The following is a 134210-nucleotide window of genomic DNA, read 5'->3' as shown; positions in this document are numbered from 1 at the left end:
GGGCTGTCCCCTCCTCAGACTGTCCCCACTGGGGTCCTATAGCCTCCTGGCGTGGCCACCCCTACACCCGGGACGCAGCACAAAATTGGACACCCTCGGTCCCCCAGGGACACAACGGCTAGTGCAGCAGCCTCTCCAGGGGAATTCAGAGGCTGCCTGCCACCACCTGGGGAGACATGGGGGCTGCAGGATCCAGACCACACAGGCCCAGCCCCCTCCAACACTGGGACAGGCATGGGTCAGTTAAGAGCAGCCAGGTGGTCAAGAAAGGGTGGCCCTCGTCCCAGCGCCCTGGGCGGGGCAGTGGGGGCTAATGGCCCTGGGGACGTGTGCCACATGCGGGGTGCATGGGGTTACCAGTGCAAAGGTCCCAGAAAGAGAAGAAGAGCCATAAAGCAAAGGGCAGCGTTCCACTGAGCAGAGGGTTCAGGAGGCAGCCGGTGCCCAGTGTGGCAGGAGACTGTAGGCGCTGGGACCTCCCAAGGCCACTGGGCTCGGGCAGGCGAGCGCCAGGTGGGGACACTGGGCCAGAGGAGGCAGCGATAACGAAGCAAGGGGGTAACCCAGCCTCTGCGGGGATGCTCACCCCTGTGGTGGCCAGGCAGGACTTCGGGTCAGGGTGATGGCCGTGAGGGGACAAGCCCGGGGGCAGGCAGAGGCTCATGCCGGGGCTCCCAGGAGAAGCCCACTCAGGTTCAAGGGGAGCAGCAGAGACCCCCTCCTCACGGGAGGAGGACCCCTGCCCCTGGGCCCGGGGAACGAATTCTGAGTTTCTGCTTCCTCTCTGGGCCCCTTCACAGGGGAGCCCAGGCACAAGCGATGGGCGTGGGATAAAGGGATGACCCTCCATTTCCCACGAGGGGCCAAAGCCTGTGTGCCGGGTGCAGGTGCAAAAGGTGGACGGGCAGGCACAGCAGGGCGCCGCCCATCTCCCCACCCCTCGGAGCGGTGGCCCCGTCAGCTCACAGCCGCCCCTCCTCCAGAAAACAGCCCTGGGCAGGGGGAGCCAGGACCTGCCTCACGACGTGTGCCTGGAGACAGACGATGCCCACCATGCAGGGGCAGCCACGGCCAGGGACAGATGGACAGGGGGCAGGGGGACCACCCCTTATCGGTGGTGGGACTGCCTCTGGGCTTTTCCTGCTCCGGAGGGCCCCCGACCCCCATGGGATCAGGCTGAGGCTGGTCTCCGAGACCGGCCGAGACCACCTCCTTGCTTGGCGTCCCCTGTCCCATCCTGCGTCCTGCTGGCCCTTCTCCTGAGAGCCCTCCCAGGGGATCACCACACGTGGGTCTCATCTCAGGCTCTGCTTCCAGGAAACCTGACCTAACGGGTCCCAGGAGTTGGAATAAAGCCTGTGGGAACCAGGGAGGCATTCAGGACCAGGTGTCCCAGCACAGACTCCTCCCGACCTTGGGGCTCCAGCCCCCCGTTCTCTGCCAACTTCATGCACAAGTCATACTCGAGGCCCCCTGCACACAGGGTCCAGAGCTGAGGGCTGCTGAGCCCTCCCACCGGCCCAGGTCATGAGTCGAACTGTCGCCACGAAATTTACTTTGAAATCCTAAGCCCCGTATTTCAGCATGTGACCTTATTTGGAAATAGGGTTTGTCCAGGTGGTCAGATGGCATCGTCCCCATCCCTCAGTGAGGAGGCTGAGGCCCAGAGCCTGGAAGGCAGGGGTCCCTCCCCCAGGCCCGGGTGGGTCGGCCACAGTTCCCAGGGCTCCGCCCACTCTGGTCAAGGGGGCCCAGGCTCTGCTCTGCGTCTGAGGGAATCAGCAGCAGCTCCCCGACCCCGGCTCCCAGGACTCACCCTGTTCGTTTCCGTCAGGCCGGTGAAGCGAGCTGAGACGTCCCCGCCTCAAGTCCACTTGCCGCGTGTCTGCCTGCCGTCCAGGCTGGCGCTGTCCAGTACGACTGCCGCTAGAGCCACATGTGTGGTTTCAGCGTGCTAGTGGCCACGTAAGAAAGGAAAGAGAAGGGGCACGATTCATCTCCGTAACATGCTGTAGCCCCGTGACCCAGTGCTCGGCACACGGTCACACGGAAAGCGCAAATACCATCTTCCACATCCTTGGGCTCCAGCTGGGCCTTTGTGATCCGTGTGTATTCCACACCGACCACGCAGCAGCCGCATGCGACTCTGGGCCACCGTGCTGGGCCGTGAGGTAGAGACAGCTCCAGGGGGCTGGGCCCTCGCTCCTGTTTCCTGGTTCCACCCCCAAACCCAGGACAGAGTGAGCGCACAGCATGGACGCTTGGGCGTATTAGCTGAACAAATGAGTGGCCCGTGGCTGAATGTACAGCCGCCCAAGTTGGCCTCGAGGCCGGGGCCTGCGCCTGCGTGGGAGGGGGGGCAGCCTGGCAGGGTGCGGCTTGGGGAGGGGGGCCTCACCTGGCTCCAAGGTGCAGACGGGACCCGACCTGGGCACAAGGAGCCAGGTGCAGGGGACGGAGCTGGCCCTGCCCCGCTTTGCTGGAGGTGTGGGAGAGGAGGAACAGAGGGGGAGCTGGGGCCCCTGGGTCCCCTCCATGACACTGGGGTGGGGAGGCAGGACCTGGTGGCGTGGCTCCATCCCAAACCCCGGCCAGCCAGGCTGCGTGGTTAGTTTCCTCCCCAAAGAGGAAGGCTGAGACAGGGTTTGCAGACAAGACCTCTGAGGAAAGAAACCCCTGGTGCAGCCCCGCCAAAGTGCCCTTGTCAGTGACAGATGGGGTGGGTTTTCCACGCAGCCTCCTGGTGGACACCCCAGAGTGGTCCAGCCACCTGGGTGGGGTGGGGGTCATGCCAGTCCTGCCGCCAGGCCGAGGTGTCTGCTGATGCCCCCAGGGAAGGAAGGGCCTGACGGGGAGCCAGAGGCCAGGCGAGGGGAGACTCACATTTTCCGATGAGAGCTCTACAAGCAGGGCTGCCGGAGGCCCGGCTGATAAGAGGAAGGGGCCCCTTAATCCCCGCCTGCTCTGCCTCTTTGCACGGTGGTCAGTCACAGCCACGGGATGGGGACGCAGGGCCTGCCCAGGGAGGTCCGGGCCAGGAGCCAGTGTCACATGTGCCCCCCCAGGGCCCTGGTCAGCTCCAGGCTCCAGAAACAGGCCACAGGTTCCTCACCCATTTCTCACCACCCACACGGGGCTGAGCAAGCCGGGTTGCAGAGAGGATGGGATGAGGGCTGCTTGAAGGCAGGAATGAACGGATGGAGGCGCTCGGGGCCCCAGGGAAGCACCTGCTCTGTCCAATGGAGCCAACAGGTCCTGCCATCCAGGCCCAGCGTGTGCCTCACCAGCGGGGCTGGCACCTGGACAGTGGTGAGCCCAGGCCACCAGCCCTGGTCCCACACATCCTGCAAACAGCCAGCAGCAAGCCTGGATGCACGACCCCCACCCCTACACGCGACACGTCATCAGGGAGGGGCCTGGATGCACGGCCCCCACCCCTACACGCGACACGTCATCAGGGAGGGGCCTGGATGCACGACCCCCACCCCTACACGCGACACGTCATCAGGGAGGGGCCTGGATGCACGGCCCCCACCCCTACACGCGACACGTCATCAGGGAGGGGCCTGGATGCACGGCCCCCACCCCTACACGCGACACGTCATCAGGGAGGGGCCTGGATGCACGACCCCCACCCCTACACGTGACACGTCATCAGGGAGGGGCAGGTGCAGGCTGGTAAGGAGCGAGGACCCTGGCCACAGCACACGGGTCCTTCCCAGCTCTGCACACCCTGGCTGTGCGGCCTTGGGCGAGTCACTTAACCCCTCTGTGCCCCCGAGCAGCCCTGCTTGTTACTGCAGGCTTTCAGTGGGGGCTGGACAGAGCACAGGCAGGGGCTGGCCACATGGGGACACCTCCTGGATAGTCCGCTTCGTGCAGAACACGAAGCTTCCAAATGAGGTGCTCGTCCAGCCGCCACTTCTCGGGTCCGTGTTCCCGGGGCTGACGCGTGGGCGACGTGCTGGAGGGGTGAGGTGGGAGAGGGCTGGTGGCGAGGGCCGATGGGTCCGCGTGGCGGCCATGTCACCCACGCTGCCCGTCCACCTTCCCAGCAGCCCCATTCCATGCACGAGGGCACGGAGGCCCAAGGCTCGGGCTGACATGCCCGAGGCCGCCAGCACCGGGTGTGCCCCTGCCTCCCTGTCCCCTGGGCTCCAGGTAATGTGTGTGCACACGGCAGGCACATCTGGGAGGCCTGTGGGCGGTCTCACCCATGGCAGACTCTGGGGCACCGTGAAAAGGAGGGGAGCCTTGGGGAGGCCGGGCCCCTCTTAGCAGCCCAGTGCCGCCCCTCTGACCCCTTCCAGCCAGGCTCTCGGACACATGGGGCCACCAGCCAGCCAGCAGAACTGGACACGGGCCAGTGATGAGCAGCAAGGGTCCTCCACACAGCCACAGGAACAGCGGCTGCCGGAAGGCTGAAGAAAGGTCTGTTGACTGGAACATTCTCTCTGAAACTCCTGGGCCAGGCCGGGGTTTGTCACTGTCCTGAGGAATCACGAACCCCAGGTGTGAGGGTCCTGGACCCTGGAAATGGGCTGTGCTGGCTCCTCCCCTCCACCCTCACCCCACCTGCCCCTTGGTTCACATGCCTCAAGGTCAAGGGGAGCAGCAGAGACCCCCGGGGGAGGAGGTCTCAGGTGCTAGGCCGTGTGTCTCGGGAAGGCCTGGCTGCCCCGGGCTAGGGTGGCCCGAGGATTCTGGGGCCCGAGGGAGGCAGTGGGGGTGAGACCTGGCCAGGCCGATAGGGGCATACGGTCTGTGCCCGAGGGAGCAAGACTCGGGAAGCCCCGGGCCGAGAAGTCAGCTTGGACCCTTGCTGGCAGAGGCTGACGTTTCCTCAGTTACTAGTTCAGTCAGAAATATTTACAAGTGCCCGTCACGAGCTGTGTTAGTGTCCTGAGCAAAGGACCACCAACTGGGCAGCTGACAGCAACAAAAATTCACTCTCTCACAGCCTGCAGACCAGAAGTATGAAATCGGGGCCTCGGCAGGGCTACGCCCCCCTCCGGGGACTGCAGGGGAGGGTCATTCCCCACTCCCAGCTCCTGGTGCTGCGGGCAGTCCCTGCGTCCCCGGGCTTGTGGCCACATCACTCCAGTCTCCACCTCGGTTGGCCCATGGCTTCTCCCTGTGTCTCTCGTGGACGTCTTCTTTTAAGGACACCAGTCATTGGATCAGGGCCACCCTTGTGACCTCACCTTGACGCCATCACATCTGCAAAGACCCTATTTCCAAAGGAGGTCACATGCACAGGTTCTGGGGGTCAGGACCCCAACATACGTCCTGGGGACACAGTTCACCCTCAACAGCTGCCAGTCCTGCTGGGTTCTGAGGGGGAGGCTGTGAGGGAGGCGGAACCCCTCCCCTCCTGGAGCCAATACTTGAGTGGGGGCAAGACCGACAAGGTGAGGAACAGCCGCTTGGCAGGTGCAAAGGCCCTGAGGCAGGCGCCCGGCTGGTGGGAGGAGAGAGAGGGGAGGGGGCAGGAGAGGAAAACAGAGGGTGAAGGGCCAGTGCCAGCCTCCCGGCTTCTCCTCCGAGTGAAGGGGGGGGTGAGGGGGCGGAGGCGAGGGTCTCAACCTTCCGTTACGGGGCCTCTGCTGTGGGGCTGGGCAAAGGCTGCAGCGAGGTGATCTGTGCACAGAGCAGGAGGCGGGGCGGCCCATGAACCCCGCCCCCTGACCACGGGAACCGGACAGAGAAGGGACGGGAGGACTCAGCACAGTTCTCGCCACACACACAGCCGTGGGCTAGCGAAGCATCTCAAGGGCCACTGCAGGTGTGACTGTGACGCCCCACAGACCCACAAGTCACTGGGCCTTGGAGAGAGGGGTCCCCAAAGCTGAGGAGTGGTCGGGGCAGTGGCCTCCCTCATTTGTGCGTTCACCGCAGCCCGGGGCTACTTGGGCCTGGAGGGTGAGAGGGGTCCGTCCACGTCTCCCCAGGGCTCACGGGAAAGCAGGTGATACACCTGCCTCTGTTGTGTTGCCCAGTAAGGATGGGGGAACCCCCATGCACCTGTTCCCCCACAGCCCACGCGGCCCCGCAGACTCCTGGGCTCTGAGCAGCTAGATGCGGCCGCCTCTGCAGGGGCCTCGCTCTGGCCCAGGTCGTCTGGGCCGCACTGACAGCCCCCCTCCAGCTCCCACCCCAGTGTGGTGCCAGCGGCAAATGACACCCAGGTGCCACGTAGGAAGACCCAGAGCAGGGTCCGGACGTCCGGAGCCCCACACAGACACAGCACGTCTTCCGAAGGACGTGGTGTACATGCTGGGGCAGCGGGCTGGCCTCCGCCAGTCAGCTCCCTGGCGCCAGCCATGGACCCCGAGGCCGGGCAGCTGGCGAGGCGCCCAGCAGCTCGCTGGCACTCACTGACCAGCACAGACTCCACCCCGACGGCCCTCCCTAGAAGGCACGGATGGCAGCAGTGGGTCCTAAGAAGCATCTCCAAGCCAAGAACCTGAGGGGGCCTGCGCAGCGGGAAGGGGCCCCGGACCCGCGACCGCCCGGATCCCGCGCTCACTCGGAAGGCTCTGCCTTCAGAAGGACCAGGATGGGTTTCTCCAAGTCCTCTTGTCCTCTAAAGAGGAGGTCTTTTCTCCCGCCTTTGATCTTCCATAAAGCCCTGCAGCTTCTGCTTCGTGTCGGCCGTGACATTGACAATTGTTTATTAGTTCTAAAATAGCTGAAATTCATGTCAAACATTCCACATGTTAGAAAAATGTTTATGAAGTGTTATCATGGTTTATGTAACTGTGCGTGTTTGGGAAAGCAACATAGGATGTAAGGACCACACAGGCCTCGGGCCTCAGTCCCAGGCCATGTCTGCCTGGGCAAGGAAGGGTCCCACTCCGCTCCGGAGGCTCTCACTGCCTCTCAGGGTCAGGGAACCGTCCCCCGGCCCCCCGGCCACCCACCAGTGTTGGGGTCAAGGGAGGGTGGTGTCCACCACCTCCACCTCTAGGGCATTACTTAAGCCTCCAGGGGTCTCTCCCAACTGACTGGCCCCCAGCCCCAGTCTAGGGGTGAGGACACTGTCCTGTTTGTCTCCCCAGATTTTGAAGTGTCCACTTCTTAGCCACTGGGTGCACCTTTCTTTGGTGGCCGCTCCTGTCTGTGCTGGAACACAGGTGCCAGCACAGCCCACCTGGTTTGGGACTAGAAGTCTGGGCTTAGTCACGGGCAAGCTCTGAGTCTGCCGACCACTCAGCCCACAACCCTGGACGGCTCACTTCACATCTCTGAGCTTCAGTTGTCTTACCTTCAAATTGGGATCAATACCCACAAGAATGGCTAAAATTAAAAGGACTGACAGGGACTTCCCTGGTGGTCCAGTGGTTGAGACTCCATGCTCCCAACCCAGGGTGCACGGGCTCGATCCCTGGTCAGGGAACTAAGATCCCGCAGGCCGCACCGAGCGGCCAAAAAAAAAAAAGGACTGACTGACAACACTGTGTGGGAAAGATTGGAGCAGCTGGACTCTCATACCTGCTGGCAGGAACGCAAACCGGGACGACCGCTGCTGACACAGGGTGGCTGTTTCTTACAGTTAACCGCGTGCCGTATGACCCGATGTGTCACCCATCCACTCCGGGGTGTTTGCCCATAGAAAGGAGAACCTACGCTCACGCAAAGCCTGCACAAACAGAAGCTCCATCACCAAACGTGCATCCACGGGGGGCAGACAAACCAGTGTGGCCCATCCACTCGAGGGAAGTCTGCTCAGCAAGAGGGGTGACCGCTGCGAAGGGGATGCGTCGGGTACGTCTCAAACGCGAGACTCCAACCAGAAGAGACTACCCGCGGTGTGGCTGCATTCACCTCCGGTGGCAGAATGCGGCCTGGCAACTTCGTCGGGAGGCAGGAGGGGGTGAGATTCCCCAGAAAGAGGCCAGAGGCAGCCTGGCAGGCTGGGGAAAGCCCTGAGCTGCGATCTGGGGGTCACATGGTTGGACGTGTTCATCAAAACTCATCAAACTGAACGTTTCGGGCTGTGTGATGCCTTCAAAAAACGCCTGCCAGGAGTTAACGCCCAAAAAGAGTAATTACTGTTCAACAAGACGTCCTTCGACTGGGAAGAAAATGTGTCTCCATCCCGAGCAAAATACCCGAAAGACGGATGACAGGAACCCAGATGCACACGCACGGGCGGCCACAGCAGCTCTCTTCACGGGGAGCAGCCCGTGTCCATCAAGGGTTGATGGACAAACTAGATGTGGCCCATCCATACAGTGGATTATCAGCCAGTCGTCCAAAGGAATGAAGCACCAACACCCGCTACCTCGTGGACGAACCTCAAACATAAGATGCTGAGTGAGCACAACCAGACATGAGCCACGACGCACGGCAGGACCCCATTTACATGAAACACCCAGAGCAGGCAGATCCGTCAAGACAGAAAGCGGGCTTCCCTGGTGGCGCAGTGGTTCAGGGTCCGCCTGCCGACGCAGGGGACGTGGGTTTGTGCCCCGGTCCGGGAAGATCCCACGTGCCGCGGAGCGGCTGGGCCCGTGAGCCGTGGCCGCTGAGCCTGCGCGTCCGGAGCCTGCGCTCCGCAACGGGAGAGGCCGCGGCGGTGAGAGGCCCGCGTACCGCAGAAACAAACAAACAAAGACAGAAAGCAGATGGGTATTCACCAGGGGCTGACGAAGGAGAACAGGGGTGACTGCTTAACGGACACAGGGTCTCCTTTTGCAGAGATGAACACGTTTGGGAACTGGGTAGAGGTGAAGGTTGCACAACGCTGTGAGTGTACTAAACGCCCCCGAATTGTTCGCTGTAAAGTGGTGACTTTCAGATCATGGGAATTTCACCTTAATTTTAAGAATTAAAATAAAACCTGATTGGGACTTCCGTAGTGGCACAGTGGTTAAGAATCCGCTGGCCAATGCAGGGGACACGGGTTCAAGCCTTGGTCTGGGAAGGTCCCACATGCCACAGAGCAACTAAGCCCGTGCGCCACAATTACTGAGCCTGCGCTCTAGAACCGTGAGCCACAACAACTGAGCCCACGTGCCACAACCACTGAAGCCCGCACACCTAGAGCCCGTGCTCCACAACAAGAGAAGCCACCGCAATGAGAAGCCCACGCACCACAACGAAGAGTAGCCCCCGCTTGCCGCAACTAGAGAAAGCCCGTGCACAGCAATGAAGACCCAACACAGCCAGAAATAAATAAATTTATTAAAAAATAAACATAAAATGTGATCAAAGTTTAGAAGAGTCTAACCGCGGGTGTGCAGTGTTCCGGGTACACACGGCCGCCGGAGCTCACACACCCCATTGACCAGCAAACCCCGGGGGGTGGAGGGGAGCAAAGGCACAGCCGGACAAGGGAAGCAATTCACCCGACAACCCATCACTTGACCTCGTGCACTCTCAGTGCCCACCTTGGGCAGCTTCCAGTGAACGAGAGCCCGTGCGAGGGCTGGGGGACGGCCACCCTGACTCCCCACCACCACGGTACCTTCAGGGGCCCCCTAATTTGCTCTTTTGTACAAGGTCATTCAAGCTGTTCAATCAATAAAATAAAGACTTAAATTCTGCACCCCAGAGAGTTTACCATCTGACAAGGAGCACAAGGTAGTCGCAAAAATCCCCTTCCGGAAAGAGCTGGGGTACAAACAAGTCCTCAGAGCATCCCGGCCACACCAGAGCCAGGGGACCCGGGCTTGTTGGAGGCCCAGTTGCTGCTGCTGGGCCCCAGCCCTGAACATGCAGTGGCCCCCCCGCCGGGCCTGTGAATGTTTGGAAAACCCCTACACCCCTCGTCCAGTCACTGTGCCCTCCAGACCTCCAGAGGATGAGGCTCCTAGCCGCCCCAGAGGGGCTGCCGGAGGCTAGTGGCGTGCATCGAAGGCACCTCGCCCCCAGGACCCTGAGACCAGCAGGGACAGAGACCTTGATCTCCGTTCCCATGTCCTCATTATTTAACAGTTTTTTAAGGCCCTAACATTCTGACTTTTAATATTTTCAACTCTCGTTTCTCGTAAAACAACAATATTAGTATTTCTGTAAAGACACATGGCCCATTAATGTATCTTTATGATGTGTGCGGGATCCGTGGTGTGTGGGCCATGGCTTTCCAACCTCACACTCCAGCCCACGAGGCCTCATTACAGCATCTTTCTCGACACAGGCTCCCTCGCACGCTGCAGGAAGATGCAGTTTTATTACCCGCGAGGTGCCGGTGGACAGCCCAGCTCAGGGCTGCGATCACTCCCATCACAGACACCTCCTCGCCCCCGCTCCTCTCCTGAAACCTCGGATCAAGTCATCCCGCCCTACAGCGACTTACAGTCCCCATTACGCGCTCCTATAAATTCCCGCAGCTCAAGGAAGCCAGGGCCGCTGTGCGCAGACACACAGCATCCGGGAGCACTGCCATCGTGGTCCGGGCTGTTTATATCTGGGGACAAGTAAGCAGAAAAACGAGTTTTCAGCTTCCTGGAGGCCCAGAACTGCTGGCCTGGTTCCTCACGGGCGTCACAGCCCCGGTGACCAGGACGCCATGTCCAGGGGCAGAACCACCTTCGCTGCCAACCTTGCTCCCTAAGCCCGTGGCCACAAGCCTGAGGGGTCAGCGCCCTCCTCAGCTGCTGACCCCCAAAATGGCAACAAGCAAAGCAATCTCATGCACGTTTGGGAGGCCTCAGTGGGCCAGGCAGCGCCCAGGCTCCCCAACACGGGCGGTTCTCCCATCGAATGCCCACACCCACCAGGAGGCAGACGCCCCAGAAGCCACCATTGTCCCCAAAAGGAAGCTGAGGTGGGTAACAGTCCAGGGCACCAGATTTGGCCCCAGGCCCCTCTGCCCCCCTCCCCAGAGCCTCCACCCTGCGGCCAGCGAAGGCTGTTTCAGGAGGATGTGGGAGAGTCAGTGAAAATCCCAACCAAAATCCCAGAAAGTTATTTTGTGGATATTGACAAACTGATTCTAAAGTTCACACGGAGAAGAGGCAAGAGACCCAGAACGGTCAACACAATATTGAAGGAGAAGAACGAGGTCGGAGGACTGACTACCCGACTTCAAGACTTCCTGAAAAGCTACAGTAATGAAGACAGTGTGCTACTGGGGAAAGAAGAGACACATAGATCAATGGAACAGAACAGACAGCCCAGAAATAGACCCACACAAATGTCGTCAACTGATCTTGGACAAAGGGCCAAAAGCAATACAATGGAGCAAAGACAGTCTCTTCAACAAATGGTGCTGGAACCACTGGACACCCATCCACAAGCAAAAGATGAATCTAGACACAGACTTACACCCTTCATGGGAATTAACTCGAAATGCATCATAGACCTAAATGTAAAGTGCGAAGTGTAAAACTCCAAGAAGATAACAGAGGAGAAAACCTAGATGACTTGGGCCTGGTGATGCCTTTTCACCTGAACTTCATTAACTTCATTAAAACTAAAAACATCTGTACTACAAAAGACAACTTCAAGAGAATGAGAAGACAAGCCACAGACTGGGAGAAAATATTTGCAAAAGACACATCTGATAAAGGACTGTTAATCAAAATATACAAAGAACTCTTAAAACTCAGTAAGAAAACAAACAACCCAACTGGAACTGGGCCAAAGACCTAAACAGGTATCTCAGCAAAGAAGATATACAGATGGCAAATAAGCACATGGAAAAATGCTTCCCGTCATATGTCACCAGGGAAGTGCAAATTAAAACAATGAGATACCACTACGTCACTCTCAGAATGGCCAAAATCCAGAACACCGACAACACCAAATGCTGGTGAGCATGTGGAGCCACGGGAACGCTCATTCACGGCTGGTGGGGACGTGAAACGCTGCAGCCACTTTGGAAGACAGTTTGACAGTTTCTTACCATGTGAACCAGCAATTGTGCTCCTTGGTATTTACCCCAAAAGGACGCAAACTCATGTCCACACAAAAGCCTGCACCAGATGTTTAAAGCAGCTGTATTCATAGTTGCCAAAACTTGGAAGCAACCAAGGTGTCCTTCAGCAGGTGATGGATGAAAAAACTATGGTGCATCCAGACAGTGGAATATTATTCAGCACTAAAAAGAAATGAGTTATTAAGCCATGAAAAGACATGGAGGAACCTTAAATGCATTTAAGAAGTGAAAGAAGCCAATCTGAAAAGGCTACATACTGTGTGATTTCAATTCTATGACATTCTGGAAAAAAAATTATGTAGACAGTGAAAAGATCAGTGGTCGCCAGGGCTTGAGGAAGAGGGATGAAGAGATAAAGCACAGAGGATTTGGGGGGCAGTAAAAATACTCTGTATGATACTGTAGTGGTGGATGCAAATGTCCAAACCCGTAGAATGTGCGTCACCAAGAGTGATCCCTAATGTAAACTGTGGACCCTGGGTGGTGATGAGGTGTCAGTGTAGGTTCATCGGTTGTAACAAATGCACCATCTGGTGGGGGGTGTGGATAATGGGGGAGGCTGTGAACGTGGGGGGCAGGGGGTATATTATGGGAAATCTCTGTACCTCGCTCTCAATTTTTTTGTAAATTTAAATTTAAAAAAATAAAATAAAATCTTTATGTTAAAACAAACAAACAAAACACTATTCAGAGGTGAGCTATATAAGATACTGAGATTTTTTTTTCCCTTTTTGCACAATTTTTGAGCACTCTGGGGTTAATGGTTGTCTTTTTTTGTTTTTTTCTTTTCATTCTATATTCTTATCAGTACATAATTCCCAAACGGATCAGCCATTGTCTACATCTCTTCTCAACCCAGCCGAAGCCTCTGGGAGACCTCCCGCCGGGCCACCCGGCAGCACCCCTGTCCCTGGCGACCCCGTGGGGACCCCTCTCTAGAGCCCAGCCCCGCACTCCCTTGGCTGACGCCCTGTTTGCTGCAACACAGACCCTGCAGCCTGCCTAGGGAGCCCGCCTCACCCATAAGAACTCGAGTCCACCTTAATGCCTGGCAACAAGCACCTAGGTAGATGCTTCCAGGCTTGAAGTCATGGTCTTGGGAACACAGAGTTTGTTCCACCGCCCTCCAGCCTCCAGAGTCACTGAGGAGAATTCTGAAGGCCTGCTGCGTCCTGATCCCTGCCTAGGATCTCTCCTTCTTTTCTGGAAGCTTCCAGGATTGCCTCTTCACGCCAGGTGCGTGGGCCCCAAGATGCCCAGATGCGGGGCTTACCCATCGCACAGTTCTGGCCCCTCAAGGTCCTTTCCTTGTGGACACGTGCATCCTTCCGTTTGGGGAAATTTTCTTATATTATTCCTTCAACTGTGGACAAAATCTGCCAGGGTTGGAATCACTTTGGGATCGCCCTGTTCATACATCTGTTTAAGAAATGTGTGTGTATGATCCAGCAATCCCACTCCTGGGTATATATCTGGAGAACATTCTAATTTGAAAAGATACACACACCCCAGTGCTCACTGCAGTGCTATTCACAACAGCCAAGACATGGAAGCCACCTAACGTCCATCGACAGATGAATGGATAAAGAAGAGGGGGTACATATATACAATGGAATAGTACTCAGACTTAAAAAAGAACGAAATAACGCCATTTGCAGCAACATGGATGGACCTGGAGATGGTCATGCTGAGTGAAGTGAGTCAGAGACAAACATCATATGATCTCACTTACATGTGGAATCTAAAAAAATGATACAAATGAACTTATTTACAAAACAGAAGCAGACTCACAGACATAGAAAACAAACTTATGGTTACCAAAGAGAAAAGAGGGGGAGAGATAAATTAGGAGTTTGGGATTAGCAGATACACACTACTATATATAAAATAGATAAACAACAAGTTCCTACTGTACAGCACAGGGAACTACATTCAATATCTCATAATAAACTATAATGGAAAAGAATCTTAAAAAAAAAAGGAAATGTGTGTGGAGCACACACCACATGCCCAGTGGTGGGACAAGGAGACGGCATTCTGAAGTTACCCGGACCATCAATAGGCCACTGAGACCTGCACCGTGTGAGCCTGTGAGAGAAGGGCCTGACCCAATCTGCAGTCCAGGAGGGCTGCCCTGAGGAGGTGGTGCTTGGGCCAAGACCTCAAGGATGCCCAGGAGTTGGCTAGACGGAGGGGGAGAGCTGGCCACAGAGGATTCCCATCAGGTGGGCATCAGTGGGCCCGTCCAGGAGGGATCAGACCTCAGGGCTCCGAGGGGGCTGCTGGCTGGCTGGGCTGAAGAAGCAGGAGTTTGACCCAGGGAGCCATTAGCAGCAGGTGGAGAAGAGGAAGGGTCCCACAGAGGGGACAGCCCATACCGCCGGCCCTGGGCTGTGTGCCTAAGCTACCCCGTCCTTAGAACAATCTGGCGAGGCGAGTGGGGCCGGCCCCTCTGCAGATTAGCGAAGGGCCCCCTGCCCCGAGGGGCCTGCAGCAGATTCCACCCTGAGTCAGTACAGCCCTGAGAGCAGGCACCTCCCTCCCCTCACACTTGTCCTGTCTTTATTTCAAATGTTTTTTGTTTTTGTTTTAATTTTATTTATTTATTTATTTATGACTGTGTTGGGTCTTCGTTTCTGTGCGAGGGCTTTCTCCGATTGTGGCAAGTGGGGGCCACTCTTCATCGTGGTGCGCGGGCCTCTCACTATCGCGGCCTCTCCTGTTGCAGAGCACAGGCTCCAGACGCGCAGGCTCAGTAACTGTGGCTCACGGGCCCAGTCGCTCCGCGGCATGTGGGATCTTCCCAGACCAGGGCTCGAACCCGTGTCCCCTGCACTGGCAGGCAGACTCTCAACCACTGTGCCACCAGGGAAGCCCCTCAAATGTTGATCATTTGTCCATCATGGGATTTCTTTCCTATGAATTTTGATCTTTTAAAATAGTGTATCAAAATATTATTGGCCATTTCTTTAAAACCTAAACATGCAACTGCTATACGAACCAGCCATTGCATCTTGGGCTTATATCCCAGAGCAATGAAAACTTGTGTTCAGGACTTCCCTGGTGGCACAGTGGTTAAGAATCTGCCTGCCGATGCAGGGGACACGGGTTTGATCCCTGGTCCCGGAAGATCCCACATGCCGTGGAGCAACTAAGCCCAGGCGCCACAACTACTGAGCCTGCGCTCTAGAGCCCGCGAGCCACAACTACTGAGCCCGCGTGCCACAACTACTGAAGACTGCGCACCTAGAGCCCGTGCTTCTCAACAAGAGAAGCCACCGCAGTGAGAAGCCCACGCACCTCAACAAAGAGTAGCCCCTGCTCGCTGCAACTAGAGAAAGCCCACGTGCAACAATGAAGACCCACCGCAGCCAAAAATAAATAAATAAATAAAAGAAAACTTGTGTTCACAGATACTTATGTGTGGTCACCCACACACGGCCCAGACGTCCTTCAAGGGGTAATAAATGGACACGTGCGGCCCGTCCACACTGCAGAGCTCCATCACGCAGTGGTAAAGAGGAAGAAGCCGCTGCACAAGTGCCAGTGACTCGGGAGGACCTCAGGGCGTTATGCTGGGTGCAAAAGCTAGTCCCGGAAGGTCGCACACAGTATGATCCCATTTGTAGAGTATTTTTGGAATAACAGATTCTAGAAATGGAGAACAGATTAGTGGCTGCCACGGTTTAGGGACAGGGGCCGGAGGGAGGGGGTGTGTTTATAAAAGGACAAGCGTAAGGTCACAAAGGGTGCTGGGAATGTTCTCTGGCTCAGCTTTGGTCGTGGGTCCAGGAAACTACAGAGGAGATAAAACCATGTAGAATTTAAGACACACAGCGGTGCAGGTAACGTATCACCAATGAAGGCAGCCATGTCTTCCATGTAAAGGGCACACAGGACCTCTCTGCATTATTTCTTACAGCTGCTTGTGACTCCACAACCATCTTGATGAAAATTTCTTTAAAGCAAAACCCAGAAATGTATGTTACGTCTCTTGTTTGCTGAGCTTTTGGTGTGCCTTAAGTTTTGCACCCTCTCCTCACCCAGATCCAGCCCTGGTGGGACCCTGTGACCACAAAGACACCCCTTCTCTCCTCCTGACCCAGACCTATGCAGGCCCAGCTGGATCCTTCGCCAGGTCTCCTGCGCAGCCCGGCTCAGAGCTGGGGTGCAGCCCTTCAGCCTGGAGCACGTGGGCGTGGAGCCCACTCCACAAGCCCACTTCTCATCTTCCTGCAAGAATCAGTTGCACCCAGACTCGGGGAAGATGGCCCTCCGACCCTTTGCCGCAGTTGAAAAATAAAACCAATCTCAGAAATGGAAGCAACGTGAAAGTCTCTGAGCAGAAACGGCTAAATTCAGTGAGGTCACTCACAGGGAGGGACGCCCTGGAGCTGTTAGGATGGAATGAGGGGCATCGGGCTTCTAAGACTACTAGCCTGATCCTACAAACTGCCTGAGAGCTTTTGCTAAAACTAGATTCCCCGGTTTCACCTCTGACCTGCTGGCTCCGAGTCTCCATACCAGCCTGGACATCGATCCATCCATCCATCCGTCTATCCATCCATCTCTGTATCCGTCTACCTCTCTATCCATCTATCCACAGATGCATCTATGTCTCCGTCATTCTGTCTACCTGTCTCCATCTGTCTGTCTACCATCTATCATCTCTTGACCTTCCTTCCATGCACTACAATAGATACAGAAAAATTTGTTTTCAATAAGGACCCCAGATGACTCCGACATCAGGGTATGCAAAACATGCTGTGCTAAAGACTGTGTGCTTCTCATTAGCTGTGCTAAAATGCACAGGCAAGTGGTTACACAGAGAAAGATCTGGCAAGAAGCAGTCAGCCCAAGCAGAGGTTACCCTGGGAAGGGGATGAGAGGTGACAATAAAAAGAGACTTTGGCCTTGTTTGGAGTGTTTTACTGCTTTGCAAGGTGGGTCATCCTTACAGTTCTTGCGTTATCAAAAGGAATTTTAAAAATAGGGTGCCAAGTGTTGAGGCCAAGCGGAGGGAGGGCTGGGGGTGCCTCACCCTCTCCCTCCCCCAAGAAATCCCAGGCCCCCTTCACCCTCCCAACTGCCCAGGCCAGGCCTACCGCCGGCCGCCCCTCCCCCAGCCAGGTCATCCAGAGCCTGTCTGCAGTGAGGGTGGGGACCGCAGCCCCAGACATCACAGAAGCCCCCCCACCACAGGGCCATACTAATAGGTGACCCATTTATCTGGGGGCCAGTGCCCCCCACCCGGCTCCCCACACCACCCTCCCAGCCCATCCATCAATCCAGTAACCCAAACAGCAGGCAGAACAGGCCCGGCTTTTGAAGGTACATCTGCAAAAGCCTTTGAAGCCTCATCTCCGACCCCTCCCAGCACAGGGATAAAAGCGCAGGAGAATGCCTCACCTCTGGGCCAGCATTTTGCCTCCAGCTGTCTGCTGGGGAAGCTGGGCCAGGGGCCCGGGAGCCCTGGTTCGCAGCTCCAGCCCCCAGGTGTGAGAGGAGAGCTGTCTGGTGCAGAGTACCCCTGGGCTGGGTTCTGGGAGCTGCTCCTGACTTCCTGCTCCCCTGGCAGGGATGGCCCTACCTGCTCCAGCCTCGATCTGAAGCTGAAGACTGGGGTGCCACGGAGCAGCCCCCGAGCTCCGACACCTGAGCTCTGACACGGCGGCAGTCTCCTGGACAACATGCCCTCCGAGGGGCGGGTGACGCTGGTTAGACCATCCCATTCCCCAGCTCTTAGCTCCCTAGGGCTTCAGCTTTGAATGAATATATGCACGATGTCAGGATACAATCCCACCTAATCCTCACATCCACCCTGCAAAGTGGGCATCTTTGTCTCTGGGTTACAGATGAGTAAACTGAGGCTCAGAGAGCACTTCCGGGCGCCCGACGATTCTGACAGCCAAAAGTCTCCTAAGCAGGAGGGAAGTGTTAGCATCAGGGTCACGACCATGTGTGCCCAGAGCCCAGGACAGGGCTCTGCAGATGGTGAGATGAAGAAAGGAGTGAATGAGTGAACAAACGACTGGGCAGTAGCTGGGTACCTGCCCCCACCCCCAAACCCTCCGCCCAGTCCCCCACTCCAGACCCTCCCCCAGACCCGCCCCCCAGACCCTCCCGCAGACCATCCCCCGAGACCGTCCCTCAGACCTCACCCCCCAGACTTCCCCCCAGACCCTCCCCCCAGATCTCCCCCCAGACCCTCCCCCCAGACCACCCCTCCCAGTCCCCCACTCCAGACCCTCCCCCAGACCCTCCCCACAGACCTCCCCCCAAGACCCGCCCCCCAGACCTCCCCCCAGACCCTCCCCCTGGCCTCACCCCCAGACCCGCCCCCAGTCGCCCACTCCAGACCCTCCCCCAGACCCTCCCCCAGACCTCACCCCCAGACCCTCCCCCAAGACCTCACCCCCCAGACCATCCCCGCAGATGCCCCTCCTCAGGCTGGGCGGTGCCCCCAGCTGCCCTTGCTCTTCCTTCCCCCTTCTGCCGCCCACTGCCCCAGAGGCAGAGAGGCTTTGCCTGCTGCTCCTGGAAGCTGCCGGCCTACCCAGTGGTGCCCATGCCTGAGCCCTGGCCAGCTGCGGCTCTCCCGATGGCCCCTCAGACGCGGCACAGCGGGAGGGGTGCCCCAGACCTCACAGGGCGTTTTCCTGGACTTTCATGTCCAAAGAGCTGATCCAGCCTTCCCAGGCAGGGCCTTGGCGGCGGCCGGTCAAGTGAACAGGGAAACCGAGGCCTGAACCAGGGTCCCCCAAGCTGCCGGCCTTGGGAAGGGACCACATGACCCCTCCCTGACCTCGTGGACCCCACCACCCGACGGGCACTCTCCAGCCACTCAGCTTCGCCCGCCTGTTCCCACCCTACATCCCCCTTCAGCCCTCTCCTCCCTCAGGTCTCAGCGGAAGCCTCCTGCACTGCACCCGATCTCGGGGCGCCCTCACCCTGTCACAAACAGGTCTTTGCTTCCTTTTCCCCGCGGCACCGGCACCAGCTCCAGCTCACGTGACCAGGGCGATCATGTATCACCAGGGCCCACACTCAGTGGGGCTCTGGAAAGAGGCGCCTCCCTCCTGTCACAGCCTGCAGACAGCGGTGCTCTGTGAACAGCCAGATGGGACCTAAGGCTGCTGTGTCTTCCCAGCTCACCTGCACCAGGCCGGCCCCACCGTTCCCACCCCGTGTGGCCTGTATTAACACAGGAACGAATGTCACGTGTTCAGTGCCCGCACACGTCTGGGGCGGAGGGGGTGAGCCTGAATGAAGCTGTGCCCCCCCCATCTCCCCTGCCCCCGGGGATCACTGGTCCCTGCACAGTGGCGGCAGCAAGGGCAGAAGGTGTCACCTGGGAGTGTAAGGCTGATGTGGCCGTTGGCCTGGCTGGACGGTGAAGCCTTATTATCTTCGGGGCTGGGTGTGGGGCAGGTGTAGGGCTGGGAGAACAGCCAGCCCACCTGCCCCGGCAGGGCTTCTCAGGGGGCATGCACTGGGGCCCTGTGTGTTCTCCCCCACGCCCGCAGACTCTGGGCCCTGACAGGTCCTCAGGTCAAGGCCGCTTCCCCAGAACCGCAAGGACCGTAGCTGCAGTGCATGAGCTCCTGGTCTCCCAGGGGCAGCGGGGACCGTCCCAGACTCCTGGATCAGCCCCATGCCCGCTGCCCCCTTCCCGGGCTCACAGGCTGCCAGGGCCTCTGCGGCTCCCTGTGGGCTACGCCCCGTCCATGGGGGACACCGTCATCATCTCCATCTTCAAGGCTGGGATGGGCCACACGGGAAGGGGTGGGAGTGAATCCTGACTGCGCAGCCCAACCCTCCCCTGAGATTGAGGCTCCCCGAGCCCCCCACTATGTGGCCAGAAGAAGACAGACATGCTTCTTCCCCTCAGGGCTGCAGCATCCTGGGGGAGCAGGGCCTGTCACTTCTGACCTGCAGACAGGGTGCCTGGTGGTGGGTGCCAGTGTTGCCTTGGAGGCATAGGGGGGCTCGTCCTGGCAAGGCATCCAGGAGGGGCTCACCTGGGCATCTGAGCCAGGCTGTAGCACTAGGAACCTTATCAACAAAAGAGCAACGTTAATGGCACACCAACTGCATACCTGACCTGTGTGAGTGCTGGCTCTGGCCAGGTCTCCATCTGGGGGTTCAGGCTAGGAGGGACTGAGCCCTGAAGGGGGGTATGGATACCCAGAGGGGACAGGTGGTCTGATGGGACCAGCAGAGCTTCCCAATTTCACAGCCAGACGCCATTTCCAGACTCTCTTAGAAACAAGCACACCCACTGTCTCACCCACTTCAGAGGGTCTCAGACCCTCCGCCCCTACCTTGCAGCCCATCATGGGCCCCAGGCCAGGAGCCCCCAGGCCAGACATGAACACACAGAGGCAGGGGGAGAGTTTGAGAAAGAAGCTTGTGGGGGGCTGTACGAGGCAGGGGGGTGCAGCCTGGGACCCCACCCAGGGGAGGCCCGCCCCCCAGGGCCTGACTCCCCATGTGCACAGAGGGGCTACATCGTGGTGGGAAGGCTGAGGTGCCGCTCTCAGACAAACCTGGGTTCAAGTCCTTCAGCAGGTGATGTCCTGGGCTGGGCACCTCACCTCCCTGGCCTCAGTTTCCCCCCGAGAAGAGAGAGCAGAGGTGCTGCTACAGGAAAGCCCTTGGCCTCTGGCCCACATTCAAGGACAACTGTTGTGATTCCAGCTGGACGGGAGGAATAGGGGGCCCCGGCTGCAAAGCAGGAAGACACCTATTTGTCCTCCAGTGCAAACAGGTCGGCCAGAGGGAGGGGACAGGACCCCCTCAGGGATGTCAGGTCCAGCTGCTCGCTTCCCCAGGACAGGGTGGGAGCAGTGGCCTCTCCGCAGCCCAGCAGCCGCGCCAGAACCCAGACAAGGCCCGAAAGAAATCAGGGCACACAGCAAATGAGGCCAGAGCCCAAGGCCGGTGTCCTGCCCCAAGGCCAGGCTGGGGCTGGGGCTGACCAGCAGGCAGCACAGAAGCCGAGGGCTGGAGCTGCTGGGCAGAGCGTGGGCAATGGATGGTCACACCCGGCCCCCGGCCCTAGAGAGCATTTCAGCTTTTTAAAAACCAACTTTATTCTTACAAAACTAAACATGCTCTTACCATACCATCTAGCAATCATGCTCCTTCACGCTTACCCAAAGGATTTGAAAATGATGTCCACACCAAAACCTGCATGTGGATGTTTATAACTGCTTTATTCATAACTGCCACAACCTGGTTGCAATCAAGATGTCCTTCAGCAGGTGAACGGATAAGTAAACTGTGATACACCCAGACAGTGGAGTATTGAATAATATTCAACTGAATAGCACTGGAAAGAAATGAGCTATCAAGCCATGGAAAGACGTAGAGGAAATGTAAATGCATTTTACTAAGCGAAAGGAGCCAATGTGAAAAGGCTACAGGCTGCGTGATTCCACTCTATGTCATTCTGGAAAAGGCAGAACTGTGGAGGCAGTAAAAGGAGCAGGGGTTGCCAGGGGTGAATGGGGAGGGAGGGATGAACGGGTGAAGCACAGAGGACGTTTAGGACAGTGAAACTACTCCGTATGACACTGTAAAGCCGGATACATGCCATTACACATTTGTCCAAACCCGTAGAATGTGCGTCACCAAGAGTGAGCCCTGATGTAAACTGTGGACCCTGGGCGGTGATGAGGTGTCAGTGTAGGTTCACCGGTTGTAACAAATGCACCATCTGGTGGGGGCTGTGGATAATGGGGGAGGCTGTGTGTGTGTGTGTGTAGGGGGCATACGGAAAATCACTGTGTCTCCTTCTCATTTTGCTGTGAACCTAAAACTACTCTAAAAAATAAAGTGTATTCATTCGTAAAAAGCTTTATTGGGGTATCATTTGCATAAAACATAAAACACACTTTTTAAGTGTAAGTTGATGAGTTTTGCCAAACAGGCACTCCCTTGTGATAAGCACCACCACAATAAGGTATAGAACTAGCCGTCAGAACTGGGAAGTTTCTGCTGCCCTCTGTGCACTCCGACCCTGGACCCTGGCAGCCTCCCACCGCCCCTGGCTGTTCCCTCCTGGGCTCTTGTCAGCGGAGTCAGGCGGCGTCCCCCTGCTGAGCAGCGCCCTGCCCCGGCGGCGGGATGCCTGACATTCACCGCATCGCTGGTGTGTCAGAGGTGTTCTCCCAAGCCACAGTGTGGATGGCCCGAGGATCGCTCATCCACGCGCCCGTTGAGACACAGTCGCATAGTTATGGACACGGCGCTGTGAGCACCTCAGGTCCCTGGGCTGTGGGGTAGCTGTGAGCTTGTCTTTAGGAGACCAGAGCTTTTGCTCAACTACTAACATGGTCCGGGCGGAGCCCCTGCCCCATCCACTGACCAACACGGTGAGCACCTCCTGGGGGGGGTCCCTGGCCCAGCCGCCATCATGAAGCCGATGGCTTCATTTTCATGAGGCCGTGGCTCAGGGAGTTTGGGTAACTGGCCCAAGGTGGCCCAGCTCTCAAGGGGCAGAGTCAGGATTCAAACCTGGCTGAGGTGGGGGCAGGGGAACAGGGCTCAGTTAGGCTGACCCTGGCTGGCCTGAGGGTTGGCCCTGCCCCTGCCTCTGCCCTCCCCATGGGGACACCCAGACACACACACACGCAAAGCGACACAGCCCACACTCACGTCCACAGCCCCTACCTTGCCCGTGGTATACCAGCCACACGACAGGAACACACCAAACACATGAACACACAAGCCAAGGGGTAAGCACACACATGCACACGGGCCCCACGGGCGCAAACACCCCTCAGCATGCAGACACCTCTCCCGAGGGCCCAACCAGGAGGCATCGGCAAAGCTCCAGGGCCCAGCTGGAGCCTGCGGGGTGCCCGGCTGACCGCTGCTCCCCTGAGAGCCCAGGGCCGGCCAGCAGTGACCAGCAGAGGACTCACCAGGGAGCAGGAAGTACCTCTGGGACCTCACCAGGGCACTGGCCTGGAGCCTGGGTCCTCCCCCACTGAGCCCTGAGCACTCCCTGGGGTTCCCTCGGGCGCCCTTGGGGGAGGGCTTCTGCGCAGAGCTGGAGTTGGGGGGGAGGGGAGCACAGGGTGGGGGCTGGCGGAGGGAGCAGGGGAGTGGGGGAGGGCTGTGGGCGAGCTGGGGAGGGGCGGTCAGCGGCTGCAGCCTTCGGAGCACAGTGTCGCAGAGCGGAGGACCGGCTCCTCCTGCGCTCACCGCCCCACAGGGCACCCCAGGCTGCCCTGAGACCCAGAGGTGCCCGCCCGCCTGGGCCACCTGCCTGCTCTCCTCTGGGGTGGGAGTGTGGAGCGGGCAGTGCCCAGCAGGGGTCTCCAACCCGGCAGGGCCACTGCCAACCCCACTCCTGGATGTCCATCTACAGAGCTCTGATAGGGACAGGCCTGACGTCATTATCCCCAGTTTACAGACAAGGAAACTGAGGCCAGAAAGGTCAGCCTGCGGGAGCCAGGGGGAGAGGCAGGAGGCACCGCTGCCGCCCGCCTCTGCCCCAAGGTGACGACTGCTCCCTCCTGCTCGCTCTGCCTGCCCCCGCTGCCCTGCCCCTCGCGTCCGTGTCCAGGCCCTGGATTCTCCTTGCTGCCCGGCCCACTCCGGCCAGAGGCACGGGCCAGGCGGTAATTATGGGGGAACAATCCCATCTCTATGAGGGTTCAGACCCAACCCGTTTTGCCACTTTCTGTGCGACGGCAGAACCCGTTGGGCGGCTTTGGGCAGTCTCTGCCTCTTTTCTGCTCCTGGCTGGGGGAATCGAAAACCTGTCAGGCGGGTTTGGCCAAAATTATGTCTTGTTCTCAAGCAAGTTCACAGCGCTGGCTTCTATCTCTCGGGCAGGACATTCCGGATCGGAGCAGAAGTCCACGGAGGTTGATGCGGACGGGGGGCCCAGTGAGTACCTTCAGCAGTCGGGGGCAAGGGAAGGGGGCGCATGAGCTGGGGTCACTGTCGGGGTGCATGCCACGAAGGCGGAGGCCCAGCCCCTGCTTGCCGGGCAGGAGGTGGGCCCGGCAGCGGAGCTGGCCGAGGGGACACAGCCACCTGCTCCGGGGCACCTGGTCCAGGGGATCGAGTGGGGGCAGGGACCTCAGTGGGTTTCCTGGGCAGAGGGGCTGGGTGAGCCAAGGCAGGGCCTGGCACTGCCCGTCGCCGGGTGAGGGTCTGGGGGCACCAGCAAGGGGCCGGTGGCCTGCCACTTCATCCGGGACCTGCCCCACTGCCTAGACCCTCCCGGGTCAGAAAGGGTGCAGCCGAGGATTGAGGGGTGGTGCGTGGTGCAGCCAGCCCCAGCTCAGAGCCGGGCACGGTGGGACACTGGCTGCCCTCCGCCTGCTGTCCTCTGGGGGCCTCGGGTCCGGCTCAGCTGCCCCAGCCAGGCCTCTGGGAGGCAGCCCACGAAGGCACCGCAGCCGTGGGGCCGGCCCATCCTTTTTTTTTTTTTTAATATTTATTTATTTACTTACTTGGTTGCACCAGGACTTAGTTGTGGCATGCGAACTCTTCGTTGCAGCACGTGGGATCTAGTTCCCCGACCAGGGGTCAGACTTGGGCGTCCTGCACTGGGAGCGCAGAGTCTTAACCACTGGACCACCAGGGAAGTCCCCCAGCCCATCCTCGAGGAGTCGGGTTGCAGGGCCCGCTGTTACCTGAGCCACCCAGCCTGCCTTGCGCCTCTGTGCGTGTGCGCACACGTGCAGGCAGCAGTGCTGTGTGTGCAGCGGGGGAGGCGGCTGAGGGCAGCACCCACGTGCTTGGCGTTTCTCGGGTGCGCGCATGCGTGTTGGGATACTGTGTCTGTATGTGTGGGTGTGGGCGTCACACATGTGTGCATGTGTGTCATGGGTCTACGCGTCTGGCAGTGTCAGAAACCATCCCGGCAGTGGCACCTCTGTGGACTCAACCTGCCATCTGAACTTGCCCAGGAGGCCGCCAGGGGGATGCACTGGCCATGTCCCTTGCAAGCTGGTGACTGTGGACAGGTGACATCACTCCGAGCTGCAGATTCCTCATGTGGAAGGTGGGGACTGCCGGGGCCACCCCCTGGGCAACATGAGCCCAGTGACACTGCACGTGACACTCCTGCCGGGCGCCGGGACGTGGGGGCTGGCAGGCGGGCCCCTGACCACCTGTGGTCGATGGGCACTGGATGCCCACCACATCGATGAGACCCGGCAGCCCGAGGTGGTGGCGCAGACTCCCTCCAGCCTCCAGGAGCTGGGCCAGGACACCCCACCGTCTGTTTTGTGGCCCAAGACACTGAGGCACAGCCGGGACAGTGACTTGGCTAAAGCTGCCAGGGAAGGGGCTTCGCCCATCACCACTGAGGCCACACAGAGACACCAGAGCCTCTTACCTGCTTCGAACCTCAGTGCCTGAATCTGTAGAATGGGACAGTCAGAGCCTTCTCAGAAGGCCGGGCGAGCTCCAATCACACGTGTGGGCCGAGCCTGGGCACACAGCAGGTGCTCCATAAATGCTCGTGCCAAGAACATTCAAAGGGCTTGGACGGTGTGCCTGGCCCTGCATGGTCCCTTGGTGACAGGCAGGCTGAGTGTCCCTGGGATCACTCCGCTTCTTCAGAGGAGCTCTGGGACGTTGCAGGGCCCCTGCGGTAGACGCCACACAGCGCGTAGGGCCCCGGCCCAGTGCTTGGCTGACTGGACGCTCCGGAAACCGAGGCCCCCGCTATCGTTACTGCTGTGTCATTGTCCTTGTGTTATGGGAAGGTGGGTGGACAGATGAGTGGCAGAGAAGGAGTATAACCGGGGGCTGGGTGCTTCTGCACGCGAGGGACCTGCTGGAGAAGAGGCTCCAACAAGGGAAGGCGGCCAGGCAGTGAGGAGTCTGGGGCCCTGGCGGACCCAGGAGCAAAGCAAGAGCCTCACCGCCGCGGGCCAGGGCCACAGCTGGCGCTTCGGTGGCCTCCTCTGTGCAGGGGGTCCAGGGGGCACCTCCCCCAGACACGGCCGCCAAGATCCGGTGGACCCTGTGAGTGTCTGCTCGGTGAGCGAGTGTGCGCCATCACTGCTGGACTCTGAGACCTCTGCCCTGAACTCAGGGTCAGGGGGCGTTCTTGTCCTGCAAAGGGCGTTTGTGGCAATGGCACTTGAACTTGTCCAAGGGAGAAGGGGCTCCTGTAAGCTGCACCTCTGGACTCCTGGGGCCGCCTGTGGGGGAGGTCCTGGTGGGGGCACTGCACGCGGTGGACGCAGGGTCTCCACCCGCAGTTAACTGAGCACCTGCCAGTGCTGAGTACTCGCCACCCGGACGTGTCACCTGGACACACGTTACTTGGTGGAGCCTAACAGCAGCCTGATATGGGGGTGGAATTACCCCCCAGATGAGGAAACTGAGGCTCAGAGAGGTAAAGCGCCTGTCCCGGTCACGCAGAGGGTGAAGGCAGGACAGGGGCCTGTGGGCTTGGAGGTCCTCTGCCTTGTGTGAGTGGCAGGTGGGCACGGTCACTGGCGCAGCTGACCCCCAGCCCTTCCTTCCCACCTGCTCCTTCCGGGGCTCCTCCCAGCCTGAGCATCCCGAGTAGGAGGGGCTGGGATCCCCGCAGGACCCTGGGGAGCAGCTCTCAGGCCTCTGCCCCCAGGCCCACCCCCACCCCAGCCAGCAACTCAGGCCACCCTCCCCTGTACGCAGGCCCCCCGGCCCAGAGGCAGCAGCCCGGAGCCCTACCCCACAGGCCTGCCCCCTCATCCTAGCACCACTGCAGCCCCACCCCAGGCCTGGGGGAGAGCCCTCCTGCCTGGAGTTCCCTGAACCCCCAGCGCCCCACCCGGCAGCTCTGCACACCTGGCAAACACAACGCAGCCACCGGGGAGGGCTGGGCCCCCAAGCCCTGGCAGGAGACCCTGTGCACTTCTACAGTGGGGATTCTTCCTACTCACAGCCACCACATCCACCTCGGGTGGGGGCCCGCCTCCCTCCTCCTCCTGCCGCTTCCTTGGACCCTCCCTGCACCGAGGGTGAGGCTGGGACAGGGGCTGCCCCAGGAGACTGTCTACTTCACAGGCCAAACGCCCTTCTGTCACCTGCCTGCCCAGGGAAGTCACACCACCCCCATGGCACTGTCACCAGGGCCTGGATGGCCCTGGTCCTCCCTGGGAAATGCGGGGCTCCCAGCAGGATGCATCCCTTCCAGCTGTGCCCCCAGCCGCTTGCGCATCCTGCCCAGGACCCATGTCCATGCTGCTTCCCTGCCCACCATGCAGGAGGGTGTCTCCCCCTACCCATCAGAGACCCCGAGAGGGGCAGCCGGGCGGGACCCTGGGTGGCTTGTGATGGTTTGGATACAGAGAGGAGCCAGGGTGTGGGGGACAGAGGGTGCCCTGGGCCGTTACCAACAGGGCCTCCACACCACACTGAACGGTGCTGGTCTCTCACTCAGACTTGGTGTCCACAGAGCCTCTCCCAGCCCCAGGGGCACTGCAGGCTCCCTGGGGCGTCTCCTTTACGAGCATTGGCCCAGCCCACATGCGGCAGCAGGCAGCAGGCTCCGGCTCTGATGCGGAAGAACCGCCTGACAGACGGGTCTGGGTGGAATTTCAGGCGCAGTGGCTCGGCCCCTCCCTGGCCAACCTCCCCCAGCCCGCAGGGAGCCCGAGCCCACGGCGGGAGGGGGCCTGTGGGGGGGGCCTCACAGTCTTATCTCCCAGAAGCCCCACCGCAAAATAAAGAAGTGCAGAGCCAGCAGAGCAGGGCCACCTGGAGTGCGTACCTGGTCCAAGGCAGTGAGGGCACATCCTCAGCGCCAGAGTGAATTCAAGCCCCGACCCCCGCTTGCCACTGGGTGGCCAGGGAGCATGAGTTGATCTCTCTGGGCCTCAGTTTCCCCATCTGGAAAGTGGGCTCCTCGCAATGTCATCAGGGTTAGGTGGGTTCAGGAAGTGGGGCCGGGGTTATCAGGTACACCCTGCTCGAGCCCTGGTCTCCCCCAGCCTCTGCAATTCAGCATCTTTTCCCCTAACCTGCCAGGACATCCCTCTGGCTCCCGGCCTCGAGGAGGGGGACCCTCCCAAGCCCCCCTTGTTCCCAGAGCCCTCACCCACCCGACACAGAGCTGTCATGCGACGCCCCCACTCCCCTGGCGCCAGGCAGGTCTACAGTGAGTTTGGGGAGCCCCACCTTCCCACCGCTCACCCCCCCAGCACACCCCATTTGGCCCTTCCCGCCAGCTCCCGTGGCCAGCACAGGACGCAGGACTGCGCTCTGTCCTCTTGCTGGTCCCAGCCTCGAGGCTTCCCCGGTACTCTGACCTTGACCTGGGGTTCGAGGACCCAGTTGAAAGCCAGGCTCCACTGTCCAGTCTCCCCTCAGGCAGCTCGCCCTGGCCCCTGGCTTCTCGTGGGATCACAGGGCCTGCTCGCCTCAGTTACTGATCCCACCGCCCCAGGGTGCCCGCCACCCCAACTTCTGAGAGCCCAGAGCAGTTGTGCCTCTTCCGCACTCCCGGTGAGTGATTCCCACAGCGGGCACCCCGACTCTGCGGTGTGGGAACCGTAATGGCATGGGACATCACCACTCCTGCCACCGCAGGACACTCGCCAGCAGGCATTTGAGGGTCTCCAGTTTGGAGACTGTTGCTGCAAACACTCCCGTCTAGGGGCAAACTTTGAAATGCAAGCGAGACCACACCCCTCCTTCAGTGTGCCCGGGGAGGGGGGGGGCGGAATCAGGCATGGCCTCCCGCAGGGAGCTTTGAGCAGAGGTCCCCAGGGCTTGCGCAGAGACTGCCTCCTGGGGAGAGGCCTGGAAGCTGGGGTGGCCAGTGCAGAGCCGGCAGTGCACCAGCAGTGGGGTGGTGGCTTGGGCCAGGCGGGCGCCATGAAAGAAAGAAAGGTGAGGTTCTGGGGCAGGTTCCGGGAGTCTACAGAAGGCAAACCGAGAACCGCTGCTGACAGATCAGGGTAGGGAGCCGGCAGATGAGTCGGGAGTGCCAGGACCCCAGACGCTCATTTTCAGGGTCAGCTGACCCCCAGGGCTCCTCAGGCTAAGTTCAAGGAGGGAACAGAGGGGTCGCTGATGGCGGGGGTCTTTGCTGGTGGCACCTGCGCTGACCTGGCTCTGTGAGCTGTGCGTCTGACTCCCAGCTCTGTGACAGATGGTGACACAGAGCTGGACAGTGGCGGCCAATGGTGGCCTCGGTACCCACCACCAGAGGTCTGCCACAAGGACTGAGGGGCTCTCGCCTGGTGGAGGGTGGCGCCTGGCACCACGGTGAGGAAGCTGTTGCTGGGCTGAGCCCCGGCCTCACACCCAGCTCCGAGGAGCTGGACCCCATGGGACCCTGCAGGATACTCACCAGTGCCCCCTAGACAGGCACCGTGGCCACTGCCCGAAGGAAGAAAGCGCGGCTCAGAGGGGCCAGGGCTCCCGGTGGTCACACTGTCCAGCTCCCAGCTTAGGCTCGCAGCCCCACACTCTTAATTTTTAGCAAACACTTCATGGAGGTGAAACACAGGCAGGAAAAAGGGCCCAGGCCACAAGGGGCGGCTGGGTAGAGTTCCACCTATGCACAGTCACCAGCTCCTGCAGGGGAAACAACCAGCCGGCCCCCAAAGCCCCCGCCATGGCCCCACGGGGCCATCCATGCCACTGCGGGCACCTGGACCCCACCGAGTGGGCTCTCCCATCGGATGAACGCGCCCTGGCTGACTGATCCGCTGGCTGCGGGCAGGCATGGGCATCTCCGGTCTGGGGCCTCGTCAACACGCGTCGCAGGCACCGTCGTGGCCCCAGCACCAAGCGGGAGCTGGCGTCTTCAGGCATCTGCTTTGCTGTTAGGACTGGATTAGGGAGTTGAGATTAAGCGAGAATGTCCCATCCCTCTATGTGCCCCTCAGGTATGGACATGGCCCAGTGGGTGGTCACAAGACAAGACTCCCACACCCCCTGGGACCGGCACCCACCTCCTCTCCAGGCTACTGCTGAACCCTACATCCCACAGGCCCTTCCTAAGCTAATGTGACCGTCTCCGCACTTTCTGCTCCATAGGCTGGAAATGGAGGGGCAGTAGAGCCCAAGGGGCCACTCCTACACCTGGAGCACAGAGGGGCCTGGGCCAGGGCCAGGGCCACGGGAAGCCATGGAGAGCTTCATGGAGTCGCTAAACCGGCTGAAGGACGTCCATGAGAATGAGATCACGGGTGAGCGTCTCGGGATGGACAAACCCTCACCCGGACAGCAGTCTAAGGGCCAAAGCCAGGCCGGGGGGCTCCCACACATCGCCTCCAAATCTCGCCAAACCTGGGGACCTTGCCTTCCAGGCCCAGAAGGGGAGCCCTGACCCAGAGCCCAGAGCTGCAAGCGGTCAGGAGCCCAGCCTCAGACCAGCCCCTCCGATCGCAGCCCTGGAGGGGTGGTCCCTGAATGGTCAGCTAGCATCAGAGCAAAAATCAAAAGCCAGCCTGGTCACAGACCCCGAGAAGCTCTGGCCAAGACCGGCCCCTTTCCCAAGGTGGGGACCTCAGTGTCCTCCAAAAGCGAGGTCACCTACTTCCCTACTAGCAATGGGATCTCAAGGCTCCAGAGGCCTGTCTAGAGCTTTCCAGGGCGCTGAGCTGAAATCCCTCTGCTCCCCTCCAGGACACACAGGCTGAGGTCTGCCCAGTCCGATGCCGGCAACAGGGCTGCAGCCACACCCTCCCTTCACTCCAGTGCCCGGGCCACACCCTCCCGAGACCTTTGTGAGAGCGCTCACACCCTGAAGCCCGAGAGGGCCTGGGTCACCTCCCCCAGAGACCCAGAGGGGCAGGGGCTGCTTGGGCTAGCCTAGGGCCCAAGCCAGACCACAATGAGGTGGGGAAGAGGGGGTCTGCTGGGGTCTCCCCCAAGGGCCCATTTTATTTCAACTCTGGCAGCACCCAAAAAACATTCCTCTTGGGACCTGGCCAGGTAGCTGGTCACTCCCAGCATCAGGGTCCCTCCCCATCTCCAGACAGACACCAGAGCCAGAGACCCCAGGGAGGGGAGAGGCTGGGCCCGGACCGGGACCCAGGCAGCCAGGAGAGGGGGCGGAAGCTGTCAGCAGGTGCAGACTGGGAGCCCGCCCAGGGGGCGACCTCAGGGAGTCAGTGAGGGGACCCAGGCGGCAGGCGTCTGGAGAGTGCCCTGCCAGACAACCGGGGACAGGAAACGCCCCAGCTCTGCTGCAGGGGTGGCAGCACGGCTGGGCCTGACCCTCTGCTCCTTTCCTCGCTCCTCCAGGCCTGCAGAACAAGCTTCTGGAACTGAACTCAGAGAGGTGTCGGTGAGTGAGGACAAGCCCTGGGCCGGCAGGTGGGAAGGGGAGCGGCTCCCCAGCCGCTCACGGGCACGCCCGCAGCCCCAGAGCCCTGGAACTACCACCAGCTGTGATGCAGAAGCAGACACTGAGGCTCAGCTTGGGGGTTGGGGGAGTCTCTGGTCCAAGGTCCAAGCCCCTCCCCCAGTGAACAGGGACCCTCCAGGGGGCTGGGCAAGCCGCGTCCATGCAGGGCGCCTCCGGGACCAATCATTATCAACAGGAGGACTCGTCGTGAGTCTGGGAGACCCGCGGGCCAGCTCCCCAGGTCCCCATTGCACAGATGAGGCTGCAGGTGGCACCATGGATGAGACAGGGTCCCCAGGGAGGCCGCGAACACTCTCGCTTGGGCGTGCTGGCATTGCCCTTGCGAGGCCCCACTTCTCAAGGCAGTCCCAGGCCAGGGAGAGGCTGGCGGGGCAGCGCGGGGCCCCAGCAGAGCAACATGCGCATCGCGGCCCGTCCCCCCCCTCCCCCCGCAGGGACGCCCAGAGGGCGGAGGAGCTCTGTGCCAAGAACCGTCAGCTCAGGGAGCAGCAGAGGGCGCTGAAGGAGAACCTACGGGCGCTGGAGAACAGGTGGGGGCACCTGACACCACGCTCACGATGGGGGCAGGGCGCACAGGGAAGCCGAGGAGGGCTCTGCGGAGAACGAGTTTGGGAAGCTCCGGCATAAACTAAACCACCGCAGGACGTCTCAGAGCCTTAAGTAAATTGCATTTTCAAGGTTCCTTCCCAAACTCAAGGGCACATGGAGCGCTTAGCCCCCGGGGTAGGGGTGAGGCGGGGCTTCCACGGAACACACTTTGGGAAAGGCAGGGCTCGTCCAGGGAGGGGGGCAGTGCGGGTCCCAGTCTCCCTGCTCAGAGCAGCCTCTCGCCTCCTCACCCCCGCAGGCTGCGGGCCGGCCTGTGCGACCGCTGCATGGTCACCCAGGAGCTGGCCAGGAAGAAGCAGCAGGAGTTCGAGAGCTCCCTGCTCCAGAGCCTGCAGCATGTCTTCCTACTCAGTGAGCCCAGCCCCGGAGTCCCTCCCGTGGGGGCCGGCGATCCCCCAGGGCCTGCCCAGCCCGACGAGGGGTCTCGGGGAAAGGGGAAGATGCGATCTGGCCCACGCCATCGGTGGGGCGGGATACCCACACCCCAACTCACAGACAAATGGTGCAAAGCCCCCCGCTGGCGCCCACATGCCCCCCACTGGTCAGTTACCCAGGCAGGGGGCGTCCCTGCCCTCTCGGGGCCTCAGCTCCCACCTTCCCATGATGAGGAGGGTCCTGCGGAGCCGTGAGGTCTCATAGGGTCTGCCGATGACGACACGCCCCTTCCTCTCGGCGCGAGGGCGGGGTGGGGGGTGTCCCTGGGGGCTGTGGGGCCCCACCCCGCCCTGCTTCCCCTCCCCCAGTCCCTCCTAATCGGAGCCTTCTGCAGCGGCCGAGCTGACCCGGCTGCAGGAGGAGAACGACGCCTTGAAGGAGGAGGTGAAGCAGCTCCGGGGCCCAGGGTGAGTGGGGGGGGCACCAGGGCCCAGCAACCCTCACCCCGCACACCTCAGCCACAGCAGGCGCCCAGCACGTCCACGGGCCCCAGGCACGCACGCGGCGCAGAGGGGAGGGGCTCCCGCAGGCCAGCTCCCCAGAGCAGATGCGACCTCCCCTGGTCTGCAAGCACAGGTCCTAGAAGCGGAGCTGGGCCCCAGCACCCACGGCAGCTCTGATGCCTGGGCTCCACGGGGACATCGGTGTGAGCCGACGATGGTGGTCTTTCCTGGTCACCTGGGTCCCCAGGAGGGCGTCCTGGCCTTTCTGATCGCCTCTGGGACACTGCCCTCCCTTACCCACCCTGTCCTTGCCTCCCCTCTCGAGACAGGGCCAAGCCCCAGTTCAGGGAGGGTGCCCCAGGACCCCTGTCACCCCTGCTGCTCCCCTCCCTGGGCACCCGGAAGGCCGTCACTGAGAAGCCACTGGAAGGCCATGAGGAGGTGGAGGACGGCCACGCAGGTGCGGGTCCACGGGGAGGAGGGGCTGCTGGGGGGCAGGGGAGGCCAGGAGACTGGAGCCCCAGGACCGGGGAGCCCTCTGCGCTGAGCTGGCCCCTCTGAGCACCTCCCAACCATCCCACCCTCTGCTTCTCCTCCCACAGAAAGGCCGGTGGGGTACGGGACGTCTCCAGTAGCCAAAATCTCCCCAGGTGCCAACCTGCCTGAGCCCCGGGCCCCGGACATGGTGAGGGAGAGGGACTCAGAGCCCACTCCTTCCTCTCCCCGGGCAGCCCGAGGCAGGAGGCTGGCAGCCGCCAGCCGCCAGCCCTGCTATGTGCCACGCACATGGCCCGTGCCAAGCAGGGACCCCTGAGCTCCTTGTGACATGGGTGGAGGCGAGGCTCAGAGCGGGTGGGTGACCTGCCCAAGGTCGCACAGAGAAAAGGGCAGAGGGCAGCAGCCAACCGCCCCCAGGCTGACCCAGCTACCCCGGGCAGAGCCCCCAGCACATCTCCAACCAGCTACACGGGACCATCGCCGTGGTGCGGCCAGGGTCCCGGGCCTGCTCCGCCAACCGGGGCTCCGTCAACGGGACGTCCCCACTGCCGCCCCCCAGGAGCAGCCCCCCAAGCCCATCTGGAGAGCACAGCCTCCCTCTGGACAGGTGAGGCCCAGCCCACCGCCGCCACCGGGAGCAGCCTCAGTCGGGTACCCAGTCTCCTACTCTGGTCCCACCTTTGGGGAAGGGGCCAGTAGCCCAGGGGAACCTCTCCCATTATCCCTCCAGGAGCCCCACCCTTCCCTGGCTTGGCCTTCCCAGCTACCCTGCCCGTAGCACAGTTCCCACGTGGCCATCTCCTGAATGGCCAGGGAGGGACAGGGGGACATGGGGGTTGGAGATGGGGACCGAGAGCCCCCGCAGAAGAGCCCACGCAAAGGGTCTCACCATGGTCTGAGACCACTCTCAGCGTCTGAGAGGAGACTGGGGGCGGGGCTGCAGCGGGCCCACGGGTGGGCTGGGTGCTCCAGGGGAACCGGGCAGGCAGCCGACGCCCAGAAGAGGGAGAGGCCTTGGTGGCCAGGTCCCTCCTCAGAGGCCCCAGGCCCCAGGTCAACTCTGCCCAGGGGGCCCGGGCGTTCCCCTCCCAGCTACCCACCGTGTGACCTGGGCACTCGCCTCGCATCCCCGGGCCCCCGGTCCTCCCTGTGAAACGGGGGTGACCGTGGGCCATGGTCAGCAGGCTCCTCCTCGCCCACAGCTTCCTGCAGGCCTCTCTGCCCTCTGCCAAGCCCTGCGAGTCCCCGAAGAGCTCCCTCCAGGCTGACCGCCTCTGCCACCTGAACCGCCACCTGGCCCTGCCCCGTGGGAGCCCTCACAGCGGCCCCCAGGCCCCCGCCACAGCCCCCAGAGGCCCCCAGCCCCCGAGCCTCAAGGCCGGGGAGGCAGAGGCCTGGGAGGAGCCCGTGGGTCTGCTAGGCCTGCCAGGCGCCCTGGCGGGCGTGCGGGACCCGCGGCTGGAGGGAGCGCTGCACCTGCTCCTGGCCCAGCAGCTGTGGGCGCGGGGGCGGGCAGGCGGTGCCGGGCTGAGGGGCCCACTGGTGCCGGGGAAGGCGCCACCCTCCCCGCCAGCCGGCCCCCACTCCGAGGGTCCCGGGGGCGGGGCAGCCTGGGCAGCCCTGCCCAGAGGGCAGCACCCACAGCCCGCAGGCCCAGGCAGTCCCGGGACAAAGGAGGCCTCGGCCACACAGGACTATGTCCCAGACAAGCCCCTGGACCTCTCGGAGTGGGGCCGGGGCCGGGACGGCGCCCCCAAGCCTGCCAGCCAGCCAGGATCACTCAGCCCCCCAGGTGCCCACACGCCCAGCCCCAAGCCACCCCAGGGAGTGGAGCCCTCTGCACAGTCTGGGGTCCAGGGGCTTGGCGACTGCACCAAGGGGGCCGAAGAGGCAGAGGCGGAAGAGCCTCCACCTTCCACGGTAAAGGGACCAAGCCCTGTTCCTGGCCTCCACGCGCCCCGCCCAGAGCACCCAGGAGCCCTGGGCTGCTCTCCTCCCTCTGTTCCACCAGCCGGTTCCCAGGGGGAGAGCCTGGCCGCCTGAGTCACACCACACGGGAGACGGATGACCCTCCAGCCCCAGCCAGGGTCCCGCAGGCTGCGCCCAGAGCCGGGCAAGGGCAGGGAAGTTGCCTCATGTGAACTCAAGTCACTTACTTGCTTCCCCCCAGGAACCCTCACATTCTCTCCCAGGCCCCAGCCTGCCCCCTCCAAGTGGGCCAGGACATGAGGACAGAGGGGGGCCAGAACTGCCCCCCTGCCTGCAAAGGCCTGATGGAGATGGCCACCTGGGTGAGGGTGAGTACTGGTGTCTCGAGAACACAGGAAGTGGTGCCGCAGCGGGGCGGGAGTTGCGGTGGTCAGCATCAGCTGGGGGCCCCGATCCCAGGACCTGGCTCAGCACCCGGGGCCTGACCAACCAAACCCTGGGTCTCGGACTTGCTTCCCCCCACCTACAGACCCAGAAAGCAGTTGGGGGCTCAGGGAGGGCATGCTTCTGACCACAGGCAATGAAAGGAGAGCATCTTAACAATTAGGGCTTCCGGGCAGGTAGGGAGTTCACCGTCACCCAGCAACCAAGCCAGGGGACACTCCAGCTGGTGGGGTCATTGTACGGGTGCTGGAGACACTGGGCCTGGATTCAACCCCAAGGCAGGTTCCTTGGTCCCTCTGTGCCTCAGTTTCCTCATCTGAAGAGTTGTTGCCACTGGTCCTAGTACGGCAGGTTAGAGGCCTGTGCTTCCGCTAGACTCCCAGGCCACCAGCCTGGCCTGACCCACACCCTGCATCCTGCAGAGCTCAGCAAAGCCCAAGGACAGCGGCCGGAGTCGGATGAGCTAGACAAGCCAGACACCTCGGACAGCGAGGTGGGTGCCCGGCCACACAGTGGGGTGGGGTGGGGGCACCAGGGCTGCCCCAGGCTTCGGGGAGGGTCCTCAGCATGACCACACCCCCACCCCATCAGGTGGGCCTGAGCACCGAGGCAGGGGCCATGCAGAGCTTGCCAGCCGAGGGACCCAGGAGTTTCTGCGCCACGGAGCATGGGCGGGGCCCACAGAAGAGGAAGCGGGCCTCAGACCAGTGGAGCAAAGGTGGGCGGCCAGGGCTGGGTGGGGCGGCCACAGCACTGATGCCCCCACCCCACCTTTCTGGCTACTTGGAGCCCAGCAGCCAGCCCTGGAGCCTCTCCCGGAGCAGCCCTGTGACAGAGACCCGGGTCAGGCCTGCGTGAACCCTGACTGCACTTCTCCTCACGGGCTGGCCCTTTCACCCCCAGCCTGCTTCCCTTTGGAAAGGGGGCAATACCAGGGCTATCGTGAGATTCCAGGGACACAGCTGGGGATGGTCGTATCGTCTTCGTTGTCACAGGGGAGAAGGGGCGTCCTGGGCCATGAGCAGCCCCCAGGCCTGGTGGTCCTGAACCCCTCCCCCTGTCCCAGTCCCACGGGATGGGGTGGGCACTCCTGGACCCTCTTGTGTGTTTGTTCCCTCTGGGGGTTCGGGGGCCGCTCACGTGCTCGCCAAGGGTGGTACCTGTGGGCTTCCCCCACCCCCCGCTCCAGCCTCGGGTATCAGGACATCCTCCCACTTCCTGCTCCGGCCACAGTGGCAGCTCAGGCCAGGCCTCTGGGCGCCCACGAGAGCCTTAGAACGCCTGAGCTAGCTGATACTGCATGCCGCCTGGTGTTTGTCCAAGCAGGCCTGCGTCGCAGGCTGGGCTGTGGCCGCCACAATGCGCCATTGTTGCCGGGAAGGTGACCGCAGCCTGTGTTTGCCGGGTGAGCGGTGGAGGAGGCCAGCACGCCTGTGTGATCTCGTGGCACATCCCACTGGGCATTTTTGGAAGCTGTCCTGGTGGGCGTGGTCCAAAGGGGTGCACCGTGTCCGCCCCCACCCTCCACACTGAGTCAAGCCCACTCCCACCTTCACCCGCCCACCCGGGCCAGGGCAGGGCCTCCCCAGCAGGCACTCACGCCCCCCAACACCCACAGGGCTGATCAGTGAGGACAGGACCCTTGCCCAGCTTGTGCCACATGGCTCAGCGCCAGGGGCAGCGCCCTTGTATCTTGTGCGCATGGAGCAGTTCAAGACAGCGTCCAGTCGTTACTGCCTTTGGGCCTCATGACCCAGCCCAGTGATGAATCATCACTGTTTCACAGATGGGGAAACTGAGGCTCAGAGATGGGGTAACTTGCCCAGGGTTACAGAGCTGGTACATGGGGTCAGGATTCCAACCTGATCTGTCTGACCTAGAACCTAGAGTTGGTTCTGCATCAGAGACGGGCCTGAAGCCCAGCATCTCGGCATGTCCCACCTGTAAGGGTCTCAAGAACCAGATGCCCGTTCCCTGCGGCCGCAGAGGCAGGCCCATGGAAGCACCTAGCCCATGTCTTGGGGATTCTGAGAGAATTTCCCCGTGAGCTCGGCTTATCCAGAATGTCCCAGACCCTCTGCAAGGTGGCAAGGGAGGCATTGGGGCCAGGCTGATTCTAGGATCACACCTGGGGAGAGGGTCTGTGCTTCCACCAAATTCCCAAGGCTCACCCTCCAATCGGGCCACCCTGCCCTGGTGTCCGTTGCTGTTGCAAACAAGTGTGGGCTCTTGAGTTCCCAGAAACTGCCCACGAGGCCCTGGGTGAGAGCCCAGTGTTGCTGCAAAAGAGGACACACAAGGCCACTACTGCGCCTCCTGGTCTAACCTCGGTCCACTTCCCACAGCCTCGAAGAAGCCATCCTGAGGAGTAAGGAACCTAGGGGAGCCAGGAGCCCGAGGGACCCCAAGGACGGCAGCCCCTCACCCAGCACCAGCAGCTGGGAAGAGAGCCAGGGGCACCCCAGCCTGCCCAGCCGTGCTCCCCACCCGACTGCCCGCGGCCAGGACAGCCCACGCCGCCAGCCAGCAGACGGCCCCAGCAGCAGCGTAGCGGACTGGGTCCTGGCCCACATCCAAAGGGGTTGGGAAGGCCAAGAAAGCTGGTCTTCTGAACCCCTCCATCTCAGAAATGGTCTTGCACGCCACCCTCAGCCCAGCATCTGCTCCCTTGCAGGGAGTAGGGGCCTGGGAGGCCAGGGCGGCTCAAGCTCCAGCCCCGCCCCGCCCCCACCCCTGCTGTGCACAGGCAGCCCTTCCTGGACAGTGCCCCCTCCTCCCACCAACTCCACTAGCATCCTGGACACAAGGGGCTGCGAGCCTGGCCGCCCATTCCTGACGGGGCATGGAGCTCTGAGCAGTGGTCTCGGGCGCCCCCTCGTGGAGTCCCACAAACGGGTGCTGGGCAGTGAAGGCGCAGGAAGGATGACGGCAGCACCTGGAAGCGGGGGTGGGGGGCGGAGGGGGCGCCGGTCCCAGGGCACCCGGAGAATAAAGTGTAATGAAGGATGGCGTGTGCAGCTGGCAGGGTCGGGGGTCATCTGGGCTTCCACCTGCCTGGGCAGGTGACGCAAGAGGCTCTTGAATGTGCCCAGGGATGGGAAGTCACTCCCTTTCTGAAGGGCAGGATCAAAACCAGCCCCATCTGCAGAGCATAACAGGGACCAGGGCAACCTCTGGGGAGGGCTGTGGGAACACAACAGGGGATGTCCGCCAGGCCCCACACAGAGCCCCTCCACATTCTGGGTCCCTGGTCCACTGGCCTGTGAGCCATCTGCACCGCCACAGGGCACACAGGGCAGCTCACCCAGGCTTCCACCCGACACAGAACCTGGAAGAAGACCACGCCCACTCCCCCCGCCCCCACCGTGTCCCTGCGGCACCACCGAAGTTTAACGTAATGCCAATTGGCACAGGAGAAAAGTCTACAGGGCCCAGCTCCATTATCAGGCAGCAGACAGCATGGTTTTGGAGCTGAGGGCCAATAACCAAATAACAGCCCTCCATCGCTTCATCCTCCCACCGCCCCTTTTCATTTTCCTCATCTGACATCCGCTTAACTATTAGCTACCAGTTTGGCAGCCCGCCCCCGCCCCAACCTGCCAGGGTCCTCCTACTGGTAACAGCTGGCCAGCAGGGCCAGGCCCTGGGGCCCTGATCCACGATGATGATACCGGCCTCCCGCTCGCTAGGAGGCGCTCTGCAGGCCAGGGCTGTGTCTGCCCCGCCCCCCAACACCTGCACGGAGGAGAGAAATGCGTGTGCCGTGTATGGTTCCACGGAGGAGCATTCACAGCTGCATGGACAAACCACACGGCAAGTGCCGGTCTCCAACCGCCGGGAAGCCCCAGCGCTGGTGACAGCCCCGGGCTGAGCCCACTCAACCCTGACCATACGCTGAGGTGGAAATCAGCGTCCCCCACCTGAAGGATAAGTAAGCCCACAGGCACACAGCTGGACAGAGCAGGCCCGTGGCACAGAGGTGGCTGCAGGACCCTGTCCCCCAAGACACAGGTGGGCTCCTGGGGGCTCCAGAAGGCAGCACCTGAGCATGAAGCCACCGGCTCTGAAGTTGGGGGTCCCAGTACAGAAAAGGAAACAGACCTGGCACCCCCGCCCCCAGACTCAAGGTCGCTTTGCTGCTGACGGCCATGCAGGACTCTGTCTGGGGCTGAAGGCCCAGCACCGCCCGCCTGCCTGCCACCCCAGGCAGGTGCCTTCTCCCCTCGGACTCGCGGTGTCGTCTTCAGTCACTGGGGGAGGTCAGGGGGCACCGCTGGCCATTCCTGGGGCTCCCGAGGGTGGTACAGCTCCAGCGCCCGCACGTGAGACCCCCGCCCCCGCAAAGACACACACCCCAAGAGGGGAAGTGCGCTGGAGCCTAAAGACGAGGCTTTAAGAACGCTGACCACGAACGCGACAGCCCAGCAAGTGGAACAGAGCACTGGCGCCCCGGGGCCGCGACTTCCGAGTCAGGGACTCGAACCCGCGGTACCTCCACCGCTCGCCCAGAGCCAGGCCTCGCGGCTTCTCCCGGCTCCCCCTTGGCCGCCTCGGAACCCACTCTAGGACCCAAGGGAGCCGCTCCCCCCCCGCCCCGCGCTGGCCAATGGGCGGGCGTGACGGCGATGTATTTGCATACGGGTGCGCCCCGGCCAATGGGCGGCGGGCGCGGGCGCATGCGCGAGCTGGAGGGCGGTGGCGGGCGGGCGGCGGGCTCAGTCGGAGGATGGCCGCGGCTGCGGCGGGTGGTTCTCCGGGTCAGTCCCCCGGCCCTGCTGCCCGGGCCGCGCCGCAGGCGCTGCGGCGGCGAGGGGATTCGCGGCGCCGCCAGGCCGCGCTCTTCTTTCTCAACAACATCTCCCTGGACGGGCGGCCCCCGAGCCTGGGCCCGGGCGGCGAGAAGCCCCCGCCGCCGCCGCCGCCCACCGAGGCCCGCGAGCCGCCCGCGCCGCCGCCGCCACCGCCGCCGCCGCCGCCCGCGCCCCCCGCCGGCCTGCCCCTGCCCGGACCCGCGGGCCGGGCCTCGGCGCCCCAGGGCCTGCTCAGCCCCGCGCCCGCGCCCGCCGGCTTGGGCCTCGGCCTGAGCCTGGGTTTGGACGGGCAGCGCCAGAGGTGAGTGTGGCCCGGGTCACCTGGGGCCTGGGGGGCGGCGGGGTGGCCTGGGGCTGGGTCACCGCGGAGATCGGGGTCACCTGGCGGAGTCACCCAGGACTCAGGGTTGGAGGCAGTGGAGTCGCCCAGGCAAGGAGTTGAGGTGGCCTGGGGGCCTGACAGCCCGGGACACAGGGTCGGGGTGACCTGGGGGCCATCAGCACAGTGAGCAGGGTGGCAGGTGGCCCTGGGCTGGCTCAGCTCATAATGTGGGGTTGAGGTGACCTACAGAAGATCAGGGTCAGCTCGTGCCACAGGGTTTGAGTGACCTGTCAGCGTAGGACTTGGAGACCGGGAGGTGACCCTGATCCCCTGTGAGCCCCAGACACCAGTTGGGGTGTCCTGGGCCCTGTCAGTGAGGGACAGAGGGTTGGGGTGTCCTGCGCCTTGCCAGCCCCAGAAGGGAGTCTTGGCTGGGCCCCACCATCCTAAGATGTCAGAGTCGGGAGTCATCTGCAAGCTGTCAACTCCCTGGACACGGATGTTAGGGTCTCCTCGGGCCCCGTGAGTCCCCAGACTTAAGGGTCATGGTCCCCTTAATTCTGCCACCCCTGAATACGGGGTCAGGGTCCTCTCAATCTTGTCAGTCCCCTGAACATGAGTCTGGGGTTCCCTCAGCCCTTATCAGCCCCCAGACACAGAGCCCTGTCAGCTCCAGACACACACCCCTCCCCAGCCCACTGTTACCAGTCCTGCTGACACAGGGACTCACAAACACCCCCTCTGGGTTCCCCTTCGTTCTCTAAACTGGGTGACCCCCTCCACAGTACAGGACCATCTTCCCTGTACTGTGACATCTAGCCCCAGAGTCTCCCACACCAGGCCAGACGTCCCAGCCCCCCATCCCACAGCTACTGGTCACTGGAGGCCCCCCATTACCCCTGCCTCCTTTGTCCACTCTGAGCTCAGGGCCCCTGGGCCTGTCACATCCCAGGTCGCAGGCACTCCCCCTGCCCTGATTTCATTTCTAGGAGCGCCTCAGCCCATCTCAGGGCCACCCCCACCCCTGAGCTCTGCTCCTCTAGTCTGTGCCCCCTGCCCCAAAGCCTGCTTTCCTTAGCCGGCAGACTCTCCAACGGAGTGGTCCTGTCTCCTGGCAGCCATCAGCCCGAGGACAGTCCTCCCTTCACGCCAGGTCCCATTCGAGTCACTCCGACACGCCAGGGCAGAGTGGCAGGGACGTCCGCTGTGTGAGGCCTCGAGGGTCCCGCTCACCTACAGCCAGGCCTGCGCTGTGCCCTCCTCTCCCGGTCCCGCAGCCCTGTGTGTGGTGCTGGGCAGGCCGTGTGTCATTCAGCAAACAGTTCAGGCGCCCTGGTTGGGGGCCAGGCCCTCCCTGTGAACCCGACAGGCCAGCAGCCTGGCCCACGAAGCTGTTCGAATGGGAGGATGCAATGAAGCGCCTGTAACCAGGAGCCCTGCCTGGCGATGGGCTTGATGGCGCTTGCGCCGCTTCTGAAGAGTGTGTGCAGGGGCCCAAGCTCTGGAGGACACAGAACAGGCTGGGATGTGGCACAAGTCAGGTGCCCTTCGGTGTTCCCGCTGCACCCTCCATGGTCCCTGTGTCCCTCCTCCCCTGGCCTGGCCTGTGCAAGGAGCCCTCTCCTGCCCCTCCCTCCCACTTGGCCTTCAAATCCCTGTTCAGATGTCGCAGGGCCGCACCTGCCCACCCAGACTCTGTCCCTCCTCGGTTTCTGCTGCCGAGCACAGGGCCCAGCCCTTGGGTCTGAGAGTCACTGACCCTCCCCTGACAGATGGCAGGCTCCTAGGGTGGGCACTGTCCATTTCCCTCTGTGCTCCCTGGGCCCAGAGGCAGGGCTGCAGGTAGTCGCTGCTAAGTAGCAAAGGGGGCTGCCAGCTATAGGCTGTGGACTTCGAGGGTAAGTTGTTCTGGGGAATGGAGAGAATCCTGAGGGTCTTTTCCCAAAGTCTGTGTCATGAGTGTGGTGGTCTGACCCAGGCTTTGGGGACAGACCTGGTTGGAATTCCAGCTCCACCTCTCAGGAGCTCTGTGACTCAGAGCAGGTGGCACAGCCTCTCTGAGCCTCAGTTTGCTTCTCTGTGAGATGGGTTTGTGTTAGGTACTACCTGCCGGAGGGGCTGTTGTGAGGTCTGCTGGGTGGCCAGGGCTCAGCGAGGGTGGCGGTGGCCCGGCCCGGGGAGTGAGGACTTGTGTTACATCCCGGTTGCCCAGGGTGTGCTCACAGCTCAGCCCACGGTGGGGAGTTTGTGTTTCATGCTCAGGGCACAGTCTGGTGCGGCTGTTGCTGCCAAGCCAGTGAGCGACTCATCAGGATCCTTACCTTCCTCCCTAGAACTTTGCTTTCATTTCGACACCACAGTCACCTAGCGCTTACCCAGTTTCTGGGCTTCTCCGGATGGGTCAGACACAGGCTTGCAGGTCCTCTTCCTGCCCCACCAGACCGCTGCGCCCTCCTCTGTCATGTTGGCCCTCCTCTCTCCAGGGGGGGCTTGGAGGCTTCAGGCAGCAGCAGGGTTTCCTCTCACAGTCCTGGAAGTTACAGCCTGAGTCAGGGCGTGGGCAGGGCCTTGCTCCTGGGAGGGCTCGGGGGTAAGGTTCCCCCAGATGTCCTGGGCTTGTGGCCACAGCCCTGCAGTCTCTGACTCCGTCCTCACACAGCTTCTCCTTGGTGTCTCTGTCATCACCTGGCGTTTCTCTCTGCTTGTAAGGACACCCTGACCCAGCTGGTCATCGGGTCAGGACCCAGCCTAACGGCTTCACCTTAACTTGGTCACACCTGTGAAGACCCTATTGCAGCTGTGCTCGTAGTCACAGGTGACAGGGGTGAGGACTTCGCATATTTTGGGGACATTGTTCAACCCCCAGCAGTCGTCATTAGTCGTTAGTCCAGGGCACTAACACGGGGGAAGGTGAGCCGGGGTCGTGGCCGGGTTAGCTGGGAGCAGAAACCCTTGCGATTCTGAAGCGCTTGCGCAGGGTTGGCTCCGAGGAAGGGCCTGGGATTTGAGCTGCCGTCTTAGCCAGGAGCCACCTAGCGCTCTGGAGGCTGCCGAGCGCCTGTCCAAATTAATGCGATTTCGGTGGAGTGTCTGGCAGTCTGTTCACATCACTGATTTGGGGGTTTCTTGCTCTCCAGCTGGAAAACGGCTGGAGGTGGTCACCGAGGTTGGAGCCTAGAGGGGGTCCAGAGGCCTTGCTGAGATGGAGGCCGGCCCAGGACCACATGTGGGTCCTGTCACCCGGGGAAGCTGGCAGGGATTTGGTGAGACAGGGTACCTAGGGAGACCCACTCACTCAACAAGGATGCACGACGGCCTGTGATATGCCAGGCCCCGTGCTCAGGCCCGGGTGAAGTGGTGGGCCGGCCGGACAGGACCCCTGCCCACACTCTCCTGGCAGGGGAGGGTTCAGTGTCGTCGTGCTGGCCCCTGTCAGCAGCCTGCCCGTTCTCAGACCGGCTGAGCCCACGCACAGCAGCCCCTGCGCGTGGCCCCTGGCTCGGACTGAGTGGTCTCCCAACTAGGCAGGAGCCCTTCTCTTCTCAGCTGGGCCGTTTTTTCAGTTACAAAGTGAAGGAGTTTATCAGACAGTGGAAACAACGTCTAAAAAGTGGCGATTTCTCTTCATGCCTGTCTCAGGGGGAAGGCGAGTATGGGTCACCGGTTTGTAAAGGGGCAGCTGTGAAAGTGAGCCAGTGGGGTGGTCGCCTGTGCCATCTTGACAGCCTCCCCTGTGCCCCCGACCCCATCTTCCCTACAGAGTCCAGCGCAGGCGGCCTCGGGCCAGTCGCCGCCATGTGGGGGACGCCATCCCGTGTGCCTTGGACGGCTTAGCCGCGAGGGCCTCCTGGCTCCCTGGGACTTGCATTTGCCCAGACGTCGGGGAGTGGGAGAGTGTTAGCTGAGGCGGCAGGAGCCCAGACTTTGTTCTTTGTAGTTTGTTTGTAGCACTTTTTAAACAGAGGAGTAACGGGCGTACAGGGAGAGGCGCGCACATCCTGACCACCGACCAGCAGGACCCAGGGCGCGGCACCGCCTGTCCCCGCTCAGGTCCTCAGCCGGGCCCTGCACACACCGCTTCCAGGGGCCTGCTCCCAATGGGGTCCACGGCGGGATTGCTCCCAGTGGGGGTCGTTTTGGGTAGAGCTGCTGGAACGTTCCTGTCGTGCCTACAGGCCCGGGCCGGCATGTGGTCAGCGTTGGGATTCTGAGCCGTTTCCAGAGCGGCAAGCGCTTAGGGGTGCCGTCCTCCCAGGGCCACGTGGGAGACCGTGGAGGTCCCGCCTCGGGACTCCTGAGAGGCTGCCTCCTTGGTCGACCGGCCAGCAGTGGGTTTGGAAAGGGCGCCGCCTACGGAAGGGGTCGGGCGCCAGTCCCCGTCCTGGGACGAGCGAGCCCGCGGCTGCCTGGCGGCCCCCGGAGGGTCCCCATCCCAGCGGGGCTCTCAGCCTCCCTCGGGCCGCGGGGCCAGCTCCTCTGGGGTGGGAGGTGGGTAGTGGGGGGCTCGAAAGCAACAGCCCCTCACTTGGCCAGCCTGGTCTGTGCTCAGAATTCAGGGTACCCTCGTCAGCGTCGTCCCTGTCTCTGGACCCAAACCCAAATAGCATCACACGGACACAGGCCGAGTTCAGGAAAGGAGCCCTGAGAGCACGGAGCAGCCTTGATTCCAGCTCCCCCAACGCGGTCAGGAGGGCGGCACGGGGGCAGGTGGCAGAATCCAGGGGCAGAGGCAGCGCCGGGGGGCAGGACGCAGCTCCCAGCCCCTAACTCCCGCCAGCTCTGTGCCTCAGTTTCACCACCTGTACGCTGAGGGCTGTGAGGATTGAGTTTACGTATAAAATGCTTACAGAGAAGAAAATGTAGAAGAAACCCACAAAGACAGAGATGCACGAAACCAGCTGGGATCAGGTGTTGACGCTCAGTGGGATGAGAGAGGTCTCCTGGAGCACGCTGGGCCAGAGCTCAGGCAGCCCGGGAGCGTGGGTGCTGACTGTGCCCCCGGGCTGGCCCCCAAGGGCCTATGGCTGCCTCCGTGGAGACTGCCGCTGGCCTCTGGGCCCTGTAAGCGAGGTCCCAGGCGTGCAGGAGCCATCGGGCCTCACCTGGGAAATTACCTGAGGAAGCAAGCCTGAGAAAGCCACGCGGGACTGCTGCCCAGGACCTCTGAGCCCAGCCCCGCGGGGCAGGACACGCACACCTGTCTGGGGCGTTCCCGTCTCCACCAGGCCGGCTTCGCTTCCTGGCACGGGTCCTGCACGTCCACCTGCAGTGGGGCGCCCTCTCAGGGCAGGGCCTGCCTCATCGCCCACTGTGGGGCCGGTGCTCACCAGCCCCTACCCCAGGCCTCCTTGGTTGCTGGGTGTCTGCCTGACGTGCCCGTCCTGCTGCCCCCTTCCCACCTAGCCTGACCCGGGAGAGATGTCCTGACCGTGCCAGGCGTCGTCTGGACGCCAGGGGTCCTGCCAGGGGGAGGGTCCCGTGAGATGCTGCAAGGAAGGCGGCATCAGGGCAGGCTGCAGCTTCCGGGAGCGGCTCAGCAGCGAGGCTCAGCCTCTTAGGAAATGGCTGCTGTTGACACCTGGGCCCTGGGCACCTGCCCAGCCCAGGCTGAGTGTGAGACCCGGGTTCCTCCATCTCGTAAACCACGGTGACCTGAGCCCCAGGAGGAGTGGGGCAGCAGAGCCCGGCTTCTTGGCTTTGTCCTGAGCGGTCCCTGCTGGTGGCCTTGGTGGCAAGAACCTGGGTGTGTGACCTTGATCTGAGGGTGCAGCCTGCGCAGGGTTTCTGGGCCCAGTGCCAGGTGGGAGGCTGCCCTCCCGAGCTCCCTGTGTGCTGGGTGCTGGTAAGGCCCCCTCCTGGGATGGTTTTAAACCAGACCAAACACCCGGTTTGTCTCTGGGACAACCCCAGCACTATGAGCACCTCAGAGGGCTGGGGGCAGCCCCCTGGGGTCAGCACCTCATCGGGCAGCCGGTCTTTGGTTCCCTTTTGTGGTCACCGGCACACACTCCTCCCCGACCACCCAGCACGTCTGGGGGTCTCTGGCCTTCAGCCTCAGGCCTGACCTAAGGCCATTTGTGTCCCCTCCCGAGGAGTCACTGAGGCCATCTCCCCAGCCCAGGGGGCCTCCTGACCACACAGCCACACGTCTGGGTTCAGACTCCCCTCTGTGTGGGTCTAATAGAAGCGCTTTCCTCCCTGTCCCTGGGCAGGGCTTTGCTCTGGGAAGAGTTCTGGCCGCCAGGCCTGGATGATGCTGAGGCGGGGCTGCGGGTTGTTGCGTTTCTGGCTCCTTTATGCTCCCAGGGGTGAGCTGAGAGGCAGGAGGCAAGGGCGGGGGAGCACCGCAAGCTCAGCACGCCCACTGGCCCACTGTGCTTCCGGCGACAGGCCCAAGCAGACACCTCCCTGACGTGCATACCAGGACTGCTGCTGCCCCGGGGAGGGGGAGGGCCACGTGTGAACTGAGCCTCAAGTCAAGGGGGACGTAGCCACAGGAAGATCTGGAGAAAGAAGGTTCCAGACCGAGGGAACAGCCCCTGCCAGGGCCCTGAGCCCGGGGGCGGGGGCTGGTGCAGGGAGGGCGGCCCAGCCGAGGGGGAGAGGCTTCTAGGTGTCCTGGGCCGGGGCAGCACTACACGCTGAGGTGGGCGGGAGGGGGTCAGCAGGACGTGTGTTTGTCACGGTGGCAGAGCCACCGCGGGACCCTGTCCAGCCCCACCATGCCCCCTTCCCGGGACCCCTGGCTGAGCTCTGAGAGGCGGTGGGCAGACCAGGGCCCGGCCAGCCATCCCTCCCGGTGCCATGTCCCCCTCAGGTTCTTCTGGCCTTGGGTGGCCATGCCCAACACTCAGACGTCACCGCAGACCTGCTTCTGGCCCATGGCCTGGGGGCCCCATCGGGGCCTGAGAAGCAGGCTGGGCCTCTGGGAGGAGGGCGCATGAGGCAGCCTCTGGACAGTACCCTGAGGCCCTGCCGTGTCCTCTTTACAGAAGGCGCGTAGGCTCCCAGCGCTGCTCGCTCGAGTTTCTGGAAGACACGGTGGGATGTGCCTCGGTTCAAAGGTAAGGAGCCCCGCCTGCCGCTTGCACCCCCGTCCTTTCTCCTGGGGCCAGAGAGGCTCCCAGGAGGGGAAGAGTGACCTCCTTTTCACCTGCAGAACCAAACATACATCTGGATCCCCAAGACACAAAGGCCTGAAGAAGACGCACTTCATCAAGAATATGAGGCAGTACGACACCAAGAACAGCAGGTGTCAGCGTGTGCCAGCCCAGCCCCAGCCCCGTGGCTGCCCACCGGGTCCTCCCTCGTGCCTGCTGGGATCCGGGGTCCTGCCCTTGTCAGCAACCATTTCTTCCTTCAGCGCGCTAAGGAATTGCTCGCCCACACGGCCCAGCCCATGTCCCTTCGGAAGTGGACCCTCTCCCCATCCCACCCTCTTCCCTCCGTATTCACCAAACGCTGGGGTCCTCAGCACGTCCGGGCGAGGAGCCACCCGGCCACCGCAGCCTTGAGTAGAAGTCTAAAGCACAGGGATGCTGGAAACACAGTGGGAACAGGCAGAGCGGTGGGCTGTGTCCGGGGGAGAAGGGAACACAGAGGGCATCTGGCTTCCCTGAACAGGGCTGCAGAGTGATAGCCAGTGCCCAGCACAGCCCTCCGAGGCCCTACATCTGTAGAAGCCCCGTCCCTCATGCCCCGTGTCCCTCACGCTCTGCCCTCCTGGCCTTGAGGCCATCGTCCTGACCCAAAGCGTCTCCAGACCGTTCCCCTTCCTGCTGGAGGCCGTGCCCAGGCACCTACCAGGCAGCTCTGGTCGGGCAGTGCTGCGTCTTCCCTGCGGTGGCTGTAGCTCGGACAGTCCTGGAACCCCAGCGTGGTCCCCAGCATGACGGGCTTGGCCCAGGAGCAGGCCCCCGGCAGACTGAGCGCCGGGCTGGTTTCAGTGGACCCTTGGTGCCCAGGGTCCCAGCCAGGGAAGGGGGTCTTCCACCGTCGTCCTCCCTGCTGAACTGGGGCCGGGCTGGGCAGAGCCATGCCCAGAGGAAGGAAAGGCCATCCTCCCTGCTGTGTGCCCCACGCAGCGGCCCCTCTCGGGCCACTTTGTCTCGGAACATGGAACTGGGCGCTTTCTGATGCCGTGAGGCTCCTGCCCTGCTGGGATGCCCGAGGATGGGCTTCCCCGACCAGCAGACACCAGCCCCGAGCTGCCTCTGGTGTCCGCACAGCCTGGCTTCTCTCGTATGAACCGCCATCCCAGGCGTCCCCCGATGCCTGGGGCAGTTCCCATCTGAGTCTAGGCAGGAAGGGAAACGCCTGCCGCCCTGCCCTGACCCCGTCCTTCCCACAGGATCGTGCTCATCTGCGCCAAGCGGTCCCTGTGTGCGGCCTTCTCGGTCCTGCCCTATGGAGAAGGCCTGCGTGTCAGGTGAGCTGCTGGTCCCCACCGGCCGGGGGCTCCACACCGTCTCAGCCTCACACGGGGCCAGCAGACCAGCTTCTGCCGAAGCTGCTTGAGAGCTCGAAGGCCGTTTGGGTCCTGGTCCTCGGGGAGGGGCGCGTCCGCACCGTTATCCCGTTTGAGCTGCTAAACGTCGGTGCCTGGGATGTTCCTCCTGGCGGGATACTGCTGTGCATCCCGTGACCAGTCCAGGCAGCTGTGCCCAGCGTATAGCCCCGGGAAGAGGGAGATGGCTGTCAGGGTGGGGGCGCAGCGGGACCTGGTGCCCGAGGGTGTGGCTGCAGGTGGAGGGTGCACCCCTGAGAAGTGACTTGAGGTGAAGCCGAGGCCGGCCCACCACCAGGGAGATTGAACAGGAAGGGCCTGGGACCAGGAAGGAGCTGAGACAGAGACGGCTCTCATAGCGGGAGTCCTCGTGACCCCTGCTGAGGCTGCTACAGGGCCTCGAGGGTGTGGAGGTGGGGCGCTGTGGGCCCCTGGGGCTCAGCTCCCGCCTGCGCAAGGTCGGGGGCGGGGCCGGCAGCTCTGTCCGTCCCGTGTGTTGCAGTGACCTGAGGGTGGACAGCCAGAAGCAGAGGCATCCGTCCTGCGGCGTTTCCGTGTCTTCCGAGATGGTTTTCCAGTTGGAAGGCGTCGAGCTGGGGGCGGATGGAAAGGTAGGAGCAGACGCCCAAACAGGCCGGTCGCCTTGTGGGGGCCTGGTGACGATGGGAGGTTGGGGCCCCCGAGGCAGGGAGGAGCTCCGGCTGCAGATCCCAGATGAGGGGCGGGGCGTTCTGGAACCTGCAAGCGGGGAGCAGCGTCAGCCCTGGGCGGCGGGAGCTGCAGCGGTCAGGAGGGACCTGGCTGGACCTCTGGTCCTGGACGGGGCGGCGGGGCTAAGCCCGATGCACTGCCTGCCAGGTTGTGTCTTACGCCAAGTTCCTGTACCCCACCAACGCCCTGGTCACGCTCAAGCCGGACAGCCACGGCCCGCCACCTCAGCCCCGGCCCAGTGCCCCCCGCGCTCTGCTGGGGCCCAGATGCAAGCCCATCCCGCCCAGGGCAGCGCCAGCTGGCTCGGAACTAGGTAGCCCAAGGGCCCTGACTGGGAGCAGGGCAGGTGCCCCGGTGCATCCCATCCAAGCCCACAGTCCTCAGCCCAAGCCTGGGGAGCGGGTCCTCCGCAGCCTCTTAGGAGGGGGGCCCCCAGAGCGCACGCCCTGTGCTGCCCCTGAGCCCAGCCGCAGAGAACCTGCACCCACCGATGGCTCTGGGCGGGGGCCCCTCCTCATCAGGACGTCCTCCCCGACCCCGGCCCCCGAGGAGGGGGACCACACCTGGAGCCCCTGACCCCGCTCTCCTTGTCCCACGATGATGCCCTCAGCACAGCTGCTGCCTGGCACTAGGCTGGGGTTGGCCAAGCCACTCACCGGGGCTTGTGGTGGGTCAGGGCTGCCCTCTGCTCGCAGGGGCCGACGCGGGGGATGCCCTGGAGTACAACCCCGACCTCCTGGATGACCCTCAGTGGCCCTGCGGCAAGCACAAGCGCGTCCTCATCTTCGCGTCCTACATGGTAGGGGCGCCGCCCAGGGCTGGGCTGTGGGCCGGCACCGGGGACGGGGGCAGCTACGCGCCCTGGGCCCAGCCTCACCCACGTCTTGGCACTGTTCTCGCGGGCCCGGGGCCTCACGGTTGCAGGCCCAGGTGGCGTGCAGACGCCCCTGGGGCTGCATGGGGACGGTCCTTATCCATCGCAGACCACAGTGATAGAGTACGTGAAGCCCTCCGACCTCAAGAAGGACATGAATGAGACCTTCAGGGAGAAGTTCCCGCACATCAAGCTGACGCTGAGCAAAATCAGGAGGTGAGGAGGGCCGAGGAGGCATCCTCAAGCCCGCTGCCCGACAGGGCCTTTCGCATGCTGCCGCCAGGCCGGGTCTACGTAGATTCCTGAGCTTGAGAAAGGGACGCGCCCCTCCTCAGCCCCCTCCCGCCATCCAGCCAGGCCAGTGCCAGCAGCTCCCCTGCCGCCTCCTTGGTCAGGTGCCCTCGGTGCTTCTCATACCTGCCCACACCTGCAGGGCTCCTCCTCACTGGTGCCCACAGCCCCTGAGCCGGGCCCTGTGACCGTCCCCACTTGATAGATGACGAGGTTGAGGCCCCACAGCTAGAGGTCCAGACTCTGCCTCAGCACGGCCGCACCTCAGGGCCTTTGCACCGACCTTCCCTCCCCACACGGCCCCCTCACTGCCACAGGAGCACGGGGACTCTGTCCTCCGGGGGGTCCCCTTGAGGACAGTTGGGTGCCGCGGGCCCAGCCGAGGGCCAAGTGGAGACCAAGACCAGCCTGCTGCCCGCCCACCAAGACGTGGGCCCTAGCGCCGGGCCACAGCCTCTGGGAGGAAATGGCGCTTTTCTGGTGGCCCAAAGGCACACCCCTCAAGCAGGGACGTGGGCGCTTCCTGGCCCCAAAGCCCTTGGCTCCCGTGTAAACCCGCAGTTTGAAACGCGAGATGTGGAACCTGTCTGAGGAGTGCGGTCTGGAGCCCGTGACGGTGTCCATGGCCTATGTGTACTTCGAGAAGCTGGTCCTGCAGGGCAAGGTCAACAAGCAGAACCGCAAGCTGTGCGCGGGTGCCTGCGTGCTGCTGGCCGCCAAGATCAGCAGCGACCTCCGCAAGAACGACGTGAAGCAGCTCATCGATGTGAGTATGCACGTCCCTATCCCCCCGCTCCCGGCTGCGGGAGGCGGGACCACCCCCGACGCCCAGACCCAGCCACCTGGCCGGGAACCGGAGGAGGGGCCGCAGCTCAACCCCTCTCTCTTCTTCAACACAGAAGTTAGAAGAAAAGTTTCGGTTCAACAGACGGGATCTGATTGGGTTTGAGTTCACGGTGCTCGTGGCCCTGGAACTTGCTCTCTACCTTCCCGAGAACCAGGTGTTACCTCATTACCGACGCCTCACGCAGCAGTTCTAGCGTGGCCCGGCCCCTGTGGGCGCTCCTGGCACGTCGTGGGCCGGCGGGCGCATTTCCAGGCACTGGGTGTGGACGCGCGGCCCTCGCCGGCTGGTGCCACCGCTCCCCCACGCCCTGGCTTCCCTGGAGGGACATGGCTTCCATTCCAAAGCACACCACACCACCGCGGTATTTCGGAGAGCCCTGCTTGCGTTACTCCGTGAACAAAATGTGGGGCTTTGTTGTTTCTTTTTTTCCTGTGCCTGGTCTGGCACCAGGACTTAATGATGCGCGGTGGTGGATCCTGACTTCACAGCTTTTCTCCTCTTCGCATCACCCAGCCTTCTGCTACCATCGTAGCCACTGCACTAGTGTCTCGTGGAGATCTGGGTCTCCAGACCTCACTGCACGCGCTGGATTGCCAGCGTTAACCTGTTGGGCATTAATCTCAGCTGTTTGGGGTTTTCGGACGTGGAGAGCGCACTGTGGAATCCCCACTCCCCCCCTCGGCCCGGCTCCTTCCCAGCCCAGCACAGCCCCCTCGGGGGGTGTGCACCCACCTACCCACATCCACACACACAGCTCTGGCGTCAGCCTAAGCCAAGGATAGCAGACCCCTGGTTGGTTTTAGTCTCATTTTTTTACTCTCAGACTTCTGTTCTTCCAAGGTCACATCACTGTGAAGTCCCGACGCCCTGTTGGGGGTCACACACCCCAGCAGGCCTCTGGGCACAGAACTAGCCCATCCCACGCAAGGATCCGTCTCACCGGGAAGACCCCCCCCTTGCCCACGACACTGGGGACCTTCAGGATGACTGGATTGCTGGTTCTTGATCTTCCTACGCAATATTGTGGAGAAACCGTGTTTACTGTCGTGTAGGATTTGGTTCTTTGGGTCTTTTTTCCTGAGGGAACAGAAACTGGTTAAACGGCGTGTGCTGAAGTTGTGACTTGAACCACACCTGAGCCTCCAGCGGGGAGGAGACTGACCACTTCACAGCCCTGCCTCCCTGCAAGGGTCGGGCCAGCGTTCTTCCTCCTGGCAGGAAGTGGGAGCCGCCTGGGCCAGAGGAGCCGCCACACCAAGCCAACCCCAAAGGCCGGTCGTTGTCCTGGGCAGGTGTGTGCCCGGCACGCCAGCTTCTCTACGCTACACGTGGCCCAGTTCATCCACTTGCTGCCCCACCAGAAACACTGAAGACCGCGGGCTGGAGCTTCTCCTTCACGGGTCAGCTGCTCTCAGAAAGGACCGTGTTGGCTGTCCCATAAGCCTGTCACTGGAGGGGCTCCGGGACAGTCCCACCCTGCATCCTACGCGTGTGCACTGGTGCTTTTGCAGAACAGAGGCCAGCCCTCATCAGAGCGCTCAACCACCAGCAACTTGAGACCCCAGCAGGGGTGCAGGACGGCGGCTCCCGCCCTGCTGGCTGCTGTTCCTGCTTCCTCAGTCAGTCGCTTGGGCTAAGGGAGGAGAGGGGGACAACTGCAGGATGGAGCGTGAAGCCCGAGTCTGTATTCTGACCTTATTTATTGAGGAGTGCCTCTTCCCCGTCTTCCCCAAGGTGGCTCCCAAACCTGACGTGCACCAAGGAGGGCTTGAAGGATGAAGCTGCTAGGCCCCAGGCAACTCTTCTGCAAGGTGACCTGTCCAGCCAACACAGCGTCTCAAGGACACTCCTGTTACAGGCACTGCAGGGGACCGACTTACAAAATGTACGTCCTGGTTTACAATTCAGCCTTGAGGAACACATCTTCCTGGAAATGTCTATACAGATGTCAGAATGGCTGATACAGTAACTTTACCTGTTCATGTAGTGAGAATGTCATTCACCAAACCCGTCTGTAAGCTTCCCTTGAGTGCACTGCGTCCTTTTTAATGTCAACAGCTGCCACTGTGTGGTACTCAAGTGAAGCCAGTATTTAAGGCATTAAACTCCAGCCCAAAATGTCACCGCCTAGAACCAGCCCAAACATCTGTATCCAAGGGCCTGGGGCCACGCCCTCAGTGCCTAGGAGGCGCTGTGGACTTAAATGAGCGCTTAAGTGGCCATCTGACCTCACTGTCTAGTCAAGTGTCATGGATCTGTTTGCAAAAAGTCATGTATTTGTGCTTTAAGTAAAATTTGGTTTTGCAATGTGTCATAGGCTGCCCTTCAGCCGGCCGGCCCCTTCCAATCACAGCAAAACGCCAGCCCGGACCCTCCAGAGCACAGAGGAGCCCTCCCTCCACCCCCCCCCCCCCCCCCGCCCAAAGCACAGAAGTGAAACAACAGATAGGTTTTCACTCTTTATTTATAACACACGTTCCACATCCAGGATCCTCTCCAGTCAGAAGTTCCTGGAACAAAAGGAAGAACTTTAAAACCTGGTCTCCAAAGACATCCTGGGCCTCTGTGCCCAAACCCCAGTCCTCTTACTTTGAGACAATGCCGTCAGCCTTGGCCAGTCGGAGAATGGAGTCATCTGACTCGCCCTAGGGGAGAACGCACATTGGGACCAGGCACCCTGCTGGCCAGAGGTCCAGCCACACTGCCGTCCAAACCGACCAAGGGTAGACACGCTAACATCAGGCAGACCCCTGACGGTACAGGGGTCAGACCCCTGGGGCGGGAAGGAGCTGTGATAACTGGGAAGCTCCAAGGTCATGGCCTGCCTGTTTTCTCAGGGTGGGCCCCGAGCACCCTTTTCCACCCCCAGGAAGCGGCTGGCAGCCAGCCCAGTCCAGTGCGGCACGCTGCAGTCTCTTCTGCCAACGAACCTGCTCAGGGTGGGAGCAGGGAGGGAGACGCCACTCCGGTTCAAAGGCCCGCCGAGCGAGGCCGGGGATCACTCACCATCCTGCGAATGGCCCCGCAGATGGCATAGGTTTTAAACTGGCCGTTGAACCTGCCTGTCACCTTGTCAACCTATGAACCGAGAATCGAGAATGGGGGTCACAAAGAGGTGCACCCAAACGCCTTCGGGTCTAAACCTGGGGTTTGGAAATCGACGTGAGGCCCGCCCAGACCTCGCCCCTCCCCAGGGGACAAGCCGTCCCGCCGCCCGGCTCACCTCGGCCACGTTCATCTGGATGGACGCGTGGTCCTTGGCGCCTATGATGCGGTTGCTGGCAGAGCTGCGGGGGGAGCGCAGTGAGCGGGGACGGGGCTTGGCGAGCGAGGGGCAGGGAGAGGGCTCGGCGGCCGGTGGCGGCGGCGGGGGATGCAGGGACCGGGTCGGAAGATGCTCACCATTTCCGCGGCACGTACAGGTCCACGAACTCGCCGGCGTCGTTCTGCATGTTGAGGGAGCGTCTGTGGAGCCCCCCGCAGCGCCGTGAGGACGGGCCGTGTCCGCGCGCTCGGGTCCGTCCCCGCCCCGCACCGACCCGGGCTCCGGGCCGCCACCCCGCCCAGGCCCCGACCCACGCACGCCCGAGTCCGTCCCCGCCCCGCACCGACCCGCCCCAGGCCCCCGCGCCGCCACCCAGCCCGTACCCCGGCCCCGACCCCGACCGCGGCCGCGAGACCTACCTGGTGGCACCACAACGAGCGCGAGTGCAGAGAGGAAGGGCCTTCTCCCCCGGCAGTGCTATTAGCGGGTGGGGCGGGGCCTTGGCGAGTACTTCCGGGTCCCGCACGCCCCCGCGACTCTACGCAGAGAGCAAGGCCGGCCGCTCTGACGCACTTCTGCTTCCGGCGGGTGAGAGCCTCCTGACGTCTGGCGACCGCAAGGGGGCCGAGGCCGCGCCTCGAGGGCGAGTCGCCGTGCTGGGCGGGTGGCCGGCGCGGACTCGCGAGGGCGCCCGCGGGCGGGTCCCCGCAGCGGTGGGCTGCGCCCAGGGCGGGCGCTTCCCGTCGCCGGGACCGCCCGGTGCCCGCGGCCGCTCAGTCAGGACCTGCGGACCCGGGGGGCGAGGGCGGGGGCCGGGGGCCCTGGAACGGGCCGCGCTCGTCAGCACGTGAGAGCTGCGGACCGGAGCGCTTACCCCGGAGACAAGCCGGGCATCACGAACGTGGACGCAGGAGGGGCGCCGTTGGTTCTAAGAGCGAAGAGTGGGGAGAGCCCCTGGGGTCTTGAGGGAGGAGCTGCAGGGCTGGGGTGGGGGGCGCCCTCCCAGGCCGTGGAAGACAACCCCTCGGGAAACCAGTGCCTGAGCGGGGAAGGAGCTCGGCCAAGCCTCGTGGCAGAACCAGGTCGAGCCCCCCCAGCCCTTCCCTCGCCCTGCACCATCCGGTCCCTGCCCGGGACCCCTCCCCCCACATCACGCCCACTCCATCCTCCACGGAGCAGTCTCTCCTGGTGCTAAGGGTCCGTTAAGGAAGAAAATAGAAAAACTCCAGCCTGCAGAGCTGACTTCCCAGGGTCCCCCGCCCTGCGTTCCTGGGGGCGTGCCCTGCAGCCTCGACTGAAACATCCTCCTGGGCTTCATCTCGCGGAGGAGAGGGAAGGCCCCTCGTGGGTGGACTCCAGACCCTGCGCACTTGGCCTCCGCCTGCTGCCCGGGCTGAGCCTGGCCGTGGACTCTCCGAAGTCCAAATGCCCCTTTGCTTGACACGCCCTCCCCATCCTCCCAGTCTGGGCTCCCAGCTCACTTCTCAGGGCTGTGTCGGCTCACCCTGTGGTAACTTGCAAATGCTCCCCATCAGCTTGGCCAAACGGTGCCCCATTTGAGTCACTGCCAACTTCTGTGCGGCTCTGGGAGGGTTTAACATCTGGGCCTGGTGGGGGCCGAGGCCACCAGTTCCCTCGTACCCGGAAACCAGTGTTCGTGCGGGCAGTGTGTCTGCTGTTGCTTCCGCTGGGCGCCAGCAGCTGGGCATCAGGAGTGAGTCACCAAGGCCAGCGCCCTGTAGGAAGGTCACACTCCATGTTCATGCCAGCCGTGAGAGGTGTGTGCTTTTTCCAGGACCCCCAGCACGTGCACAGACATTACGTGTTTATGTTTGTGGTTGTGATACCGACCAGGGTTCTTGGCCTTCCCTAATCAATAGAAATTGATAAGAAGCCAGACAAGAAATTCAGGCAAGGCTTTATCGGGGCTCCTGCTGCAGCAGGGGGGAGCGGAAACATGTAACAGGTTCCCTTGCTAGCTCCCCAGGGGAGTCGAGCTGGTTTCTTATATGGGGTGAGGATAGGGGCAGGTCCAGGGCTCGGGCCAGAGGGGTGGCTTAGGTGGTCTGCCCACCCCTTAGGTGGTGGGGTGTGCAGGGTGCATGCGCAGGACCCTGCTTTTGCTCCATGTACCCTGTTCTTGCTCCCAGCTCTTTAAAAGTGGCAGCTGGGTTTTTGGTCTTTTTGTATCTTTCTGTCCATAGTTTGCCTCCAGTGTGCATGTATGTTGCTATTTTTCATCCCATACAGTTTTTTTGTACAATGTTGTGTAGCTCAAGGAGACATTTGTCCAGGTGCAAGCCCTGCAGCAAAGGGTCCTAGGTGCCAGTCTGTCTCATTTGGGGGTCTGCACAGCTGGCCTGCCTGTCTGTGTCAGTGTGTGGGTCAGTCCAGCTAGGCCTGGTCATCAAGAGATTGTCTCTGGGGCTTCCCTGGTGGCGCAGTGGTTGGGGGTCCGCCTGCCGGTGCAGGGGATGCGGGTTCGTGCCCCGGTCCGGGAGGATCCCGCATGTCGTGGAGCGGCTGGGCCCGTGAGCCATGGCCGCTGGGCCTGCACGTCCGGAGCCTGTGCACCGCGGCACGGGGTCCACAACAGTGAGAGGCCTGCGTACTGCAAAAAAAAAAAAAAAAAAAAAAAACAGATTGTCTCTGTAGCTGAGAGGCAGGAGACGGAGACAGCTAGAGCCCCGGAGCACCAAAAAGGTGATGAGGACCGTTTAAGAAGGAAATGACTGTCTTTTCAACAAGTGTGCTGGGAAAACTGGGTCTCCACATGCAAAAGAATGAAGCCGGACCCTTACCTCACACCAATTGCAAAAATTAACTCAAAATGGATCAAGTACATAAACACAATACGTAAAACTATAAAACTCTTAGAAGAAAACATAGGACACAACCTTCATGATACTGGGTTTGGCAATGATTTCTTGCATATGAGACCAAAGGCACGGGCAGCAGCAACAACAACCAAAAAAAATTGGACTTCATGAAAAATTAAAGTTGTGCATCAAAAAGACACCATTGGGGGACTTCCCTGGTGGCACAGTGGTTAAGAATCTGCCTGCCAATGCAGGGGACACGGGTTCGAGCCCTGGTCCGCGAAGATCCCACATGCCATGGAGCAGCTAAGCCCATGAGCAGCAACTACTGAAGCCCACGTGCCACAACTACTGAAGCCCGTGTGCCTAGAGCCCACGCTCCTCAACAAGAGAAGCCACCACAGTGAGAATCCCACACACCATAACAAAGAGTAGACCCCGCTCACCACAACTAGAGAAAAGCCCGTGCACAGCAACAAAGACCCAGTGCAGCCAAAAATAAATAAATTCATTAAAAAAAAAAGAGAGAGATGCCATCAGGACTTCCCTGGCGGTCCAGTGGTTAAGACTCTGCACTTCCAATGCAGGGGGTACAGGTTTGGGGAACTAAGATCCCACGTGCCTCGTGGCATGGCCCCCCAAAATTTTTTTAAATAAAATTTTCTTAAAAAGACACCATCAACAGAGTAAAAAGGCAACCCAAAGATGGGAGAAAATATTTGCAAATCATACATCTGATAAGGGATTAATATTAAGAATATAGAGAGAACTCCTAAAACTAATCAACAACAACCACCGAATTCAAAAATGGGCAAAGGGTCCCTGGTGGCGCAGTGGTTGAGAGTCCGCCTGCCGATGCTGCCGATACAGGGGACGCGGGTTTGTGCCCCGGTCCGGGAAGATCCCACATGCCGCAGAGCGGCTGGGCCCGTGAGCCGTGGCCGCTGAGCCTGGGCGTCCGGAGCCTGTGCTCCGCAACGGGAGAGGCCACAACAGTGAGAGGCCCGCGTGCCGCAAAAAAAAAACCCCAAACATTTAAGACTATAGGTCACGCACGCATGCACACACATGGGCACACACACAAGACATCACAGTCTCATCTTCCCCGAGGTGGGATCCCAAGGCCAAGATGTTCAAAAGGAAGCCCTGTGACCCCACCCTCAGGCCCGTGAAATCTGGATGAGCCCACCCCACCTTTAAGAAACCCTGCTGTCTGAAGTCTCAGGTCCCACAGACAGAGGAGCCAGTGGTCCCTGAAGGGAGCCTACGTGGGCCTTCCATCAGCAGGGCCTCCTGGCATCTGAAGTGGCCGAGGGCAGCTACTCAGGCTGGAGGCCGACAGAGGTCAGAAACCTGGGGAGAGGTGTCGCCACATCCCACTTGTACTCTCCCCAGCAGCCACTACGGGGCGCCCAAGAGCTGCACCTGACCCTGCAGGCAGCCCTGCGAGGGGCCCAAGGGCAGAGGCTCACCTGTCCACTCTCTGCCCACTTTCCTGCCGGCTGAAGGGGGCTGGCCACCTCCCTCAGGCCCCTGGCCCCTTGCCCCTTGCCCGAGGGATGACTTGTTTACTGAGCTTCCTGTGGGGTCTCCAGGTTGGAAAAGGGCCAGAGGCTGGGTGGGATGAAGGGATTGGGGATGGGAGGACCTGGCACTTGAAGACACTGTCCTGAGCCCTTTTTGCAGCTCCCGGGGCAGCTCCCAGGGGCTCAGAGAAGCGGCTCTTCAGCAGGATGGTCCCCATCAGGATCCCCGAGCACTTCCAGGTCTACAGAGCATACACCTGTTACTGCCCGCTGCACCCCCAAGTGCTCTAGATCGCCCTGGCTTCCAGTTCCCATCAGTATGGCAGGCTGACTTTGCACCCTCCCTCTGCCTCGTAGCTGTATGACAGGTAGCTTAGCTGTCTCCTCCTCCTCCTGGCTTTAAAGTAGGGACAGCGGTAAGAGCACCACACTGGTGGGTTAACACATAGGCGGTGCTCAGAGTGGATGTGGCATTCAGGAGGCCCTCAGCATCCCCATCGTCACGATCAACATCACTGCCACCTTCTTCATCACCGCTATCACCATCATTATTATGCTGTGACCCCAGGTCCCACGGCTATAGATTTGAACCCTGGGCTGACGACTCCAGCAGCTGCACTGTCACCACCCCAGTGTCACACGGGTCCTCACTCAGGCCGCCCAGCTGGGTGACAGCGGCTATAGTGGTGTTGGATGGTGTCCGTGTGCAGCATCCACTGCCCATCCCCCAGCACCATCCTGGGAGCCCACCTCACAGACAGGTAAGCGAGGCTCTCAGCCTTCCTGGGGCGCCTCCCTCCTCCTCCCAGAGTGGCTGCTTCTGGGCCGGGTGGGGCCAGGTCAGCCTGAAATGTATTGTGTGTAGAAGGGAACCAGCCCCAAAACCAGGAAGCCCTCCTTCCGGGCCTGGGTGCGGGCCAGAGTGAGCTGCAGCTCAGGGCCAAGGGACAGGCTTCTCCCTGTGCAGACCCGGCCAGGAGCTGTGACCCCTGGCCCTTCCTGCCTGCCCTCTTCTCTCAGGAGAAGGCCCAGCTCACGACAGAGTTCCTGCCTCAGAGGGGCTCCCAGGGGCCGAGGAGCATGCAGGCTCCCACCCAGCAGGTCCCGGTGCCACCGCCCCCAGCCGTGATTCCAGACCATCCTCTGGCCTCAGGGAGATAGGCAGATGCGGGCCCTCTCCAGTCTCCGTGAGGCTCAAGGGAGGTCACAGCCAGCGTGCAGCCCCAGCACGTGGGCCCAGCCTCGGTGACCTGGGCTGTGGGGCCTTGAGCATCGTTACTCACAGGCTGTCAGAGCCTGGGGGAGCCTGAGAGTGTCTGGCCAGTGTCACGTTCTCTTCTGTTTTACTTTCTTTTGTCATTCTATTCTATTTATTTTAGCACATGAGATTTTTTCATTGAGGTATAACCTACACGTGGTAGGGAACACAAACCCTGAGCTTCCACCCCCTGGGCTTTTTGTTTTTGTTTTTGTTTCTTACGGTTCGCAGGCCTCTCACTGTTGTGGCCTCTCCCGTTGCGGAGCACAGGCTCCAGATGCGCAGGCTCAGCGGCCATGGCTCACGGGCCCAGCCACTCCGCGGCACGTGGGATCCTCCTGGACCGGGGCACGAACCTGTGTCCCCTGCATCGGCAGGCGGACTCTCAACCACTGCGCCACCAGGGAAGCCCCTGTTTTTGTTTTTGTTTTCCCCCTGGGTTTTTATATCCATGTTCCCCCAAGCAGTCAGGCCATGCTGCTGACTGCGCTGGCATTGGGGCAGGTCTGGGTGGCTCCTGGGAGGCCCTCGCGGGCCCATTCCCCGGTTACAGGCGCAGGCGCTCTGGAGGCGGAGTGGGGGGCCGGGCCGGGCTCCCGGATCCCGGCTGACACCCAGCGGAGAGGACTCTGAGGTCAGAGACACCCAAGAACGTCCATCTTCTGGCCCCATCCCTCCAGTGGGGCCGGGCTACAAGGACTGAGCCAAGGACAGGAAAGGAGGCACTTCCGCCCCAGGCACGCACACAGCGTCCAGCTGGCTCATCCTAGTGGACATGCTGCGGGCTCAGCATGCTGGCCACAGGCCACGATGTTCCAGCCAAGCCGGTGGAGTTTCAGGTTCAAAGCAAGCAGGCTGCAGAGAGCAGGCAGCAAGGCCCACCTTTACCCCCCGGGCCAGGCCTGCCGGGGGCGGACACCGGGGTCTGGCTCCAGGCTGACCTCTGTCCTGGGCCCCGCCATCCTGAAGGGGCAGCACGGTGATTAAGGCAAAGACCTGGGAACTGGGCAGGCCTGTTTTCTAGTGCCAACCCCCCGGCCCCAGCCCCTCTCCTTTTTTTTTTTTTTTAAAGATTTTTTGATGTGGACCATTTTTAAAGTATTTACTGAATTTGTTACAATATTGCTTCTGTTTTATGTTTTGGTTTTTGGCCATTAGACATGTGGGATCTTAGCTCCCTGACCAGGGATCGAACCTGCACCCCTTGCATTGGAAGGTGAAATCTTAACCACTGGACCGCCAGGGAAGTCCCCCCTCTCCTTTCTCAGCCTCAGTTGCCCCATCAGAAGGTCGAAGCTGTTCTCCCTTCCCCCGTGGGTGGAGGTGAGTGTTCAACAGGACCGGGCAGCTGGGGGCCTTGTACACCTGCAGGTGGGCACAGACCTCGGGACGGAAAGACCACTCTTCCACCCACCCCTTTACTGCTGCTCTCTTCAGTGGAAGCGGGTACTGCGGTCTGTCTGTCTGTCTGGGAGGTGACCTTGGACCGGCTCTTCCTGCCCTGGGAGGAACCGGCAGCATGTACAGTGCAGGAAACTGAGGCCAAGGGAGAGGAAGTGGCTCCCCCAGATGCACGGAGTCAGGATGCAGGGCAGGGCTTGAACCCAGCCTCGGGCTCTGGGCGTGGAGGGGTGGGACGCAGCGCAGCCAGGATGGGCCCTTGTGCCGACGGAGAGGACCCCCACCTGCCCCACCCCACCCCCCGCCCCAAGCTGAGCCCTAAGGAGGGTTAATGGTGGGCTTTCAGGCATGGAGCACTCAGAAGTGGCGGTTTGGAGGTCCTTCACCTCCCTGCTCTGCCCCGGGGACACCCAGCAGGGGGCCTGGGTGGACAGGGCTGCTTGTGGGGCCCAGCCCAGCCTCTGAGCACCAGGCAGCCGAGCATGTCAGCTGCTGCAGAAACATGCCCAGGGACAGAGGTTTGCTGGGCCTGGAAAGCCCAGGTGGAGAGTGACGGAATCCAGATTCCTGCCCCGCATGAGCGGGCGCGGCCCGGGCTTGTCCGGCACAGCCCGGCCCCACAGCTCCTCTGGGCTCTGGGCAGCTTCTCCGCTCCCCGCCCAGCTCCACAGGCGCTCTGGGACTCTGAAGCCCCGGGATGTCCCGCAGGGCCCAGCCAGGAGGCGCCGCCCCCCCCACCTGCTGTGACCTCGAGCTGTGCGGGCCGGGACGCTGTCCTGGGCCCCCGGGCAGGCACGGGCCCTGCAGCGTTCAGGATGGGTGACCCGTGTCCTCGGGGAGCTCCTGGCCTGGGGAAGAGGACAATTAACGTCTCATCTCAGGAAGGTCTGGGGCAGTGGGTCTCATCCCAGGACGGTCCCCCCAGGACATACTGACTGTCTGGCTGACTGCCATGCCTGGGGGAGGGGAGGGTGCTACTGGCCGCTAGTGGGTAGAGACCGGGGATGCTGCTGAACACCCCATGGTGCCCAGGAGGGCCCTGCAGGGAGGCGTCCGGCCCAGGATGCCAATGGGGCATGGTCTAGGGCTCTGAAGGGCAACGGCCCAAATGAGGGGGCTGTAGGTCAGGTGGTCAGGGAAGGCCTCTCTGAGGAAGGGACGCTGTCACGCAGGGACCAGCCCTGGGAGGTGCCACCCCTTCACACTGGTCACCCCAGAGCCCCTGCAGCCTGTGGAGAGGAGGCCCAGAGGCTCGCTCTGCAGTGGGGGCGGGGAGAGGCAGGCCGAGGATTCCAGGAGGTGGAGGGAGGCCTCTTACCACACACACCCCCCAGGCTCCCTGCTCCCCGTAGCCTCAGCCACATTCCTCCCCCTGGGTGGGCAGGGGATGGGGGCTCAGTGCATTCCGGTGGAGATACAGGAGGCCCTGAGGGCGGCCTGTGCCAGCCTCCTGCAGGGCCCAGACGGCCTCCTGGCAGACCCTCGGCTTCCCGGGGCTGGGGCCTCGCTGAGGATGCCTGGGGTCAGCTGTTGCTACAGAGCATGTGGGCACATGTCCAGCCAGGAGCAAGCCCTGCGGACGGGGACTGAGCACCTTGCAGATAAGGTCAGGACTGACCAACCTGGCAGCCTCCTGACCCCTGACCAGCAGGCTGGGTCGCACAGTGCCTCGGGGTCACAGCGCTGGTGACAGGCAGCGTCCACATAGCCCCTCTGATCCCCAGTCTCCCGTCTGTAAAATGGGCTTTTGTGAGCATCAGATCAGGCGCCCGCCCAGAGCCAGCGCAGGGCACCAGAAACGGCAGCTCCCTAAAGCCCCACTGGGTGTGTGGCACAGAGACATGGTGGTGCTGAGGGACTGGGGCCAAAGCCAGGCAGGAGAACACGATCAGCCCCATTGGCTCAGGGGCCCAGAGAGGTTGCGCCTCTGACCTGAGATCACGCAGCAAGCCCTGGATGGAGCACGGAGGCAACAGGAGACCGGGCTCCCAGGGAGGGGGTGACTCTCAACTCCCAGGCTTCACCTCCCTCACTACCACCCCCGGGGGGGAAACCCAGCCACAGAGCCCCTCCGAGAAGGAGACTGTGCTCTCAGGAGACCCTACCACTGCGGAGCCCAGCACGAGCCTTCCAACTCTCCCGTGTTTACATTCCTCTAGGAAATATCTCCCCAGGAGAGCTGAGGACCAATGTTTTGTAAATGTTGAAACTTGAGGCAAACAGAGGCCTGGAGCTGAGCCCACCCACCGTCCCTACCTCTCCACACCGGCAGGGGGAGCCCCCAGCGGGGGTCCTGGAGGGGACCGCCAGAACAGAGCCCCGGGCGGGCGGGACGGGGCCCAACCGGTGGTCCCTCCGCGGCCCCACCTTTCCGTACTCTCAAGCCCTCCTTTTATGAAGTTGGGGTGAGAGGAGACGGAGGTGGTTGGGTGTCACTTGCATCTGAAGTGCTGGTGGCCCTGCGGGAGCCCCAGTACTTGGGTTTCGCGGTCAGGCCCTGAGGCACGAGCCTGCAGGCTGAGCTGCGTGTGACCCAGGGCCCCGTGGACGCTCGGGGGAGACAGGGTGAGTCAGTCTCCCGTTTAGGGTTGAGTGTCTTGGGCTCCCCGCAGCCCTAAACACGGGCCTGCGCCTCCCTGGCGCTCACGGGAAGCACGGGACGAGCTGGCTGTGTGATGGGAGCGGTCCGGCACCCAGAGGCAGCCCTGCCTCGGCCATCTCCACCTGCTGTCACCCGCTCCCGCCTCCGCTGCGCTCTGCCCGCTCAGCGAGCCTTGTGGCCCAGGCACACCCCGAACTGCCGGCTCCCGGTTCCAGCGGCTTCTTCAAAGAGTCCGCCTGCCAGGCTCAGAGTTGCGGCGGGTGTGGAGCAGCTCACTCCTGCTCCTCCACTGATGGGCATCTGGGCTGCTTCCGCCTTTTGGCTGCTATGGGAAGCGCCGCCACAGACGTTGTGCACGGGATCGCTGTGGATGCACCCCCAGAAGTGGGGGTGTGGACCCCCGGGGGGGACGCCGCGTTTCCTCTCAGGAAGCACCACACTAGGTCCACAGGCACATCGTCTGCGTCCCCGCCGCCAGCGGCAGCGTAGGGGACCTGACTTCCTTCATCCTGGCCCGCACTTGTTACTGTCTGATGTTTTCACTGCGCTGTGGCCCTCAGGCCGCACGAGAGAAGCAGGGCCCTGGGCGCTGAGCCCTCTCCCTGTCAGCCGGCCCTCCCCCACCCGGGGCCTCCAGGCCAGTGTGAAGGCCATGGGGCACAGGTGTCCCAGCATCCAGCCACAACTGCCCAGCACCTGCTCGGCACGGGGCTCAGGACATAAGATAAATAATAAGATAATGAAATGAAATAAATAAAAATATTAAATAGTCGTTAAATGAAGGAAGGAAGAATGTACGCCCGGAGCTGGGCTCTGTAGGGTGGCCCAGAGCTGGGTGGGAGAAGATTCCTGGTGGAAGGTATGGGTCATGCAAAGGTCCTGTGATGCGAGGGGGCACTTAGACTTTGTAAGGAGGCCAGTGAGGCTGGAACGCTGGGGGCAACAAGGGGGCGAGAGGCAGCTTGACAGCCTTGGAAGCTGCAGGGGCGGGGGGTTGGGCACTGGAGAGTCTCCAGCAGAGGCACACAGGGCTTTTGCCTCTGAAAAGCCACCTGAGGTGACGGAGAGAGGAGGGACCCCTTGTCACAGCTGGGGGCCCCTGAGTGGGTGGCTCTCAACCCCCGGGCAGCGTCCAGGCCAGGGCTCCCCAGGGCCCCAGCTCACCCCCTCCCGCTCGGCGCTGGGGAAGATGTCGCAGGCTCCTGCCAGCCCAGGGGATGTGCCAGTCTGGACCACAGAGGACGGACAGGGCAGGTGCTGCCCCAGGCCTCCTGCTCCAACCCGGCCCTGGTGGCCTGGCAGCCCTTGCCCTTCTACTGCATCCCCTTGGAGCACATCCTGGACAGACAGACAGCTGTCAACCCCTCACCCTGTTGCCTCACCCTTCCTGGGCCACAGCACCACCCGAGCCTCAGTTTCCCCGAGAGCCTGCCGGTAAGATGCGCACACGTGGCAAGGGCCAGGGGCCCCCACGCTGTCCTCGGGCCTTTGGCTCGGGGGAGGCACAGAGGGTCATCTGGGCCTACCCCGCCTCCTCTGCTCACCTGAACAGCCGGGTGACAAGAGTCCCTGCCCTCCCACGCTGGCCTGAGGAGTGGCTGCACCCAGCGCCATGTGGGCCCTTGTCCCCCTCTGCCCGTGGCCTGGGGCCTCCCCGGGCCGCAGCCCCGACGTGCAGGCAGTGGACTGCGGTGCCCCCCTGGACGAGGCAGACTCCACCCCCACTTGCCGTGTCCCAGGGCCGTGTGGCAGCTCAGGAGCCCGGGAGAGCTGTGTCATCCCCCGCCGGCCCACTCCCCAGCCCAGCCTGCAAGGGCCACTGGGACCCTGCGGCCAGAGCTTCCCAGGTGGGCAGACAGGCCTGGCAGGCAGGCAGTGGCTCTGCCACCACTGCTGCTGCAAATCCTTCTCCAAAGGCCCCAGGAGACACGGGGGAGGGGTGCCCTAGGGCTGCCCTGAGTAGCGGAGTTCAGCAGATCTAGGGCAGCAGATGGCAGGAAGAGAGACAGAGACACCGAGAGACCCAGACAGACAGACAGAGGTAGGGAGACAGAGGGACAGAGCCAGAGAGAGGGTAGCCAGAGAATGAGAAGCCCAGAGGAGAGAGTCAGAAGAGAGAAAGGTAGGGGTGCTGGAAGGAGAGGAAGAGGGCTGGGGAGCGGAGTCAAGGCGGGGGGCTGAGTCCCAGCGGGGCCCGGGTGTGGCACGGGGACCCCGGTGCTGCTCTGGGTGGCAGGGGGCCGCCCGGGAGGAGGAGGCCATTTGCTGAGGGCCAGTGGCCTGGCTGGTCAAGGGCAGAGCAGGGGCTGCTGGCCTTAAGCCCCACAGGCAGGGAGAGGGCCGTACCTGGTGCGGTTTGGGTGGTGCCGGGCAGGGCAGGCTGCCCTCGAATCTCATGGCTCTTGCCGGGGCGGCAAGCCCCCGTGGCTCATCACAGGGCCCCCAACCAGATGCCCCAAAGTTGGTGAGGGGCTCGGACTAATGTGGCTCCCTTTAGGGGACTGCAGGCCCAGGAGGCTGCGGCCATTCCAGCCACTCCCCGTGTGGGCCTGCTCTGGCCCAGGGCACCGCCCCGCACCCCTGCCCTTCCCGTGGGATCAGATTCCGCCTGGGCAGTGAGTCCTCCTGGCCATATAAGGCTGTCTGTGGGCACCTCTTGGAGAAGCTGCAGAGCCCTCACCCCGCGGGAACAATTTGGCCAGGCCCCAGGGACCGAGGCAGGGGAAGGGGCCTGCTGGAGATGGGTCCTGTGAAGGAGGAGGGCAGGGGTGACCCAGGCCTGCAGGTGCCATCCCCTCCCTCTGTGCTGGGCACCCCCCCACCGCCCCTCACCTGTTTCCCCCTCAGGGCTGCCCAGTCCGGAGTACAGAGCAGGGAGGTGGTGAGCATGGGGGTGGGGGAGTACTAGGGGCCAAAGGTCAAGTAGGATAAAAAAATGACACTGCAGAAATGTTGGCCCCATGGGTGTCCGATGTGCATGCTGCAGTCCCGTGTGGAGGATGCCGTGATTGATGCAATGTCGTTACCGTCTTCCAGGGTCACCCCATGTGCTCCCCACCACACATCTGCGATCAGGAAGCCCGGACCCCCAATTTCACACCCCAGCAAGGTGCTGGGAGGTGCCCTGATGGCGCCCTTCCTCAAGGGAGGTGCCTGGGTCTGGGGTCCTAAGAGCAACCTCACTACTGAACCATCCCCTCCCTTCGCTCTCTGGAGATGGTTGGATCTCCTCACCGGGGGTTCCTAGGGCCCCGTACCTGGTCCACCCCCTCCGCTGAGGCTGGGGCCTGAGATTTGCTGCTGAGATTTGCCCCTCAAGCCCAGGGCTGGGTTGGGGGTGCCCGGTGAGCCAGGGAGGGGAGTGATGTCTTGCAGGGATGCAGACATGGCTGGGAAGGGGCCCTGGGGCACAGCCGGGGAGGCTTCTCCTGGGAACCCAAGGTTTCCTCCAAACGCCTCCCAAAGTCACAGGGCCCTTCACAGCCTGGATGGGCCTGCGGGGGGTGAACCCCAGAGGCCATTCCCTCGAGCAGTGGGCACTCTCTGGGCACCTCCTCTTCTCCAGGCCTGGGGCTAGGGAAAGGCAGGACACAGGTGGGATTGGATTTAATAAAATGAACGCACCTGAGAAAGCAGGCCAGGCGCATACCTGATGGCTCTCTGGGGCGGTGCCTAGAGGCCCAGGTGGTCAAACAAAGGGGCAGGGGTTCTGTTGTGTCCTGCGCAGAGGGAATAAGGCCAAAGTCCCCATGAGATAGAGGGGGAGGGAAGGCTGGAGGCTCTGCCAACTGGCCAGACAGGCGGGGTGTAGTTGAGAGGCCCCACAGGGCCCAGGGAGCTGCGGTGAGGGCCTGGCTGTTACCCTAAAACAAGCAGAAGCCAGTTTGGCCTGGGAGGAGATGGAGTGAGGCACGTGTGCCAGCCAGCGCCCAGCCCCAGCAGCCACCCAGCACCCGTAGCTCTTACTGCAAGGGTTCCAGCCCACAAGGTGACCAGCCGGATTCCTTCCAGCTTGTGATGTACTTCGCAAAGCCTGGCGTCCCCGCGTCAGCGGGGCAGGGCTTCCCCCACCCTCAGCGGGAGCCAGACTCTGCGCTCCTGGCCGGTCAGGGCTCTCTGCTCACGGACAGCATGCTGACCGCCCCGTGGGGAGTCATGAAGCCCCACATTTCTGAGCATCCTGGGTTCTTGTGCTTTCTATAGGGCCAGGCCTGCCTATCTAGGAAACCAGTTGGGAAGGAGGTGAGCTGAGTGGGAGACAGGAGATTTGGGGAACCTCCGTGGAGAGCCCAGGACCCGGGGGGCTGGCCAGCCTGCGTCTCGTGGCACTGGGCACACCTAAGCCTGTCTGTGCCCCCTCCAATATAAAGCCCCCCATCAGGACACCCGAGGCTCAGGCCTGCAGTGGGCACCCTGGGGGCTGGCCTATGAGCTGGGCACACAGCAGGCAGAGGTGGACCCTCCGGAGCTCCAGGCTCAGAAGGTTCCCATGGGGGGCCCTTGGCTGGGCAGCATGGGGTCAAAACCGTCCGCTCCTCGTTGGGGTCAACGCAAAATCTGGTGGCCTCCAAGCTTCCCCAGAGCTCATGCCCTAGAGGCCTGGAAGGGCCCAGAGGTGGCCCAGCTGGGGCCACAGGCAGCAGGGAGACACTGCTCCTTCAGGAGCATCAAGGGGCCTGGCCCCAGACCCTCCTCAGCCGGGAATGCTGGGGCTCCAGCCTGGCCCCAGCCTTCTGGTGCGCATTCAGCTCATCGAGGCCTGTCCTCTGCCCTCTGGCCTCCAGCCCTTCCAGGGGACCATGCCAGCCCAAGGCCAGGGGAGAGTTCTGGGCTGAGCAATGGCCCAGAGGCCCCGGAACTCTCCCGGCCCCAGACCTGCTGGGTTTACAACCTTCTAATGAGCCCTCCTCTCAGCTGTGAGTCCTCAGGGTGCCCAGCTGGGCTGCGTCCTCCCCTCCGCAGGACTGGGCTGGACCCGGGCTGCCAGGGCCCCCAGCATCAGCCTTGCTGCCTGCCCTATGGATGGACGGATGGGGGACATGTTCTCACCAGCTGGGCTCCCTGGAAGGTATCAGAGCAGCCCTGGGGGAGGGAAACGTGGCCTCAGATATTCCAAACCACAGCCTAGCTTCTCCTGAAACCTCTTCCTGCCGAGACAAACCCTCCCAGTCACGAGCAGAGAGCTCGGGGCTTCTTCCTCCCACGCGGCAGCACGGACCCACTTCCACAGTGCAGCTTCTCCCAAGAGAGTGGGCTCTGGAACAGGCGGTCAGGCACAGCCATCGGTTATGATTGTGACGCGATAATGAGGCTTGAGTGCAGTGAGGGGCGCCCCACGCAGCTGCTCCCCGAGAGGTTACAGTTACGGCTCAGGCTGAGGCAGGTGTGCCCATGGCCTGGCCTGCTGGTCCCCACAGCTGCCCCGCAGATGGGGCTGAGCAGGGGCTCCTGGGGATGCCGTAGGAGTCGGGGCAGTGGCTCAGGTGAGGGCCGCTGTCCTGAGGACAGGCTCCCCTGGCCCAGGCCACACGGCAGAGGCCATTACCCCTGGGCTCAGGGGGAATTGGCCAGACCCCCTACCTAGGTCCAGGAGCACCTCTTCCCCACTCATGCTGCCACCTGTGCCTGACCTCCCACGGGTCCCAGGGCTTCTGTTACCCTGGGGCTGGGTGGGGAGGGGCTCTGGGTCTGGGGTCTGCCCGCGGGGCATGTCCAGAGCCTAGTAGGACAGAGGCGGTCAGGCTGCCTCCATGGCCCTCCCCCATGAGCTGACCCCCACCCACTACCCACCTCCCACCTCCCAGGACTGAGCATCCCTCTCCTGGATTTAGGACAGAGGCTGGGGCAGGGCAGCCTGCTTGGGGGGTGGGGGGGCACTATATCAGGGACCCATACCCAAAAGGTGCCCAACACATGCGAGAGGAGAAAATGAATGCCAGTCCAACTCCCTCTCCCTTGCTAACCACACGCTCTTGACTGACCCCCCCGACGTTGGAAACTGACCCCCAGTTTCCAAATCCATAAGTAGGAAAGGCAGCTGGGTGGCCCAGGAGTCAGAGCAAGATGGGAGATGCACTCGCTAGGCCATTTGGAAATGACTGGCTGGAAATGTGAGGCGGGAAATGGGTCTTCCGCCCCCAGCCCTGCTGACGACCTTCCCCTAGAACCACCACCGGCCAAGAGGTCAGTGTGTAGCCTGACTGGAATAACACCTCCATCGTCCATGCCGCCCACTCCTGCCCCAGCTGGGACATATAAGCTGGCACAAGGTGTGGGCAGCGTGGGCACCTCGCCCAGCCCCTTTCACCACATTCTCCTCTGCCCACTTCACCCACCCCCTCCCCCCAGGCCCGGGCCACCAGTTGCTCTGGGGCAGCTGTCTGCCAGGAAGCAGCTCGGCCAGGATTAACCCTCCCCGTGCTGGGCGCATTCTCGGGCAGCGGCCCCTCCCTCCGGCCTGCTCTCGGATGGCGGATGCCTGGCCCCTAGGAGGCTCAGAGGGCTCCCACCCCTCACCTCTAACCGCTGGTCCCTCCACGGGGGTTGGGAAGCCGACCTGGGGGGGTGGAGGGTGGGAGGTTGCCAGCCCCAGTCCCCAGGCTGACAGGTCCCCAGCTGTCAAGGGGGTGCCGGGGGCCAAAGTGCTCTGCTGTGATGTGCGTGACAGGGGACCTCTGGGCAGTAGGGAGGGTGGGGCGGGGGCAGGTCAAATCCCCCATCTGGAAACCCTGCTACTGCCCAGAGGCGGCTCTCCGGCTGCTCCTCCCACGGGATCATAAATTAGCTGGTGAGCTGGCCGGTCTGCGTGGGGGACTCAGGATTCCAGCATGGCCTGTCGCCCCTCCCCCACTATATAGGCCAGCCCCTCCCCCACCCAGAGCCTCTCCAGCGGGGAACCACCTCTCCTCCCCCTCCCCCAGGTGGAGTTACGGAATTGCCTGGGAGTAGGGGGAGAGGAGAGGGGAGAGGGGAGGGGAGAGGGGAGAGAAGAGGGAGGGTCATCCCACTGCCTATTTCTCAACTCCTAGAGAAGCAGCAGTCCAGCCCCTTGGGAGTCGGATTCGCAGGAGGCCAGGGGACAGCCAGGAAGATGTGGCTAGTGGCGCAACCTTCCGGGAACAGCTGCTGGGGCAGAGCTCCCACCAGGACCAGCTGGCTGCCACCCCACACATTTACTCGGCTCCCCAGGACTGTCCAGGGGGTCTCAAGCGGGACAGACACCCAGCTGGCCTGGCTCATAGACCCGGGGGGAGCTGCCCCATCAGGGCTTCCCTTGAGGCCGATCTGGGCCAGGAGCTGGAGGGGAGGAGACCCAGTGGCCAAAGCCACCCAAACGCAGAATCAGCTGGGACACAATCCTGAGTCAGGCCTCTACGTCCAACCCCATTTCCCCAGCGTCCTTGAGTGCCTGCCCTGAGCAGGAGGGTTCCACTGGCAGACAGAGATGGTGGGGTCCACAGTGCCCCAAAGCAGGGAATCCCCAGGCACAAGGGTTAGCGCCCACCTGGCCCTGCAGCCCCAGCCCCCGCAGGTGCTCAATAGATGTCCTCCTTCACAGGCAGCCTTCCTGGCACCGGCGGAACTCTGGGCATCCTCCCTTCACTGCAGGGGCCCCATGGGGCCAGTCCCTCCTGATACACTTCCCTATTTTCGAGTATTTTTGAGCCAAACCCTGGGTAGGCGGGGGTCGGGTGGGATGGAATCTGACATGGCCCCCCCAGAAAGGCATGGAGCCCCTAATCAGGGTCTCCCTGTCCCTCGGCAGATCAGATTCCCTCGCTACTACCGCCACTCACAGCTGACAGAGAGCAGCTTCCCACACACCTGCTGGATGGGGCAGATATGGGGGCCAGTATGAGGGGTGAAAAACCAAAATCCGGCCGGGGAGAGGCAGCGAGGCTGCGCTGCGCTCCGGAGTTCACCCCCTCAATCCCGGGGGGCCCCAGCGATCGGGCTCCCAGGCCGCGGTCGCTCGGGTCGCTCTGCCGGTTCTGGGGCTGCGGGTGGGGCCGGGCCGGGCCGTGGATGGGGCAGATGCCGGGGCTGGACCCGGAGCGAGCGTGCCTGACTCCCGGCCGCGGCGCCAGACCCGGGGCCGCCGGGGGCGCTCGGCCGCCGAGAGGTGCCCGAAGTTAGGGAAACAAAGAGCGGAGCCGCTGGACGGGGAAGAGCGGCCCGGCGCGCCCGGGGCCTGGGTGCCCGAGGGCGCGAGGGGGCCGCTTGGGACCGGGAGCCACGCCCCGGGGGCCGCCGCGGCGTCGCGTTCCCACGGCCCGGCCCGAGGCCAGCAGGTGTCCCTTCCGAGAGGCCGGCCGGACCGGGGTCCCAAGGGTTAAGGCGGCCGGCAGCCCCTCCCCCCGGCCTCCCCCGCCCCCTCCCCGGGGCGCGGGGCTCGGGCGCCCAGGCGGGCCGGGGCGGGGCCTGACGTCCGCGGGCGGAGCGAGCCGAGCCGGGCCGGGCGCCGCGCTGCAGACCCGCCAGGCTCCAGCCTCGCTCGCCGTCCCCGGAGCTGGAAGATGGCGAAGCCGGGCGCGCGGCCCCGCCGTTCCCGGGGCCCCGCGCCGCTGCTGCTGGCCGGGCTGGCGCTGCTGGGCGCGGTGCGGGCGCGGGAGGCAGCGGGCAGCGGCTTCAGCCTGCACCCGCCCTACTTCAACCTGGCGGAGGGCGTCCGCATCGCCGCCTCCGCCACCTGCGGCGAGGAGGCCCCGACGCGCGGCGCCCCGCGCCCCACCGAGGACCTCTACTGCAAGTTGGTGGGGGGCCCCGTGGCCGGCGGGGACCCCAACCAGACCATCCAGGTGAGCGCGGGCCGCGGGTCGGGCGGGCCGGGCCGAGGTGGCGGGGACGCCGGCGCGGGGCACGCACCGGGCTCGGACTCCGGAACTCCAGCCCGACTCGGCGAGGAGCCCCAGGGGCCGCGGAGAAGCCAGGTACGGACCGCGGCCCCCGCCGCCCGTCCCTACGCCCCGGTTCCGCCTTTCGGCGGACGGAAGGGACCCCAACTCGGCCCTTCGGGCTCAGCCAGAGAAGTGCGCGTGCCCCAGGGAAGGCGGCACGCAGCGGACCCGGGCGCGGCCGGCACCGCTCGAGTTCGGCGGCGGTGGCTGGCCGGAGGGGAGGGGCTGGTGCCTGGTCCCCGGCGGCCCCAAGTCCTGGGATCCCGGCGAGGGCGGGACTTGGCCTCCCCGGCCGGCTGCCTGTGGGATGGGGGCGGACCACTCCGCCTTCCCCCGGGACAGGCTGGAACCTGCTGGCGACGGGATGGGACGGGGATGGGGCGGGAGGGGCCAGACAGAGCTCTCGCTCCCGCGGGTCTAGGGAGTCGGTGGGACCCTCAAGGTGGGAGGGGGACAAACGGAGGGATTTTTCACTGAGGATGGGGACACAGACCGGCTGCCGCTCTGCCTGGGGCGGTAGGGTCTGCCCCAGAGGCTCCCTGCCACCCCGTGCTAGGCCCATCCTCCCACCCCTGCCAAAGCTGAGGGAGAGTCTGGGGGCCCCAAGGCTGTTGTAACCTGAGCCTCAGCCTCCGGGGACGTGCTGCCACCTTCCCGGTGGGAGAGGCTGGGGGAGGGAGGAGGTAGTTGGAGAGTGGAGTGATGGGGCGGGTGATGGATGAGGGAGCCTCAGCTGGGGCCCCTTCCCTGCCGCCTGCCCCACCCCACCCCCCAGGGAGGGAGGAGTACGAGGGGGCCCTGGTGCAGCAGAGCCATCCGGGACAGAAATGTCACCTCCCGCCGGTTCCTGGACCCATCCCATGATCTCCTCAACGCTCTGTACAGCTGAGCAGGAGGTCTCAAGCCCACGTTACAGGTGGGGAAACTGAGGCCTGTAAAGCCCCAAAGCCAGACCAGGATCTGGCTGGGGTGAGCGGGGGCGACCTGAGACCCCAGTACGGGCCCTTAGCGCTTCTGGGTGACATCAAAGGGGACAGGTGGAGGAGAGGAGCTTGTGGGGGGGTCTCCAAAGCTGCTCAGAGGGCCTGGCTCAGCCCTGGCCCCCCCCCCCCAGATGCTCAGCTGGGATTCCACAGCTCATCAGCCCAGGCTCCAAGCCATCTCCCTGTTGGAGAGAGGCTCCCTGTTGCCCAGCTGTGCTGCCTGGCCCAGGCCCTTGAGGAGGGGCAGCTGCGTGAATCCCTGAGGGAGGGGCCATTCATTACCACCTCCTAGTGCTTAAAGGAGCTGCACGGGAGCCGGTGGCCTGGGGTCAAAGGCCTCCTCCTTAGCTGTGTGGCTCCTCCCCCAGCCTCAGGCTCCTCATCTGTAAAATGGGAACAACACGAGGGCCGGCCTCACCCGGAGTTGTGAGCTTGGCTGGAAGGGCCGGGGAAGCTGTCTGTCACACAGTGACCACTTGGCAAGTGGCAGTGGCTGTGCGATGCAAGCGAGGGGGCCCTGAGTGAGAACTTCAGCCCTGCCCTCCCAGCTCACAGTCTGGCAAGTTAGAGCTGAAGCCTCTCTTTGAAACTCTGTAGCGCTCAGCCATTGCACCCCTGTGCTGAGGCTGCCAGGGCAGAAAGACCAGCCAGAAAGACTGAAGGCCAACCTTAGTCAAGTTGCTGGACCCACTGGAGCCTCTGCCCTGTCCTCTTGGGAGATGGGATCTGCTCACCGCCCTGGCTTCCTGTTGGGTTGGTGTTTGGGCCTTGCCCACAGACGCTGGAGCTGAGTGGCCAGGCGCACCTCTCTGTCCCAAGAGCCCAGTCTTGTGGGTGGGTCAGGGAGGACGTGGGCCCAAGGCTGCAGGCCAGCAGCTCCCAGGGCCCCCTGGGGGAGACAGGACAGAAGCTGGCCGGGGTCATGCCACCCGGGGTGTAGGGTGAGCCCTCATGGGCATCGGGGCAGCTAGGGCAGGAAGAGGGCACCTTGGGAGTCCGGCCCTGCGACTTCAGGTGGGCATCGGAGGAATTCTGTGCTGGCCCCAGCCCCGCAGGGGAAGTCGGGGGCTCTGCTGCCAGCGTGGTGACTCACTGGGAGGGGAAGTCTTTATCACTGCTCCTTGCTTCCTTGCTCTGTTCCTGGCAGGACCCTCTGCAGCAGAGGGGTGGAGAGAGGCTGCTTTCCCCAGCCCCATCCGTCAGGCAGAGAGGTCGGCAGTGATCACGTCACCGAGCGGTCCTGCTGCGGCCACATGGGGGGTAGAGTCATCTTCCCCTGATTCTCTCGGTGGACATGAGCAGACACGTCCATTGGCTCCCTTGACCAAGGGAGCCTTCTTTGGAAGGCCCACCCCAGCCAGATGGCCCTACCCACCACCTCTGAGAAGCCCCCCAGCTCCGCCAGGCCCCAGACAGCCCACACGCACGTGCTTAGCGCTCTCGGTGAGCCTCTCTGAGCCCCTCCTCTGCTCACCCTCTGGCAGCTCCCACAGGTCTGGGAGCCAGAGCCCGGGTTCCAGTTTGGGGTTCAGCATTTGAGCTGGTAGTATGGCCTGCACAGATGGTACCCCTTTTCTGGGTGTCCTCCATTGCTCCAGCCCCTCGGCATGGTACCTCTGGGTGGTGGCCTCCGGGACGCAGTTAAGAACGAGGCAGGTGCGCCTCCCCCCACCCCCCAGGAGGCAGTAAATAGAGAATTGCTAATAGCCAGACAATTCCACGTCTCCCGTGGTAGAATAAATAAAGCGCAGTGATGGGCCAGAGTTGTGGTCTGGAGCTCTGGGGTTCTGCTGAGGAGGTGACAGCTGAGCTGGAGGACAAGAGATCAGGGTGCCAAGGCCCCAGGCAGGAACAGGGTAGAGATGGGGTCAGCCAAAGCACCCAGCACGAGGGGTCCTGGGAGCCCGCTGGATGGGAGGCTCGGTGCCTGAGTCTGCTTGTGGTCTCTCCATGCTGGACGCACCGTGGAAGCCAGGAGCACATGTGTCCGCGCCACGCGTGTGTGGAGGCTTGGGGGTTCTCTGTGGCTGCCGGGCCTGGGAGTGGGGCAGGGCATCTCCCACGCTCCCACCTCTGACTCCTAGGACAAGGTCTGGCCCCCTGGGAGGCTGGGAGGGGTGGAGTGGCCGCGTTTCCCAGACGTGGCCTCTCTGGGCCTCAGACAATGCCAAGTCTCCGAGGGCCGCCTTTGTGTGTAGAGGGACAGCAGGTCTGGTTTCCTCTGGGGTGGGAGGTTGGGCCTCCCCTGGGCCAGCAGCCAGGGCCCAGCTCTGCCTCTACCCCCGCCCCCGAAGCTTTCAGCGCCTACTCCTCCGCCATGGGGACAGTAGGCCAGGATGATGCTGGGAGCCCCCTCTTTCCCCTCAGAGGACAGGGCCCCGGCAGGTGGCTGGGCCATGACAGAAGCAGCTGCCAGGCCCCGTGTGGGATCCGTTAATCCTACAGTGGCTGAGGCAGGTGCCAGCATCGCCCCCACTCTTCACCCTGGGGCGCTGAGGCTGCCGTGACCTGGCCCAGTCCCAGGGCTCGGAAGTGGCAGAGCCAGGAGGTCCAGGCCTCGTCTGCTGGCTGCCCGCGTGCCTCCACTCTGGGGCCTGTCCCCACAGGCCGCTGAGATGGCTTAATTCCACCTGTCTGGAGACCCTAATCCAGATGGCCCTGGGTGAGAGCCTGGTGGAGAGGTTTGGGGGATGATGAGCTGGTGGAGGTCGGGAGGGGCTCACATCGGGCCTGGGCCTTCTGGCTGTAGCCCCACCTTCCTTTCTCTTTAGGTCCCCCCCCAGGCCCCATCCTGCAAGAGCCCTTCTGAAGCCGCCTGCAGTGGCTGGTGGTTGAGGGGCGGGGGTGGGCGAGAAACGTGTGACTTGTCCCTTGACCGGGCTCTTACCCCCTCAGCTCCAGCTACATTGGTTTTCTTGCTGTTTACTCCTTGTTTGCTCTTCCTGCCCCAGGGCCTTTGCACAGCCAGCCCCTCTGCCTGGAGCACACCCGCCCCGTTATGGTGTAGGCCTCAGATGCCACCTCCTCAGGGAGGCCCGCCATGTTTTCCCACCTGCAGCGGGTGCCCGGCTCCCTCCTTGCTCTCCTGTTTCCTCTGTAATGGGTGTGATCATCTCTCACGTGAACCGTATCCCAAGTTGAGAATCGTATTTGCTCTCAGTGTGTACTTGCCAGGTGAATGAGTGGCTGGCGCACAAGGGTCCACAGATTGGGGGTGCGACCAGTGTGATGGGGTGGGAGGGTGACCAGAGGGGTAAGGAGTCCCAGCCCTTCTTGTCCGTCTGACCGCCCCCTCCCCTACAGGGCCAGTACTGCGACATCTGCACAGCTGCAAGCAGCAACAGGGCACACCCTGTGAGCAACGCCGTTGACGGCACGGAGCGCTGGTGGCAGAGCCCACCGCTGTCGCGTGGGCTGGAGTACAACGAGGTCAACGTCACCCTGGACCTGGGCCAGGTAGAGTCTCTTTTTCGCCTTCTGCAACCTGTCCCCTATGTCCCTGGCCAAAGGGCTCACCGTGGGGCGAGGACCAGAAGGTGAGGTGTCCACCCAGAATGAGCTTGGGAGGCTGGGCAGAGGCTGGGCACAGACGGGCTGCTGGTGGCAGGCCCATACAGACGGAGGCGTGGCACTGGGCACCTTCTGTTTGTTTTCTCAGCATCCTCGTGGTGCACAGGGAGAGAGGGGCGCCGGATGGGGGGCTTACCAGAGGTCACGTGGAGAGTTAGGGTGGGGGCGCTAAGGGGACAACACGGAGGTGGGGCTGAAATGCTGTGAGCCCTGGTATTTACTCTGAGGAATTCCTCTGCAGGGAGCCAGGCTCCACTGGCGGGAGTGGGAGGGGCTCCAGGAATGTGGAGGAGGCCAGAGGAAGTGGACATTCCTAGGATACCTGTGCTGCGGAGGCCACCGAGGGGTTAGGTGTGCCCGCCCAGGCCCCTGCACGGGCAGGGGTGGGGGATGGGAGCCAGGCGTTTCCCAGTGACAAACGAGCCCCCCTTGGTGGACCTGGGCTGCGTCCCACTCCCCATGTGACGTTGTTAGGCGCAGGGCCTTGGTATCCTGGCCTGTGAAACGGGCCAACAGTCCCGATGCCTCCTTGGATGGGGTGGGGGAGGGGGAGGTAGGTGAGGCCAAGCCCAGAAGCTGCCACAGCTCTGGGCCTGCCTGGGAGCTGGGTTACAAGGTCGATCCTGCTAGACCTCGCCTCCACCCCCTTCCCTGTTCATGGGGCCAGGGAAGGAGCTCTAGACCGTGAGTCCAGGCGCCTGAGTCCAGGCCGGCTTTGCCACGGTCCCGGTGTGTGACCTGGTGGGTCTCTGCTCCTTGCTGAGCCTCCATGCCGCTGTCATCCTGGGGGCATTGGAGGAGAGGTGGTGGAGCATCTCCTGTGAGCCTGGCTGGAGGGGCGGGCCCCGCGGAGAGGTTCAGGGGACAGTGTTGGGTGCCTCTTGCCCCAGCCCGGAGACCTGGCGGGCAGGTGGGCAGTGAGGGTGTGGGTTCGCGTCCCAGTAAGTGGCCGGGGATTTCCGAGGGGCCATGGGTTATCTGTTAGGCCCTGGGAGGGTCTGCCCATCGCGGGCCCTGCCTGCGGCTCCGGGGCTGGTGGTGCTGCCTGACCCAGGTCTGGGTGGGGCTGGGCCAGTTTCGCTTCAGCTCCCTGGGCTTTCACTGCATCTGTGCTCTCTTTCCCCCTGGAGGCAGGGAGGGACCTCAGCAACCCTGTGCGCTCCCCGGGTGCCCCTCTCTCTGGCACTGCCACGGGTGGGGGAGGGGGAAGTGCATTCTGCCCCTGCCCCAGGGTCAATCGGGGAAACTTGTGCTGAGCTACTGGGCCCTTCTCGCCCCTCCTCCCCCGTGGACAAGCCTGGCCAGACTAGGGCAGGGCAAGGGCCCTTGCTGGGTGCACAGTGGCCTGGTCTCCGTGACAACCCCAGGGTGGCCCGGAGCAGGAGGTGCAGTGGATGGGGCCGAGGGGCAGCTCGGATGGCGCTCAGCTCCCCCTGGCTCTGTGGCCCCTGAGGCTCGGTGTCCATATGTAGGAAATGGGCCAGCGAGGTGGAGGCAGGCGGCACATCTGCTTTGTAGACTGGGCCTGGGCCGGGGAGAGGGTTTCACTGTGTACATCCTGCTCCTCCAAGCCGCAGTTTCCCCGATTGTAAGATGACGCAAATGTAAAATGACTCAAGTGACTTTGTAGGCTGGGCCTGGGCCATTTCCAGCCCTGTCTGGGGGGAAGATTGACCCACCCATCCACCTAGCCATTCTTTCTCTCTCCCTGCCCCCCATCTTTCCTTCCTTTTTGCCACCCACCCATCCACTCATCCATCCACCAGCCCATCCACCTAACATCCATTCATCCACCAACGCTTCTTTCCATCTACTCAACCCTCCCTCCTCCCTCCTCTCTTCCTTTCCCCCTTTACTGACTTCCCAAAGCCCCATCTTGGTTGGGCCAGGGGGCTGCCAGCCTTGGTTGGGGTGGGAGCTGGTGAGCATGGGGGGTGCCCACCAGTGTGCTTTAGAGTTGGGTGGAGCGGAAGGGCCCAGTTTCCAGCTCCGCGGGCGAGAGAGCTGTCTTTCCGGGGCATGTTTCTGAGCCACTGTGGAATTTCAGGGGAGACTTGCGCATTCACCGCCTTCCCTTTCGGAAAAGGAGCTTGTTGCCCCTTCCTCTCTTGGACTGTGCGACGACCGGGTCCCTTCAGGGTGCCCTGCTCACGGGGGTCGGGGACAGAGACCAAGTCCTGCGTCAGCCGAGGAGCCCCACGTGGGGTAGGCGGTAGGGGAGGACGGAGGTGGCATAGGCTGGGGCACTGGGCGGGAGGCGTCTTGGAGGAGTGGGCCCGACTTGCCCGGCTGCCCCGGGGTCTGTATCCTCAAGTGCCCCCAGGTCTGGTGACGGCAGCAGCTGGGGCCCGCAGTCAGACTGAGGATGTCCCCAGGCAGGGCAGGACCCTCTGAGCACACTCCCTGGGGCAGATGGGGAGAGAGGCCGAGTGAGAGGGGCCTGGCTAAGCTGGTTCAACCCTGGGGGCTCCTTTGCTTTGGGGCTGGGCTGCCGCTCGAGGCGCAGGTCCTGGGGTGGGGCAGGGGCTTCTGTGAGGAAGCGGGCTGAGTGGGCAGTGGGGCTGGGCACTCCCAGTGCAGCGGCTGCCTGGGGCCTTTGTTCTGGGAGCTGGAGCGGATGCCCTGGGAAAGCGGGGCGGGGCAGGGCGGGGCGGGGTGATGGGGCAGCTGGCCCTGGGCATCAGGCGGACTTCCTGCCCTGGGGAGGACAGAGGGCTGGTGGGGCCTGGTCCCTGCGGCGTCCGCCTGTGCGGGGGCCTCGGAAGCCTGCTCGCTCTGTCTTCCGGTCACACCTCATCCTGTTCTGACCTTCCCTGTTCCAGGGTGGGTGAGGGCCGTTGGACCCTCTTCCCCCATTTTGCAGATGGAGAACCAGGCCCCAGGAGCAGAGACCTGGCGGGAAGGGCGTGGCGAGGTCTAGGCCTTTGCCGTTGCCCTGCTCACCATGTGGGTCTCAGCCAGGAACCCTCAGACCTGAGAGAACTGAGCTGTAGGTCTGAGGTTTGCGGGCTGCTCGCCTCGGAAAGGGGGTTCTCCAGAGCGGGCAGTCTGCGCGGCTGGTGACTGAGGGGACACTGGCCTGTCCTCCCGGGGGGCACAGCGGGTTCTTACTTCTCTCCTGCGTCCTGCCCGCCTCAGGCTCCCTGTTGCGGAGCCTCACCCGTCCACGTAGCCCGGTGGTCTTAAGGAGCTGGGCAGGGTTAGGGCTGGCCCTGGGGGGCGTCGCCCACCCTCTCCAGACGCCCGCTTCCTGGCCTGGCCATGGGGAGGGGCTCTCGCCAGCAGCCCCCGCCCCTCACCTGCGGGCTGCAGCCCTCATTCCCCAGATGCAGGTGAGGAATGCAGATCCCCTGCCGACCGTGAGCTGTGTTTTCTCCTTGTGCCCTGGGTGGGGTGGCCCCTTATCCCAGCCCTGAGAGGCTGGGGCTGGAGGGGAGTGGCCTGGAGACCAGGTTGGGGGGTACAGCGGGGGCGGAGGGGGTGAAGTGCAGAGCGGGGCTGGGCTGGTGGTGGAGCGTAGGCTGGGGGAGTTGGGTGTGAGGCCAGAAAGTGTTGGTTGGGGAACTCTAGAAATGCCAAGGTCGGGGGTCTGCCCTCCCTGGGGGATGGCGGGGGGGCGCTAGCTGCCCCCCACCGCGTGGGGGTGTGCGCAGCACCTGGGGAGAGACAGAGCCAGTGTGGAGGAGAGGCCGGGCTTGGCAGGGCCAGGTTCCCTTCTCGAGGTGCGGGCGCAGAGAGCACCTGCTGGGACCTTGGCGCCGCGCTGAGGGTCCCGGACGTGCCGGCTGTTTTGCGGCCGGGATGCCCCGTGCAGGTCCGCCCTGCCCGCCGCGGTTCTGGGCCACACACCCTCCAAGCTGGCCCACTCAGGGCTCCCCGGGCAGGCCTCCTGGTCCTGGCGTGCCTGCCAGTTCTCTGGGTTATGAGGTCATGGTCACTGGCCTGGCTGTCCAGACCTAGCTGGGCGCTCCGCCACATGGCCAGTGCCCCAGGAGGGTCAGCGGGTGGCTCGAGGGAAGTGGCAGGAAGTGTGGCTGGGCTGGCTAGTCTCTAGCTGCAGGGCCCGGCAGCCAGGACAGGTGCAGCGGCTGGGCCGGAGGTGGCCCCTTGAGCTGGGCTCCTGCGGAGGAGAGGGCGGGGCATCCGGGATGGCCTCCCCACCGAGGGTCCTCAGACCGGCACAGGCCCCACCTCTCCTCGTGGGAACCGCGAGACCCTGCCTCTCTCTGCTTGTCGCTTTGCTCGGAGGATGCGGGGCCGGAGGGGCCACCCGTGCCCGGGGCTGGGGGCCGTTCGTCCTCGGTCCCCTGGCCATCCTGGCACACTCGTCTGCTCACGCTGGGCACACACAGACACCCCCGCCACCCCACACTGACTCCCCCAGGCTCTGGTGGCCCCCAAGGCTTCTGTTCTGTGTCTGCTTTTTATTTTTTTAATTTAATTTATTTATTTTTGGCTGCGTTAGGTATTTGTTGCGCGGGCTTTCTCTAGTTGCGGCGAGCGGAGGCTACTCTTTGCTGCGGTGTGTGGGCCCCTTGTTGCAGTGGCCTCTCTTGTGGAGCACAGGCTCTAGGCGCACAGGCTCAGCAGTTGTGGCTCGCGGGCTCTAGAGCGCAGGCTCAGTAGTTGTGGCGCACGGGCTTAGTTGCTCCGCGGCATGTGGGATCCTCCCGGACCAGGGCTTGAACCCGTGTCCCCTGCATTGGCAGGTGGATTCCTAACCACTGTGCCACCAGGGAAGCCCCCTCTGTCTGCTCTTAAACAAATGCCATGGCATTGGTTTCTGGCCATACAGCTCACACCTGAGACTAAACTGTTTGTGTGTCGGGGTCCCCGTGGGATAAAGTCCACTTCCTGTAGCCTGGGACTGCCCATCTGGCCTGACCTGGGCCAGGCTGTAGGGAGGATGGGGGGGGCAGGGCCTAAAAACCCCCCTTCAAGGCAGGGGGCCCAAGACAGCCCCTGGGTGGTCGGTGGGGGTGTGTGTCTCTGAATCCCCCCAGGCCCAGCTCCGTTGAGGTGCTGGGCCACATGGGCATTTGCCCTTCACTCTAGCTGGTGAGCTCCTACAGAGCCGTCGGAGCCCTTCCACCCCCACCCAGCCCTTGAAAGTCCCCCTGCTCTGCTCCACACACCAGTGTGTTGGGCTCCCGGCCCCGCAGTCAGGGTCCCTGGGGCCTGTGCCTGCCCTCTCTACATTTCAACGTTTTATTTTTCTTTCCAGCAGTGGCTCTTCCACTCCAGGAGTTGCATCCACATGTGGCCTGTTTTCAGGCTCCCGTTGTGTGGGTGGCCATTCTTATTTACCCAGTTGGGGGCCCGAGTAGACACGCCTGCCCAGCTGGCCCCCCTGCCGCGGCGTTCCTCTTTATCGAGGCTTCCAGGTGGGGTCTCTGCAGAGAGGGCAAACCTGGGTGCGCCGGGTCAACTGGATTCAGCACACAGGGCCCCGAGGGCCGGCCCAGCAGTCTGGGGTGGGGGTCCAGGAGGGTGGGGAGCCGGCCCGGACGCCTCGTCTAGGAGGGGCTTCCTGCCGCCGCCCAGCCACGGCCTGGGACCCTGGCCCGTCCCCGGGAATCGGCACGGGGCCCGGCTTCCTGCAGGGCCGGGGCTGAGTCACAGGCTGCCTGGTGATTCATGCCGCCTGGCCCAGCGGTTGGGGGCTGGGCCCCTCCTGCCCCAGACAGGGGCACAGGGCCTGGCCTAGGGCTCCCCAGCCCCAAGATGGGCCAGGGCAGAGGGGTCGTGCGCTGGCCCTGATGACCTTGTGCTTCCAGGAGCTCCAGCCCCAGCCCAATCCCTGGGATGTGGGTGTCTGAGCCTGGGAGGCTGCCGACCAGCTGTCACCTCCTGCACCGCCATCCCTGGGGCTACAGGGACCCGCACGGGGTCTGCAGCACCCGTTTCCTCTCTAGCCCTCCCTGTATTTCCTGACTCCAGCCCCGCCCATGTTCGCTCCCCTCCCTCCACCTCTGCCTCTAGGCACCAGCGTGTGCGGAGTGGCTCTGGGTGGGGCTTCTGCGGCATCCCTGCCAGGTGGCTGCCAGCTTCTGCGGGCCTCTTCCCTTTCAAGACTTTCAGAGGCTTCACGGCATTTTGAAAGGGCCTGAACCCTGAGCCCTGGTCTCTGACTTCCCCTGTGCTTGTCCCACTGCCCCACGCCCACCCAGGGCCATCTAGCCACTGAGGCCTGGGACCCACCCAGGGCCCCCAGCTCTCGCCGCAGGGCTCTGCAGCCTCCTGCCACCGCCCCGCCCCCCCGCCCCAGCCAGGCAGCGGTCATGGGGCGGATCCCCTCCTGGCGAGCCCTGGCCCTCCGAGGTCAGGCTGCGTGTGGGGGCCATCAGGGGAGCCGTGGCCGAGAGGCGGGTCCAGCTGCTGTCCTGGAGACGTGCCTGCCCCAGAAGAGCCAGATATTTAAAAATAACTCCGGAGGCTTTTGTTTGGCTTTTGCTTTAAAAGACTTTTTTTCCTTTTGCACAGAATTCTGTAGCAGCGGGAGGGGTCATCCAGCGTTGGCACCGAGTGGAGCCGAGCGGGCAGGGGCGGCGTGGGGAGGGCCGTGTCCAGGGAGGCCGGGGGTCCGCTCTCGCTCCCGGGTCACGCCCAGGGCGGCTGTGCGGCCCTGGGAACCAGGACCAGGTCGGGGACAGGTGGGGAGAGCTGAGCGCATGCCTTCCCGTCGCTCCAGCCTGGGCCGGGGCCCCTGTGTGCCAGCCAGATGACCAGGTGGACAGATGGACAGAAGGCAAGGGTCTTCCTTGGAGCGCACCCAGCGTGCGGGCCTGGGGGCAGAAGTTTCCATACTGCCTGTGTCCTGCCCGATTAGCATCTCCGAGTCAATATTTGTGCAAGTGCTCTCAGCTGGGAAAAATGCGACCGGCCGTAGACCTGGGGGAGGGACAGAGCTGGCCAGCCGAGGGTGCAGCCTGGTGGCCTTGCTCAGGGAAAGGCGGGGGTGGGCCCCAGGGGGCTCGGCGGGAGGCTTTAATCCCCTTGGGGGCCTTCAGTGCGGGCCATGCTGCCGCCCCCAGAGCAGCCTGTGTCCACGTCCACTGCACACCCAGGCCCCCCACGCCGCCATGCCCCCCTTTCTCACGAAGACCCCTCCTGGCACAGGGGCCATCTGAGATCCCCAGGGCTCCCTGGAATGCCTGAGAGTTGGCCAAGTTGCCTGCCGGGTGTAGGGTCCATCCCCCCAGAGGCTTGAGCCCCCCCCCCGACTGGGCAGGCAAAGTGGAAGATGACCTCAAGGCCTGGCAGTGGGTGAATAGGCCCTCATTCCCCCCCAGCACCCAGGGAAAGGCCATTCTTGGCCTGACTTGGGCCCCTCCCTGTAAACTCCAGGCCTTCCGGGAAGGGCAGGACTCAGAATGGGCGTGTCTCAGGGTCCCAGGACCTCATGCCCCCTGCCCCCCGCCCCACCCTGCCACGCCTGGATTCTTAGCAGGCTGGCCTCCTGAGGGATGGGGCCATGAGGTGTCCATGCTCCCTCCACTGTCCCTCGAGGGGGTCGTCACAGTGGCTTCAGGCTGACCAGGGGTAGGGGGTGACTGTGCGCCTTGGGCGGCCCTGGAGGGCTTCCCCGCTCTGCCCCCATGTGGCCGTAGGCTCAGGGCCTGGCTGGCTGACCGAAGACCAGCTGGTCTGGGGCAGAAGTCCAGAGCAGTGGACACCAGAAGGGAACCTGCTCCTCTGGGCTGGGCAGGGCCCCGTTGAGGGGACGGCGGGCGGCCGGAGGCGTGACGTTGCCCTCAAGGCTGGTGGGCAGTTCAGAGCCCACCTCGGGGTGCCCCTGTGAGCAGGTCTGGCATGGGGGTGTGGGCCGGGGGTCTCCAACGGGGGCACAGGCGCCGTCCACGTATGGCGTGCTCACTAGCTGTGTCTCTGCCCCTCGTCTGGGGCCCCCACTCTCCCCGTGTGCAGGGTGGGTGCCCAGGTCTCCCACTGGCCCTGCCCGGCTTTCCTTGGAGCCCAAACTTCACGCACAGAGACCAGCCTGGACGATGGTCCTGTCTTTGGCTTTGGGGTGGGGGAGGGGCTCCCTGGCCCTCAGAGCTGTTGAGGTCTGGAAACCACAATCCCTACCCCGTGGTCACCACGCAGGGCAAGCTGAGGCTGGGTGGGCACCAGGGCGCTACCCCCAGAGGTGTGTGTGGGGTGCACAGCCGATGTGCGCTCTGCTCACGTGCCCACCCTCTCGGGGGTCTCGGTGGCTCATCATCGAGGCCACAGGCAGGGCAGGTGCTTCTGCCTGAGCCCATGGGCTGTTCTCAGTGGCCCCAGAGCCCTTTCCTCGGGCCTGTGCCAGGTGGGGCTGGAGTCCCCAAGGCTAAGACCTGCCAGGCTGCAGGGCCAGGGGGCAGTTAGCCAAGGAGGGGCCCCACCAAGCCCCCAAGGGCACAGGACACAGGGACATTCAGGGATGCTGACCTCTGGCCAGGAGGAGAAGAGAGATGAGGGATGGGCCCCTCCCTGGGAGTGAGGTCAGGCCGAGACCCAGGGAGAGAGCAGCAGGTGGGCCCTGGGGGTTCTGGACGCCTCTGGAAGAGCAGCCTCCCTGCTCCCTGGCCAGGTGCTCTCCCGACGGGCCGGGGCTGGGTTGGCAGGGTTTCCCTGCGCCAGCTTTGGGAGGGCCCGTTTTCATCTGTCTCCCCGCTGGGGGCTCCTGACAGCGGCAGGCAGAGGCTGGGCCCTGGTTGCTCCGTGCTGGCTGCCCCTGCAGGCTGGTCAGCGGGTGAAATGGGAGGGTCCTCAGTTGGCTCTGAAGATGATGGGGGCAATGACCAGGGTGAGGCCGCGACGGGGGCCCCCATCCCAGGACAGGGGTTCACCGGCCTGCTGTGCGAGGAGGACAGGCTCCTGGGAGCTTGGGACACTGTCTGGCCATCATCCCAGGCAGGCCACCAGAGCTCTGGGGACAGTGGGATGAGCTCCTGCCTCGTCCTTGCCCAGCCCCACTGCCCAGGCCCAGGAGACAGGCTGCCCGCATGTGCCCTGTCTGACTCCAGTCCCTGTCAGGCCTGTGTGCAGCCTCACAGCAGGGCTCTCCAAGCTCCTGGGGTGGGGCTGGGCCCTAAGGCACCCCCAGGCCCAAGAGGGGAGCCCTCCGGAAATGCTGGGTGCCACTGGTCACCTCTGTGTCCTGGTGCAGGCCTCAGTGGCCAGGGGCCGGCCAGTGAGTGAGGGGCTGTTCCCTGAGCCAGCCGGCCCTCTCACCTGGGTGTGCCTGGCCCTTGAGGGCAAACACACAGATGTCCACTGTGAGCCCCACCTCACGGTGTGGGGCTGGCCCTCCAGGTATGGAGGGGCCCAGGTGGCATGGAAGGGATCTCAGGGGCGTCCATACACTTACCGCCCCGCAGGTTTTCCACGTGGCCTACGTGCTTATCAAGTTTGCCAACTCACCTCGGCCAGACCTCTGGGTGCTGGAACGGTCCACGGACTTCGGCCACACCTACCAGCCATGGCAGTATTTCGCCTGTGAGTCTCCCGGGGCCAGGGGTGTCCCCTGGGGTGGGCCACACGCTCTCTCAGGGTCTCCGGACAGCAGGCCTGCCCTCACGCCGGCTTCTGCATGGGTCAGGGCTGGCGGGTGCATGTCCCGAAGGCTGTGGGGGTTCGGTGGCTTGTGTCCCTGAAACGGGCATGGCTGGGTCCAGGGGCCCTCGGTACCAGGAGTCTCTCATGCCATCTCCGGGTTCGCTCTGGACTGGCCTTATGCTCCGGCAGCTCCTGAGGTGACAGAGGCGGCCAGCTTAGCTGCCCGGTCAGGAGAGCATGGGAGCCCTGCACCCCTGCTCACTGGCCGGCCGTTCCATGTGCCACCCTGACCAGTCATGTCGATGGGGCTGCTTCGATTGGGCGGGCCTGAGACACGTGTCCCCCCAAACTCCAAGGCCCGAGAGGGAGTGTGGGGCGGTCAGTCCTATAAAGGACAGTCAGGAATGGTCCCCCAAGGATGGGGATGGCAAGGGCCACCCAGGGGACACACTTGTTCTCTGCAGAGAGGGGGACAGGCCAGGCAATCCGGGCTCGGGGCAGGGGCAGCCTGAGCCCTGGCCTTGCCCTCCTGAGGAGCTCCCCTGGCCTCCCAAGTGCCACAGTCTTCAACAAAACCTCGAGGGTGGGCGGCGTTCCCGCCTCGTGGTGGGTGCTGCCTCCCGGTTGAGGCCGTGAGGCTCTGGGGAAGTCCGGGCACGCAGGGCAGCAGGGCGCTGCCGTCGGGCCTCCTCCCAGGGCTTCCCTGGAGCCCTGCGCCCTCACCCTCCGGCGGTTCCCGCAGCCTCCAAGAGGGACTGCCTGGAGCGGTTCGGGCCACGGACGCTGGAGCGCATCTCCGGGGACGACGACGTCATCTGCAGCACCGAGTATTCGCGGATCGTGCCCCTGGAGAATGGCGAGGTGGGCGGGGCGGCGCGGGAAGGGGGTGTGGCCGGGCGGTCCCTGCCGGAGCCACGCCCACGCCTGACCCGCGCCCCTCCGCAGATCGTGGTGTCCCTGGTGAACGGGCGCCCAGGGGCCATGAACTTCTCCTACTCACCGCTGCTGCGTGATTTCACCAAAGCCACCAACATCCGCCTGCGCTTCCTGCGCACCAACACGCTGCTGGGCCACCTCATGGGCAAGGCACTGCGGGACCCCACAGTCACCCGCAGGGTGAGCAGGCAGGCGGGGCTTTGGGGGCTGGTGTGGGCGGGGCCGCGTGGGCTCGGGCTGGGATCTGGGGGCAGGTGTGGGCGGCCGCTGACTGCCCCGGGCGGGCGCAGTACTATTACAGCATCAAGGACATCAGCATCGGCGGCCGCTGTGTCTGCCACGGGCACGCGGATGTGTGCGACGCTCAAGATCCCACAGACCCCTTCAGGTGAGACCTGTAGCTCCCTGCCCAGCCTGAAGGAGAGGAGGCCTGGTTCCATTGCCCACCGTGTCCCCCACCCTTGTGACCTGCGCTGGCCCCTCACTGCTCGGCCTCAGTTTCCCCGTGTGCACTGTGAGGTGGAAGGGCGGTGCCTGGAGCCTGGCTTGGGCCTGTTTGCCCTGCTGCCGGCAGACGCGGAGTCTTGCCTGGACCTGCAAGCCAGCTGCCCCTCCACCCCAGCTGCCCCCAGCAGAAGCCCCCGGCCCTGTGGAGGGGAGTCAGTGAGAGAGGTAATCCGCCTGAGGCTGCATGTTTCTGTTCTCTGGGATAGGGGAAGCTCCCCCGCCTTCCTTGAGAACACAAATGATAACACTCCCTGCTGCCCCCAGCCGTGATCACACCCCATCACAGGCAGGGGCCAAGGCTCAGGACAGGGAGTAGCCCAGAGACCCCCATCTGAGGAGGACCCCCATCTCCTGCAGCTGGGACAGCTGAGGGCTCTGAGCCCCACCCAGAGTCAGCCAATCAGGCAGGGCCCACGAATCTGCATCTTTAACAAGCTGCCACTAAATGCTACGTGCCTAAGTGGCTCCAGCCGCCCTGAATTCAGCAGTGAGCACGCAGCTCAGTTATCAGCTGGAGCCTGGCGCTGAGCCAGCTCTCCTCCTGGCTCGCAGCCTCGCGGCCGGGTTTGTTCATCTGCTCGTTCCTCCCTCCCTCCTTTTTCCCTCCCCTCTTTCCTTCCTTCCTCCCTCCCTCCCTCCTCCTTTCCTTCTTTGCTCCCATCCGTCAGCAGCTGTGTGTGGCGCTCACACATGCTGCCCCAGGAGCACCTGTTCTGGGCAGGCCTGTGCCCGGCACAGAGGTCCCGGTGGGGCTGAGTGCGCTGGGGGTCTTAAAGCAGGTCCAGGGCTGGACAGGAGGTGCTGGGAGAGGAAGCAGAGCCTGCGATGGGGAGCCCGTGACCAGGCTCCCCAGCCCCCGCCCCCGAGGGGCACCTCCAGCAGGGAGCGGGCGAGCTTCTCCTGCTGCTTCCCTCGCCTCGAGATCATGCAGCTCCCACTCCTGCTGGGGTTTTATTGCTGTGTCCACACCCCAATTGATAGGGGTGGCGAATGAAGCCCAGGCAGGGCAGGAGCTCACCCCCACTCTCACCGTCAGAGCTGCACCAAGAGGTGAGCCCCAGACCTCTCCAGGCATGGCTGATGGGTCTGAAGGTGGAAGAGGTGTGATCACACTCCCTAGAGGACTCAGGCAGGCCCTCAGGACCCGCCTGGCCTGTCCAGTCTCCGCACGGGCCCCAGGCATGGGTTCCTGCCCGCAGCTTCAAGCACTGAGCTCGGGCGCAGCTAATTGCTCTGGGAAATTAAGTGCCAAGTGGGAACTCGTGATGGTTGGGAAGGGCGCCTGCTGGGTGGCCAAACTGGCCTCAGAGGAGAGGTGGGCCTGCCCTTGCCTGTTGGGAAGACGTCGGAATCCGCCCTGACTCGCCTGCACCTGGGCATAGACGGAGCTCAGCTCACCCTGCAGGTGGGGCTTGGGTGGGGCGTCTCCCCCAGAACCACAAACGCTGACACCCCTCACACACAGTGTCCTGCAGTATCAGCCTGCCCTGCCGCCTCTGCCCCTCCCATGAGGGCTCTGCCCCACCCACTGGCCTGTCACCGTCCCTCTGCTTCCACCCCCCCACCCCGGAAGCTCTCTCCCACCTCCGTCGCCTCGGCCATTGTTCTGAGGGCTGGCTACCTGCCCAGTCTGTACTGAGCCCCCCGTTCATTCTCCCCCATCCCTTGGTTTGGAAGTGACATGTTTTGTCTCTATTGGTGTTTTAGTTGAGTCAGGCTAACAAGATGCCAGAGGCTGCGTGACTTGCAAACAACAGAGATTTACTTCTTGCGGTTCTGGAGGCCGCTGAGGGCCCCCTTTCCTAGTTCATAGATGGCTGTGTCCTCACAGTGGGGAAGGGGTGAGGGAGCTCTCAGGGGTCTTCTTATAAGGATGCTAGTCCCATTGATGAGGGCTCTACCCTCATGACCTAGTCACCTCCCGAAGGCCCCCCTTCCAAACACCATCACTTTCAGGGTTGGATTTCACATGTGAATTTTGGGTGGACACGAACATTCAATCTGTGGCGATTGGTGATCACCCTTACATTTCTTCATTTCTTTTCTAGTTCTGTTGATTGCAGTGGTAGCCCTCCCTCTTCAACAGGCATACTTGACCTCGCCAAATGCAGATTTAACTAGTTGTCTTCCTGGAGACCCAGGGTCCCAGAACACTAACCCCAGGCACGGTATCTGCACCCAGCAATGGATCCATCACCTTGACTGCCAGCTCCTGTTCTCTGTCCTTCCTTGGCTCCCAGTGCATCCCTGGGGACTCAGTTTCCTTTTCCTTTAGTACTTTCCATGAGAGTCTGTTAGTCCTTGAATGGCTGTTCTGCCCTCACTCTTGGGTGATAGTTTAGCTGGCTGTAGAATTCCTGGTTGATGGCTGGCCGTGTCTCTCAGCACTTGGGAAATGTCATTTCAGTCTCGGCGTCTTTCGGTGGTTGGGAGAGTCTGCTGTCATCTGCACCATTGTCCCTCTGTGGGTTTTATGCCTCTTCTAGGTGTTTCTGTGATCTTGCCTCAGTGCTCTTCAGGTTTACTCTGCGTTGTTGAGTAGTGGACATATTTCCTGTTGCTCAAGGGTTGTGCTTTTTGAATTTAAAAATATGTGTCTTTGTTATTTCAGGACCGTTTTTGGCCATTGGCCCTCTAGGACTCTGAGCTCTCCCCTCGCTCCCTCTTTTCTCTTTCTGGAATTCCTGTTATACAGGTGGGAACGTGGGTGGTTTCCTTGGGTCTCGGGACTTCTTGTATTCCCACCTCTGCCTCCTGAGCTGCTCTCTGGATGGCTTCTTCAGTTCATTGAATCTCTCTTCAGCTGTGTCTGATCCGCTGTGTAGCCCATCCTTTGAGTCTTTAATTTCAATCATTTTATTTTTCATTTATAGAAGTTCTGATTGGTTCTTTGGTCACATCTGCCTCTTTTTCATAGCATTGTGGTTTTTATTATGTCTTAGATTCTTTTGGTTATAATCTTTAAACACTCTCTTTTTATGGTTTCTACTCAATTGCTCCATTAAATGAAGCTCCAGGGGTGCAGCCCTGCTGTTGGTTGCGTCGGTTGACGCTCTTGGGTTGTTTCTCTGCAGGTTCTTCAGCGGGGCTTCATCTGTGTGATGGTGGTGTGCCCTGGGTTGGGAAGAATCCCTCCAGCGTGGTTTTTCAAGGGCTTTTGACAGACACCCCACTTTTTGTGTTAATTTCTTGGTTTAGGGGTGCCCTGACTATGTAGATTCTTGAAAAACCAAACACCAGCCACAGGTTCTTCGTTACAGATCCTTGGCGCTTCCTGTGATGACCTCTCTGTGGCAGGTTATTCCTGCTTCCTTCCTGAACACCAAGGAGCAGTGGGGCTGAGTCCCAGGGCCCTGCAGCCCCTCGTGGGGGAGGGGCTAGAGCATGATTTGGAGCTCTGGGTCTCTTCTTCTTGGACCGGCTCCTGGGGGCTGCTCAGGACCTGCACAGCACCGCAGCTGTGGTGCTGACCCAGGACCGAGGGGCAAACGGCCCAGGGATGGGACTGTGATTCCTGCTCTCCACCTTGGCTGAGCTGAGGAGGTGTGTGCCGGAGATGGGGTTCTGTGCAGTAGGTGGCTGCAACCTCGGTCCTCAGCTGCGGCCAGCTGTCCACCTGCCCACTGAGCCAACAGGAGCTGCTCTCCAGGACAGCAGGCAGGATTCCAGCTCTCTGACTGGTGTCCACCCCCAGCTGGAAGAGGAAGCCGTTCTTGGCCACTTGCTCCTGGGGAGGTGCCCTGGATACATGGGGGCGTCTGGCTGAGTCCAGGGCTGCCTGCTGAGCGAGACCTGGGTCTCAGAGCTGGCCCAGGAAAGCCGTAGACTTGGCCTCGGGTCCTGGCTGTGGTGGAACTAAATCCTGAAGGGCCCAGGGCTCCAGGCTGATCTGCGGACAGTGGCCACCCGCGCTGACCACTCAACACCCTGCCCCAGCTCCCACCCTCTGTGAAGGCCCTGCACAGCCCCGCCTTTCTCGTGTTCCTGGGGGCCCGTGGCGGATCTAAGCGCTTTCTGTGCCCGCGTGCCCCCCACAGGCTGCAGTGCGCTTGCCAGCACAACACGTGTGGGAGCTCCTGTGACCGCTGCTGCCCTGGCTTCAACCAGCAGCCATGGAAGCCGGCAACCACGGACAGCGCCAACGAGTGCCAGTGTGAGTGCCCCCACACGTGCTCACACGCCAGCGCGGTGCTCACACGTGCGCTCACGCGCACATGGTGTGCACACGTTCACACAGGCTCTTGCACGTGCTGACGCCCACACGGTACACTCACACGCACACACATACGTTCACACATGTACACTCTAGATACTCAGGTATACACACGTGCTTGCGCACGCTTGTATGTGTGCACATGTGCTAACAATACGTACACGGCTCACGCGTGTTCACACACGCTTAAACACGCTCACACACGTGCTGTTGGCACACGGGCAGCGTGGCACGTTCTGTCCCCTGAGCCAGGCCACGTTTGGGGTCACCCGTGGCTTGCGGGACGTGCCCCAGGGGTCCCAGTCGGGTGGGGTCACGGAGGTGTGCTGACAGCTGAGCCCCCACTCTCCAGCCTGCAACTGCCATGGCCACGCCCACGACTGCTACTACGACCCTGAGGTGGACCGGAGCAACGCCAGCCAGAACCAGGACCGCGTCTACCGGGGCGGGGGCGTGTGCATCGATTGCCAGGTGGGCGGGGTCCGTGTGAGGTCAGGTGTGGGGCTGAGGATGCGGGCGGGGCTCTCGTGGGGGCGGGGCTGCCCTGGACTCAGCGGCCCCGCCCCGCCACAGCATCACACCAGCGGCATCAACTGTGAGCAGTGCCTACCCGGCTTCTACCGCTCCCCAGACCACCCGCTCGACTCACCCCATGCCTGCCGCCGTGAGTGGGGGCGGCCCGGGTGGGGTGGCCTGGGCGGGGGCATTCCAAGGGGTGTCCAGGAGCAGGGTCTGCCCACGTCGGGGGGTCCTGGGGGCCTTCGCGGCTCTCTGGGAGGCCACGGCTCTCGTCCTACCTCCCAGGCTGGGGAGGCAGACGCTGCTCCTTCGCGGGGCCTGCAAGCCCTGGACTTGGGTTTCCCTGACTTCCCGCCCCCCGCCCAGGCTGTGACTGCGAGTCGGACTTCACGGACGGGACGTGCGAGGACCTGACGGGCCGCTGCTACTGCCGGCCGAACTTCACGGGGGCGCGATGCGATGCGTGTGCCGAAGGCTTCAGCGGCTTCCCGAGCTGCCACCGTGAGGGCGCGGCCTGGGGGCGGGGGCAGGCCCTGAGCCCCTGAGCATCCCCGCCTGCTGGGCTTGGAGCCGGGGCGGGGGACCCCAGGGGGCCTCTTTCGTCCTGCCTGTACCTCCAGTGATGCCGAGAGACACGGGTGGCCGGGCACTGAGCCAGCCTGGCTGACACTTGCTGTCTCCTTCCTCAGCGGTGCCGTCCTTCTCTCACAATGACACGGGGGAGCAGGTGCTGCCGGCCGGCCAGATTGTGCGTAAGTGTCCCCCGAGGTCTCCATCCTGCCCTGGGCCCCACTGGAGCTGTGGGGCAGGAGGGGCCACACCCAGGCCCCCAGAGAGCGGGTATTTCCGTTTTGTTCACCATGTCTTGGTGGCTTTTAATTTCATGCAAATATTACGTATTTATGCTAGAAAACCTTGAAAAATATAGGTGAGCGGAATGCTAGAGAAGAGAGGTATACAGAATCCTATCTCCTGCAAACAGCCCCTCCTCCCTCTGCGTGCGCGCTGTGTTTATAAACGCCCATGTGCGCTGTGCGCGCTGTTGTGTAATCGTGTCTCCCACCCACGCCATCCTGTAAACACATCATTTCGTGTTCCACGTTGTGCAGACAGATGTGGCTCTTGCTTAACCTGCTCTCAATTTTTGGAAATTTAGGTTCTTTCCAGATTTTATAAAAATAACACTACAGTAAACCTCCAGATTTTATAAAAATAACACTACAGTAAACCTCCTTGCAACTAAAGCTTTCCATGAATTCTTAACTACTTCTGTAGCACACTTTCCTAGAAGAAGGCTCTGGGTCACTAGACATGCATGTTCAGGGACCTTCTTGGCCGCAGGTTGCCAAACCGCTCTCCTGACATACAATCGTCTACCAGGTGGAATGGCAACAGCCGCGTCACGTGTGTTGGGCGTTGCTGTCACTACCCGGCAACGTTCATTATCGCAGAAATCTTCTCATTGGTTCACTTTCCCACTTTTCGGTTTTCCTGGAATTGGGATGCGCCTTTCAGTTGACGGCTTATTGATGTCTAATTGGCTGGCGTTTTCCTTTCACAGCAGTACAAAATCGTGGTGTGTCCTATAATTGGTTGTGTCTTAGATCAGATGGTATTTGGTATTTCCTTGGTTTGGGCTGCATTTCTTTGCCTCGTTTGCAAGGTTGAATCTTCCTTTTTTTTTTTTTAACGTGTAAGTATTTACTTACGAATATATTTTGCTTACTTATTTATATATATATTTTTTTCGGCCGCACCACGCAGCATGTAGAGAACTTCCCCGACCAGGGACCAAACCCGCGCCCCCTGCAGTGGAAGCACAGTCTTAACCGCTGGACCGCCAGGGAGGTCCAAGGTTGAATCTTCTCTTGCGTTTCGTGACTCCTGTTGCTTTCACTTGTGAATTTCCCATCCGAGGTTGTGGCTCAGTTTTCTTTTCACTCGTTTGCTGCTAGGAGCTCTTTCTGTATTAACTATATTATCTGTTTCTCACGCGTCACGTGCTTTTCTCCCAGTGGGTAATTTGCCCTTCCTGTTATTTTTTTCACTGAATCTGTTGACCTGGTTCTTCCTGGTGTCTGACTCGGTCATATCTCAATGGAGGTCCCTAAACCCAACTATTTGCATATCTCTTGGTTCTTTGGCGGTTTTCTTTTTGACGTTTAAATGTTTAGTTTTTCATCATGGGGTAAAGCAGGGGTTTTTTCTGCAGGTTTTTTCTGAAAAGGGCTGGACAGTAAATGGTTTAGACTTAGAGGGCCGTGTGTTCCCTGTTGCAAAGCTTCAGCTCTGCTGTATGTTGCAGCTTGGAAGTGGCCATGGACCATGTGCAAGTGAATGGGCATGGCTGTGTTCCAGTAAAACTTTATAAACCAGGCACAGGCACCTTGGACTGAAGTTTGCCAATCCCTGGTATAAACTGTTGAAAATCCCTCCTTTCTCCACCGGCCCTTGGTGAGCACTTGGTAATTGTGCAGGTGCAGCATTTCACTTTTATTTAATCTGTGAACTGTAGGATGAATTCTGCTAATATCCTTCCTACTGTGGACCCAGCATTGAACATACGTTTTGTGTCTATATTCGTGAGTGAGGCTGGGTGAAAGCCTTGTTGTTTTTTTGGTACCGTCTTGTTTTGGTTTTATAATTCATCTTGTAGAATACTTGAAAAACAATCCATACTTTGTTATGCTCCAGAGAGATTAAAAATCACAGGAATTATCAGGCTTCCCTGGTGGCGCAGTGGTTAAGAATCAGCCTGCCAATGCAGGGGACACGGGTTCGAGCCCTGGTCCGGGAAGATCCCACATGCCGTGGAGCAACTGAGCCTGTGCACCACAACTACTGAGTCTGCGCTCTAGAGCCCGCGAGCCACAACTACTGAGCCCGTGCGCCTAGAGCCCATGCTCTGCAACAAGGGAAGCCACCACAATGAGAAGCCCATGCACCACAACAAAGAGTAGCCTCCACTCACCACAACTAGAGAAAGCCCACGTGCAGCAACGAAGACGCAGTGCAACCAAAAATAAACAAATAAATTTATTTTTTAAAAAAATCACAGGAATTATCAATTTCTTAAAAGCTTGTTAGAAGTTACTTAAAAAACCATCTGGTCCTGATACCTGTTTTCCCATGGAGAGCTTAGATGATGGTTTTCTTTTCTTTTATTATGTGTGTTTATTTTCTACCTCCTTGTAAGTCAGTTTTAAATTATTTATTTATTTAGGGCTGTGTTGGGTCTTCGTTTCTGTGCGAGGGCTTTCTCTAGTTGTGGCAAGCGGGGGCCACTCTTCATCGCGGTGCGCGGGCCTCTCACTGTCGCGGCCTCTCGTTGCGGGGCACAGCCTCCAGACGCGCAGGCTCAGTAGTTGTGGCACACGGGCCTAGTTGCTCCGCGGCATGTGGGATCTTCCCAGACCAGGGCTCGAACCCATGGCCCCTGCATTGGCAGGCAGATTCTCAACCACTGTGCCACCAGGGAAGCCCAGTCAGTTTTGATTATTTATGTTTTGTTAGCAAATTGTTTGTCATTTGGATGTTTAAAGGTATTGGCATGAAGTTATGCACGACATTCTGTACATGATTTTTAAATTTCCTTTCATTCCTTTTGTCTATGTTTATTTTCTTTTTTTCTTTTTTTTCTACCTTTATTACACCCAACAGAAGTTTGTTGAGTTTATTGCTGTTCTCAAAGTGCAGCTTACTGATCTGCTGGAGTTTTTCTCTGTTTAGTTTGGGAGAGAGATTTTACTTCCTAATACGGAAAAAAAAAATTTTTTTTTAAGATTTTTTTAAAAATTAATTTTTGGCTGCGTTAGGTCTTTGTTGCTGTGCGTGGGCTTTCTCTAGTTGCGGCAAGCGGGGGCTCCTCTGCATTGTGGTGTGCGGGCTTCTCGTTGTGGTGGCTTCTCTTGTTGCAGAGCACCGGCTCTAGGTAAGCGGGCTTAGTAGATGTGGCTCGCGGGCTCGAGGGCACAGCCTCAGTAGTTGTGGCGCATGGGCTTAGTCGCTCCGTAGCATGTGGGTTCTTCCAGGACCAGGGCTTCAACCTGTGTCCCCTGCATTGGCAGGTGGATTCTTAACCACTGTGCCATCAGGGAAGTCCTAGTGTAGAAAATTCTGAACTAAAACCATCTTTCTTTTTTTCATTGCAGTATAACTGGCATACATTATTATATTAGTTTCAGGTATATAACACCACGATTTGGTATTTTTATATATTGTGGGATGATCACCACAGAAAGTCTAGCTAACGTCTGTCACCACACATAGTTACCATTTTTCTTCATGATGAGTACTTTGGAGATCTGATCTCTTAGCAACTTTCAACTATGCAGCAGGTTATTATTAACTCCTGCCGCCATGCTGTACGTTACATCGCCATGACTTGTTTATTTTATACCTGGAAGTTTGCACCTTTTGACACCCTTCACCCATTTCACCCAACCCCCAATCCCCACCTCTGGCAACTACCAATCTGTTTTCTGTATCCATGAACTCGATTGTGTGTGTTGTGGGGGGGGGTTTGGGGGGGGTGCCGGGGGTTAAGATTCTACATATAAGTGAGATCATACAGTATTTGTCTTTCTGTACATTTTTTTTATTTATTATTTTTATAGCTTCTTGAATTAATTGTTATTTTTAGTCTCTCTTAATTATCCACAAAAGGTTTAAAGCGTTTTCTCTCAATCAGGGGTGATTTTATTCTGCAGGAAAATGTCTGGAGACTTCTTTGGTTGTTATAACTGGGGGGGGGGTGCCACTGTCACCTAGTGGGTGAGGGCCAGGGATCGTGCTAAATATCCTACACTGCACAGGACAGCCCCCATCCGCACAATAAAGAGTTATCCAGGCCAGAATGTTACTGGTTCCAAGGTTGAGAAACCGTGGGTTAAAGCTATAAATTTGCTTCAGAGGGTAGCTTTGGCTAGCTGTCCCATAGGGTTGATATGCTGGGTTCTCACAGCTGTTCCTTTCTAAGCAGTGTATCATTTCAGTTTTCATTTTCCTTTTGATCCGAGTTGTTTAGAACAGCGTTTGTCATTTCAGGTGGTTAGGTTTCCATTCCATCCTTATTTTGATGGTTCAGTCCTAGTTTCACTGCATCATGGTCAGATTTTATCTATTTATTTTTAATTATTATTTATTTTAATTTAATGTATTTTTGGCCACGTTGGGTCTTCATTGCTGTGCGTGGGCTTTCTCTAGTTGCGGCGTGTGGGCTTCTCTTCGTTGTGGTGCGTGGGCTTCTCTCTCACTGCAGTGGCTTCTCGTTGCAGAGCACAGGCTCTAGGTGCACAGGTTTCAGTGGTTGCAGCACGCAGACTCAGTAGTTTCAGCACTCGGGCTCTAGAGCGCAGGCTCAGTAGTTGTGGCGCATGGGCTTAGTTGCTCTACGGCATGTGGGATCTTCCCAGACCAGGGATTGAACCCATGTCCCCTGCACTGGCAGGTGGTTTCTTAACCACTGCACCACCAGGCAAGTCCAAATCCACTCTGCTGTTAATTTTTGTCACATTCTGGGAACAGTATATTCAGTTTTTCTCTCTATGACAATGGTTTTGCCAAATTCTCCTCCCAATTACTATAGTTTCAGTTTTCAGCACCCCTGGACCATATGTATCCTGCTTTTCGAGCTTTGCGTATGCTACATCTCTTGAGGCAAGTCCTTTTTCTCAACACACAACATCCCTCTTTGTCTCCACGAATGCTTGTGCCTTGGGCTCACCACGCTCCACGCTCCCCTTCTCTGTGTCTGTGCCACCCACTCTCCCTTCTGGAAGCTCTTTGTTTCCTGTCCAGATCCTTGGTTCAAGGTGCATTCTTTCAGAAGGACATGACTGGATTCTCCTTCAAGAGTCCAACCGATGCCTTTGGGTTTATCTCGTGAGAGGAGATGTGGCCCGGCAGAGGGACTGTGGCTGCTGTCAGTTTGGGTCACACCTGCCCCAGTTGTATCATTTCTCTCATCCTGCTTAAATTTTTCCTTTCCCGACTTTTGCTGGATTGACCAACAAAACGTGTTTTGGTTGGTTTGTGTTTTCTTCTCCAAGGGTTTGCGAGTTCTGTTTCTGTCTTCTGGTCTGGCCCGAGGTTACCCTTATGCTTTGACAAATACTGAACCATTATTCCATGTCAGTAACAAAAATTAAATAGTATTAGCCCGTTTTTGTGCATCAGACACTGAGCGCACTCTTTCTTTTTGATCCCTAATCCCCAGAATTATTTATGAAGAATAGAATTTTCTTTTCACTTTGTTATGATTTTGTTTTTGCATTTTCTCTGGTTGTGTCAATGCCTGCAGTTGACTTGGTTTCTACATTATACACAACTAATTATGTGTAGTGGTCCTGATTTCACCTCAGGCCACTGTTTTCCCAAAACATCAGCTTTCCCTTGTTGGGGTTTTTTTTTTGTTTTTTTTTTGCGGTACGCGGTCCCTCACTGTTGTGGCCTCTCCCGTTGCGGAGCACAGGCTCCGGACGCGCAGGCTCAGCGGCCATGGCTCACGGGCCCAGCCGCTCCACGGCATGTGGGATCCTCCCGGACCGGGGCACGAACCCGTGTCCCCTGCATCGGCAGGCGGACTCTCAACCACTGCGCCACCAGGGAAGCCCCCTTGTTGGGATTTTTAAAGTCTTTTTCGTTTTGCATGAGTGCAGTGTCAAGTATAAGGAAAGGAGTTTTGTGGAGAAGGGAGGGGTTTGTTTTTGGGGCGGGGGTGGGCGGCTGGGGTCCACGGGGCTCCTGAGACTCCTCCCCCCCACCCCCCCACAGACTGTGACTGCAGCGCCGCTGGGACCCAGGGCAACGCCTGCCGGAAGGACCCACGGGTGGGGCGCTGCGTGTGCAAACCCAACTTCCAGGGCACGCACTGTGAGCTCTGTGCCCCGGGCTTCTACGGCCCGGGCTGCCAGCGTGAGTCCAGCTCCGTCCCCGTCTCAGTCCCCTCGTGGATCCCAGGAGCCCAGCCCCTCTGTGACCACCTCCTCCCTGCAGCCTGCCAGTGCTCCAGCCCCGGTGTGGTGGACGGAACCTGTGACCGCGACTCGGGCCAGTGCACGTGCCGGGCAGGATTCGAGGGGGCGGCGTGCGACCGCTGTGCCCCTGGCTACTTCCACTTCCCCCTCTGCCAGCGTGAGCGCAGCGCCCCCAGTGGAGGGTGGGAGGGGGGCTGGGGTCTTGGCCTGCCTGGCTCAGGGCCCCGTGCACCTCTCGGCCCTGCAGTGTGCGGCTGCAGCCCCACAGGGACCCTGCCCGAGGGCTGCGATGACGCTGGCCGCTGCCCTTGCCGACCCGAGTTTGACGGCCCCCACTGTGACCGCTGCCGCCCGGGCCACCACAGCTACCCCGAGTGCCACGGTGAGCAGAGGGCCTCAGGGGCCCTGGGCGGGGTGGGAGGGCCACCCGCAGGTCCCCAGGGCCTGACCCCGAGTCCTCTGCAGCCTGCGCCTGCGACCCCCGGGGTGCCCTGGACCAGCTGTGTGGGGCAGGCGGGGTGTGCCGCTGCCACCCCAGCTACGCGGGTGCCACCTGCCAGGAGTGCAGCCCAGGCTTCCACGGCTTCCCCGACTGTGCCCGTGAGTGCCCTGGCGGGAGGGGGGCGGGGGAGGGCGTGTGCCCACCGCGTACTCACACCCCACTCTCCTCCCCCCTCCCCCAGCCTGCCACTGCTCCCCCGAAGGCTCCCTGCACACAGCCTGCGACCCCCACAGCGGGCAGTGCAGCTGCCGACCCCGAGTGACGGGGCTGCGCTGTGACATGTGTGTGCCTGGTGCCTACAATTTCCCCTATTGCGAAGGTGAGGCTGGTGCCGTGTGTGTGTGTGTTGGGTGCTGTGCATGTCATGTGCTGCACGTTCCATGACCGTCCCTGTGCTCTGTGTGCGCTCGCGTGTGTTCATATGGTTCACGTGCTGCGTTCACGAGTGTCCGTGTGTCGTGCATGTGCGTTCACGTGCCGTGAATGTCCATGCATATCTCCACATGGGTCTTGGACATGCCTGTTTACTTGCATGTGGTCACGTGCTGTGTGTCTGTTCATGCTTGTTCACGTGCTCTGTGCATTGTGCTCACGACTGTTCACACGTGTTTGCCTGTGTGTGTGCTTATTGCGTGTTCATAATCACGTGCTGTGTGGTGGGGGAGGGCACATGCCCTCACGGCTACGGGGACCAGGGCATGTAGGCACACGTGGTTTCTTGCCTGTTCACATGTGTGGGAGGCGTGTGTGTTGGCTCCCACGGAGCCTCGGGTCCTGGCCAGGCCTGGGGAAGCCCTTGGCCGTCGGGGTCAGTGACTGAGTAATGACAGTGGCCTGGGCATCTCTCCACAGCTGGCTCCTGCCACCCTGCTGGCCTGGCCCCAGCCGATCATGATCTTCCTGAGGTGAGCCCAGGTCAGCCCTCTGGGGCCGAGGCCATCACTTCCAGAGGGACCATCACTTCCTCAGCTGCTCGGTTGCCATGACAACCCCAGAGCCCATTTGTTCACCTGGCTGCTCCTCTGTCCTCACTGCAGGGTCGTGCCAGAGATGGGACAGGGCTCCAGGGCTGAGGGTTTGCAGGTAGGAGGGCAGGGGCCCACTCTGACCCTCAGTCTCATCCTCTCCCAGGTGCACATCCCCTGTAGGTGCCGGGCTCACGTGGAGGGGCCAAGTTGCGATCGCTGTAAACCTGGGTTCTGGGGGCTGAGTCCTAGCAACCCTGAGGGCTGCACCCGTGAGTCTGCCCGGAGTGGGTGTCGGGGTGCTGGGGGAGACCCCTGGGGTGGGGGAGGGCTGGCTCCACAGAGCTGGGGCGGGGATGGAGTTCAGGGCCTCCTGCCCCCTGCTCTGCTCTCAGGCCCACTCTGCCCCTTCCCCAGGCTGCAGCTGTGACCCCAGGGGCACACTGGGTGGAGTTGCTGAGTGCCAGCCGGTGAGTCTGAGGACCCAGGTATTGGGGGCCGTGGGAGCCGCGCGTAGGGACCCTCCCCTGCCTGGTCCCACCTTCTCCCTCGGCCCCCAGGGCAACGGCCAGTGCTTCTGCAAGCCCCATGTATGCGGCCACACCTGCGCGGCCTGCAAGGACGGCTTCTTCGGGCTGGACCAGGCTGACTACTTCGGCTGCCGTGGTAAGCGGCCGCTTACGCGGCCCTCGGACCACATCCTGGGGGATGCTGAGGCCCAGAGAGGGACAGAGGGGGCAGGGACCCAGCCAGGGCCTGGGTACGGCATGGCACTTGCCGAGCTGCTTCTAGATGCCCGGCCAGGCCCGTGCCGGGCGTGGGAGTGCGGCAGGTTTCACGCCTCGGTGCTTCCCCCTTCCAACCCTTTTCCCTGGCGGCAGGCGTCACTGACCGACCCCAGGGCCCTTGCCCGGGACTCAGAGCCTCTGTTGTCCAGGGACCCAGGCAGCCCCTGGGGGAGGTGAGGCGGTCTCTCAGCCGAGCCGCTCTTGGCGGAGGGTGGGTGGAGCACCGAGGCTGGGCGGGGGCTGGCGGGGGCAGGCGGGGGCCGACGGGGTGGCTGGGCCACATTGACTTGCTCCCTCCTGCCGCAGGCTGCCAGTGCGACGTTGGCGGAGCTCTAGGACAGGGCTGTGAGCCGAGGACAGGCGCCTGCCTGTGCCGCCCCAGCACCCAGGGCCCCACCTGCAGCAAGTGGGTGCCCCCGCCCCGGCTGGGCGGGCGGGCAGGGGGCTGGGGCGGCAGCTTGTCCCCCGGGCTTCTCCCTGGGGGCCCTGGTGAGTGGGCAGGGCCAGTGCCCGCCCTGCCCAGACCGGATGCCAGCTGCCCTGACCAGCCCTGCCGTGGCCAGGCCAGCGCAGGACCACTACCTTCCCGACCTGCACCAGCTGCGCCTGGAGCTGGAGGAGGCGGCCACGCCCGAGGGCCACGCCGTGCGCTTCGGCTTCAACCCTCTCGAGTTTGAGAGCTTCAGTTGGAGGGGCTACGCGCAGATGGCACCCATCCAGGTGGGTGCGGTGCTGCCCCATTCTGGGGCCTGGCTGAGTGCCCGCTGTGGCTGGCCGAGTGGCGGGCAGGCCCCTGAGGTCGCAGGGCCAGGCCGGGAATGGCCAGGGAGGAGCAGCCCCGACGTTCCACGCCCACCCCTCCCCACCGCAGCCCAGGATCGTGGCAAGGCTGAGCGTGGCCTCCCCTGACCTCTTCCGACTGGTCTTCCGCTACGTCAACCGCGGGCCCGCGAGCGTGAGCGGGCGGGTCTCCGTGCACGACCAGGGCAAGTTTGCCACCTGCGCCAACTGTGAGTGCGGGGGGGCTACCCCTTGGGCCCCGCCCCATGCACGCCTCGCCCCAGCCCGCCCCGCCTCGTCCCCGCACTGGGTGGGAGGCCAGGCCCTTCCCGCTGGCCGTGCTGTGCCCAGGAGGCTTGCCGTCCCCACCCCAGGCGCAGAGCAGAGCCAGCCCGTGGCTTTCCCGCCCAGCACGGAGCCTGCCTTCGTCACCGTGCCCCAGAGGGGCTTCGGGGAGCCCTTCGTGTTGAACCCCGGCGCCTGGGCCCTGCTCGTGGAGGCCGAGGGGGTGCTCCTGGTGAGACGGGGCTGAGCGGTCTGGGGCAGGGCGTGGGGCGGGGGCCATGGCACCTAACCTCCCCCCCGCCCCCCAGGACTACGTGGCTCTGCTGCCCAGCGCCTACTACGAGGCAGCCCTCCTGCAGCTGCGGGTGACCGAGCCCTGCACGTTCCAGCCCGACGCGCAGCGCTCCGGGGACCAGTGAGGGCCGGCCGGTGGGGGTGGGGGCGGGCCTGACCCTTGCTGTGCTCAGGCCGCCTGCCCCGTGCTCACCAGACTGTGCGCCCCCCCAGCTGCCTCCTCTACACCCACCTGCCCCTGGACGGCTTCCCCTCCGCCACTGGGCCTGAGGCCCTGTGTCGCCACGGCAACAGCTTACCCCGGCCCTGCCCCACGGAGCAGCTCAGCCCCACCCACCCGCTGCTGGTCGCCTGCCAGGGCGCAGATGTGCGTGTACCCGGGACCCCACGGGGGTGGGCGGGGTCAAGACTTGGGGAGACGTGCCCATGGCCTGGCGGGGAGGGGATGTCCACGTTGCAGTGACAGGACCCAGGCGCAGGGCAAGAGTGATGGCGGGCAGAGCATGGTGGCACAGCCGGGGGCCCAAGGCCAGCCCGCCGGCTCGGGTAGCACCTGCTGCCTTCTGGGGCTCTGACCTTGGGAGTCGGTGCCTCGGGGCCTCATCCGTACATGGGGCACAGATGGCCCAGTCCTCCAGCTTATTGTGAGGAGGTGGCAAGTCGCTGGTTCACTTCAGGCACCGGACACTCTACAGTGATGAAGCCGGCGGGCCACGGGTGGGCGGGGGGGGCTCGGAGCAAGTGGAAGTTGGAAGCCGAGTGGCCGTGGGAGTGCCCCAGGCAGCAGGGATGGCGGGCACACAGGCCCTGAGATGGGGGACGAGGCTGTGCAGGGAGGGGATGGGAAGGGCCGTGTTCAGGGGTGTCCTGTTCTCTAGGTGGGGGGCTGGGGCGGGGGCCTCACATTGCCCTGTCCCCCCAGGTGGACGTCCAGCTTCAGGTGGCGGTGACGCAGCCAGGCCCCTATGCCCTGGTGGTGGAGTATGCCAATGAGGACGCCCGCCAGGAGGTGGACGTAGCTGTGCACACCCCCCAGCGGGCCCCCCAGCAGGGGGCGCTCACCCTCCACCCCTGCCCATACAGGTGTCTAGCGAGTAGGGAGAGGATTCAAGCCTGGGGGCCGGTGGAGGGCTCTGGGCTCCAGGGCTGCCCTACCCACTGACCACCCCTGCCCGTCCCCCAGCACCCTGTGCAGGGGCACCGCCCTGGATGCCCAGCGCCATCTGGCGGTCTTCCACCTGGACACGGAGGCCAGCGTCCGGCTCACAGCCGAGCATGCACGATTCTTCCTGGTAAGGCCCCAACCCCCTCACCTGCATGGGCCGCAGGACCCCACTGTGGGGTTAGGTCTTTCCAAAGATTTTCAACACACGCAGAAGTAGAAGAATGTGATGAGCCTGGGTACCCATCACCAGTGCCATCTTCAGCTCACATCGGGTGGAGGTTCTTCCAGAATCCTCCTCCTGCAGGGTTTTTTCCCTGTGGGTATGAGATGCAAATTTATTTATAAATAATGTTCACGGTCACATAAGGGGACCGTGATGCGCTGGAGTCAGAGTAGGAAGAGCAATCTGAACGAAAGGCTGCTTTTTGGTATAATTTACAAAAACACAACACCTCGTGGCCCCGAATTAGGATAGGGGTCCACACAGCGTGGGTTCTGAAGCTTGGGATTTGCTATCGCTGTGGTAACTTGCTTTTTTTTTTTTAATGTGTTTATTTATTTTTGGCTGTATTGGGTCTTTGTTGCTGTGCGTGGGCTTTCTCTAGTTGCAGCGAGCGGGGGCTACTCTTCGTTGCGGTGCGCGGGCTTCTCATTGCGGTGGCTTCTCCTGTTGTGGAGCATGGGCTCGAGGCACGCGGGCTTCAGTAGTTGTGGCATGTGGGCGCAGTAGTTGTGGCGCACGGGCTTAGTTGCTCTGCGGCATGCGGGATCTTCCCAGACCAGGGATCAGACCCATGACCCCTGCGTTGGCAGGCAGATTCTTAACCACTGTGCCACCAGGGAAGCCCGTAACTTGTTTCTGTGTCAGCTTCACAGAGTTGAAAATCAAATCCCAAGGCTCAACGTTCTGGGCAATATTAATCGTTAGTTCAATGCCCAGAACCAAGCACACGCGTTTATTCAGTAAGTGGCAAAATGGGTGATGTTGCTCTCATCGGAGTATTACCTAGTGTCACTGTTACGTTTCCCTAGGCCTTTAAAAGTTTTATCAGAGTATCATATGCACGTATTTTTATGGAAGTTTTAAATATTGAAAACAGACTTGCAACAACAAAGCGTAATCGCACGCCCCACCTGCGCACTTCTCATTCTACTTTCCAGAGTCAGTCCGTTTCTTCCACGTTGCTAAGTAACGCGTGCTACATTGCTTCCTCCTAATTTTTCGACATTGGAACCCCTGCGGTTCTGTCCTCATGCACACGCGGCGCTGTAGTCGTGGGCTGGGACACTTTAGACTGTGCATGGAGCTGTACCCGCAGCCCAGTACCCAGGCCAGGAAGCAACATGGCCCCACCCCTGACACCACTCAGCCAACCCCCACCCCCACCCCACCCCGGCCAGGGTAACTGCCTCCAGACACTGACAGCACCGCCTAGTTTGCCTATTCTGGAACTTTCTATAATTGGAGTCGCACAGGTGTTCCTTTGCGCTGCCTTTTTGGCCGACGCCATGGTAGGGATGGATGGAGCTGTCGCCATGGTCACGTGGTATTCTGTCTTCACTGTCGGGTTTTTCTAGACCCCCTGAGGTGTCACGTTTTACCGTATCTGTCACACACGTTTCTTCGCCGTGGTAGACGGTACAGGACGGAGATGCCTGCTCACGAACCCCCGCTCGCTGAGCGCCCGCCTGTGCCGGGTCCCCGGCCCTATGACCACAGAGGGCGGTGGAGCGCAGTGGGAGGAAGAACGGCCTCCGGGGGAGCTGGGAGGTGCTGCAGGCCCAGAATCCACAGCCGAGGGCTGGGGTCTGTGCAGCTGGAGGAGAGGCAGGCGGAGTGGGGGCCGGGGGCTCGGTGCAGAAAGCAGGACTGGCCTGGGTGTGGGTGTGGATGGGCCGCTCCTGCTGCCACACCCACACCTGTCCCCTTTCTGCAGCACAGTGCCACCCTGGTGCCCGCAGAGACCTTCAGCTCAGAGTTCGTGGAGCCCCGCGTCCGCTGCATTAGCAGTCACGGCGCCTTCAGCCCCAGCAGGTGGTGGGGCCGGGGGCGGGAGCCCAGGGCGGCGGCAGGGCGGTGGCCGGGACTCGGGGACTCACCCCTGTGTTCCCCACCCCCCAGTGCCGCCTGCCTGCCCTCCCGCTTCCCGAAGCCGCCGCAGCCTGTGGTGCTCAGGGACTGCCAGGTGCTGCCGCTGCCGCCCGGCCTCCCGCTGACCCACTCTCGGGAGCTCACGCCGGGCGCGCCCCCGCCCGGGCCCCAGCCCCGGCCCCCAACCGCTGCGGACCCCGACGTGGAGCCTACCCTGCTTCGCCACCCCCAGGTGTGGGCCGGGGCCGGGAGGGGCCGGGGGGGGGGTGGCTGGGGTGGGACTTGCAGCCCCTGATACTCCTGCATCTCTGCCCACTCACCGGAGCTGCTCCCCCCGGCATAGGGCACCGTGGTCTTCACCACCCACGTGCCCGCCCTGGGCCGCTACGCCTTCCTGCTGCACGGCTACCAGCCGGCCCACCCCACCTTCGCTGTGGAGGTTCTCATCAACGGGGGTCGTGTCTGGCAGGGTAAGCAGAGGGGCGGACCCCGGGGCGAGGAGGCTCTCGGGGGTCTCGTCCACACGGCCCATCGCGTGATACCACACATGACGTGGATGGGGCGCGTGCTGGGTCCACAGCTCACAGGGGCCGTGGCTCGGTGCCCGCTGTCTGGCTGTGACAGGGCCATGTGCCCCATCCTGCCATCGGCTCTCACATGAGGTGCCCCAGGGCCTATTGTGTGTGGCAGGCCCTGCCCCTCACATCTGTGCTGTGATTCAGAGTTTACCCCGTCCTGTGCTTGGGTGTTCAAGGGCTCGCTGTGGGACCCGGGTCCGTGCACGTCTGTTGCATTCTGCTCTGACGAGCCCGAGGACCTGCACCTCGTGGGGCCTCGTGTGTGACCACAGCCGATTCACGTAGCACAAGTGGGCCCAGCCACGTGGGTCTCCAGGCGGGTCACACACGTGTGTCTTGTTCAGGGATGCATGGTCCTCGGGGGTGGGTGCTGTCGTTGGGATCCTCTCCTCCCTGGTGACTCCAGGAGTGTCCCAAGCCTGGGGTGAGGCGCTGTGTGTGTGCTGGGGACACTGACCTGCCTTTGCTCACCTCCAGGCCATGCCAACGCCAGCTTCTGCCCGCACGCCTACGGCTGCCGCACCCTGGTGGTGTGTGAGGGCCGGGCCGTCCTGGATGTGACCGACAGTGGGCTCACTGTGACCGTGCGTGTGCCCGAGGGCCGCTGGCTCTGGCTGGTGAGTTCTCGGGCTGGTAGTCGTCCTCCACCTGTCGTACCACTGTCAGTCGCTCTGCCAGAGTGTGTCCCCTGCTTGCCGCGGCCCAACCCTGGGCCAGGTGCCGGGGCAGCAGCCTCTGGGGACCTCCAGGCCCATCACGAGAGGCTCCTGAGGGGGTCCAGTAGCCAAAATATTGCCCAGCAGCTTCCTGGGGCCCTGCTGGTCAGAGTGGCCTTCCTGGAGAGGGAGGTGTCCGGCAAAAAGGGGTGGACGGGGTGCTAGGAGCCTGGGCCCTTCCTCACACTCCCCAAGCTTCCGTTTGGCCACAGAGGCTGGCCTCCCCTCTGAGTGGCCCCCAGGAGGGACCCAGCACCTGGCAGCCTGGCTGGGGCCCCGGGCCAGGGTGTGATATCGTCACCGCTGTCTTAGCTGCCCGGCCAGACCTTGGCCTGTGGCAGAGAAGCCCTGGCGTCGGCCCCTGCCGGTGGGCTCCGGCACCCACCCCCGACCTGGACCCTTCACTGGGCCCGCGGTAAGGTGACCAGGCCTTGATGCTCTAGGAGTATGTGCTGGTGGTCCCCGAAGATGCCTACAGCCCCAGCTACTTCCGGGAGGAGCCCCTGGACAAATCCTACGACTTCATCAGCCAGTGCGCCACCCACGGTTACCACGTCAGGTAGGCCGGGCTCGGGGCCGGGGGCAGCAGGGTAGGGGCCGGGCTGGGAGCTGGCCTTACCACCTGCCCTCACCCCAGCTCCTCCAGCTCGTCGTCCTTCTGCCGCAACGCCGCCACCTCCCTCTCCCTCTTCTATAACAACGGGGCTCGGCCGTGCAGCTGCCATGAGGTGGGCGCCGTGGGACCCACGTGTGAGCCCTTCGGGGGCCAGTGTCCCTGCCGCGCCCACGTCATAGGCCGTGACTGCTCCCGCTGTGCCACTGGCTACTGGGGCTTCCCCAGCTGCAGGCGTGAGTACCCCAGTCCACGGGAACGTCCAGGGGTGCCTCCAGGAAACAGTGGTCAGGAGCATGTTCCTGGTGGACCGGCCCTGCCACGTCCTGTCTGCGAGGGCCCAGGCCTTACAGGATTGTGCAGGAGGTTCCGGGGACTAGACAGCAGTTCTGCCCAGCTGACGCCACGTCAGAGGAGCTGCCTTGGGCTTGGGGCCCGGAGCTGGGTGGAACCAGGCTGGGGGTAGGGTGGCCTCGCCCCCTCCCCCCGCCATTCAGTGTCCCCAGGTCTGCCGTCGGGTCCCCTGACCGGGGCCTGTGCACGCGCCCCACAGCCTGTGACTGCAGCGGCCGCCTCTGTGATGAGCTCACAGGCCAGTGCATCTGCCCGCCGCGCACCGTCCCACCCGACTGCGTCATCTGCCAGCCGCAGACCTTTGGCTGCCACCCCCTGGTCGGCTGTGAGGAGTGTAACTGCTCGGGGCCCGGCGTCCAGGAACTCATGGACCCCACCTGTGATGTGGACAGTGGCCAGTGCAAGTGAGCACCAGGGTGTGGGTCCCCGTGGCCTCGGGGCAGTCCCGGGTCACCTGCCACTGAGCCCTGAACCCATCCAGTCCCTGGTAGTGTCCCCGGCGCTCAGGGGGCCACCACCTTGGTGGGGGGCACCTCTGGTCTCTCGTGTCAGTGTGAGGGGCCAGGTGGAGGAGAGGCCCAGCGGCTCCTGAACCCTCACGGCAGGTGCAGACCCAACGTGGCCGGACGCCGCTGTGACACTTGTGCTCCCGGGTTCCACGGCTTCCCCAGCTGCCGCCCCTGCGACTGCCATGAAGCAGGCTCTGCACCTGGAACATGCGACCCCCTGACAGGCCAGTGCTCTTGCAAGGTGAGGGCGGTCTGGGGCCAGACCTGCCGACACGACCCCACCCCGTCCCTCGTCTTGTCTTCTCAGCGGACCTTCGTTCTCTCTGGGAGGTTGGAGCTCCCTGGCACCTTTGGGACAGTCAGCCCAGTTGTGGGGTGACAGCCAACACGGGCACACAGCTGACCACCCTGCCCTGTCGTGCCCTCCTGCCCCCAGGAGAACGTGCAGGGCCCGCGGTGTGACCAGTGCCGCCTTGGGACATTCTCCCTGGACGTTGCCAACCCGAAAGGCTGCACCCGCTGCTTCTGCTTCGGGGCCACGGATCGCTGCCGGAGCTCCGCCTACGCCCGCCGGGAGGTGGGCAGGCAGGACGGGAGGGGACTCAGGGAGGGGGTCTGAGATATAGGACGGGGCCCTGTGATACGCGAGGGCATGCACCTGTGTTTCCCACCCACGTGCCCTGCAGTTCGTGGACATGGAGGGCTGGACGCTGCTGAGTGGTGACCGGCAGGTGGTGCCCCACGAGCGGCAGGCGGAGGCAACACTGCTTCGCGCGGACCTGCGGCGCGTGCCTGAGGCCTTCCCCGAGCTGTACTGGCAGGCCCCGCCCTCCTACCTGGGGGACCGGGTGAGCAGGCCAATCGGCCCCTGGGAGGGCACCCGGAGGGTGTCCAGGACCTCCTGGAGGCCTGGGGGGGCCGGCAGTGAGGATGCTGGTGTCCAGGGAGGGATAGGGTGCCTAGAACCACTGCCGTCGACTTTGGGCCCGTGGACGGGGTCTGGCCAGGTCGCATCCCTCTGTCCGGCCTCCAGGTGTCATCCTACGGCGGGACCCTCCACTACGAACTGCACTCGGAGACCCAGCGGGGAGACGTGTTCATCCCCACGGAGAGCAGACCAGACGTGGTGCTGCAGGTGGCCCACCGGGTGGTCTTGGCAAGGGCGGGCAGCGGGCACAGCCAAGCCGGGACCGCGGGCAGCCCGATTCCCGGCCCTCATCCGCCCACACGCCTCCCCAGGGCAACCAGATGAGCATCGCGTTCCTGGAGCCAGTATACCCGGCACCCGGCCACGTTCACCGCGGGGAGCTGCAGCTGGTGGAGGTGAGCAGCCGTCTCTGGCCCCCAAGGCTGCAGGGGCTGCTCTCCGTGTCAGAAAACAGGGTCCAGGAGCGGGCGGGACCCTCGTCAGCACGCCTCTTTTCTGGTTCCCCGTGGGGGTAACGCTCCTGGGCCGACTGCTGGCTTGCAAACCCCTGATCCCTGACGGGTGAGCAGCTCCTCTGACGCCTGGCCCTGGGGTTCCCTCCGTAGGCTACCAGTTTGTGTCTTTCGTCCATTTCCTTTCCGAGGGCTTTCGTGTTATTCTTGAGGTTCACCCTGTGTCTTGGCTTCAGAGCTGCAATCGTCTTCTCTTAGTCTGTACTCTTGTAGCCTGTGTGTCTTTCTGTAAGATGTTTTCTGACGAACAGACGTTCTTACGTTTGATGTACTCAAGTCATTCATTTTTCATTTGCAGTTAGTGCTTTCGTGCGTTAAAGTCTTTGCCTCTCAGATCAGACGTCACTCACCTGTACCGCGTGTCCCCCCCCACGTGCCCTGCGTGCCCCCATCCCCCGCGGGAGGGTCTGTCCTGGGCTCCTGCTGCGCCCCGCTGCGGCAGCCGCACTGAGGCCCTGTCATGGCCTCGCAGGGCAATTTCTGGCACATGGAGACGCGCAGCGCCGTGTCCCGCGAGGAGCTCATGATGGTGCTGGCCGGCCTGGAGCAGCTGCACATCCGCGCCCTCTTCTCGCAGACCTCCTCGGCCATCTCCCTGCGCAGGGTGGCGCTGGAGGTGGCCAGCGAGGTGGGCGGGGGACCTCCGGCCAGCAACGTGGAGCTGTGCATGTGCCCTGCCAACTACCGCGGGGACTCGTGCCAGGTGAGGTGGCGGGGGCAGGCACCGGGCTGCCGCCGACCGGTCGCCCTGACCCGTGCGCGCACGTCCACCCTCCCCCGAGCGTCCACGCCTGGCCTCCATCTGCATCTCACTCCACCCCTCCTCCTACCAGCTGGGTATCACGCTCCCGGCAGCTGACCTTCCCACCACAGGCTGAGCCGGCCACTTGCTCATCCATCTGTTAATCCGCTGTCACCTGCCCCCTGCCCGGCCCCCCGTGCACACAGCTGGCCTTCATCTGTTCAGTGCCCGGTCCGTCCCACGCCCACGGTTTACCCAGACAGCGTCCACTGAACCCCCTCCCCTCCCTCCGCCCGCCTGGAAGAGGTGTTTGGAGGAGAACAGGAGGTGGTCCCCTGAGCCCGCGGCATCTGCCTGGCTTTGTGGGCGGTGACTGTGCCTTCAGCGGTCGGTCAGGCTCAGGAGCGGGGTCCCCGGCTGCCCCCACACCACGCTGGCCCCACCTCCTTTCCTGACTGTTGATGCCCACCCGCCCCCAGGAATGCGCCCCTGGCTACTACCGGGACGTCAAAGGTCTCTTTTTGGGTCGCTGCATCCCCTGTCAGTGCCATGGCCACTCAGACCGCTGCCTCCCTGGCTCGGGTATCTGCGTGGTGAGTGGGGCCCCACAGGGTAGGGAAGACCAGGGGGCCTTTGGTCAGTAGTTACGGGTACGCTGAGGTCTGGGGGAGGGGAGGGGCCCCGGGCAGGGCACCTGCTGGCAGTGGGCGGAATCCTGCAGGGTGGGGGTGGGGGAGCTGGCGGGAAGCGAGGCCTCCGGGGTCGGTGCTGATGTGTCCCGTCTGCCCCAGGGCTGCCAGCACGACACCGAGGGCGACCACTGCGAGCGCTGCCAGGCCGGCTTCGTGCGCAGCGGACCTGAGGACCCTGCGGCCCCCTGCATCAGCTGCCCTTGCCCTCTGGCTGTGCCTTCCAACAAGTAAGCTGGGCCACAGCCCCTCCAGGGCCCCGGCCATTGACCGGTGGGCCAAAGTCCTTAAAGACCCGGAATGGAATACCACCACCCCTACCTGGTGGGGTCAGCACTGCCCTCTGTGGAGGCCGGGGCATCCGGGGTGGGCCCATGAAGTGGGGACCTCCCCCCACCCCCCGCTTACCTGGTGCTCACCTGGAGCGTGCTGGGGTGTAACGACCACCTCCGTCTCTGCAGCTTCGCCACGGGCTGCATCCTGCGAGGTGGCCGTGCCCAGTGTCTCTGCAAACCCGGCTATGCTGGGGCCTCCTGCGAGCGGTGAGCTGGGCAGGCGGGTGTCTGACTGGGGCGGGATCTGCGTGCGTGGCCCCGGGGACGCTGCGTTGCCTGCCAGCATCAGCCATGATCCCGCCCCGCCAGGTGCGCACCCGGCTTCTTTGGGAACCCCCTGGTGCTGGGCAGCTCGTGCCAGCCCTGCGACTGCAGCGGCAACGGCGACCCCAACATGCTCTTCAGCGACTGCGACCCCCTGACGGGCGCCTGCCGCGGCTGCCTGCGCCACACCACCGGGCCCCGCTGCGAGAGCTGCGCCCCCGGCTTCTACGGCAACGCCCTGCTGCCCGGCAACTGCACCCGTAGGCAGGGAGGGCGGGGCTAAAGGGCCTCTGGGTGTCCCACCCGGAGCAGGCTGTGTCCCGGGCGGGGACCAGCGTGGACAGGGTGGACCCGACCAGGCCCCCAGGACTCACGGTCAGGCGACCCCACGGCCAGGCCAAGGGTCATCTGGGGACTCTGGCCTCTCCTGAGGGAGGGCACCCCACGAGGGCTCTGACGGGTCCTCTGGCTGAGCCCAGGCTGCAGGGTAGGGGGGCACAATGGGCCGGTGAGCAGGCAGCTGCATGGTTTGGACCTAGGTGGAGCAGGGAGGTGATGAAAAGTGAGGGCCTGGGGGCTTCACTTGGGGCAGGATGGAGATGCATGTGGAGTAGGTGCCCAGTAAGGGCTTCCCAGGGTGGGAGGGAAGAGGCTGGGGTGGGGGTCAGGGCTACTGTCACAGCCACCCTTCTGCAGGGTGTGACTGCTCCCCGTGTGGGACGGAGGCCTGTGACCCCCATAGTGGGCATTGCCTGTGCAAAGCGGGTGTGACTGGTCAGCGCTGCGACCACTGTCAGGTAGAGCTGCCAGGGTGGGGCGGGGCCTTGATTTTGTGGGTGGGGCCTTGGTGTGGGGGTGGGGTTTTGTGGCTGTGGGGTGGGGCCTTGGTGTAGGGGCGGGGCTCGGGGCCAGAGGGATGGGGTATGGGTGTAGGGGCAGGACGTCATGGCTGGAGGTGTAGGCTCTCAGGGCTGAAGGAAGCTGGGTCTTAAGAGCTGGGCAGAGCCCTGACTGCAGTTTGTGCCCCCAGGAAGGACACTTCGGCTTTGAGGGCTGCGGGGGCTGCCGCCCATGCGCCTGTGGACCAGCTGCCGAGGGCTCCGAGTGCCACCCCCAGAGTGGGCAGTGCCACTGCCGGCCAGGGACTGGGGGTCTCCAGTGCCGCGAGTGTGCCCCCGGCCACTGGGGGCTCCCTGAGCAGGGCTGCAGGCGTGAGTGCGGGCCGGCGGGACACCTCGGGGCAGTGAGGAGTACCCCAGGGCCCTCAGCCGGCCACTCACCCCACCCCTCCCACCCCAGGCTGCCAGTGCCAGGGCGGCCACTGTGACGTCCACACGGGCCGCTGCACGTGCCCCCAGGGGCTCAGTGGGGAGCGCTGTGACACCTGCAGCCACCAGCACCAGGTGCCCATGCCAGGAGGGCCTGGGGGCCACGGCGTGCACTGCGAAGGTGTGTCCCTGCCCTCCCCACTGCCCCCAGCCGCCTGGCCACACCCGGCTCCCCCGCCCCTCCCAACTCCATCTGGGATGGTGCTGGTCCCAGTGCCATGCTGACTTGGTGACCCCGATGTTCACCTCCACCTCCAGATCAGTTCTCTGGTCCCAGCGCTCCTTGTCAGTTTTCTGAGAGACCCCACGGCTGTCCTCCTGTTGACCCTGAGACCCCCACGCTGACCTCTGACACCCACTAACCTCGTAACCCTCAGCCTAGCTCAGTACCCCGTTCCATCTCCGTGACCCCTAGTGACCCGCTTCTAGCTCGCCGACCCTATGACTCTCTGGTGGCCTCAGGCCCACCCCTCACCCCACGCCCACCTGCCCCCTGCCCGCAGTGTGCGACCACTGTGTGGTGTTGCTCCTGGACGACCTGGAGCGGGCTGGCGCTCTCCTCCCCGCCATCCGGGAGCAGCTGCGTGGCGTCAATGCCAGCTCCGTGGTCTGGGCCCGGCTGCACAGGCTGAACGCCTCCATCGCCGACCTGCAGGTACTGCCCGGCCCGGCCCGGCCCCCCCCAGCCTCCCCTTCCCAGGTCGCAGGCTCTCACCTGCCCCTCCCCGCAGAGCCAGCTCCGGAAACCCCCTGGCCCCCGTCATGAGACTGCACAGCAGCTGGAGGCACTGGAACGACAGACCTCAAGCCTTGGGCAGGACGTGCAGCAGCTGGACGGCCAGGCAGGCGCTTGGGGAGCCCTGCCCCAGAACCCACCCCCTGGAATGCTCCTCCTCCAGGAAAGCCCTTCCCCGGGACCGCTTCCTCTCAGCAGACTCCTCCCCAAGAGGCCTCTCTCCCCGGGCCCCAAACCATCCAGCGTCACCCCTGACCCGCAGCTCAGGCTCGAGGCCTGATGGGTACTTCATCCACAGGCTACAGGGGCCCGAGCCCAGGCCGGCCAGCTTCTGGACAGCACCGAGGCCACGCTGGGCCGGGCACAGACGCTGCTGGCAGCCGTCCGAGCTGTGGACCGCGCCCTGAGCGGTAGGGGCTGGCCCACCTGGGCAGGGCGGGGAGAGTCAGGGCAGGGGGCGTGTCTCCAGGGGGCTCGGCCTTGAAGAACCGGCACGTTTGGATGTTTAGACAGGGAGATGGGCCTCGGCCGCGGAAACAGTTGGGTCCGGGCTGGGAGGTGGGGGCCCGCGGGCCCGCAAGACGGGCCAGTGCCCCCGCCCACGGGCTGAGCAGATGGCAGTGGTGGGGATACTGGCGGGGGACGGGCCCTGGGAGGTGAGGGGGTGTGGGCGAGAGGGCCGGGCAGACCTGCAAGTCGCGGCCTGGAGCCAGGAGCTCTGGGGGCCGTCCAGGGCACGCCGGGTTACACGGGGGTTATCTGAAGATGCTTGGCTGGGCGTTTCTGGCTCGGAAGCTAGTGGCAGAGGTGTGCCCAGGCAGCAGGCCAGCCCTGGGCCCTGACAGCCCGTTCCCCAAACCCACACAGAGCTCGAGTCCCAGACGGACCGCCTGTCACCAGCCAACGCCTCAGCCCTATCGGGTGAGCAGCTGCGCCGGACACTGGCCGAGGTGGAACGGCTGCTCTGGGAGATGCGGGCCCGTGACTTGGGGGTTCCGCGAGCCGCCGCGGAAGCTGAGCTGGGGGAGGCCCAGAGACGTGAGTGGCGTCAGCCCCAGCAGGGCAGAGACGGGAGGGGTGAGGACCCGGCTGGGGGCTCTGGGGCTGAGGTCAGCCTGGAGTGGCATCCCGTCAGCTTGGGAGGGTGGACGGGGACTGGCAGGCACCAGGAGTCACTGCCCAAGTGACCGTTCCTGCACTGGGCCTTGGCCAGTGCTGGCCCATATGCAGGAGCAGCTGACCAGGCGCTGGGAGAGGAACCAGGCGCTGGTAGCACGCATCCGAGACCAGCTGGCCCAGCATGAGGCCGGACTCATGGACCTGCGGGAAGCCCTGAACAGGGCGGTGGGCACTACACGGGAGGCGGAGGAGCTCAACAGCCGCAACCAGGAGCGGCTGGAGGAAGCCCTGGTAGGGAGCCTGCCCCGCGGCCCCCCAGCCCCGCCGCCCCCCCACCGCTCTCTCATACTCATCGTCCGCTATCCTGTCACCCCACCCCTTTATTTTCCTGCCTCATCCTTGTTCTGTCATGTCCTCCTCACTCTCCATCGTCTCCAGCAACGGGAACAGGAGCTGTTCCGGGACAACGCCACTCTGGGGGCCACTCTGCAGGCCGCCAGAGACACCCTGGTCCGGCTCACTGAGCTTCTGCGCGGCATGGACCAGGCCAAGGAGGTGAGCACCCCCCGTCCCAAAGGGCTGCACGCTGGGCGGGGGCAGATCAGGTGGGGGTGAGTAGGGGATGGGGACGAGGGTCCCACCTAAGGCCACCCACCCCCAGGAGTACGAGCACCTTGCTGCCAGCCTGGACGGGGCCCAGACGCCCCTGCTCGAGAAGATGCGGGCCTTCTCCCCGGCGAGCAGCAAGGTGGACCTGGTGGAGGCCGCCGAGGCCCACGCCTGGCAGCTGGATCAGCTGGCGCTCAACCTTTCCAGGTACTGGGCCCAAAAAGGGTGCCCGGGGGCGTGCAGCCAGGGCCTGGAGGTGGCCTAGCTGGTCTGGGAGGGCTCTTAGAAGGAGAGGCTGGTGTCCCTGCAGGGGCCGGGCAGAAGTCTGGGCCCAGGGTGGCAGGAAGAAGCAGGACAGGCACACAGGGCGGTGCAAGGCCGGGAGTCTAGAGCCGCCAGGCAGGCGGAGGCCCATGAGGTGGGCGGAGCCCCCCCCACCCGCACCCTGGGATCCTCCCCGCTTCCCCTCACAGCATCATCCAGGGAGTCAACCAGGACCGCTTCATCCAGCGGGCCGTCGAGGCCGCCAACGCCTACAGCAGCATTCTGCAAGCTGTGCGGGCCGCCGAGGGTGCCGCCGGCCAGGCACAGCAGCAGGCGAGCCGTATATGGGCGGTGAGGCCCTGACGCCCCCCACAGCCCCGGCGGGAGCCCCTGTTCCCTTGCAGCTCCGCTGGGCAGGTGTGAACTGCATCCTGTTTCTCCGTGTCTACAGGTAGTCGTGCAGCGGGGCCTGGCGTCCCGAGCCCGGGAGCTGCTGGCGGACAGCAGTGCCCTGGAGGAGGCTGTCCTTGGGGAGCAGCGGAGGCTGGGCCTCGGTGAGTGCCGGGTCCAGCTGGGCGTCCGGGCTCCGTGGGGACCCTCACCTTCCGGCCACGTGGGTCGTCACCGTGTGAACCAGGGTCGCGGCTGCCCTCTGTGGGAATTTTCCCCACTGCTCGGCAAGTGCGTCCCTGGGAGCTCTGCGAAGGCCCACCACCCACCCTGGCCTCGTGACAGGCCCCCAGGACGTGGAAGGGCCTGGGGAAGGGGACGTGGGGCCCGGCTGATGGTTTCCCTGATGTCCTGGCTGAGGGCCGTGTGCATGCCAGGCCGTCGAGGAGGAGCGGGTGGGGAGCGGGCAGTGGGGTGCACCCTCTGTTGCTAGCACCTCAGGGCACTGGTGGCCACAAGCAACGGCTCAGCTTTTCTGAGCCTCCATTGTTTCACCTGTAAAATGGGAATAATTCCCTTGGCTGTGGGCCCAGGAGGCTGCCCCAAGACTTGGGCACCAGTGCCACCCCCTGAGCCGAGGGCCCTCGTGTCCAGATGTCTCCATCTGACCGTGTGCGTGTGAGCCTTAATCCTCCCTGGTCAGGAGGGAGGACTGAACTGGGCTGCATCTGTACCCTGGGGGCGGGGGCTCCTCGGGACTGAGGCTGCCTGCCCCGCAGCGTGGGCCACCCTCCAGGGCACCGGGACCCGGCTCCGCGATGCCCGGGCCAGGAAGGAACAGCTGGCGGCCCGACTCCGGGAGGTGCAGGCCATGCTGGCTATGGACACAGGTAGGGTGGGTCTCTTTCCTGCCCCCACCCTCACTGCTTGTCCCCAGAGCTGAAGAGACACCTGTCCGGATGGACATCAGCCAGTCTGTCCAGTAGGCTCTGATGGGGTACATGTTCACACTTGTGCCGTCGGGAGCGGTGGCCGGGGCAGCTGAGGGGGACCCCTGTGTGGGCAGCTCCAACCCTGGGGACCCTCCCCAGCCCTGGGGATCTGCTTCTGGTCGGAGACAGATGCCCAACGAACGTAGCCCCGGGCAGCAAGTGAAAACTGGAAGGGGCAGGGAGAGCGCGGAGAGAGGTGGCGCGGGGCAGGCGGGAGTGTGCGGCAGGGACTTGGGGCATCTGGGGGAGGTGGGGAGGGGGGAGGTGGAGGCAGTAGCAGAGGCCAGCGTGGCTGGAGCTGAGGGCTCGGGGGCTGGGGGGCCGGGAGGGCTCAGGGCAGAGGAGGGATCCCTGCCGACTCGAGTCAACCTTCCCCACAAGCCTGGGTTGGGGCCGCGGGGACTCTGGGGGGACGGTGTGCTCAGGAGAGATGGTGTTGGCGGGGGTAGGGGGGGCCGTGGGGAGGCGGGGCTGAGCCAACACGGGGTGACCCAGCTGTGGCGAGAGAGTTTGGCACAGGAGGAGCCGTCTGGGAGAGGACGGAGGGTGCGTTTCCACCGCCCTGAGGCTCTCACGAGATCGGGGGCGAGGGTGACATCCCTGTTGCTGGTCTTGGCATGGGGGTCTATAGTGGTCTCCCCAGATGGGGATGAGGCCCCCCGATGGTCCTCACTTGCCCCCCGCTGAGCCTGCACACTGCCTGCCACAGACGAGACAAGCAAGAAGATAGCCCATGCCAAGGCCGTGGTCACCGAAGCCCAGGACACGGCCGCCCGCGTGCAGTCCCGGCTTCAAGACATGCAGAAAAACGTGGAGCGGTGGCAGGGCCAGTACAAGGGCCTGCAGAGCCAGGACCTGGGCCGGGTGGTGCTCGACGCAGGCCGCTCAGGTGGGCCCTGGCGCACAGCGCCCTGACAAGAGGGCGGGCCGGGGTGGGGAGGCCAGGGGCTCAGGGCTGCCTCCCCACATCCCCTCCCCCCGCTGCAGTGTCCACCCTGGAGAAGACACTGCCGCAGCTGCTGGCCAAGCTGAGCCTCCTGCAGAACCGTGGGACGCACAACGCCAGCCTGGCCCTGTCGGCCAGCATCGGCCGCGTGCGGGAGCTCATTGCCCAGGCCCGGGGTGCTGCTGATAAGGTGGGTGCGAGTGCCAGGGCCAGGTGGGCGTCTGGGAGACCAGGAGGCAGACGCTCATGAGCTCTGTGCCCCCACTCAGGTCAAGGTGCCCATGAAGTTCAACGGTAGCTCAGGGGTGCAGCTGCGCACCCCTCGGGACCTCGCCAGCCTCGCCTCTTACACGGCCCTCAAGTTCTACCTGCAGAGCCCAGAGCCGCTGCCCGGCCAGGTCGCGGGGGACCAGTTTGTGCTGTACATGGGCAGCCGCCAGGTAGCGGGCGGGCTCGGTGGGCTGGGTGGAGCCGGGTGCCAGGCCGGAGCGGGTGGCCCACGCCGGGTCCCTGTCCCGCTGAGTCTCCTGCCGCCACAGGCCACCGGCGACTACATGGGTGTGGCTCTGCGTGGCCAGAAGGTGCACTGGGTGTACCGCCTCGGGGGGGCAGGCCCCACGGCCCTCAGCATCGACGAGGACATCGGGGAAGAGTTCGCAGCCGTCAGCATTGACAGGTGGGAGGCCCGGCCCTCACGGTGCTCCCCCCACCGCCAGCGTGACCGCGTGGCCACGCCTCCCTCTCTTACTTCTGCCCTCAGGACGCTCCAGTTTGGCCATATGTCTGTCACAGTGGAGAATCAGATGGTCCAAGAGACCAAGGGTGATACGGTGGCCCCTGGGGCCGAAGGGCTGCTCAGTGTGCAGCCGGATGACTTTGTCTTCTACGTGGGAGGCTACCCTGGCAACTTCACGGTGAGCCCCGTGCAACCTGGGTGCGCGGCCACCCCACCCTGCACCCCTGTCCCAGGAAGTCCTGCTCAGGGTCTGGCTTCGGTCCGTCGCGCTGTAGCCCGAGTTCCTCCCCTTGGGTCTGTCCTCGGCGGGGAGGCTCCCTGACCATGTGCTGTGCCCACAGCCCCCCGAACCCCTGCGCTTTCCTGGCTACCGGGGCTGCATCGAGCTGGACACGCTGAACGAAGAGGTGGTCAGTCTCTACAACTTCGAGAAGACCTTCCAGCTGGACACAGCCGTGGATAAGCCTTGTGCGCGGTACGTGCGGCCTGACCCCCCCCTCACCGCGGCTCGGCCCGCCCTCGGCTGACCCTGCCCCCTCTGACCCGCAGCTCCAAGTCGACCGGGGACCCGTGGCTCACGGACGGTTCCTACCTGGACGGCTCTGGCTTCGCCCGCATCAGTGTGGAGAGCCAGCTGAGCAACACCAAACGCTTCGAGCAGGAGCTGCGGCTTGTGTCCTACAGTGGGATCCTCTTCTTCCTGCGGCACCAGGCACGTCCGCCGTCCCCACGGCCCGGCCCACCAGCCCGCCCGGCCCACGCTGACCCTCCCCTCCCCCCCAGGACCAGTTCCTGTGCCTGGCCGTGCGGGAAGGCAGCCTCGTGTTCCTCTACGACTTTGGCATGGGCCTGAAGGAGGCCGACCCGCTGCAGCGCCCGCCGCCTCTGACCACGACCAGCAAGGCGGTAGGGCTGGGCTCGGGGAGGGCCCGGCGTGGGGAGGGGCAGGGGGGTCGCAGCTCTCGCCCTGAAGGTACCACCCCACCCCGTGCTGGCGCTTCCCAGATCCAAGTGTTCTTGCTGGGGGGCAGCCGGAAGCGCGTGCTGGTGCGCGTGGAGAGGACCACGGTATTTAGCGTGGAGCAGGACAGCACGCTGGAGCTGGCTGACGCCTACTATCTGGGGGGCGTGCCACCCAGCCAGCTGCCCCCGAGGTGAGCACTGGCCCTGGGGTGGGGCGGGCGTGGTGGGCAGGGCCTGGGAGAGGCCACCCCTGACGCTCATCCCGCGGACCCTCCCCGCAGCCTGCGGCGGCTCTTTCCCTCCGGAGGCTCGGTGCGCGGCTGCATCAAGGGCATCAAAGCTCTGGGCAAGTACGTGGATCTGAAGAGGCTGAACACGACGGGCATCAGCTCCGGCTGCACCGCTGACCTGCTGGTGAGCCCCCTCCCTCCCCCAGTTGCGCACCCTCGCCGGCCGCCGTGGGCCCTTACGGTCACCCTGCCCACAGGTGGGACGGGCCATGACTTTCCACGGCCACGGCTATCTGCGCCTGGCGCTCCCCAGCAACGCCGTGCCCCTCACGGGCAACGTCTACTCCGGCTTCGGCTTCCGCAGCAGCCAGGACAGCGCTCTGCTCTTCCACCGAGAGTCCCCGGTGCGTCCGCCCTGCCACCTCTGGGGCAGCAGGGCAGGGCTGGTGGCCCAAGGGAGGGAGTCTGGGCCCCCGGCCTGGCCAGCTGACCCAGCCACTGTCCCCAGACCGGGCCATGCGAGGTGTCCCTGCAGCAGGGCCACGTGACCCTCCGGCTTGCAAGGACCGAGGTGAAAACGCGACGAGGCTTTGCCGACGGGGCCCCCCATTATGTCACTTTCTACAGCAACGCCACGGGGTGAGTCAGGCTTACCTGGCCTCCCCAGGGAGGGGGCGCAGTAGAGCCGGGGTCGGGGGCAGGGCGGGGGAAACACTGCTCTCCTCGCCAGGGTCTGGCTCTATGTGGACGACCAGCTTCAGGAGATGAGGCCCCACCGGGAGCCGAGGCCCCGGCCCCAGCCCCAGCCTGAGGGGTCGAGTCAGCTCTTCCTGGGGGGCTTGCCCAAGTCTGACGCCCTCCGTAACTTCAGTGGCTGCATAAGCAACGTTTTCGTGCTGCGGTGAGCTGAGCGGGCCCCGGGAGGGCTGGTGACGACCCACCGGCCCGGCCCAGCACCGACCCGCACGTACCCCCTGCCCTCCGCAGGCTCCTGGGGCCGCAGCGCGTGTTTGACCTGCAGCAGAACCTGGAGGGTATCAACGTGAGCTCAGGCTGCGTCCCGGCCCCTCGCACCCAGGCGCCAGATCAGAGCCCGCGAGGACTGCGGGCCACGAAGGTGGGGACATGGGGCTGGGGTAGGCAGAAGGTGGCCTCCATGCATTCCTGCATTCCCTCATCCCCATCCGACCCCCCAGGCCTCCCGCCGCAGCCGGCAGCCCGCCCAGGACACTTCCTGCTCACCACCCTGGCCCCGCAGGGCCATACGAGACGCCTACCAGTTTGGGGGTCCCCTGTCCAGTCACCTGGAGTTTGCACACGTCCCGCCCCCCACCAGTGACTGGTAAGGCCAGGGCCGGCGGTGGGGAGAGGGGGCTGCCGGGGTAGGGGCAGACTCGGCTGACGCCCCCGCCTGGCTTCCAGGTCGCAGCTCTCCATGCTCATCCGCCCGCACGCCCCCCGAGGGCTCTTGCTCTTCGCTGCCCCCCTGACGGCCAGCAGCCCTTCCCTAGTCCTCTTCCTGAGCCACGGACGCTTTGTCGCTCAGACGGAAGGCCCTGGGCCCCAGCTCCGAGTCCAGAGCCGCCAGCGTTCACGGACTGGCCGGTGGCACACAGTGAGGGGCTGGGGAGAGGGGACGCAGGGGCGGGGCGGGGCACTGGCCCCGCGGGCTCCCATCCTGACGTGCCTTCCCACTCCCAGGTGTCCGTGCGTTGGGAGAAGACTCGGATCCAGCTGGTGACGGACGGGGTCTGGGCCCAGAGCCGGGAGGGGCCAGGCCGGCGGCACCAGGGGGAGGAAGGCCCCCGGCCACACACTCTCTTTGTGGGGGGCCTCCCCGCTGGCGGCCACAGCCCACAGCTCCCGGTGAGAGCCGCCTCGCCCCAGCCTCCCACCCCTGCCCCGCTGGACGCTCTCCGCCCTCCTCGGCACCCCAGGCACCTGACCCAGCTCACCCCTCTGTGCCCACACAGGTGGCCATCAGCCGCTCCGGGTTCAGTGGTTGTGTGAAGAGACTGAGGTTGGACGGCCAACTCCTGGGGGCTCCCACCCGGGTGGTGGGGGCCACACCCTGCTTCTCCGGTCCCCTGGAGAAGGGCCTGTTCTTTGCAGGCAGCGGGGGAGCCATCACTCTAGGTCTGTCCCCTGCTGGCGTCCCCCAGTCCCCTACGTGCCTGGGCTGGGGTGGGAGTGACGCCCAGAACAGGGCGGGGGGGCCTGGGGCCGAGGCCTTCCTCCTCTCACGGCCCCTCCCTGCAGACACCCTGGGGGCCACACTGCCTGACCTGGGCCTGGAGCTGGAGGTGCGGCCCCAGACAGCCACCGGCCTCGTCTTCCACTTGGGTCGGGGCCCAGCGCCCCCCTACCTGGAGCTGCGGGTGCTGGGGAGGCAGGTAAGCGGGTTGGGCCGCAGCCTCAGGGCAAGATCTGGGTTGGTAGGGCCCTCCTGACCCGCTGCCGCCCCAGGTCCTGCTGCGGGCAGATGACGGTTCAGGCGAGTTCTCCACACTGGTGACGCTCCCCGAGGCACTGTGTGATGGGCAGTGGCACCGCCTAGCGGGTGAGCTGGGCCCTCCTGACCCCACCCCCGCTGGGGGCAGCTGTAGACCCCTGGGGCGGGGGGCGGGCAGGGACTCAAAAGCCGGAGCAAAGGGGCAAAGGGCTCCTGGTCCTGTGGCTGGCTGGTGAGGGGCGCCCCAGCCCGGCCACAAGGAACTCCTGTGCCCGGCAGTGACCAAAGGTGGGAACAGGCTCCGGCTGGAGGTGGACCTGCAGAGCAACCACACCCTGGGCCCCGCGCCGGCCGCCCCGGCTGATGCCCCAGTGCCGCTGTACCTCGGGGGCCTGCCTGGTGAGTGTGGCCTCGGCCTGGGGGCAGGGGGAGGGAGGAAGGCTGTCCCTGGGGACCAGGCACTGGGGTCACCCTGCTTTCCACCCCGGCGGGGAGACCGGAGCCTGGTGGGATGCCGGCCTCTGCTCCAACCCGTCTCCCTCCCTCCCCCACCCCCAGAACCCTGGACGCGGCCTCCAACCTACCGCGGCTGCATGCGGAATCTGGTGGTGAACCAGGCCCTGGTCTCCTGGCCTCGTGCTGCGGGCGTGCAGGGGGCAGTGGGGGCCAGCGGCTGCCCAGCCACGTAGCACAGCTGCCCCTCTGGGACCCCAGCCACCAGCTCCAGCAGCCAGGAGAGGGTCTTCAGAGCCCCCAGGCCCAGAGCCCCGAGGCAGGCCGCCCCATCGGGCAGGGCCCTTCCCCACCCTGGAACGCCCAGCCCCTCCACACAACCTGCTGACAACACCGCCCTCGGCCGATTTTTTTAGATGGTTTGTGTATGTTTGTTCATGGAGACTCCAGATTCTCCGGGTGATGAGTCTTATTTCTGGGAATGGTTTAAGTTATGTCTGACTTTCTAAGGGAAAGGGTAAAACAAACACTGCAAAATGGGGGTTTTATATACTTTTTATCTTTCAGTTTAATTATGAAATTTCCCTTCCACCAGTTTTTAATGGGAGCTCTGTAAGTCATTCATCCCTGCTTCTTGAAACAAAAATTAAAAGTCACTTCTGTGTAACCGAGTGTCAACTTTAAATGGAGAAAAAGAAAAGCAGTCCAGCGGGTCTGGAGGTCCGAGGCGAGCAGAGCGCTCACGTGCGGAGCCCCTCCCCCAGCATGCCCGTCCCTCAGAGTCAGTCAGAAGCGGGACCTGGAGGGACTTTTCCCGCACCAGCTCCCGGCGGGCTGATGACAGGGGGACGGACGGGGGCCGTCACGACCCACCCCGGGCACGCAAACCAGAGTTGGCAGATAAAAGAGAAGACTTTTATTGATGAGCAAGTTGGGACAGAGGTGGGAGGGGCGCGCTCACACGCCCCCGCTGAGGCCGCACGGCCGGGCGGCCAGCCCTCTGACAGCAGGCGACTCAGTCCAAGCTCATGTCCTCCTCCTCGTCCTTCCTGTCCTGCCCGCCGCCCTCCTGCTGCTCGGGGCTGGCACTGCTCTGCATGGCTTTGGCAAATGCTTCCACATCTAAAACCAATTTAAAAGCACGAGGTGACCTTTCTAGGCCCTGGCTTGGCCCTGCTGACCAGGGGGCTGGGAGGTGAAAATCAGATGGAGGCCAGGGCCATGGGGACAAGCCAGCCCCGTGCTCCACAAACAAACAGGGGAGGCCTTTTCTTTCAAATGCGAGGAGAAAACCACCTCTGCCTCGACTGAGGCGGAGGGGCAAGTACTTACCGCCCTTGTTGGCGGCCTCCACGGCCTCTGCAGGCAGCCCAAACTGGCACATGAGGGGCCCCAGCTGCCCCGAGGCCAAGGCCGCGCTGAACATGCCCAGGGCCTGCAGGGAAGAGCCAGGCGCCTGAGTCCATGCAGAGAACTGGGGGAGCCACAGGGGCAGGGGTGCTCAGCACTGTGGGGGGGCTGTGCTGCAGTGGGCAGTGCCCCCCACTGCGAGCACACAGCGGGGCACCCGGGCCACGTGCCTACCTGCTGGAACTGGGGCGAGGTCAGCGTGTTCTGGATCTCCTCCGCGGTCTGCGGCAGCGACTCCCCAGATGGCAGGTAGGGCAGCAGGCGCTCCTGGACATCCGCGTTGGCAAGGATGGGGGCCATGATCTCGGGCGTCAGCACGCTGGCCAGGTCCACTGGGGCACAAGCAGGTGGCCATCAGTGGGCGGGCGGGCAGGGGGCAGCGGGCACCTTCACCCCCCAGCCTGGGGCCGAGGAGCACGTGTTACCTTGCTGGCCGCCTCCTGGCCCGGCCGGCACGTTCATAGTGGCTAGAATGCTCTGAAGGTCGCTCAGCTGGATGGGCTGGGTCGGGCTGGCTGCTGTGCTGGCTCCATTGCCTGGACTGGGCGCGGGGCTCGGGCTGCTCACCGAGGCAGCTGCTGGAGCGGAGGGGGCTGGGGTGGTGCGCGTGGAAGGGGCGGTGGAGGACGGGGTGACCGCTGCCGACGGGCTCCGGGAGCTGGGAAGAGCGAGGCCAGCGCTGCAGCAGCTACGCGCCCACCAAGGCGCCACAACGCATCGGTCCTGCCCCAGTCCTCGTGCTGCCAGGGCCCCAGGAGAGCCTGAACCACGAAAAGGGACAGACCCTCCCCAGATACCTATTTTGTCCTTCGGCACCTCCTACATCCGACCCCCGTGGAGGAGGGGACACTCGGCCACGCCAGATGCGCGGCGTGAGGCTCACCTGGGGGAAGAGCTGCTCGCTGGAGGCCCTCCGCTCCCCAGTAGGCTGGCCAGGCCCGGCCCCGTCAGCGCCCCCAGGCCACCTACCAGTAGCAAGGAGACGCAGCTCACACATCACATCCTGCTGGAGGGCCCGCCCCCCCCCCCCCACCAGGAGCAGAAAGGCCCCGCACTAAAGCCAGTGGCCGAGCAGGGGAAGGCGGTGACCACAGCAGGCCCGCGGGGGGGCCCAGGAGCAGTGACTACTCAGCTGTGTCCTAGCAGCTGAGTCTGCTAAATCAGACCACTTCTCCATCCCATGACCCTACTAATGCACCTGGGTTCAAGGTAACATGGAGTTCAAATCCCGTACAAGTAACCAGCGTTTCCAAAGTGTCCCAGAAACACGAGCCTGACAGGAGCTGGCAGCAGGCAGGCCAACCCAGGAGACCAGGGGCCCCGAGCACGCGTTCTCAGGCCCGGCGCCTCAGCCAGCCATGCTCCCCCGAAGTATGGAACTGGGTCCTCCCTGGGGGCCCTGGAAGGCCTTGCCCACCCAGCTCGCAGGTCAAACCCTAAGGCAAACCAGCCCCCTCCCCAGGGAGGCCAGGGCACAGAACATTCACAGGTGTCGCTCAGAGGCAATGAGAAGCTGCAAGGCGTTCAACTCCAAAGCAAGGCTCCCGCGGGCCCGCGGCCCCTCACCCAGTCCTCCGAGGCCGGCGGGGCCGATGAGCTGCATGAGCTGGCTGTGGCTCATGTTCCCCAGCAGGCTCTGCAGGCCGCCCTCACCTGCAAGACAGGAGGCGCTCAGGCCCGGGCCTCCAGCTGTGCGCACGCCCGCTGCCACGGTCCAGGGCCGGCCCCCACCTCGGCTGCCCCGAAGTGTGTGGCGAGTGTCTCCCGACACGAGCCAGCGCAGTAGGGCTCGTACACCGCTTCACCACATGGAGATGGGAGCACCGAGGGGGAACTGCCAAGAGGAGCTTCTAACCTGGACACCTCTACTTCCATTAAAAACCACTGGCCCGGGGCTTCCCTGGTGGTGCAGTGGTTAAGAGTCTGCCTGCCGATGCAGGGGACGCGGGTTCGTGCCCCGGTCCGGGAAGATCCCACATGCCGCGGAGCGGCTGGGCCCGTGAGCCATGGCCGCTGAGCCTGCGCGTCCGGAGCCTGTGCTCCGCAACGGGAGAGGCCACGGCAGTGAGAGGCCCGCGTACCGCAAAAAAAAAAAAACAAAAAAAAACCCACCGGCCCGCACCACCAGGGATCCACGTTGGCGGAAAGCTACTCTGACCTCACCGCACATCCGGGAAGGTGACCATTACCGCCCAGCGCAGACAGCTCGTGGCCTGCGCTTCCACTCGCCCCCAGGGCTCCGGGCATCGGCGGGTTGTTCAGATACTCGTTGACCTTCCGGCAGTGCTCCTCGTCCTGGTCCGTCTTGGGCTCCTGCGGGGAGGACACGGCAGCAGGCGCAGCTGAGCAGCCACCCATCAACAACCATTCTGACAAGGGACCTGAGGCCTGGAGAGGTGCCACCTGTCCGCGGTCACAGCAAGGAGAGGCCCCGGCGGGGCGCACGGGGACAGCAGCCCGATGTGCCCGCTGGGGCTGTGCGAACACCCATTTTACAGGCGGGGAGGCTAAAGCACTAGGAGCGCTCAGCACAGGGCAACGCCCTGACCCTCCAGACGCGGTTGTTTCCGCGACGGTCTAAAACCGCAAATCCTTCAACACGTGTACTGCCGTGAAATAACCCTGCTACCGCACCACTGTCCACTGACCAGCCCATGGCCCTCCAGGGTTAGCTGGGCACTGACTCTGAGCACTTGGGTGTGGGCAGGGGGGCATCAGGCAGCACCACCCTGTGGGCACCCCCAGAACTGTGAGACAAAGCACCCATGACTCATTTATCCAAGAGTCACCGAGTGTGTGCGCAGTGGGCCTGCAAGGTCATGGGGTGGGGGCCAGGGGGAGGCACACAAGACATAGCCCTAACCTCAGAGCAGAGGGGAGCAGAAAATGCAGTGGCTGGTGTGAGTCTGACAACTTTTCTTGGCGAAACTGTGGAGAAACAAGCTCTACACCAGCGACTGGCAAACCACGACCCCGTCTGTGTTTGCAAATAAAGTTTTACTGGAACGTGGCTGCGCCCATCCATTTACTTCCCGTCCACGGCCACTGTCACACTACTTCAGCAGGTGCAACACAGACCATCCAGCCCACAGAGGAAAACCTTTCCTGCCCTGTTCTAGAAGGTGCCAGGGGGAGGGCAGCAGTACAACCTCTGTCAAAACTACAAACGCAGGTGCATACCCACTGCACGAGCAAGTCCACTTCCAGTGGGTACGAGGACGGCCTGGTGCACTGCCACCCAGAGACTCACAGAGCACACCACGGGACAAGAGGCAGGACAAGGGACACCACACAGGCTCACCCCTGCTTTTGGTCCAGGCTGCTCATGACCCTGGGTGGGGGGGGCCCCTGGGAGACGAGCAAACCACAAGCAGAGACAGGACCCAGCCTGGAAATCACTCCTGTCGGTCAGCCAGGAAATTCCATCCTCGAAAGGGCACCCAAAGCCCAGCTACAAGTGTCTGGACTCTGGCGGAGCCTGTCCCCAATGCCGCCCCCAACAAGGCGACACACTGGAATCCTCGGGTTCCATGGCAGCATGGTCAGCACCGGCTGGTCTGTGAAGGCGAGTTCGACCACCCGGTGAAGAAGCTTCTAGCCTAACTGTGCGACACCTACACACCTGCATCCAGAAGAAGAGGCGTTTGGACCCCGCCTTGAACTTGAGCACGTAGACCCTCCCGCTGGGGCACTGCGGCACGCGCTTGAACTCGCAGTCGTCGGGGAAGATGATCAAGTCCTAGAGAGCAGCACACGAGCAGAGTCAGCTCCACGAAAACAGCACTGCCGAGCCCCAGAACCTCCAGGAAAACAGGCTGGACCCTGTGCCTAAGTGAGTGCGGGTGGGGGGAGAGGACACGGGACACAGACGCCAACAAGTCGCCAAGCCCGTCACCAGCAGGGTCTCTGCAGGGCAGACAAACGAGGGTCTGAGGCACCGCACGAAGGTCATGAGGGCCAGGAGAGGGGCTCGGTGCTGAACAGGGAAGGAGGGCTTCCGGCTCCTGAAGGATTTCTAACAGAGACGTTTTGGGAGCAACATTCCAAGATGAATTAAAAAGTCAACTCTGACCTGCTCTCGAACCTACGAAAAACGATTTAGTCTGAAGAACAAAGAACACTAAATAAGGTGACTGCTAGAGAAAGCTTTCTGGAGGGCTGTGATAAAGGTCAGGATTTTTACATGGTTTCGCCAATCTTCAGTTTTAAACATACACACACAGATGGGAGAAATCTAGATAATCACTGAGGCTAGGAAGCCCCACAGGCAGAAGCAAACAGCTGACGAGGGCACTGAACTAATGGATCCACGCATCCCACCAACACACGCCAAACTGGGAAACAGCTGCTCGGTGCCCAAAGCATGGTGCCCTCCTGTAAAAACCACGCTGTCCTGACGACTGGACGGGAGTCCTTAGGATGAGGTTCAGGCTCCCAGACACTTACGTCTTCCACGTTCCCCGATGTCCTGTCTTTCCAGCAAAAGTGAATGAGGGAGTCATCCGTCTGCTGAATGTACACAAGCCCTTTCCGTTTATCTGGGGTGACAGTAGTTCCTTTCAATGACATTTTTCCGGCCCGAAACTCCACCAAATACTTGTTGGAGGACCCACGGGAGCCTGGCACCAGGCTTGGAAACAGAGCGCCTGAAGTCGTCATCCTGAAAGAGGGACCAGCATGCAGAGCCGGTCACTACCGTAGCCCTCCAGATGCTACGCGGGAACGGGAACGGGCAGAGAGAAAGGGCCTCTCTCTGAAGCCCAGGCTGTCCCCTGCTGGGGGCAAGGGGACAGGCCTCAGCCGCCCCACAGCTGCTGCCGAACTCCTCCTGGGGTGGACCGACCCCACGGTACCTGAGCCCGTGGAGCCAGGTCCCCAGCTTCTCGTGGTTCTCAAACAACGAAATCTACCTCTGCATCTAGACCCCATCACAGCGGGAGACCCTCGCCAACACCACCTACCGTACTTTTTAAATAAACTGTCCTTTAACCTGCGGCTCCGAAAGATTTTAAACCTCGATCTGGGCAGGCACACCGCTACCACACTGAATGGGAGACCACACTTGGGCCTAAACCTAGTTTCCATCGGACACACCGCCAGTAAACTGCAGCGCGGCCGGCTCGCTCCCTTCGGAGACAAAACACGAGCACCTGGGGAAACGCAGGCCCGCGGCCGGCCGACCCGCTCCCACCCGCAGGCCCCACCGCCCGACGCCCTCGGCTACGGCCGCGGCAGGCCCGGGGCGGCGGCCGAGCTGCCCGAGAGGCAGGCCCCGAGAACCCCGGCCCGCGCTCGGCCCCCGACCCGGCCCCCAGCCTCTCCAGCCCCGGCCGACCCGGCGCCCGCCCGGGGGCCGCCGAAGGCGCAGGCCCCGCCCCTGGCCGCCTCCGTAACCGTCCCCGCCCCCGACGACCCCACACCTGGGCCGCGCCGAGACTCGGCAGAGAGGCGCCGTCAGGGCTCGCTCTTCCTCCTCGGCGCCTGCCGGACCCCGCCGGAAGCCCTCGCTTGCCCCGCCCCGCCTACCGCTCTCGCCGCCGATTGGGCCCCGTCAGGTGAGGGACGGGCGCTGGCCCGCGGGCGATTGGAGAGGGCGGCCGCCCATTGCGCCGCCAGACCCGCCCCCGTGCCGGCGGCTCTCTTCCGGCGGAAGCGCGGGCCGGCAGCGTGCGGGCCAGAGCGGCCTCTATTGTTGCTGTGTCATAGGGGCGCGGCGGCGGCCCCTGGCGGCGGCGCCGGGAACGGCGAGGCGGGCGCGGGCCGAGCGGTGGGCATTGGACCCGGGACCCCCGGACCGCGGGGCTGGCCGAGCGGGGGCACCTGCGGGGAGCGGGGCGGGGTCTCTCAGGTTCGCGTCCCGGGGGGAAGGTGACCGACTGCAGCCCCGGACGCTGGCGCGTGGGCCCAGCGCCCTCCGGACGAGCGGTGGTCTCGTGGGGGCGCGTGCGGCGCACAACGCGGGCTTTAGGCAGTGGTCCGGCCCCGCGCCCCCAGACCCCGCTCAGTAACTGCCCCCCCATCCTCCCTGGGCCCTGGGGATCCCCCAGACCCCCTATAACGGTGACGACATGGCTGCCCCCCTGTCGTCCCCTGGGCCCTGGGGGGTCCCCCAGCCCTCCCCCACAGTAGTGATGACATTACTGCCCCCCATCCTCCCCAGACCCACCTATAACAGCAGCGTCGCGGCTGCCCGCTCATTCCCTGTCCGATGTGTGCAGTCAGAACAGAGTGAAGGCAGCTGCCCTCCACAAACCTGGACTAGATAAATGTAGGCACTGCCTTCCCACTGCTTTTGTTTTCCCCATCATTTACACCTCTGCACATTTCTGCAGAGCAGAACGCACACACCGGGAGCAATGTGCCCTCCCAGCCCCACACTGACAGTAACATGTGACTCCCTGCTCCAGGCGTGCTTGATTTACTATCAATGTGTGTGTACGTAAAATTTGTTTTTAGGCTTTTTATGAAAGGTATAAAAGTGAAAAGTATTCTTTTATGCAACATTGTTTTTTTTTATTCATGTTGACACATGTAGCTCTAACCCATCCATTTTAACTCCTGTATAATATTCTGATGGATGGAATACCACAAGTTCTGTATCCATTCTTTTGTGATCTGAAGATTCACTAATTTTTTTTTGTTACAGAAAATCGAGCTGTTTTTCATTTAAAAATATTATTTGTGTAAGAAAATGCGTTTGTTATTTTTAAATTAGTTAATATTTATTTTAAAATGTATAATGTGGTAAACATCCATAGATAAAACTCACATAACACAAAAGCTCTGTGGGGTTCTTGATCATTTTTGAGAAACTAGAGGATTCCAGAGACCGAAGCGGTGGGAACGGCGAACGTGAAGCAATTCTGTGACCTGTCACCACGGTCACCACCCCCGCAGCAATACCGTCCTGGGCCTTGTGAAACCAGGCAAGAAAACAGTAAGAAAACCAATCTGGCTCCCCTGAGAAGGGGCCAGCAGGCAGGTGTTACTTGTCCAAAGTCTTGAAAAGTTAAAAAGCTTCCCCCAGAGGCCACAGGGAAGCCAACCTTCCAGAACCTGGAGATGGTGCTTCCCATCCGGGCAGTGACCTCAGAGGGGCCCCAAATGCACATTTCCTCTCCCCGAGCCAAGGAAGCCTGTGCCCTGGGAGGGCTCAAAAAACAAAGCTTTATACACTTTCACTAGTTTCCATGAAAAATCTACAGTAAGGAAACAAGCTACAGGTAGACGGGCATCGTGGAGGCCAGTCCGAGCGCCCACCCCAGCGTGGGCTCTGTGAACCCAGCCCGTCTCCCTGAGCCTCAGTGCCTCCCTCAGGTGAAAGGCAGGGGGTGCAGCGACTGTGGGCACAGGGGTGGCAACAAGGAAGCTGGCAAGGACGCGCCCAAACGTCTCATAAGGAGGGTGTACAGGTGGCCTGACATGCAGGAAAGGGTGGTGGATGGCATTATTCATAAGGAAAACGCAAATTAAAACACACCTATTAGAATGGCTAAA

The 134210-nt window shown here is 62.9% G+C and overlaps 5 protein-coding genes across 24 annotated transcripts; 3 read left to right on the top strand and 2 right to left on the bottom strand.

Moving 5' to 3' along the window:
- Nucleotides 1-23667: 23667 nt before the first annotated feature.
- On the top strand, nucleotides 23668-38057 carry RBBP8NL (RBBP8 N-terminal like). Of its 14 annotated transcripts, none has more exons than XM_089897152.1 (14): nucleotides 23672-23791; nucleotides 29903-30054; nucleotides 30494-30594; nucleotides 31115-31157; nucleotides 31673-31768; nucleotides 32086-32198; nucleotides 32617-32666; nucleotides 33051-33185; nucleotides 33328-33410; nucleotides 33664-33830; nucleotides 34408-35143; nucleotides 35394-35520; nucleotides 36019-36089; nucleotides 36188-37933. In XM_089897152.1, exons 2-14 carry the CDS (start codon nucleotides 30037-30039, stop codon nucleotides 36452-36454), a joined length of 2007 nt encoding a protein of 668 aa, XP_089753278.1. In that variant the 5' UTR covers nucleotides 23672-23791; nucleotides 29903-30036; the 3' UTR covers nucleotides 36455-37933. The 14 variants fall into 14 exon arrangements, with proteins under 14 accessions (XP_089753286.1, XP_089753282.1, XP_089753285.1 ...); XM_089897151.1 differs by lacking the exon at nucleotides 30494-30594 and adding an exon at nucleotides 37942-38057 and having other exon boundaries at nucleotides 23675-23791; nucleotides 32617-32689; nucleotides 33055-33185; nucleotides 36188-36314; XM_089897162.1 differs by lacking the exon at nucleotides 30494-30594 and adding an exon at nucleotides 37942-38057 and having other exon boundaries at nucleotides 23677-23791; nucleotides 32617-32689; nucleotides 33055-33185; nucleotides 34426-35143; nucleotides 36188-36314.
- Nucleotides 38058-38665: 608 nt separating this feature from the next.
- CABLES2 (Cdk5 and Abl enzyme substrate 2) lies at nucleotides 38666-54269 on the top strand. 5 transcript variants are annotated; one of them, XM_089897164.1, is made up of 10 exons: nucleotides 38666-40708; nucleotides 47722-47793; nucleotides 47889-47981; nucleotides 49080-49157; nucleotides 49738-49846; nucleotides 50148-50259; nucleotides 50642-50745; nucleotides 50930-51036; nucleotides 51673-51877; nucleotides 52011-54269. In XM_089897164.1, exons 1-10 carry the CDS (start codon nucleotides 40203-40205, stop codon nucleotides 52149-52151), a joined length of 1527 nt encoding a protein of 508 aa, XP_089753290.1. In that variant the 5' UTR covers nucleotides 38666-40202; the 3' UTR covers nucleotides 52152-54269. The 5 variants fall into 5 exon arrangements, 4 of the variants coding, with proteins under 4 accessions (XP_089753290.1, XP_089753291.1, XP_089753289.1 ...); XM_089897165.1 differs by having other exon boundaries at nucleotides 50094-50259; nucleotides 52799-54269; XM_089897163.1 differs by having other exon boundaries at nucleotides 50094-50259.
- Nucleotides 54270-54404: 135 nt separating this feature from the next.
- On the bottom strand, nucleotides 54405-55770 carry RPS21 (ribosomal protein S21). Of its 2 annotated transcripts, XM_022597647.3 has the most exons (6): nucleotides 55643-55767; nucleotides 55361-55423; nucleotides 55182-55245; nucleotides 54965-55036; nucleotides 54548-54603; nucleotides 54405-54468 (listed from the first exon to the last, which is right to left on the bottom strand). In XM_022597647.3, the coding sequence occupies exons 2-6, from the start codon at nucleotides 55408-55410 to the stop codon at nucleotides 54459-54461; spliced, it is 252 nt and encodes an 83-aa protein (XP_022453355.1). In that variant the 5' UTR covers nucleotides 55411-55423; nucleotides 55643-55767; the 3' UTR covers nucleotides 54405-54458. The 2 variants fall into 2 exon arrangements, with proteins under 2 accessions (XP_022453355.1, XP_089753274.1); XM_089897148.1 differs by lacking the exon at nucleotides 54405-54468 and having other exon boundaries at nucleotides 54544-54603; nucleotides 55643-55770.
- A 17505-nt stretch (nucleotides 55771-73275) lies between these two features.
- Nucleotides 73276-125970, top strand: LAMA5 (laminin subunit alpha 5). The gene is made up of 80 exons (XM_022597752.3): nucleotides 73276-73627; nucleotides 78013-78165; nucleotides 87645-87762; nucleotides 88565-88683; nucleotides 88768-88938; nucleotides 89049-89146; nucleotides 93303-93418; nucleotides 93831-93949; nucleotides 94052-94142; nucleotides 94364-94498; nucleotides 94687-94749; nucleotides 100772-100912; nucleotides 100994-101131; nucleotides 101222-101356; nucleotides 101440-101574; nucleotides 101658-101795; nucleotides 102329-102381; nucleotides 102608-102713; nucleotides 102859-102911; nucleotides 103002-103107; nucleotides 103536-103635; nucleotides 103793-103949; nucleotides 104101-104239; nucleotides 104384-104526; nucleotides 104603-104709; nucleotides 104802-104955; nucleotides 105511-105671; nucleotides 105772-105880; nucleotides 107691-107788; nucleotides 107876-108077; nucleotides 108189-108315; nucleotides 108901-109040; nucleotides 109583-109698; nucleotides 109777-109988; nucleotides 110306-110510; nucleotides 110712-110856; nucleotides 111052-111192; nucleotides 111302-111463; nucleotides 111649-111750; nucleotides 111855-111938; nucleotides 112528-112758; nucleotides 113277-113390; nucleotides 113589-113716; nucleotides 113948-114028; nucleotides 114131-114345; nucleotides 114782-114882; nucleotides 115116-115296; nucleotides 115385-115534; nucleotides 115917-116068; nucleotides 116145-116255; nucleotides 116448-116559; nucleotides 117017-117187; nucleotides 117363-117559; nucleotides 117707-117823; nucleotides 117930-118084; nucleotides 118351-118492; nucleotides 118593-118695; nucleotides 119311-119421; nucleotides 120233-120412; nucleotides 120511-120659; nucleotides 120739-120909; nucleotides 121009-121145; nucleotides 121230-121383; nucleotides 121547-121680; nucleotides 121755-121917; nucleotides 121989-122111; nucleotides 122211-122359; nucleotides 122450-122582; nucleotides 122656-122802; nucleotides 122907-123037; nucleotides 123129-123299; nucleotides 123386-123515; nucleotides 123595-123740; nucleotides 123821-124013; nucleotides 124100-124264; nucleotides 124372-124534; nucleotides 124658-124791; nucleotides 124865-124958; nucleotides 125130-125249; nucleotides 125409-125970. The coding sequence occupies exons 1-80, from the start codon at nucleotides 73346-73348 to the stop codon at nucleotides 125537-125539; spliced, it is 11064 nt and encodes a 3687-aa protein (XP_022453460.2). The 5' UTR covers nucleotides 73276-73345; the 3' UTR covers nucleotides 125540-125970.
- A 226-nt stretch (nucleotides 125971-126196) lies between these two features.
- Nucleotides 126197-132901, bottom strand: ADRM1 (ADRM1 26S proteasome ubiquitin receptor). 2 transcript variants are annotated; one of them, XM_089897147.1, is made up of 10 exons: nucleotides 132880-132901; nucleotides 131160-131373; nucleotides 130336-130452; nucleotides 128903-129026; nucleotides 128280-128366; nucleotides 127597-127678; nucleotides 127139-127371; nucleotides 126888-127045; nucleotides 126636-126738; nucleotides 126197-126425 (listed from the first exon to the last, which is right to left on the bottom strand). In XM_089897147.1, the coding sequence occupies exons 2-10, from the start codon at nucleotides 131370-131372 to the stop codon at nucleotides 126319-126321; spliced, it is 1224 nt and encodes a 407-aa protein (XP_089753273.1). In that variant the 5' UTR covers nucleotide 131373; nucleotides 132880-132901; the 3' UTR covers nucleotides 126197-126318. The 2 variants fall into 2 exon arrangements, with proteins under 2 accessions (XP_089753273.1, XP_022453461.1); XM_022597753.3 differs by lacking the exon at nucleotides 132880-132901 and adding an exon at nucleotides 132134-132242.
- Nucleotides 132902-134210: the final 1309 nt, after the last annotated feature.

This window comes from Delphinapterus leucas, chromosome 15 (genome assembly GCF_059928025.1).
Source record: "Delphinapterus leucas isolate spDelLeu-1000000601 "Yukka" chromosome 15, BTC_Dleu_Yukka2, whole genome shotgun sequence".
Lineage (NCBI taxonomy): Eukaryota > Metazoa > Chordata > Mammalia > Artiodactyla > Monodontidae > Delphinapterus > Delphinapterus leucas.
This window is presented reverse-complemented; position numbering and strand designations above follow the sequence as displayed.

What these genes read in the sequence shown, in the direction of transcription:
- ADRM1 (XM_089897147.1), bottom strand. Translation starts at nt 131,372, where the DNA reads ATGACGACTTCAGGCGCTCTGTTTCCAAGCCTGGTGCCAGGCTCCCGT. An exon ending in GCGAGCAGCTCTTCCCCCAG is followed by an intron (nt 127,372 to 127,596) that starts GTGAGCCTCACG and finishes CGCTCTTCCCAG; the next exon opens with CTCCCGGAGCCCGTCGGCAG. An exon ending in GCCAGGAGGCGGCCAGCAAG is followed by an intron (nt 127,046 to 127,138) that starts GTAACACGTGCT and finishes CTTGTGCCCCAG; the next exon opens with TGGACCTGGCCAGCGTGCTG.
- LAMA5 (XM_022597752.3), top strand. Translation starts at nt 73,346, where the DNA reads ATGGCGAAGCCGGGCGCGCGGCCCCGCCGTTCCCGGGGCCCCGCGCCG. An exon ending in GAGTTGCTGAGTGCCAGCCG is followed by an intron (nt 102,912 to 103,001) that starts GTGAGTCTGAGG and finishes CTCGGCCCCCAG; the next exon opens with GGCAACGGCCAGTGCTTCTG. An exon ending in GCTGGGGCCTCCTGCGAGCG is followed by an intron (nt 114,029 to 114,130) that starts GTGAGCTGGGCA and finishes CCGCCCCGCCAG; the next exon opens with GTGCGCACCCGGCTTCTTTG.
- RPS21 (XM_022597647.3), bottom strand. Translation starts at nt 55,410, where the DNA reads ATGCAGAACGACGCCGGCGAGTTCGTGGACCTGTACGTGCCGCGGAAA. An exon ending in CTGTACGTGCCGCGGAAATG is followed by an intron (nt 55,246 to 55,360) that starts GTGAGCATCTTC and finishes CTCCCCCCGCAG; the next exon opens with CTCTGCCAGCAACCGCATCA. An exon ending in GCGGGGCCATTCGCAGGATG is followed by an intron (nt 54,604 to 54,964) that starts GTGAGTGATCCC and finishes GTTCTCCCCTAG; the next exon opens with GGCGAGTCAGATGACTCCAT.
- CABLES2 (XM_089897163.1), top strand. Translation starts at nt 40,203, where the DNA reads ATGGGCGGGCGTGACGGCGATGTATTTGCATACGGGTGCGCCCCGGCC. An exon ending in GGAGAAGGCCTGCGTGTCAG is followed by an intron (nt 49,158 to 49,737) that starts GTGAGCTGCTGG and finishes CGTGTGTTGCAG; the next exon opens with TGACCTGAGGGTGGACAGCC. An exon ending in ACGCTGAGCAAAATCAGGAG is followed by an intron (nt 51,037 to 51,672) that starts GTGAGGAGGGCC and finishes GTAAACCCGCAG; the next exon opens with TTTGAAACGCGAGATGTGGA.
- RBBP8NL (XM_089897152.1), top strand. An exon ending in CACACCCTCCCGAGACCTTT is followed by an intron (nt 30,595 to 31,114) that starts GTGAGAGCGCTC and finishes TCGCTCCTCCAG; the next exon opens with GCCTGCAGAACAAGCTTCTG. An exon ending in ACGACGCCTTGAAGGAGGAG is followed by an intron (nt 32,667 to 33,050) that starts GTGAAGCAGCTC and finishes TCCCCTCTCGAG; the next exon opens with ACAGGGCCAAGCCCCAGTTC.